Source organism: Siphateles boraxobius, unplaced genomic scaffold, assembly GCF_051911475.1.
Source record: "Siphateles boraxobius isolate OS27281-9 unplaced genomic scaffold, OSU_SipBor_1 22, whole genome shotgun sequence".
Taxonomy (NCBI): Eukaryota; Metazoa; Chordata; class Actinopteri; order Cypriniformes; family Leuciscidae; genus Siphateles; species Siphateles boraxobius.
In genome coordinates, this window is record NW_027508833.1 from 6281088 (window position 1) to 6425266 (window position 144179).

The window sequence follows — 144179 nt, forward strand, 5'->3', positions numbered from 1 at the left end:
TGTGACTTTATATCACGCAATTCTGACTTTATAACATAACTGCGACTTTATATCTCGCAATTCTGACTTAATCACATAACTGCGACTTTATATCTCACAATTCTGACTTTATAACATAACTGCGACTTTATATCACGCAATTCTGACTTTATAACATAACTGTGACTTTATATCTCGCAATTCTGACTTTATAACATAACTGCGACTTTATATCTCGCAATTCTGACTTAATCACATAACTGCGACTTTATATCTCACAATTCTGACTTTATAACATAACTGTGACTTTATATCTCGCAATTCTGACTTTATAACATAACTGCGACTTTATATCTCGCAATTCTGACTTAATCACATAACTGCGACTTTATATCTCACAATTCTGACTTTATAACATAACTGCGACTTTATATCTCGCAATTCTGACTTTATAACATAACTGCGACTTTATATCTCGCAATTCTGACTTTATCACATAACTGCGACTTTATATCTCACAATTCTGACTTTATAACATAACTGCGACTTTATATCTCACAATTCTGACTTTATAACATAACTGCGACTTTATATCACGCAATTCTGACTTTATAACATGACTGCGACTTTATATCTCACAATTCTGACTTTATAACATGACTGCGACTTTATATCTCGCAATTCTGACTTAATCACATAACTGCGACTTTATATCTCACAATTCTGACTTTATAACATAACTGTGACTTTATATCTCACAATTCTGACTTTATAACATAACTGCGACTTTATATCTCGCAATTCTGACTTTATCACATAACTGCGACTTTATATCTCACAATTCTGACTTTATAACATAACTGCGACTTTATATCACGCAATTCTGACTTTATAACATAACTGCGACTTTATATCTCACAATTCTGACTTTATCACATAACTGCGACTTTATATCTCGCAATTCTGACTTTATAACATAACTGCGACTTTATATCACGCAATTCTGACTTTATAATATAACTGCGACTTTATATCACGCAATTCTGACTTTATAACATAACTGCGACTTTATATCTCACAATTCTGACTTTAAAACATAATTGCGACTTTATTAAGCAATTCTGACTTCATAAAATAATTACTAGATAACATATTAGCGACTTTATGCCTTAAAATATCTTGAATGTAACTCGACACACTTGCCTCATTCAGCATGCACGGTTCTATGAATATGCAAATGAGCCCCGCCCCCACTCACAACACTCAGATCCACTCGTTGACGATCACACGTTGATCTGATTGGTTACAAGGTGGTTTGTGACGTCAGAAACACCAGCGATTTCAAACCGTGTTTTTGAGACTGTCTTTGGTTCACTGCAGTTTTAAGGAGAAAATACTCAGCAATGGTGTCGACTTATGAATTTACACATGGTTTGTCTTAAATCATATTAAAAACACCACATAGACATATAAACAACATTAAAGCTGGATTTTCACCACTGGGGGACTTTAATCACTGAAGGCCATCAGACGCTATTAGTGAAAAGGACTGACTGACACACAGCTGGAGCATTTCATTCATTTTATTGTTTAAAATCTCATAGTTTTGGTTCTTTACAGGGGCAGACAGAATCTGGAGGTCTAGAGTTGTGCGGGACTCGTCGTGGTGTGAAAGACAAAACACCTGCGACACTTCTGGAACATAGTGTTCATTACACAGAAGCGATTAAATATAACATACTGTATATTACTATAATTTTTCCATCATTTAGAAACAAATAATTGCACAGGTCATGTGTTGTGTGCTGAATTGTACACAGAACAACAGGTTCCTGCGAGGGCAACAAACTCCATAATATTCTGAAACCTTACACATTTACATGGTAAAACAAGTTGAGATGAAGCTAATCAATGTGAATCCCACTCCAGTCCCCTGCTGCCATCGGTTACTCGTCTGTGTGGCGAATAAGTGTGTGTGTGTGGCGTATGAGTGTGTGTGTGTGTGTGTTGCGTATCAGTGTGTGTGATCACATGTCCAGCAGCAGCACCCGAGGGTCCTCCACCACAGATTTGATCTTTCTGAGGAAGGTCACCGCCTCTCTGCCGTCAATCAAGCGGTGGTCGTACGTCAGAGCCACGTACATCATCGGCCTGATCTCCACCTGAACACACACACACACCGAGTGAGAACAATACTGATACCATGACTTCCATACCGGTTCCTGAACCTTACTTTTCCGATACCAATTTTATGAACAGATAGTGTTATAACAGATAGGCCACTGCACTGTATCGTTCAGTTTCGTTCCGACAAACGGGGCACTACATTTTCTTTTGCTCAATATGTTCAACGTTAATAAAAGGTATCCAAGCAAAAAGTTCTCCACGCAGTATCCTGCAGTTAATGAGAAAAGTGTAATTTATTTGCGCACTATATTGACTGCGTATTGAGACATATAAAACTGTTGAGCTAGATTTTCAACCAATTAGCATCGAAAATCTAAGTAGGTCAGAGCCAAAATCAAGCCAATATCACTACGCACATGTAAACATGGAGGAGGACGTAAACAGCGCATCTTCATCTGATAGCGGCGATCAAGCTCGATTAACACTCGAAAAGTGTATTCTTCATGTCGGAAAAGATGGTGGGAAAGGTCCGCAGCCCTTTACTGACTCCGATGGGAAAAAAAAAAAATCAAGCAATGTGCGTAGGAATGACTCAAAACGTCGGACACTATGGAGCTAGCTATTGATCGCATGCTGCAGGTAAGTTACTTTCATAACATATTAATATTTTTTCATTATTTTTGGGTGATGCTAATTTAAAAACTTTTGTCACATCAGAATCTCGATAAAAACATCGACATGATGAGAGACGTTGTCCTCCGTTGCTTGATCTGTTATCTGTAAACTGCATTGATTGATGAACGTTTAATATTGTTCTACATACAAGCTTTCAGCAAGTACAAATTATTTTATATGTTTTGCTACAAGTTATTCACAAGTTTTAGTCAAGAATGTGACTTTTTCCAACAGAAATTTGTATGCACATGTTTTTGTGTAACAAAATGATCTTTCTCAATGACATGGAAAATGTTAGCATTTTTTTGCTTTTATTTTTCATATCTTAAAACTGCTGTCTTACATTTTATATAGATTGGTTTTATTTGTGATAAAAATACAGAATAAAAGCATGTTTGATAACAAAAAGTGCATTATGTATTCATTATTATCTTAACCTGAAAAAGGCAGTAAATGTTATAATTAAGTAAATTTCATTCATACAAATGAGTAAATTCTGCTTGATTTATTTGTGAGAAAACTTAAATTAAAAAAGCACATTCCACTAATAATATTCAATTCATCATGTGCCATAGACTAAATGATTTAGGACATTTTACTTAATTTATTCGGGTAGATTTCACTAAAACAAAAAAAACCTTAAAATCTACTCAAATATAATATGTGTAATATTGTTACCATAACTTTCTATAAAGTAGATAGCATGTAATATTTTTTACAGTGAACATGTAGTGCAGTTACTGCTCGTGTATGCAAATTGACAATTCACCATTAAATGTGTTATTTTCAAGTGTTTTTTATTATATACATTATATTTTGGCTTAATTCTATCTGTTATTCAGATTTTACCTCAAATATTACCTTTGAATTGGAACAACATAATGAAGTAATTGGGATGTTAATGCTACAGTAGAAGTCTTATGTTTACTGTGCCTACATAGTAACTTCAGGTATCACACATTTGGAACTGGTTTATTTTGTACTTCAAGTGGTAATTCAGCATTTTTGGGTTTATATGATAAACAGGTTTGAAAGTGAAAAATTCCCTATGTTTTCCCTTTTTTTCAAAATGGGCACCTTTAGCATAATTTTCTCAAAAACTGCAAGGTTGTGTGCGGAGAATTTTTTCTTAAGGAATCTCTATATATTTCTGATGTTAAATATAAAAAAAGTAGGTAGTGCCCCACTTGGTGGAACGAAACCCTATTTCTAGGCCTCTTTTAGGCTACCGACAGCGGGAGAAAAAAATCGATTCACCTAGCTATCGCAATTTTTTTTTTACGATTCTAAAATCGAGTTTTTTATTCCAGAATCGATATAAATTTGAATTCAATTGCTTTATTTTTGTCCTTGCGTGTAAATGAGGTTGAGATTGAAGTTAGCCACTTTTGTTCCAACAGAGGATGAAATGTGTCGTTATCTATGAGTGTTGAGTAACATACTATCCCAAGTCTGCTCGTGGAAGAGATGTGAGACTGAAACCACTGAAAAGCCCTCGCGCTACTCATATGCTGAGAGAGAGATAAGGCAATAGAGCTGCACGATTCATCTTTAAAAGACTGATCTCGATTCAAGCGATCTTTCAATTCGTCTGTCTATTAAACTTTGACAAAATTATATCTCAACATTCAAAGCTGTGTTGGCGCTGACCCGGAAAAAGTTGTCATGAAACAGCTTCACAAACAGTCTTTTCAACCTCATAGTATCATTATTTCTGTGATACAATAGTTCAAATTATCATAGAAGTAGACTACTCGGATAAAAGTTCAAATATGAACACCGATGTCTACGATAGCGATCAAAATCAGCTTTTGATAGAAACTTGGTGCTTAAACTAACGCATTTATCGATTACATTGTTTCGCCACTAAGTGGCGACAAGTGACTTAAAAAATGTATTTCTTATTAAATCATTTATTCAAGAGAATGTGGTATTGTATGATGCTTCTGAAATAAAAGTCAGAAAGATGTGATTTGTTTTTGTAAATGACTCATCTTATATATCATGTACAGGCAGTATAAGTGTATGATGTAGCTTTTCCCGAATGTAGTTTTTCAGCCCAAATCACACTGTTAAACATGATTTTAAAAATACATTGAAATAATGTGAATGGATGGCTTCAACATACGATTATCAACTTCAGACCTTGTCTGTCTTTATAAGTTATTGTTAAAAATAAATTTCTATATGAATAAAATGAACGGAGTCAAGACATCTAACCTTCCCAGCGATGGCCACGGGCCGGTCAAATATGCCATGCATGCCCAGGATGGCCGACTGTGGCGGGTTGATGATGGGCGTCCCGAACATCGAGCCGAACACTCCTCCATTGCTGATGGTGAACGTGCCGCCGTCCATGTCCTCCACCGCCAGCTCATTCTTACGAGCCTATGGGGATTCAGATACAGCTCGTTTTATTTAGTGCCATGTCAGCATGCAAGGCTATTTTCATGGCAAAAATTCAATTACAAAAATACAAATATTATATAAATACAATAAAAACCAATCAAACAAAAACAGCAAGTCATATTATACAAGATTTTTTAAATTAACATATGATAAAAAAAAATCCAAAACCTTTTCAGGCATAATCTTACTAAAAAGTCCTAAAGTGAGGTAACTTCATAAAAAAGTATTCTACTTGTATTAAGTCCAGGACAATGTAATAGAAATATGTTTAACAGTTAGGGGAATCTTACAAAACATGCAAACAGATGGGGCTTTACCTTTAAGCAAAAAAGCTAAACTTGTGTAACCTACACGACATCTGGTGAAGACCACTGGATCAAGTCTAGTTTTAAGAATGATTAAAAGTCTGTTTGTAATTTCACATAGCTGTATTATTCTTGCACATATTCCACTCTTCTTGCCACTTATTTAATATGTACCAATTAATAATCGGTCTAATATCTGAAGGAGGAATTTGACATTCATTAACTTCCTGATTAAGAGCTTCATTATCAGCTGCTCATTTCCTTAAAGTCCAACATGGCCTGGAACCCAGCAAAAGATAAAACTGAACAACTCATTTAGTAGATAATCCACTTTGGTTAAGATACAGTCCACCAAAGGATGATAAGTTTCTAAAGTGTCCATTGCCTGAAGGCAAGATTTAGAGTCTGCAAAAATAAGAGAATCCTTTTGTTGCGTATTTTCAATATGTTCCAAAGCTAAAAGGAAAGCACGTGCTTCAGCAGAGAAAACTGAGCAGTGTTGTAATACGGACTCCACAGCGTTGATGTCCAGTCACCAGTGCTTACGAGCCTCTGGGGAACCAAGAGCACAAGACTTACAAAACACACCCAAACATTCAATCACACCAGTTTCCTTCTCTGCATTTCTCCCTAATCTATTCGGCTTTAAACCTGGCATTCTATATTCCTAATATTGTTGATGAATTGCTTTCTGTTCCTCTTTTGTAAGTCGCTTTGGATAAAAGCGTCTCCTAAATCTGAGGTTTTTAAAACTTTTTTGGAGGCAGGACCATTTATAGGGTAGGAAACAATTGCAGAAAACAAGTCGAATCAGGTCATACTTGTGTTGTGGAGAGAAAAACACAGATAAGTTGCATCAAGTCGTGTTTTTTATTATTAGATTCAGAAATAATGTAAACTACTGGTAAATAAAACAAAACATTAACAAACTCTAGGGCTGCTCAATTAATCAAATTACTAATTGATTACGGATGCCACGATTACATAATCGTTAAAAGCTGCGATTACAAAAAAAAAAGTCCACTTACATTATACTTTTTTCTTAAATATCCAAAACACACAACAAATTGTTCGTCACTATAGCAACAATCCCCCCTTTTCTTTGTGATGGGCCTACACACACACTCTGTTATGTAGAGGACATGTTGCTGTTTTTTTTGCCATGTTGTTACTGCAGGTCTTAAAGTTAATTTGACTCAGCGCAAATTACAGTAGCAAAAGAATTAAGTTCACTTAACTAAATTAATTTACACTTTGTCCAGCAAATGTACCTAGTGGCGCTTTTCTACGGCTCGGTACGGCTCGGTACGGTTCGGCTCGGCGCGGCACGGTTCGGCTCGCTTCGCTTTTCCACTGCTTGGTACGGCTCGGTACGGTTCGGCTCGCTTCGCTTTAGCTCGGTTGCTTTTCCACTGCAGTTAGTACCGCTTCAAAGTGGGTGGGATTATGACTGATCGTTATAGTTTATCCACTCCTCGGCAACCAACAAGAGGAACGTCTGCGCTTCTCGTCCACTGACCACGATTCAGCCATTTCTTTTTTGGAAGTTTTTTTTCTTCAAGCAAATCAAGCAAGTAGTTTTAAAACAGATGCTACAGCGGTGGCTGTTACTGGCTATTTAAATATAGCGGGTTTGATGTCTCGCAAATACAATTACGCTGGTAGTGACGATTCTGACTGTCTGACCAATCAGTGATCTACAGTGCTTCCACGTCACATTTTAGTATCGGTACGGTACGCTTGGAACCACAAAAGAGGTGGTAACATTTAAAGCGAGCCGAAGCGAGCCGTACAGTACCGTACCATGCACTGGAAAAGCGCCACAAGTCTAAATGAGCATACTTATATGTACACATACACACACACTGACGCCTGGTGTTGTTATTATGTGGATCACATGTTTTTTGTTTGTGTCTTGCCAAATCCAACACAATGGATTCAGAAACTTTGACCCGATCATGTTTTGCTGAAGTGTTTTTCTTTAATTGCTAATTTAATTATTGACCTTATTACACCACAGACTGAACAAAATGAAGCATTGCCTTGTAATTGGTTGAGCTAAACTGGAATTATATATTTGTGTAGTTAAATTTAACAGCTGACAGATATTCAACATAATTCATCTGTGAACCAGTGAAATATCAACTGATCTGATAACTCAGATGAGTTCATGTCATATTGCATTACCATTTTCTAAACTATAACAAATAAACTGTGATAATGTGAGAAATCAAGGTTTCTGAATAAATTTTGGTTTGACTGTATATCTTAGCACATTTTAGATAATAAAAAAAACACGACTTGAAGTTCGTAAATACGGTATAGCAAATTATTTCGCCGACCCCACTTTGAAAACCCGTGTGCTAAAAACATAAATATAAAAGTTGCTCTGATACCGGAGAGTCATTAGAGGAACAAACCGCAGCGTTTTTCAGAAATTACATGGTTTGATTTTTCCCTTCACTTGACATCAGCTCCACCACCGCTGTTTTTTTAGGTCATGTAACATATTTACCTAAATAAAGATTTCTGGTTAGTTGCTCCATTTGCAGCTAAATAAGCATGTCTTCAGATCATTCGCTCAGTTCCCATCGGCCTCACCTTTTCTCCCAGCTCGTTGATGGTTTTCTCAATGTCTGCGAAGTTCATTCCCTCCACTCCTCTGATCACTGGAACCACGAGACCCTGAGAGACAAGGAAGAGAACAGAGACGATCACCAACTTCAGATGCACAGGGACAATAACACTTCACTAACAGAGAAGAAGCAGAATATCTGCTGTTACTTCATTGTCATGAGAATTATGACACATTTGGGGCTCTTTAAGAGTTTCTGTTCTTGAAAGAAGTCTCATCAAAGCTGCATTTATTTGATAAAAAATACTGTGAAATATTATTACAATGTAAAACAGCTGTTTTCTATGTGAATATATAGTAAAGTCTAATTTATTCCTGTGATTAAAGCTGAATTTTCAGCATAATTACTCCAGTCTTCAGTGTCACATGATCCTTCAGAAATCATTCTAATATGATGATTTTATGTTCAAGAAACATTTCTTATCATCAATGTTGAAAACAGTTCATATTTTTGAGGAAACCTTCATACATTTTATTTTCAGAATTCCTAGATGAATATGTAAACTTAAAAAGAACAGCATTTATTTGGAAAAGAATATTTTGTAATATTATAAATGTCTTTGTCACTTTTGATCAATTTAATGCGTCCTTGATGAATAATATAATTTTTTTGGTTACACTTTATTTTAAGGTGTCATTGTTAACAGTGTATTTATATATTTAAGTTCTGAGTAATATTAAGTAACTACATGTACTTACTATAGGGTTAGGGTAGGATTAGGTTGAGGGTTAGTTGCTTGTAATTATGGATAATTTACTGTTATAACTATGTTAAGTAGATGTAACAAGGACACTGTACAATAAAGTGTTACAAAATTGGTATTTTTAAATCTTACTGAGCTTAAACATTTGAACAGTGGTGAACCATCACTGAACTAACTTCAGCTGTACAGCAGAAACAAACTTTGTTGCATTATTTTCCTGTTATCTCTGTAAAGCGGCTTTGAAACAATCTGTATTGTAAAAAGCGCTATATAAATAAAGGTGACTTGACTTGAACTGACTTGTGTAAATTAACATTTTCTCATGAGATTCACCCTTTCAAACTCTTTATAAGAGGAATAAATCTGTAGAAATAAATCTGTAGGAATTACCTTTGGTGTTGCGACGGCCACACTGATATCCACATAATCTCGATACACAATCTCCTTGGTTGTGTCATCAATGACTGCACAGATAAAAGCAACCGTTAACAGCTTGTATATATAAATAAATATGACTCGAAAAACACTGTGGACTTCCTTTGAAGAAATGTCACTAGTTTATTTATAACATTTCACACATGACTAATTGCCTTTTTAAATCCTTAAGCATATTAGTGCATTGTGTTAATGAGAATGTAAATGTTTCAATGGGCTACTGAAGTGTTGGTGTCGTTTTACTATCACTGAGATACTACTATAGTTTTTATTAGCATTTTTAATTCGTTTTTTTTTTATATTTTCTTTTTTTGTAATTTTGTTGTGGGTTTTTATCATTTTTTTGTAACTATTTTTATTTCAGTTTTATTTAAAAATTTAGTAAAGCAAGTTCAACTAAAATTTTATTTTATATTATTCATTTTAAATATTTTAAAATATTTTTTTTATATATTTTCTGTTTTCATTGTAATTGTTAGTAATTTTGTTGCATTTCTGTAATTTTTGTCATATTATTACTCCAAGTTAAAAAATGTTTTTTTATATTTTATTTAAATTTTGAATTATTAAAATGTTTATATTTTCTGTTTTTCATTTTAATTGTTGGTAATGTTGTTGCGTTTTTGTATTTTTTATTAATTTATTAGTCTATGTTGATTTTATTAAATTCTATTTCTGTTTTAGTTATTTCAGTACATCAAGTTAACCTAAATGCCAAATTTTTACATATTTGATTTCAGTTAGTTTCTTTTATTTCAGACTCAGAGTAACAGAAGTTTGTGGTTTTAGTGAACAGTAATAACCCGGATCGTGACAGCCCTACAGGCATCTGTTTCAGGCAGACACGACGGCCTCACCAGCAGGAACATGCAAGTATCCGATGAAGAACATGAAATAGTATTTTTCTGGGCAAATATAGACACACTGGCCTAATGAAACCGTGTTAAACGTTTATGTAGGCCAAGCCAATGAGGTTTGGAAGGAAAGAGAGGGGGGCAGCTGAAAGGTAATCTGTAAAACATGTTCTTTAGACTCGAACAGACAACCACATAACCACACAGTGGCTTAATCTGATGTGGTCAGATGCTGAACGCTTAACTAGCAAGGTGTGTGTGTGTGTGTGTGTGTGGAGACACATACCAGCATTAACGGCAGGCTGGTCTGTCAAAGCGTAGGCCGCAGCTTTCACAAACGCAGACATGAAGCCCAGCTTGATACTGTGTTTCTTCAGGAAAGCATCTTTATATTGTTTCCTCATCTCTGTAATGTTGCTGTCATTGAGGAATAAAGAAACATGTAAGACATTTAACAAGGAACACTTACTCAACCTCGTGTCAATCCAAACCGGCATGACTTTCAACCATGAAATCCTGAAGCAGATGTTTAGCAGAATGTTCACGCTGCTCTTTACCATCCAATTAAATATTTTTTAATTTGCTTTTCTGGTTTTGGTGGTATTTTGGACGGTACCTTGAGGTCTGATTGGCTAGTGTTAAGATTAGCACTTTGATAATGAAAATGAGGAAAATAAAACGTAATAAAATTACAGTGTAATTTTGTGTAGATAGATACAAGTTGTAATATTACAAATGCGACACGTGATCAAAAGCATCTTTTCCATATTAATCAGAGTTTTTGTACTTATTTAAATTTATGACAAATTGGCTCTTCTGATTGGCTGTGACTTTTGAATGATTTATTTGCAAATGCAGTGCGCTTGCAGAGAGACTCCGCCCACACACTCTTCTGATTGGCTGTGATTTTTGATTGATAAATCTCATCTCGTATTCACTTAAGTGTACCCGTGTTCATTCAGCTTCAGCTCATCCATACCAAACGGCAATAATTAGAGGTCGACCGATAGTGGATTCTACCAATGGCGATATTTAGGTTTGACCGCGCATGCCGATAACCAATAATTCAACCGATATTCTTTAAAATGGATACTGGATTAAAAACAAACATAACACTCACAAGTAAAACAGTGCTGAACTGAAATGTGAATATATTAAAATGAGAACTTCTACAGAAAAAACTCTATACAGAAAATAATTTAAACATTAAAATATTACAGGTTTCGTTAGCTATAACCTTGAAACATACGTACATTTCATAGGTAACACTTTGCAAGTCCCAGTTGTTAACACGGATGTATTAACTAGCTTTCATGAACTATATGCATTATGCAATATACGTTTTTACTGCATGTATTAATATGAGCAATACAACTGTACCTTTATCATTTGGGTTAGGTAAAAGTACATTAACTAAGGTAATAGATAAAATAAGAATTAAAACTCAATTTCAAACGCATTAGTAAATGTTGAAATTTAAAAAAAACTAACAATGAATAATACTTCTACAACTTTTATTAACCTTAGTTAATGCTAAAAATGTAATCTTATTGTAAAGTGTTACCATTTCATATAATTCCAAAGAGTCATGCTTAAAGATGGCCATTCAAATTTAATAAAGACCTATATTACTTATATACGTATATAGCCTATGTATAGTCTCTCACTTGATTTGCTTCTATTTTAGAACACTTGATTATCTAATCAAAATAACAAGATGTATTGTAGTGATAAAAAAAGAACTTAAATCGAACGCTGTTCTGATTTGTTTACGTTTCTGTCGGCTGCATGAACAAATCAATGTTGAGACAGCAATCACGTTACTAGCATTAAATATGCAACTTCGTCGGTTAATGAATGCATAAAAGTGACTAGCTGGATATAAACCAATGCCAATAGATGGTAACAATTGCGCCATAAAACATTTGGGTCAGGGATGCGTGTGCTTTTGTCACATTGTTTTAACCGCTTGAGGTACTAATGCTAGAGTCCTCACAGCCTCGACTGCTAACTGCTGTTCTGTCTCTGCTGATGCAGCATCTAGTCAACAAATTAATTACTTTATAATGATATGGCAATATATACTTTAGTGTTCTGTATTCATACCGTTTCGCCGTCTGAAGTGTCAGCGCTCTCTGTGCTGCATGCAGCCTCACTGCGCGCAAACAACTCAGCCAGTGATAGTTTGTTATTTGTCCTCTAGAGGCCGCTCTCGCTCTGTAATCCCAGCAGTCTCATCTCAGCGCTCTTCTCGTACTGTGTAATGACAGCGCACCTTCACAGTCGCTCCAGCAACGACGCAACCCGGAAAAACTATCGTGTGGATTTTTGCCGATAACTATAGTTCCACCAATCAACTATCGGCACAGATATTGCAAAACCGATGCATCAGTCGACCTCTAGCAATAATTTATTCAAACCATAATTGGAATATTTATATTTACAAAAACACTGATTATATATTTTAATAATCTAATCCATGTGTTATTTTCCTCATTTTCATTAACAGCTAAAAAGGCAATGCCGACATTATTGAATATGATTGGAATATCTTAAAAATAAAAAAACGATGCTATATTTTTAATAACTTAAGTACATTTTGATTATCGTTAAACAGTCGTCAGGACATGCATACATCACCGAAACAAGCATCCCTAATTTTTTTTTATTTGAAATTTCTTGAAACATAAAAGCACAATCCAATCGGACACAAATAACCCCACAACAATTAAAAACCTCTGTTTGCAAGGCCAATGCCATTTCAGGTTAACTTTCCTTACTAAAACCCCAATCAAGGATGTTGTGGACGACAGTCTGGCCAGGTTTTGAGTGAAAAGTGCCGAGACGGTAATTCTCCATTTTCCTGTCTCTAACGCCGCTTAGCCTCTCCGGTTTCTCCGCTAACAGAATTAGGACCGTCCCAAGACACGCGCTCTCAGAGAAAGGAGAGAAGACGCGATAAAAATCTTCACTTTCCAAAGCCTTCAAATCTTATTGGCTTGTCATAATAGCCCATAACAGTCCGGGTTGCCTCGCACGCTCCCTCCGAAGGGCCGTCTCAGGGGACGTCCCGCGCAGATGCTAGCAGGCCGCAGACTAGCGCGCTCCTTCGACTCCAGACCGGCACAGTCTTCCTCCATCCCATCAATGCCAACGAGATTAGCGCACGAACACGAACCCCGAGCAGCTGAAAGGCAATACGGCCATTTGCGCTGGGGAGAAATCCTCAAAGTGTCATCTTCAGGGGTGAGCGAGGGAGGCTGTGGACATTAACGTTTCCTTGTAAATTAATAAAGCCCATTTTACCCTTCTTATCTTTGTTTTGACCAACATTAGGACCAAATATTTACATTCCACGCTTTAAGTGCCGATTGGGTTTCAGAAATCTCTTCCTGTAGGCCAGATTCCAATCTATAACCATTTGGACGGGCATTGCGGAGCTTCTAATCAGGTTTGGGCAATAAGCAAAATTTTCACAGGCCATCGACAGATTTCCTGTGTGTCAGTGTCTGGACACACTTGCCTGAACGCTTGAAATCAGTTCTGTACACAAATATAAAATTATATAATGCTTTATATAATGCTAGTGACACATTTCAGTACAATAAACATCCAGATTTTAGCTTTTCAAAGAAAGTGTTTGAAAGTCTTTAGAACAATTGGGGATTTAACACTTACTAGCATAAAGAACAAATATAGACCGAGAGATCAATTAAAGACGCTCTTTGATACAAAAACATTAGGGAGGCTCTGAAATAAACATTTTGGCCGATACTGATAATTCTTTATATTTGAAAGCCGATAACTGATATATTGGCCTAATCTAAATACAATTTTAGTATCATTTTTGAGAGCCTGATTACAAAAACAAAAGTCTCACCATTTAAATCAATGTCCCAAACACACAATTATAATGATGTTCTCATTATAATTGTATGTAGCCTATTTGAGCTTGCGCTGCACATGTTAGACTTTACTTTTTTTTTCCTTTTTTTAAGTGATTCCAATCATATTTCATATTTCAAGCAATTCAAAAGCATCATGTTGAACAGTGCACATCTGAATTGCCTCAGCTGAAGGAAATAATCCACTATTTATCGGCTTTAACATATCAGTTAAATTGTCTTATCGGGCCGATAATGAAAACAATAAAAAATATCATATATCGCCCGATACAGATATGGTGGCTGATATATTGAAAAACGTACCCTGTTAATATTAAAAACATTATATGAGCAAGAACACAAATGTTCCCAAACATCCACACGATTGCAAATAAACCTGATACCAGTTGCTTTTTCTGAGACTAAATATTAACCATTATCTCCTCCTAGAGTTAGACTCTAAGTTATCTTTTATAAGATAACAGTTAAGACAGTTATCTTTTATAACTGATCGGACTTAGTTTTCGTAAAACAGACGAACAAAACTACAAAAAATCCCATATACTGTCATTAAGGGTGTCAAAACTTTCAAGCATGAACTCAGATATATGGTGCATGTAGGTTAAATACTCAATCTATCAATCTAACCAACATGAGAAAAAAAAATGCAAACAATGTGTAAATCATGCTAACAAGTTAAAACGTGTTAATTTGCCAAATCATGTTAGCTTAGGAACATGCTAACAACGTACAAAATCATGCTAACGTGTAAATCCATGCTAAATTATGCTATCAACATGTTAAAACATGCTAGCATGCAACAACAAAGTTTGTCATCAAACTTTACTCGCCTAGTTAATTACTCTTTTATTTTTTTTATTTTTTTTTAAATGCATTGAGCTGGAGCAGACATCTAGTCAAAGAAACAGCTCAACACTGTTATCCCTTGACGGCCATTCATGTGATTTCAGAGTTAATCACTTTTTCTGAAATCCCATTAACAAAAACGGGTAGGTGTGCACAAACTTTTGACTGGTAGGGCATTAAAAACACATTTAACCCCCTGAGGTCGGATGACGCACGGGCGCGTCAACTCGATGTTTACTAAATGTTTCTATTAATATCTCCGTGATTGTGCAACACACATAAATGGTTCTGATTTTGCCGTAATCGATAGATTCTCAGCTTCACGTCCTCATTCTCTCGAGATCATACGTGACTCACACAGAGAGCAAGAGGGAAGACAAGATGGTTGTCGCCTTGCGTGATTGGTGGGCTAGCTTGCCTGTCTGTATTTTGTGTGAAACCAACCAATAGATGCGGTTGAAATCCCTAAGTACCCTCCCATCTCCTCATAGTGAGGAAAATATCAGCTGACATGGAGAGAGAAGCTTGATATGTAGTAGGAAGTTATTTTAGTCCTATTTTATATATATATTTTAGTCCCTCTAACATTTGGTGAAGGTAGAGTCACAGACCCAACTTCAAAAATGTCACTTTAGACAATTATTATTCATTATCTACTATTTTATTCATATATTACACTACTTTTGTGACCCTAAGACTTTGGGAAACCCATTTCAAAGACCAAAATAATTCAGTAATGGTATGTTTCCACAAGAGATTTGAAGAATTTCAAAAATCGGACTTAAATTTTTCACCTTTTAGAGCCAGATTATCCCTCTCTCTCTCTTTACACAATGCTCTAGGACAAGAGGTGAACTCACCAGTAAGAGAGCTGGGTTTTCTCTGCACATTTTGATATAAAACATATGGGATTATGTTATGTAATTGCCTTTAAAAGGTGAATAAGATATGTAAAATCGAAGGAAAAAGTGAAAAAATGTCCTTAGACCTCAGAGGTTTAAAATAACCAAATGACCATTTATCTGCAGTTGTAGGCTGATGTTACAGGGACAAACCTCATATCAACTTCATTGAAGGTTGTCAACATGGCACAGGTGCTCTGCGCTTCCTTCAGCCGCTGAGCGATTCGCAGTCTCATGCGGTTCATCTTCACCTACAACAAAACCACAGCAGAGCTAAGCATTTACAAGCAGAATTTATGCTATTTTCAGTTGTTTCATCTGTGATATAACATTCATATGTAAATATAACAATGCTTTTAATGCACCTTTTTATTTGGCTATAGGATTTTTTAAGAGCAAAGACAGAGTTATTATAACAGAAACTGATTTAAACCACAGTGAAAAAATGGATGATCGAGTTAAATTGGGAATTATTTTTTGTGAACTGTCTGTTTCAATTAATTGTTTTATTGTTTCAACAATTTAGCATGACTCAAAATGTTAACGGAAATCTCCAAATGGCATTTAACATGTTGCACATGTAAATAGTGCATTTTATTTGGTGAAAAAGACGCATTGATCATATTTCATTATCTTGCATTAAACATTATCAATCAAATGGCAACAATTCAACATGTTCTACTTATTTGGGAGATGATAAAAAAGAAAAGAAAAATAACCCTTTTAAGTAGGGATGCACGAGATATCGGCCACCATATCGGTATAGGCCGATATATGTCAATGTCTAATGTTATCGTTTATCTGCCCTATAAGAAAATTTGGATGATATGTTAAAGCTAGACATGTGCCGGTATTCGGTAATGCGATAAATCGCGGTAATGAATATGCACGATATTGTTATCGCGGGGACTTCGAAATACCGTGAAAAATAATAGATCCGAATTTAGATTTTTAGAACGCGCATCAGCTTATTTTCCATCAACCGCTTAAAAAACAATGCGTATATGCTGCGTAAAACACATGTGCATTTTGATGTAAACAATCCCCACATCACATGTATAAGCACTGTGTGCATGCAGTGCGCACTCTAGTCTAATGTAAACAATCCTCACATGGAGAAGAAGCACGGCGGAAGGAGGAACGCTGCCGACTATTTATCCCCCGCATGGCTGCCAACTCTCACGCATTCAGCTTGAGACTCACGCAATTGACACTTTCACACGGTCTCGCGCCACACATCCATTTTCTCACCCAGAGAAAAATCGCGGAGCAAAGAGGACACTGACACCGACAGACTAGACAGAGCAGGTTACTTTTGATATGAAAAAATATCGACTCTCAGGTTTTATAACGAAATTCAGACAATAAATACTGTTTTGGTGCTTGTAAATGTGACGTGACAGATCGCGCGCCTCAGTTCAAGTAAACCGATCATCTGTTACTTTTTATTAAAGATACAGTACAACCCACCGAAAGGTACGTACTTTCGATCAATCAGTGTTTTTCAACCACGGAAAGAGGTCAATAACACTGCAGGAGAACAATTATGTCACAGAACGTTACATTTACCTCAGGAAAGCCATTTAATGTTAGTTGACTATAAGAAAATAGCTATAGAGAGGAGTATTTTGCTAAATATGTGCACTATATTATTTTAATATATGTTTACTTGTCATTATATAATTGTTATTATAATGAAAATTACGGCATATTACATTTTTATATTTATATTATTATTATATTTATATTGTATGCATTATATTTAATTTCTCTCTGTATGTTTACAGCATTATGTGAGATATATTTTTTCTTGAGAAACATTTAAATGCAGGCTATCTACTGTAGCCTACCTAATATTTATCCAAATGAGTCAATATTGAATCAAGATTGAAATTAAATCCAAGAATTTAATTGAAATCATGAAAATTGTGTTAAGCAATAATACAAACAGTAGCCTCAGTAACCATGTAAACATTATAACATGTTGTCACTAAAAAATAAAATTAATGTTTTGACAATCACAATTACACATTGTGATGCAAGTTTTTTTTTAGATACCCCCAATCCGTCTGTTTCTCTTGTGCAATTAAAATATCGTGATAATACCGTATACCGTGATAAAAGCTCAATCAATTAATCGCAGCATGAAAATTTGATACCGGCACATGCCTAGTTAAAGCTGATAAATAATCCTAAATAATTCAGCTGAGACACTTCAGATGCGCACTGTTCAACATGATGCTTTTGAAATGCTTGAAATATGATTGGAATCACTTCAAAAAAGGAAAATACTGTGAAGTGCAAACCCAATATATTGTTATCGGCTTTCAAATATAAAAGAACTATCGGTATCGGCCAAAATTTTCATATCGGTGCATCCCTGCTTTTAAATGATTTCAGATCAAATAGAAACTTTCTGAATTTCATCAGAGAAGAAGAGTGTCAAGATATAATTTGAGCCACAATCAGTCACAGGTGAAACTGAAGGCGTTGACATTTTGTGGTCTAACATGATCATGCTAATATACAACTGCACAAGTGACTGAAGTAATCAAATGTTGTGGCACAGTCTAATTAGCCCTAAATTAGTCAGTCGTCTTTGATGTCATTGGTCCAATATTACAAGGGATGCACGGATATGAAAATTTTGTCCGATACGATAATTTGTTATATTTGAAAGGCGATAACCAACATATTGGCTGATAAATCTAAATCCAAATTTTTATATAATTTTTGAGAGCCTGATTACAAAAAAAGTCTAACCATTAAAAGCCACGTCCCAAACACACAATTATAATGTTCCCAATATAATTTTATGTAGTCAATATGAAAGACTTGCGCTGCACATGTTGCATATGCATGTTGCGCTGCACTTTACTGTATTTTCTTTTTTTGAAGTGATTTCAATCATATTTTAAGCAATTGAAAAGCATCATGTTGAACAGTGCGCATCTGAAGAGTCTCAGCTGAAGGAAATAATCCATTATTTATCGGCTTTAATATATCGGCCGATACCGATATGATGTCTGATATATCGTGCATCCCTAAATATTACCCAATAGAGATCCTAATAGAATGAGCACATTAGGGTCGCACACAGCAAGGGCCCTCAAACTGGGCTATGAAAAACACATTCTATAGCAGTATGCAAAACTTGCACTGTATATGAGCTACATTGTGTGTTCCTGCAGACGGCAGGTTATCCGTGTTAACGGGTGTCTTACCCTGTGCTCTGATCGGGCAGCTTTGGCCCCAGTATCAGCAGGAGCAGCAGTGGGTTTAATTGCTGAAACTGTGAACAGACACAACAGAAGAGAGTTTTAGGGCCATTCAGTCCTGCAATGTTTAGTAACAAAAGCAGGATTTCAAATTTAAGGCGTTTTAAGACCTGCAGAATAAAAAATGTACACAATATTGGTAGGGCTGGGCGGTACATCGAGTTTGTACAATATATCGATATATTTTTTAGAAACGATATGGAATGAGGCAATACCGTTTATATCCGTTTACAACCATTACAATTTGTCCTAAACATGACAAATGGCTTCAAAATAACTGGTAAGATATAGTTAACCAGTATTAAGCAGCTTCCCCTGTCAGATGCTCTGACAGATACTGTTGCTGACTGACAGATAAATACTGGCGCTTTTTAAAGGATTAGTTCACTTTTAAAAAAAACTTTTGCTGATAATTTACTCACCCCCATGTCATCCAAGATGTCCATGTCTTTCTTTCTTCAGTCGAAAAGAAATTAAGGTTTTTGATGAAAACATTCTAGGATTTTTCTCCATATAATGGACTTCACTGGGTACCAAACGGTCCAAGGTCGAAATGACAGTTTCAGTGTAGCTTCAAATGGCTTTAAACGACACCAGACGATGCATAAGGGTCTTATTTTATATATTATTGATCTGCCTTACTTAAGGTGGACGTTGACGCAATTTTCTTTTAGAAACAAACTCTGTTATATTATTTTCATGTTATCACTGTGAAGCTGCTTTGATACAATCTGTATTGTAAAAAGCGCTATATAAATAAAGGTGACTTGACTTGACTTATCTTGCGAAACGATCGGTCATTTCAAAAATAAATAAAAACAGTTTAAGTTTTATAAGCACAAATGCTCGCCTTGCTCTGTTCTGTGATGCACGTTCGTGATCCTGTTCGAACTCGTTCATCAAAATGAACAAATCTTTTTTCGAGTCATTTTGTTCATTGAATGAACCGTTTGGTACCCAGTGAAGTCCATTATATGGAGAAAAATCCCAGAATGTTTTCATCAAAAACCTTAATTTCTTTTCGACTGAAGAAAGACATGGACTTCTTGGATGACATGGGGGTGAGTAAATTATCAGCAAAAGTTTTTTAAAAAGTGAACTAATCCTTTAATGCGTTTGATATGTGGTGCTTTCCTCAGAGCTCAACTTACATTAGACAGGTATATTCTCCATCTGTAAATGTTAGAAAGTCAAACAAATATATCCATTTCCCTGTCAGGAGAGGACGGGCTTCTGCAAGTGAATCTCTGCTAATATTCAAGCTTCTGTGAACGAGCGCTAAACAGACGGAGCACAATAGAATAGTAGCGCATTAATTCTGACTAAAATATACATATTGCTAAAATATTTGTTGTTGGAGACAATAAATGTGCCATATGTGGAATTTTAAACCTACAAGTAAGTATATTTTTATGAAAGTGAACATTATAATGGGGTAATCAAATGTAGGCTAATATAATTAGTTTGTTTTTTGTTTTTATTTTATTTTTATTTTAGCCTTTAGTCAATTTAAAAACAAAAGTATTATTTTTGTTATAGATTATAATGGTACAATGTTAGAATGTAATGTGATTTTAACCACCTTTTTGCACATAATATATTGCATAGCCTACATTATATTCACTATATTTGTTTCCATGTCATATTTATTTTGTCCATCAAAAGTGTGCTTTCACTTTAATTGAGCACGAGCAGCGCAGCAAAAATTGACTCTGCGCCGAAACCCCCACTTCACTGCTGCTCATACATGCCGGAAAAAAAACCCCGCGCTGCTCACGCTAGCGGTGTGAAACGGCCGTAATTCATGAGGTTTCCTACATGTGCGTTCCGTGTGCACGTGATGCTGATGTTGCGCGATGTTAATCATGCAGCGCTCGAGTGCATTTGACCGGCTGCACCAGCATAAAATCAGAATATGTTAGACTGACCGGCCGGTCACGGGTCATGGCCGATCACGTGAAAATCGGCCAATTCCGGTCACCAGCCGATCAATCGGTGCATCTCTAATAGAGATTTTCTTTATCCAAATAGAAAAAAGTAGAAAGTACCGAGATATTTATCGTATATCGCCATTTAACCAAAAAATACAGAGATATGATTTTTTGGCCATATCGCCCAGCCCTAAATATGGGTGAGGGTAGAGCAATGTCTATTGTAACATCCTAAACCATAAAACGACTGTAAAAACGATGATTTAAACAACTTCACAGTTCCAAATCCTAACAACAGAAATAAAATAGTTACCCCGGTACCACACCTGGTAACTGTGTGCAAAGTATCTGTGACGAGTTTGCAGGTATGATATAAACACTATAAGGTAAACAATGTATTAATTCATCAACAGAAGATCAATAAGCGATCGTTTGGCATAAATGTGCAGATTTATTCTGCTCTGAAACCAGGAGCCTGTAGAACGAGTAACAGCGCCGTGTTTTTACTTTGAAACATGCAGCGCTTATGATTACATCATTGCCTTTTTAAGTTTAATAATCATATTAAGCCATATCATGATTCCTGTTTTTCTGTCCTTAAAATTTAAGACCTCTTGAAATAATTAAGTCTTTTCTTATAGCTTTTAAGACTTTTTATGGCCTTAAATTTGATAGTAGTGCTTGATTTACCAACCAAAGTTAACATCACATAGGGCCCTATGATTTCTGCAATGTGGAAAATGCGGACGGAATTGCGGAATCCAGTCATAAATACGGATAATGCAGAATTTTACGAATAAATAAAAAGCAGGTCAGTACACTTAAATCAAATCACAATGTAGACTAGTGTCTTCGAATATTAAACCGCAGAAAGACTATCTGACACACTCAGTTCAGATCAAGGAGTCTGTCCTAACGAGCGGGTGATCTGAATCAGGTGTGTTAAATAAGGAGCACATAAAAAATGTGCAGGGCAGTGGGTCCCGAGGACTGGAGTTGAGAACCACTGTTTTAAGGAATAATTACATTTATTCTTCCATGTTTTAATTTTAACAGTAAAGCTCTGTTGTGCAGCACTTTGTTTGACAAAAAAAAAGTTAAACTTCAAATGATTAAAACTATTAAATTGTTTCATTCCTTCATTTGATTGTCGGAAACTTTTAAATAGACAACATGGAATTCCTAAAAAGAAAAGAAAAAAAAAGACATTTCATAATGTATAAAATAAATAAACTGTTGTTTTTATAAATTCAATTAATTAGCAAGCTTTGTGAATATTGCAATTTAATTAAACTATTGAAATTTATCCATAATCCAGAAAACCTAAAACAGAAAAAAAACTGATTTTGGGAAAAATAAAATGGAATTTGGGAAAAAATAAAATGGAATTTGGGAAAAAAAAAGATTTCATAGGGGAATTTAATTAAACCATTAAAATTGTATCCAGAAAACTTAAAACAGAAAAAAAATAAAATGGGATTTGGGGGGAAAATAAAATGGGGGAAAAATAAAATAGAATTTGGGGAAAGAATAAAATGGAACTTGGAAAAAAATTAATAAAACCGATTTCATAGGGCTCTATAAGCACCGTATAGCAAAAGTAATGACGTTTGAAATCAACGATGAAGTTTGATTATGTCAGCAGGGTAAAACTGGTCCTGGCGGGCACTAACCTGGTGTGGCCTGGATGGGCTGGGCTGGCACAGGGGGCACGGGGGGCATGGTGGAGGGGATGGGGCCCGCAGGACCAGGACCAGGAGCAGGAGCAGGAGCAGGAGTCTCTGCTGGAGGAGGAGGAGCTGACGCCACCGTCGTCTTAGCAGCTACAGCTGAAACATATCAGTCACAGCTCAAACCACTGCAGCAGAACATCACTCACTTATAATCATAAGCACTTCCTACGACACAATGACCTGATGCTTTATTTATGGTTGTGGTTAATGAAGATGGAAAATTTTAATGTGGGTATATATATATATATATATATATATATATATATATATATATATATATATATATATATATATACATACATACATACACACACACACTTTGCCCTAATAAAGATTTCAAAAGTTAGTTTACTTGTTTTAGCAAAGTTTTATTCAATATATTACCTCAAAACAGCATCACAGAAAACACCCGTTTCAATGTTAAAACCAGAGACGCATCAGTCAAAGTTATGTCAATATGGCAGTAATATACATAAAGTTATGTTGATCATAATAACACAATGATCATGTCAGGCAACGATTACAGAATGATAACAATAAAAGAATACAACATAAGATGTAATTAGTTCAGAAAATTCCTTGAATATATTATAATATTTTGCTATTAGCAAAAAAGAAACATGGCTGACCTCCTTTCTTGAGTCTGAAGAGAGGCGTTCCTCCTTCCACTTTCCCTCCATCAGGAACCAGCAGCTCCTCGATGACTCCGGCCGCTGGAGAGGGAACCTGCACTGACGTCTGCAACGGGACACAACACACACTCAACAACGACACTACTGTCTTCTGTAGAGCTGAACTCGACTCGTTTCATAATTGATGAACTTCACACCGTTATTGAACTGAATCAACACGGACTTGTGTTGAATATGACACTGTTTTTTTTAACAAGCTGCTTTAGAGCAGAATTTAATTCTGTCCAGTTTTAACTTTGACAAAAACATTACTTTAGTTTTAGTCAGTCTTTTGACATAAAATGCCATTTAGTTTATCAAATTTTAGTCAACCATATATCATAAGATTTTAACCGAATAAATCTACAATTTAATTGGCTAAGATCTAATTGTAATGCATCAATTCCATAAAATTTTATTTACGTTTCACGTTTATTTGTATAGCACTTTTCACAATTCACATAATTTCAAAGAAGCTTTACAGAAAGTGCATTAGTCCACATTACAATTTAGAGAGATCTGTTATCAGAGGGAACTGTCTAAGCATTTCAGAACTGTACATATACAAAGTCACAGTTAGCTAGAAATGTATTAATTTAAACAATGTAAAAATTTAATGCAGAAACAATGAGCTCATTGAAGTAATGAATACTTTATATAAACATATTAAATACTCCTGGAGAAAACATCTATTAACTTGTTAATATGAATGATATTAAGGTTTGAACAAATAATACAGACACAGATTTGAATCCTGCTGTGACATGTCTTTATCTAAAAATTAAATAAAACCACTTCTCATAAAGAAACAAGAACATGGTCTTTTCAATTAGATATTTATGAATTATTTTTAACAACTTGCATACAACATTCTTCATTCTTTCAAGCAGGCATATTTATTTGTATATATTAAATCCATATTAATCCTTATTAAAGTTATTCAGTCAAAAACATTAAGTAATTTTCTCTTTTGATTAACATTATTGATGGACAGCAACAGGTTTATTAGGCTGCTGACACTTTAAGGACGAACACACGGATCCAATACACTGATACACATCAGATATTCTCCCAACAGTTTACATTCACTTAATGCCTGGTTCAGATTACACGATTTTTGTCTGTTACGATAGTCACTGTGTCAGATAACGCCAGTTTGACTCCTAAAATCTTGTTGTGGACAAGAAACATGTCAGACTATACGTTGCTTCCCGACCACATCGCGTGCCGTCACACACACACACGCACACGCACACGCACAACCACACGCACACGCACTCACTAATTTTGCGTGTATTTGTCCGTTTAAACATGAAAAGACATGTGCTGTCCGAGAGGCGGCTTTCTGTGTGCGCATAGAAAACCAGACTGAATTGAGCTCTCTTCCTTATGTCTCTTTATCCCAGACGTTCATATGTTTGAATGTTTTATGAGACATGCAGCAAGTGTATGCCAGCTTACGTCCCGCCGGATAGATCAGCACGCTACAATTTAAATGATCTACCACAAACGCAGGACATCAGTTCTGACTGGATCTCTTTCCAAATCGACCCACCCTCTTAACCTCTTAGTGTCGTTTTTTTTTCGTTGACAAAAATGTCAACAGATTTTCGTCAAAGTTTCTGTTATTCATAACTGTTTTTTATTTAGTTATCGTCTTGTTTCCCTCAGTGCAAAAATGCTGTGGACCAAAATTATTCATCAACGAATTTAACACTGACTGTGTGTGTCTGCATCGTTGACCGCTTTTTTCCTGTTTATCCATGTAAAGCTGCTTTGAATATAAGCGCTATAGAAATTAAGCTGACTTGACACTTACAATGTACACTACATGTATTATGGGAAACAAACTAGTGATCGACCGATGTATCGGTTTACCGATATTTTTCCCGATATTTAAGCATTTTCCCATAATCGGGAATCGGTTTTGTAATATCGGATTTTCCGATAAACGGCGCCATCTTGTGGCCGTTTTGAGAATTCCGCCATTGCAGCCCGCGTCTGAGGAGATCAGTCAATAACAACTCTGTGCACAGGTAAAGTATATGTTCTACTTGCTTTGCTTTAATTATTCAACTTTATTTAACATAACAGACATGCATGCAGAAATGAGATTTGAGACATAAATGCCTGATATAGTTTATTTATGCAGCTTGGTTCTAAAAAATTGAGACGAACTCATTGAGCCACGTAGCGTAATCCGTCATGTCCTTCCCCAATAAAGACGTAACTTTACATGAATTAAATAAAACAGACATGAATGAGTGCATGTTGAAAATAAAAGCGCTGAATTTAATTCTCTATCTGTTGTATTTGCTCACCATTAGTCTCGAAAAAAAAGTTTGTTCATATTGCTGAGCACTCACTGGGTTGATGATCAGGAATGCTCGAGCACGGCCACTGAATGAAACTTTTGACAATATTATCTTGTTTAAACACCCTAGATTATATTATCATTTACTACATAGCAATTATTTCGCTAATACGCATCTAAATATAGCGCTTTGTGGAAATTAATTATTTATTATCTGCACGCGCGATCGCGGTTGAGTAACGTATAGCCTAATGTTATAGTTATGTGTAAATGCATAGATAAACAGCACTTTGTCATAAAGCATTTCATGATCTAGACCGACAAAAATATTAAGAATAATTAATAACATACTAGTTGGAAAATGCAATGATGTATATGCTGTTTTGTTTGTTACTTTCCTGATGTTATAGGCTATTCCAGCTAATATTATGCAGTGAATTAATATTACCCAGTGAATTATTCCTCACTCTTAGTTTAAACCTATTAAACGGCACATAAACCTTCTAAAACTGTTTAAAATGAATTACATTTCTGCAAAGGTGATATAACTCCCCTGTCAATTATTTTTTCCATATGAAAACATTAGACTTTTAACATTTATTTTGCCTATTGTTAACATTGTTGCTGCTGATGCTTATAAATGATATGTATAATTTAGATATAAATTATATAATGCAATAATATAAATGTTTTTATTGTAATTTGATTAGTTTACCATTTATGAAAACAAATAAGCATATCCAAATATGTTAGAATAGTTTTTGTGCTTTATTTTTTTACCTCATCAAAGCTTTTATTTTTAAACAAAGACACTTAGTAACAGTGCACTTTATTTTTTAGACTCAGAACCCTCTATTTATTTGTGTATAAATATCAAGGTTTTTTTTTTTGTATGCAAGGAGGGAGTGATTGTTATAAATAAAATGGTTTGTTCAGTTCATTTGTGTTGTAATAATTGTGCCAAAAACAGAAGTATAACAGTAAATAAATATCGGTTCTGCATATCGGTTATCGGGCACATACACATGCAAATAATCTGTATCGGTATCGGTTACAAAAAATCAATATCGGTCGATCACTAAAACAAACGCAGTATATTTTGAACATGGTACATTATGCCATGGATTTATCTAGCCCTACAACTTATTAAAAATGCTAATAAACAATTAGTGGGAAAAGAATTCTGATTTCTATCCTTGATTAGTCAGAACCTCAATCAGAAGAAAAGGAGCGTAAACATTTTAATCAAAACATTTAATGTTTAACATCAAATCTAGATTTAAAACTGACCATAACTGGAATTTGAAATATATGCAACTGATGTTTGTTTATTAATTATAACTGCAGGAGTACTGGCACAGAGTTCACTGTGTTCAGAGCAGTAAATGTGCTCCTGCAAAACCACTTCTTAGTCTGTGGTTTGCAACTCTTCTGCTGTTTTCAGACTGGTAGCTTTTTTTAATCAGTTTATTTTATTTTTTTGTATAATGATTTTAATAATTTTGTAACATACAGACTTTCATTGTGCACATAGTTATATACAAATATGATAGCAATTATTATAACGGTTCTAAGTTGGAACCCATGTAGTTTTAAAATCACATTAAAAACTTCAAAACAAGTGCTTCTTACCTTATCAGTCTCAATTTCACAGACAACTTCATCCTCAGAAACCGTGTCTCCAACAGCTAAAAGAGACACAAACAGGGTGAAGGAGGTCCAATCAGGTTAACCGTGTGTGACACACATCTGATCTTACACACTTCTTACCTTTCTCCCACCTGACGTCTCCCTCTGTGACAGACTCCGCAAACGCTGGGGTTTTTACCGTAATAACTTCATTCCCTGCAATCACACGAGACATTTAATGTGGTGTGCAACAGTAGACATGTGTTAACCAATAAAGATCTTTCCATATGGTTTACACCACTGAAGACGTCATTGCACAGAAAGAAAAGCTTGCCTAAAATGGTTGTGTAATTTAAAATAAACAAAATCAATTTGTTTCACCAGTTAATTGGATTAAAACAGTGCAGTGGACACAAACTTCAGCTACAGATAAGAAATGCTCCAAGTACGTCTGCATTAGTATTGAGCAGAGTTTATTACATGTAAGGTAAATAATTAATAGCGCTAATAACTCATCACCAAATGACTTAAAGTGCAATGCTGCACTCAAACATTTCAGGTTTTGCCAGGTATTGTGATTTGTATTCTAGCATCATGTATGCAACACGATTCCTCACACTTTAAATATTTATCAGCATCCATGGCAACGCTGTGCCTGTATATTATACCGCTTATTACTTTACACAAAATATTGACTTGAATTCATTAACGTTAAATCTTTTATTAGCTCAAAGTTTTTGCGAAAAAACAGGCAAGCAGCTTTCAGCCAAGACAAACGAGAAAATAATAAATGTCAGGTCCCTGAATGCTGAGATTAACGAATTAGAAACAAGTTTTCCAAATATGTGCAATAATGCACAATGTTTCAGGTGGGTTGTTAATATTATGATTAATATTAATCATATTATTCATGATTAATATTGCATTGCATATAATGTGTGCTGGTCAATAGTCTAAAATTAAGAAACCCTAGAAAACAGTAAATACAAAATAAAAAAACACTAACATCGGAACATTGTACATTTAAGATATGCTACTTAATTTATTATTCCAATATCCAAATATGATACTAGATCTCACAGAAAAAAAAAAGGCTTTTATTTGTGACGTGCTATCTTTGCATTTGAACATTGCACATCTTAAACAGGACACGCATTAGCTGAATAAACGTTAGCCAATACAAACATATTTATAGAAAATAGTTGACAATGAATAGACAGGAGTCCATTAATTGCAAAGCGAATCACTTATTCTAAAAAGAATATCAAGTATAAGTTATATGAATCCGAAAAGGAGGGCTGTTAACAGTAAAACGTCCGTCATTTAACGAATTTTAAAAACACGGATGGATAAAACAAAATGCTTTCTAACATTGACAGAAAAAAAAAACACAACCATGAACAAAATTTAAACTTAGCCCGTCAATTTTCATTTTACAATTATCTTCTCCCTCTGTGCGCACGTCAGTGTTTGTGATAGAGAGCTCGCGCAGCACTGATACAACGGTACTTTTTAATCCTTAAGTAACTAACGTGCTAGTTTTCATACAAAATAAATATGTAACATAATTTGCGCTTATCAGTAATCAGAACTTCTTATAATCACTAAGCCATAACGATTTAAAATGTATTTAGATTTATTGTTCAGCATTACTTAAGCATTTTATAATTTGCATGGCTGAATGATGTTTTCCTCTTATCTGAATGACCATGAATGACAATGAATGAGTATTTTAAGATAATCCATGCGAATGCGATCACTCCTGTGTGATAATCGAATCCGGATTTAGTATATCAATACAATACAAGTACTCAATACAATATTTCAACTTTCCACATCCACCCCAGCCCGTTTACCTCAGGAGTCTATGGAAGCCGTTTCTGCCATAGTTGAGTAAAAAAAAAAAAAGATTATCCAAGTCATAATAATGAGAAACTTTCTCATAACTATGACTTAGTATCTCATTATATTAAGAAAGTTTCTCATAATTATGACTTAGTAACTCATTATATTGAGAACGTTTCTCATAATTATGACTTACTATCTCATTATATTGAGAAAGTTTCTCATAATAATGACTTAACATCTCATAATAATGAGAAACTTTCTCGTAATAATGAGTAGAGGTCGACCGATAGTGGATTTTACCGATACTGATATTTAGGTTTGATCGTAAATGCCGATAACCGATAGTTCAACCGATATTTTTTTTTAAATGGATACTGGATTAAAAACAAACATAACACTCACAAGTAAAACAGTGCTGAACTGAAATGTGTTAAATTAAATAAATATATAAATATGAATATATTAAAATAAGAAGTTCTACAGAACGAACTCTATACAGAAAATAATTTAAACATTAAAATATTACAAGTTTCGTTAGCTATAACCTAGAAACATACGTAAATTTCATAGGTAACACTTTGCAAGTCGCATTTGTCAACAAGGATGTATTAGCTAGCTTTCATGAACTATATGCATTATGCAATATACGTTTTTACTGCATGTATTAATATGAGCAATACAATTGAACCTTTATAATTCATGTTAGTTCATAGTACCGGTACATTAACTAAGGTAATAACAGATAAAATGAAAGCTGCAAGCAGCATTTAGCGGTGTTCAAGCAGTTAAGGCATTTAAGATTTTTAACCACACAAGCATCAAAAGACATTACGTTTTATGTAGCATGCATTTAACCACTGACATCATAGATGGAATCGACTATGTTTTAGCATGATTTACCATGATATACCACATTCTAGAATGATTTATGATGGTTTTGAACATTATGATATGAACATTATATGACCGTAGATGGAAAAGACCATTTACAGCTAATACAGGCAATTTACCATAGGAAATACATGGTTTTGAAGCTTTTTAACAGTTATAGCGCCACCTATGGTCCAATCTCCATGAAACTTTGCATGCTTCTTCGCCATGTTATGACACATATGCATTTATAGGCGTTTGAGTATATTTTGTCACACCCATTTTCTAAATGACCCTGTTATAGCAAACCAAAGGACAAAGTTCAACTTTTTTCAATAATTATTGATCTAGAGAGTCCAGAGAATTGTCCTAGACTGGTCTGGTTCCGATCGGGCGAAAAACCTAGGATTAGTTCGCAAAAGTAGGTTTTTAACATATTCTTGAATATTTAATGAACGATTTGATTGACAGCAATGGTTCAAGAGGCAAAGTTGTCCAGCATGAGGAGATCTATCAAATGATATGCATATTGTGGGGATGTGTGCAACACCACGTGATTACAGAGCCGTAAAACTTGTTAGCGCCAACTAGTGGCCGATTTCTTTCAAAACTCTTACAGACCTCTTGAGCCATGAGTTGAACATGCCCAACGAGTTTCATGCTGATCGACCTCCGTTAACCTTGTCTAATAGGCAGTGTTTGGGAAAGTTACTTTTAAAAGTAATGCATTACAATATTGCGTTACTCCCCAAAAAAGTAACTAAGTACGTTACTTAGTTACTTTTTATGGAACGTAATGCGTTACATTACTTTAGCGTTACTTTTTCTCATCTGCATGGGCTTGTTTGTTTGTTTTTTAATAACAGGTAAAACAATCTATTTTTGCCAATTGTTAAGGCCCTTTCACATCAAAAGTTAAATGAATAAGCCTAAGGCTGAAGGAAATGCATATTTACTACTGTACAGTAGAGGGCGCCGCTCAAACAAACCTTTCAGCTGCTGCAGTTCTTGATTAAATAACAATAGGATACAGGAGAAGGAAGTTCAACACTCTTATTTCTAAACCTAATCTAAAGTCATTTTTGCTTATTAGTATGGTTGAATTAGATCATTGTAGGTCAGCAGCAAAGACATTGGTTAATAAAGTGAGATTAAATACATAAAGTATATTTGTGTAATTTAACATAGTTAATTATAAAACTTTTGCACAAAATTCTGAGATTGCATTTGACTGTTTTTATTCATTTTGAGGAATACTGAATGTTTTTGTGCAAGTGAGATGAGTAAATGCATGTTCAATGCAAATGCACACAACACCTCACTTTATTTCTCTCAACATGGGGACAGGAGAGCTGTCAGTCAATAAATGTGAAAAAGTAACTAGCGTTACTTATTTGAAAAAGTAACTCAGATATTTTGTTGTAAATTGAAAAAGTAATGCGTTACTTTACTAGTTACTTGAAAAAGTAATCTGATTACGTAACTCAAGTTACTTGTAATAAGTTACCCCCAACACTGCTAATAGGTGCGCAAATTCATTGGCCGATGAATCTAGCATGATTTACCATAGTTTACCATGATATACCAAGTTCTAGTATGATTCACCATGATTTACCCTGCTGTAGCATGGTTTACCACAATAGTACACATTCTAATATGATTTAATATGATTCTAGCATGATTCACCATAGTTTACCATGATTTATCTTAGTTTACCTTGATTTACCATGTTATAGGATGGTTTACCATGATATGCCACATTCTATAATGATTTATGATGGTTTTAAAAATTATGATATGAACATTATGATTGTAGATGGAAAAGACCATTTACAGCTAATACAGGCAATTTAACATAGGAAATATATAGTTTTGAAGCTTTTTAACAGTCATAGCGAGACCTTTCCGACCATAAAGAGTCCGATCTTCATGAAACTTTGCATGCTTCTTCACCATGTTATGCCAAAGAATAGGCATAGACTGGTTTGGTTCCGATCGGGCGAAAAACCAGGGACTAGTTTGCAAAAGTAGGTTTTGGACAAAATCCGACATAGCGGAAAATTCTCTTGCCTAAACCGAAATTGGAGATAGATATATATATATATATATATATAGGCTAGGACCAACGGTCGAGGAGTTATGAGCAATTTAGTACTTTTGGTTGCTGTAGCGCCACCTATGGGCCGATTGGGGTCATACTCTGATAGGTTGTCCCCAAATTAAGGCCTACCATCTGGCCGAGTTTCAAGTCTCTGGGCCTTACGGTTTGGGCTGCACGATGCGTTTTAGGGAATTTTTTTTCAAATAGCAATTACAATAGGTTTTCAGAACTTCGCGCTTGAACACCTAATAAGAATTAAAAATTCTACGCATGCGCAAAGCAGTGGAGCAGAAGGGAGTGCCACGCTAGCGACATCGGCAGGTCAAAACCGTGTAAATGCATCACAGCAAACACGGAACGATCTGCAAACCAGTTGTTTTCATTACCATCTGTTTGAACTAAGAAGTGCAATCTGTAGTATCATTAAATAACTAATTAAAAATCATCAGTATCTTCCATACTTTTCCATGGCCACGAAAAGCTGTGAAAGTGGAATGCAGAACTTACAAAACTATCAGATTAAAGTTGGAATATTACATTTATTTGTTAAGTTTAAGTGTAACATCTTCATAAAATATATAGCTATATGTGTTAATATATCACGTATTTTGCGGATGTGTCTAGGATATTTGATGTGCAGGTTCATCTGGAAGATATCAATATGATATCAATCAAGGTGTTTGTTTATGACTTTGGGGACATTTACACATAAGTGGGCTGTGGGCAGTGGAATGGGGAAAACGCTAAACGCTGAACTTCTTTTCAATTGAGCGCTGCGTTTTTAGAATGCCGTGTCATGCGCGAGACAGTGCAAAAAACGTCTAATGCGCGTTTGTTTGCCTAAAAAAGCATTGAAAAAGCAGCCCAGTGGAATGAAAAAACGCACCCTTGTGCAAAAACAAAACTGCTTGAAATATGTTTGTACACAGATTTCCAGATGAACCATTCTGTGTTGCTGCTTGTTCATACACAAAAATGCAAATGAACATTAGAAAGGAAGCCCGTCTTATATACTGATAACTTATCATTAATGTTATTCACAGCAGATCGTGCCATGTTTGCGGTGATGCATTTACACGGCTTTGACCAGTGGATGTCGCTAGTGTGGCACTCCCTTCTGCTCCACTGCTTTGCGCATGCGTAGAAGTGCGAGAAACTTTCTCATTATTACGAGATGCTAAGACAATATTATGAGAAAGTTTCTCATTATTATGAGATGTTAAGTCATTATTATGAGAACATTTCTCATTATTATGGAAACGGGCTTCCATATGATTCAGAAGTACCGTGACTACTGTACTGTCCTCGCTGATGAAATCAGTCAGACTGCGGGCCGCGGGAGTGGGATCGAGCTGGATTCTTTATTGGTGCCGATTTTCAGTCTCTTTTTAAAGATAGGTCTTGCCCATCTGTCAATCATCCTAGCTTGCTATTTGGGGAATGAACCCGGCACTATGATTGGTCGAACTTAGAGCTGCACGATTATGACAAAAATCATAATTGCCGATTATTCCCTTGAAATTGTAATTGCGATTATTAATTACGATTATCACAATTTACATTGAATATATATAGGCATATTATAATACATGTTTACACAAAAATTGTTAACACGCACACAAGTACTGTCCCCATTTACTTAACATACACATAAATTGTAAGAATGACTCATAGTAAAGAAAAACATTAGGACTATGCTAGAGCAATTAAATAGCATTCCCAAACTAGTTTTTGTTAATACAATGTTGATATGAGCCACCACAGTCATTTAAAAATATAAAAAATAACACAAAGTGAAAATAAAGTGGCATTTTTGGGTTATGGAAACGACACTTATCATGGTAATTAGCCTACACAATACTAACAAGAACTGTTAATGAAACAGCTCCTGGTGAATAGAATGAAAATCATACCTGCATGCAAATCCTTCTCAGCTAACACGTGATTTATTGGTATTTTACTTTTATTCCGTGACTTACTAATTTACATTGTAACGACGTTGCGTGCTCGTAGTTTCTTTTGCACTTTATACAGTGAAGCGATACACAGCTCGCGCCGCCGCATTTGCGCTTGCAATTGAAGAGTGCGCGCTACGAGCACAGTGTAACGGCTGACAGGACAGTAAAGTCCGTTTTTCTGAGGTGAAAGACTTTTTTAGTTCAGCGTATACTTACATCACTGCCTGGTATGTCATATTGTGCTGGGTTTTCTGAAGTAGCCGTGATTCGCCTCTCATAACTTAATTATGCTCTTAACACACACACACACAGAGTGGATTTTCTTTTTTAATCGCGGCTTTGAACGATTACGTAATCGTGGCATCCGTAATCGTAATCGCAATTATAAATTCGATTAATTGTGCAGCCCTAGTCGAACTCTTCTTTTGCTGTTGCTTGATTTGAGGACTGCGTGTGAACAGAGAGGCGCGTCACCAGGTTTTTGCGTAGTTTATAGTGAAAAATCGTACCAGCGTACTTTGAGGTCAAAATGCGTACCCGCTACTAGGGGTCAACCGATTATCGGCCTGGCCGATTATCTGCGCCGATATTGAGCATTTTTATGGTTATCGGTATCGGCCATTTTCAAAATCGCTTTGCCGATAAAATAATTTAATTTTGAAATGCGCTATATTTGGCTCTGACGCAGCCACCTCTGTAGGAACTCACCACTCTGTAGACTAGACCAATGCAATGTCCCTCACATCTGATTTGTTGGGAGTCACGAGTCGGGCCAATCAAAACAATGTGGAAAGCCGAAGGCACTGAAAGTTTAGTACTCACACCGACAGCACTCGCTGACTGGAGCTGCTGCACTGATCACGCATCAGTTGTCTTGTCTCTCAAAGTTAAGGCAGCAGCAGACTTTGCTGAAGTAGCAATACATTACTCGACTGAAGTTGCAAATACCTCAATATAATAGGGTCCTGTGATGTCAGCGATACAGGAAACACGGACCGGATCGTGGAATCCAGACATAAAAACGGAATTTACTGTATAAAGCAGAATGTCACGGAATTTGTCAACTTCTTGATGAAATAATAAAAAGCAGGTCAGTACAAATCAATTCGAATTTCAAACCGCAAAAAGACTATTTAAATATGAATCCTGCGTGTCTCTAAATGAATGGTGCAGACGCGTGATTTACCACACACACACACTGGAGCACGCGTGAGGCTTGCGCTGTTTTCAGCCTCAGGCGCATCATTATATGAGGACATGATTGCATAAACATCATCTCCAGAGCCGCTTAGTCACTTCATGAACTTTTTAAAGCTTCAACTGAGAAAAGTTATCGTCATATCATAAACACACAGAAACTCAAAGATCTCCACGGCAACCCGTCAAAATAAAAGTTTGTTTTTTCATAGGGCCCTAAACATGTAATTTTTGTTAAACTGTAAATAAATTGAATAAGTTTGATGATTTAAATTAATAAGAAATGCTTTTTGATTACTAAAATTAAATTTAACCATTAAAATAGAGTCTTTAAGTTTTACAGAATGCTGCTGGGTGCTCCCTGCACATTTTTTTTTTTGTTATTATTAAAGGTGCAGTGTGTGACTTTTAGCGACATCTAGCGGTTCGGTTGCGAGTTTACACTAAGGGCTCAGCCCCCTGCTCACCCCTCCCTTTCGAAGAAGCTACGGTGGCTAAAACGGGACAAACAGCATCGTCTGAGACGGCAGAGAATAGCCAGAGTAAATCAAGTTTCTGTACCACAGTCCATTATAAACCACATCATGGATAAAGTTTACAAAGCCATAGTCAGGTGAGGATCAAGGGTCTTAATACGTAATATAATAATAGTAATTAGTTGATTGTCTCACGAACGTAACCAGCACATTTCTCCCCACATAGCAAACCCATAATACAGCGAGGGAGAAGAACCACATGAAACTATGCAACTATATATTTTTTCTAACAGGGTAGTAAACGTTTAGCTGGCTAATATGAGCTGTTACTGTGGCTGAGCTGGTTAAAGCGTTAAGTCTTGTTTATACTGGACGCGTCCGCATGAGCCCAAAGGTGCGTGCGGCAAAAATAACGTGATTGTAACAGCGCGCGCGCCTCCGCATCCCCTAGACACCATTTACTACACACAATAGGCTTTTTTCTCTGATTTTGGAAACTCGATCGACTTAAAATGCTTCCAAGATCGACGGGTTGGTGATTCCTGTAACTGTTTTACGGTCAATGACAAGAGTGCTAATCAGCTGTCTCACGAACGTAACCAGCACATTTATCCCCACATAGAAAAGCCATAACACAGCGAGGGAGAAGAATTAAGTTACATGAAACAATCCAACTACATATTTACACCACTGACAAGGGAAAAGTCACTACTCACGGTGTTTATGGCTAGCTTCTAGCTTTCTACGGCTTCTCTTTCAAGGTAGAGACGAAACGCGCTCTGTAACGCTGTTTGTTCGCTGTCGGCTACGGTAGAAACATGACGTCACAATATGTCGACCTTCATAGAAGGGGATTCCCGCGCCTATGTAGATATAAATGCCTCATTCTAAGGTAATAAAAACATTACGGTTTATTAAGTAAGTTCTTTATACACCACTGAACACATAGTTATGGATGATATATTGCATTTCTGTTAATAGATACTGAAAATTTTTACACATTGCACCTTTAATAATAATAATAATAATAATAATAATAATAATGTTATTATTAACAGTTCACAGATTCAAAGATATGTTTAAAATAATTTAAAGAAAGTATTTGTCAAAACTCTTTGTTATTCTTAATTTTGACATTAACTTACATTTTTCCACCAGACATAGGCTATATATCGGTTTTAAAATATCGGTTATCGGTCTACTTGATCTGTAATAATTGGTACTGGCCCTGAAAATCACATATCGGTCAATCCCTACCCGCTACGCAAAATGCGTACAGGTTGGCAGGTCTGTGCCATGATGTTTGAAATGACTTAACACGAGAGGAAAAAAAATGTTTCTATTGCATAACATACCGATGATGGACGTTTAATGGAAACGTCGTCGTTTTGCAATCGTTCTTTATCAACATTTAGAAAATATCCCAAAGTTTTGAGCAAATATGTAATGGAAACACGGCTTATGAAGGGATCCGTCTTCAGAACAGTTTCGATGGCATTTTCTTTTCTTCTTACTGCCATATACAGCTGTGTTATAAGATTGTGCACAGCGGTAAACAAGCAAACGCTATATTGCTGTTCTATAAGCGCCACCTACTGTCAGAGAGTGAATTTGTAATTTCATTCAGTCCGTTTGCCGTTTTTGTTTTGTGCATGTGTCTAACAGAATAATTATTGCATCATTTCACAAAACAAAAGTCAGACTACACCTGCACGATTAGTCATTAAAAGATTGCCATCTCGACTCAAACACCGGCGCAATCTTATTCCTAAATGACAATTCTCCTGTCTATATTAAACGACAAAATCACACCGGAACATTTAAATCTGCGTTTGCGCTGCTGATGATCCAGAGAGAGCAGTTGTCATTCATGTATAGGTATGAAACAGCTTCACAAACAGTCTTTTCAACCACACAGTATCATTATTTCTGTTACAATAATTCAGATTATCACAGAAGTACTGGGATAAAAGTTTATAGTTCAGACATAAACACTGATATCTACAGAAGCGGAGTAAATCACCATTTGAAAGTAACGATGCTTCAAATAATGATATTGATTTTATCATTACACCAGTAGGTGGCGACAAGTGGCTGTTAAACAATGTGTTTGTCATTGAATAATTCATACAAGAGATTTTTTTCAAAATGAAACAAGTATTTATGAGTGAGTCATTGAATCATTTATTCAAACCATTTTTAAAAGTATTCATTCATATTAAACGTTTTTTTTTTTTTTTTTTTAAATAGACTGTATTTAATTAATTTAATTAATTCTGACCTTGAAATAACCTTCAGATTCCGTTATTTCAGCAATATGTGAAAACCACTTATGAGGAGCTCAAGGTCACACTATTTTATGCAAGCACTTACTAAAGTAACCGTAAATTATGCATAATAAGATACTACTGACCCTAAACCAAACCTTATTCCTAACCCTAAGGTAAGTACATTCATTAATATTATTCAGTACTTTAATGTATAATTCAGGATTCATACTAGTTACCAAATAAATTTGCATGACTTTTTGAGGCAAATATTCATGACCAACCATTCCATGAAACATCAATGTATACATGTAAAATAAGAGTAAAAATCCATGTTCAAATTTACCACAGCAAAACTAAAACTAAAATGAACGACAAGTTATGTGGTTTAATACAAAATAAACATGTATTTAAATAACGCCGACACACCAGTAAGATGGTTACATAAATATGTCAAAAATATATTTTCCAATATACAGATATTTGTGAAACAAATTTCCATTACTGTTCCAAAACATTTTGCATGTATGTATTTTTCCCAAACTTTTGGAGGGAATTAAACCAAATCATTCTGATGACAGACTTTGACTCCGGCGTTTCAGAAACACCAAACCAACATCTGAGATGCTGTGATGCCATTGGTCCACTGGTTACTCCAGTTATCCAATCACAGCCTCAGGGATATTGTTGTGTATCGAAGTGAATGTGTTTCCATCATAGTTTATGTGCATGTTGTCTTATCTGATTAATTATGCATTTGTTTTTTGTGTGCGCATTTATGCATATCTTGGCGTTTCCATTCAGCGTTCCCAAAATAGGCATAAAAACAGGAGGATGGAAACATAGCTAATGATGATGTGCAACACTTTTTAGCAGCTTTAACCTTAGTTTACAGAACCAGAGCATGAGCTGATACGTACTGTGAGCGGTTGTGGTGTTGAAGTATCTGATTTGATAGACGCTTGACCGGGTCTCACTCCTCCTAGAAATCAACAGCACAATCCAGTGAGATCTTTTATTTGGTATCTGTGTGTCACACCGTGATCGAGGCTCTGTCTTTCCAGATAAATCCTCTGGGATCAGTGAAATGTCGGACTTCAGTGATACTTACGGGCTGTTCTTGAAGGTGACGCACTGACTAGCTGATGATAAACCTGGAGGAAAAAGGAGACACAGGAACATCAAATCATGTTTGTTTGCAACGGTCAGAAAAAGAAAGATAAAAGTCTGTTAAAAACCTTAAGAAAAACACCACCTATGTCATGCAAAATAGAGGAAATATCACCAACAGTCATAAGCTAGTCAGAACTCACCTGAAGTAGCCCGTCTTGCAAGAACACCGTTTCCCTAGAAGAACAAGATGACACCAATCCATTAATGAGCACTAACAGCACTAAACAGCCCGTAAGCACTCACTGTACCAATCAAAGAGCAATGTTCAACAAACACAAGATAATCTCAAAGTTTATGGATTGACGACTGTATTTAAATACGCAATTGAATCCGATTGACGGTGTAAACCAAAGAATGGATGGAACAAACAATCTGATACTGGATTATTTGTGTAAATGAGTGTAAATACAAAATAATAAATGCCAATGAACTTTACCGGTCATTTTATTACTAAGTTTATAATGAGTCACTGTAACTTTTTACATATAAATGTACAGATTTTAATATACTTCTAAGCACTTTATTTTATGATCTATCCTGACAGTGCTTATTTTTTATTTAAAGGGACATTGTGTAGGAATTTCTCCCATCTAGCGGTGAAATTGTATCTTGCATTCAAACGAATTGTGCTATCCCGTGCCTCGCTTTTTCAAATGCGTGTTGCATCTACGGTAGCTGTTATGTGCCAAATAGCTATGACAGGATGTCTTCTAATAGCACTTCGTCGAAACGAACGAAAACGTGTTGTGGTAACGCGTTGGCCTAGTACTTTTTGACCCTCTCTGCTATTATAGTTTTTCGATATGGCGCAACTACATGGAAGCCTCCGTGGACCTACCCGTTACATGTATATAAAGATAATAAATTATTTGTTTATGAGGATAATTCAGATCATTGGCAGAGGTATTTGTACACCATTGAGGACATTTTTATGAATTAAAATATTGATTTTAGATAATAAAATACCAAAAAAAAACCTACACATTGTCCCTTTAATGAATAAACAGGACAAGTTAATATTACAAATGGTTTGAGCATTTATTTTCAGTACCGGACTCTCAGTTCACATGGAGTCGGGAACTTTGTAGCGTGTGTGTATGACCGTGTTCGTCCATCATCTAAGACTATTTTTGCCAAAACTATGGTAATTTAAAGCTGCTTGTGACTTATGAACACCTTAATATTCATATGGAGTAGGGAACTTATCAAATACACATGGAAAACTAAGCAAATGCCTACATAAAATAATAATTTGCACAAAAAAAAAAAGGACCTGTGAAGTTGCAAAAACTGCATTGCCATTTTATATCTGAAAAAGTAATATTCAATGTAATACTTAAAGGTGCAGTGTGTGACTTTTAGCGACATCTAGCGGTTCGGTTGCGAGTTTACACTAAGGGCTCAGCCCACTGCTCACCCCTCCCTTTCGAAGAAGCTACGGTGGCTAAAACGGGACAAACATCGTCGTCTGAGACGGCAGAGAATAGCCAGAGTAAATCAAGTTTCTGTACCACAGTCCATTATAAACCACATCATGGATAAAGTTTACAAAGCCATAGTCAGGTGAGAATCAAGGGTCTTAATACGTAATATAATAATAGTAATTAGTTGATTGTCTCACGAACGTAACCAGCACATTTCTCCCCACATAGCAAACCCATAATACAGCGAGGGAGAAGAACCACATGAAACTATGCAACTATATATTTTTTCTAACAGGGTAGTAAAAGTTTAGCTGGCTAATATGAGCTGTTACTGTGGCTGAGCTGGTTAAAGCGTTAAGTCTTGTTTATACTGGACGCGTCCACATGAGCCCAAAGGTGCGTGCGGCAAAAATAACGTGATTGTAACAGCGCGCCCGCCTGCGCATCCCCTAGACACCATTTACTACACACAATAGGCTTTTTTCTCTGATTTTGGAAACTCGATCGACTTAAAATGCTTCCAAGATCGACGGGTTGGTGATTCCTGTAACTTAACTGTTTTACGGTCAATGACAAGAGTGCTAATCAGCTGTCTCACGAACGTAACCAGCACATTTATCCCCACATAGCAAAGCCATAACACAGCGAGGGAGAAGAATTAAGTTACATGAAACAATCCAACTACATATTTACACCACTGACAAGGGAAAAGTCACTACTCACGGTGTTTATTAGCTTAGCTTTCTGCGGCTTCTCTTTCAAGGTAGAGACGAAACGCGCTCTATAACGCTGTTTGTTCGCTGTCGGCTACGGTAGAAACATGACGTCACAATATGTCGACCTTCATAGAAGGGGATTCCCGCGCCTATGTAGATATAAATGCCTCATTCTAAGGTAATAAAAACATTACGGTTTATTAAGTAGGCCTAAGTTCTTTATACACCACTGAACACATAGTTATGGCTGTCATATTGCATTTCTGTTAATAGATACTCTAAATTTTTACAAATTGCACCTTTAAATGTCATATTGTTCTATAGTTAATCTTACATCGTTATCTAATAAATCAATGGAAAAACATGAGCATCTGTCAGGCTATTAAACATCAATGCTGTCGGCATGTGAAGGCTGAGTGACAGTCAGGCACACATGCGAGTCATGTGATCTATCTGTGCCACAGGGTCAATGGGAAGGACTCTCACATCTACAAAATTAAAATGATAATCAATATGAGTTTAAAGTTTTGGTAAACTACGGACTAACTTGAGGGATTTTCCTCATCTACTTCTCATAAACATTTTAGTAAATCTTTCCTCGTGCCACTGTTAAAATCACCTTGAAATAGGGGTGGGCGATATAGCCTTAAAATTATATCAAGATATTTCAAGAATATTTGCGTCAATGATATTTATGAAGATATATAAAAAAAACTGTAGACGATTTTTGAAATCAAATTTATACCGGTGTAATCGTAGGCACACCCCTACCTAGAAATCGAAATTCTTTTTTTTTTAGGAATATTGAAGGATTTATTATAAATGATTTATTGGTACACATCATTGTGTTACATTTCTGTTCCTGATAATCTTGAATCAGAATAAGTTCCTCTTGCAGCATCTCTTCTCTGATGATAAGGGCGGGGCTATAACCTGTCACTCAGATGAGATCAGCTAATAGCAAACCACAACCATCCAATCAATTCCTCACAGACACAATCAAGCCCCGCCCACATATGTTCTTGTTACAGAAGACCATCTGAACTTCTGATTCATGACTTCAAAGCACAAATATATATAGATAGATAGATAGATAGATGCATATTACATTTTAATTACTGTAAATAAGATGTTTGCATAAACACTTATTTAAAAAGTTTTCCTCAAATATTACTAAAATAAATCATTCTAAATGTATGTCACATTTTGAAACAGACCCACAGTAGATTGACTACTGTTAATTTGGGAAGCAGTGCTAAATGCAGCTTTAGTCGGTAATCTTTACGAACGAATTGCGGCAGATATCACTAACAATTAATAATAACGAAAATAATGTTTTATTTAATACAGTCACTTTAGAAGATAACGATAAGAGAAAAACAGAGAAAGTGATGCCCTGAAACAGCAGACACTGACGCACGCGTATGACAACAGCACACACACAAAACTACTAATTCATTAGTATAACACATGACAACAAACATGAATATTAACACGTTTTGCGCGTGTCGTGTTATTATAGAGGTGACAGCTTGATCACGAGGTCTTTGACAGCCGACGTTTCTCAAATGATCGTATTGATCTACGTCATTTATTTAAAGTTTGATGAACGCATTATATAAAGCATGAAAAGCTCGTGTAAGTGTCATTAATATAATATAAAGATATGAGTTTGTGCGCGAGTGTCCTGCTGCCCTTGGGCCTGCGCGCGGCCTACCGCTGTCGTCATCATTAACGGTCGTTACGCTCACGGTTCATCACCGTTCGGTCTTTCCGCGGAACACACACGGGGAAAGACACACGTACCTGCCGCAGGGCGGTGATCGAGCGCCCGAGGCTCCGGGAGAGAGAGCGGGAATGGGACAACATGACGTCGGGTGAACCGCGCGCACTGCAACTCTCACACAGCACAGCACCGGAACCAGCGCCGCCGCAAACCGGAAGCAGCCCGGATCATACCATCACGAATCAGTGAGGGGTGAGCGCGCATGAAATGTACCATTGATTTGTTACTTTTATTTCAATTCAGTAGCGTAGCATTAAATGTCATGTAAAGATAATTGTAATTGTTTCAAATTCAATCTGCATTTGTAACACTAAAGGAGCAATACTTTTGTGACATATTGTGTACTGTTTTATACTATTTATAATTAATTTGTTTATTATGTTAAGTAATCTCAGGTAGTTACATATTGTCTACTGTCTAAGTTAACTCCATACCTTATGATACTCATAAATGGGACATTACTATATATATTTATTTGTCCCAATTTGTTTATCATTTTTATTTAGTAGAGATTTGTTATTATTTGTTTTTTCTTTGAGAAGCAAGAAAAGTACAAATCAACCTCATCCATATCAAAGTATATTTATCAAAGTCAAATAGCCTGTCATACATATTGTCTACTGTTTTATACTATTTATTATTAATTTGTTTATGTTAATAATACAACTTAGCATACTAACAACACGTTTATAATAACACGTTGTGATGCATTATAATGTATGCTTGTTAAATGTTTTTGTGTTTCATCATGTATACTATTACGAATTTCATCTTTTCATTGCAGCATGTGTATATCACATTTTCATAAAATGAATGAATGGTTGAATGAATGAATGAATTGTTCACATAAAAGTTAAAATAAAATCCACGAAACGACTTTAGTGACCGAGTTGTTTTCGCTCGGCTGTGTGTCTGGTCTCTGATTAGCTGGCATGTTGATGACGGGCGGCCTGGCCACGCCCACACCACAGGACCGAGATCAGAGCGCGCGCCGCCGAGAGGGCTCACTGTCGGTCAAGCGTCTCCAGAGCAACAGGTAAGCGCGCGCTCTCTCCCCTCTCTCTCTCATCATGTGCTGAAGTTTCTCTCATAAAAATGCAGATTTTATTGGCTTAACTTTGTTTTTTACCTCTTTCTCTTTGAGAAAAAACATACTTTGCGATATGAAGGTTGTAATTCTTCATTATAGTACTGATGTGAAACGAAACGGATGCAGTCACAGGCATAAGACACGTAACGGTAGTCGATTACAGGCTATGTTTCATATTTATTACACGTGTATTTACATTCAATATTAACGTTCAAAGTATGTAAACACTGCTAAAGTGTGTAGAGATATTTATTCAGATCGACATATATAGAGAGAATTAGAAGAAAATCTGTATGAATCCAAACTGATATGAAATGCACTTTAAATATATGAAAATTTAATAATCTCTGTTCTGTTTGAATAACATAGGAATCAGCTCAAAAAAGTTGAACAGAATTATTTTCATATATAATAAAACATGCATAAGACACGTTGTCGAATATGTAGGCTATGTGTATGTTTCATATTTATAACACACGTGTTTACTTTGAATATTAACGTTCAAAGTATGTATAGAGTATGTATTCAGTTTGACATATTTTGAGAGAATTTCTGGAAAATCTGGAGTCCAAACTGATATGAAACGCACTTCAAATACTGTATATGGAAAAAAACATTCTTTTTTGCTCTTGTAACTATCTTGTATAATGTTAGATTATGTTATTTTGATGTAATATAATATTATGTTATTTCTCTTTTCTGTTTGAATAACAGCTCAAATCAGCTCAAAAGTAATACTCACAATTCAATGTTTACTAAAACAGTTGTGTACGTGCATTTAATAATAAGATGCGTAATGCATGGTACAGAATGCACAGTTATTGCAATGCCTAATGGGTTTCTGATTTTATTAAATTACAGATTTTTAAGATAGATTTATATTACAGATTTTTAAGGCTCAAACGGAATCTTATCCTTAAATGCACGCCAAACTATTTTTTATTAAACATATTGGTTACACTTCATTTTAAGGTGTCATTATATATTTATAATGCAGTAAGATAACCAACAGCAGAAGTGTGTATAGATAATGTATTTCTAATGTATTTCTGATTTTATTTACTACTAAAAAAAGATGAACCAAATTATTTTCATACATATAATAAACAATACTCACAATTCAATGAATATGTTTAATAAAACATTTTTTTTTTTTGCATTAAAGGTTAAGACAGCCATGTGTTGTACAGAATGCAGAGTTATTGCAATGCCTAATCTATTTCTGATTTTATTTACTACTAATACAGATTTTTAAGGCTCAGACGGTTAGTGACAAGCATGAATCTGAGTCCAGCAGAGCAGAGCGACGGGTGTGTGGAGGGCAACCGATCCGAGCAGATGCTCCCTTGTTTCCGGAGAAGCGCGTACGACGAGCCTCTCGCTTCCTACAACGGCTCCGTCATCTCCCACCTCCTGCGGAAGACCATCCACAGCAAACTAAGCTCCCTCGACATGCTTTACTGCGCGAACGAGTCTGGTGTGACGGACGAGGAGCAGAGCGGGGGCGAGGATCTGTCTGTGGACGTCGAGCAACATCTACAAGCCAAGCGTGCACGCGTGGAAAACATAATCCGAGGAATGGCGGGATCACACAGGGATCCGGAACGAGACTGCGAATCCGTTCGCACCCGACAAGACAAACGCAAGCAGAAGCTGCCGCTCCACCAGGAGCCCGACGCCAAACCCAAGACGAGCAAAGACGAAGAGTGTCACAAGCTCAAGGAGCAGCTTCAGAGCATGCAGAGACTCCTGCATCAGCTCCAGGAGAAGATCTCGCATGTTTACGACTCCGAGGGCGATCCCAAACCAGGATTGAGCCGCGAATCCAGTGTGAATAACCTCCAGGAGACTCTAAAGTGCGAGTTGACCCGGACCGTGAGCGAAAGCATCGATTCTGTCTTCAAGAAGCTTGCGATGAAGCCGAGCACGAGTCCGGAGTACAAGCCAAGCCAAGACGATTCCCGTTCCGAGATATCCGACTCGGAGGAGGTCAGCAGGGAGCACTTTGAAAGCGACAGCCAAACCGAAGCGTTATCCTTAGTAGTCCGTAAGCCTTCCCAATCCCAGATGATCCCGGGAGTTAAGCGACCATTCCCGCTCCACCAAACCCCTTTCCAGTTCGGCTACAACACTCCCTTACACGACAGCCAGATCCTCGAGCACCTTCTGAAATACGGCCCACACTCGGCCTTCTCCGGGCTTCCCTGTGTTCCTGCTTCCCTGGAGAGGTCTTCTCCGGACTCCATGGAGCATTCCTGGGAAAGCGTGGCCATGAGGTCCAAGGCTCATCATCTGGGTCAGCATCAGCACCATCATCATCCCGCAGGACTGGTCCCAGTGGACTCGCTCTGTCTCCCGCATGTTAAGATGGAGTGTGCGGATCTGCAGAGCATGGAGAGGAGCTCCTTCATGGCGCTCAATATATCCTTTCAATAATAAATAACACTTTATTATTCTTCAGTGTTTTTTTGTATCAGTCCGACCTAAAGGATTTGGGTACCGAAACGCCAGGGGCCGGTTGTATAAACATAGCCATTATGTTGAGACAGTGTGTTATGTTCTAGTGTGACCCACTAGCAGTTAGTCTGGTGATGTCAGTTTTACTTTTCGGTATTAAATTAGGCTAATCTACGTTTTTATGTAACTGATTTAAAAAAGCTATGAACAGTCTTAAAGAAAAAAAATTGGTGTGTAACTTGTAAGACTAGTCTTAGTGGTTTATGCAACCGGGCCCAGTTTAGAAGAAAGAACGTTTTTTTTAGGGATGATGCGCGATATATCGGCCACCATATCGGTATCGGACGATATCTGATCATTTGGGTAACACTTTACAATAAGGTTCATTATTGGTGCTTTATCACTTCAAAAAAGGAAAATATGGTTAAGTGCAACATGTGCAGCTCAAGTCTGTCATATCGGCTATGAGAACATTATATGCCGATATATGATCATTTGGTAACACTTAACAATTAGGTTTATTAGTAAACATGAACTAAGCATTTATTAATCTTAGTTAATATTAATTTCAACATTTACTAATACGTTATTGAAATCAAAGGTTGGATTTGTTACCATTAGTTAATGCACTGTGAACTAACATGAACAGCTGGATATTTATTAACATTAACAAAGATGAATAAATACTGTAACAAATGAATTGCTCATTGTTAGTTCATGTTAGTTAATGCACTAATTAATGTTAATTAATGAACCTTATTGTAAAGTGTTACCAATCTAACTTTAGCTGGACAATAACTTTATTCTAGAGCTGCTTTAAAGCCAAAACAATCTCTGTTACTTTAATTTCCCATTATCACTGTAAAGCTGCTTTGAAACTATATTGTTAAAAGCGCTGTATAAATGAAGGAGACTTGACTTGACCAATCATTTTTAAATGGCGCTCCGCTCAGTATATCCGTTCAACCCGTAACACTTTATTATTCTTGAGTGTTTTCTGTATCAGTCCGCCCAAAAGGGTTTGGTACCGACAATGTTCAAAACATCAGCTTAGAAGAAAGAAAGTCTTTTTTAGGGATGCACAATATATTCAATTCACGTTTATTTGTATAGCGCTTTTCACATTACAATTTAGAGTGATCTGTTATCAGAGGGAACTGTCTAAGTTAAGTATTTCAGAAATGTAAAGTCACAGTTAGCTAGAAATGTACTATTTTAAACAATGTAATAATTTAATGCAGAAACAATGAGCTCAATGAAGTAATGAATACTTGTTTGTTAACAAATGATTATGACATTTAGAAAATATAGCATTGGTGCATGTTGATGGTTAATGTAATGGCCACCATATCGGTATCGGCCGATTTATGATCATTTTTAATGTTATCGTTTTTGGAGAACATCATTATAATTGTGTGATTGGGACATTATAAGACTTTTGTTTTTTTTAATCAGGCTCTCAAAAATTATATAAAAATTTGGATTTAGGTTTATCGATTTAACCAATATATCAATTATCGGCTTTCAGATATAAAGAATTATCGGTTATCTACTGAAGAGGAAGAAGAACATGAAGAAGAGAGTGAGGAATATAAAAACAGGAGGAAACAGAGATAAACTAGTGAAGAAGAAGAAGAACAGAAAAAAGAGTGAGGAGGAGGAGGAGGAAGAAGAAGAAATAGAGAGGGAAAAAATGAATATAAAAACTGAAAGAAACAGCTTCTCTTTCTCCAGAAATTCCTTCATGGCGCTCAATATATCCTTTCAACCCGTTACATTTTATTATTATCGAGTGTTTTTTGTATCAGTCCGACTAAAAGGGTTTAGGTACCGACAATCCTCAAAACATCAGTTTAGAAGAAAGAAAGTCTTTTCAAATCAATTTAAAATTATCGGTCATCGGTATACATCTCAGATGACAGAGAAAAGTCTCTGTTCAGTCTTATTGCTGCCATTGAGATATATTAAAGAAATCTCACTGCTGATTGTTCTTTTCATAATTTCAGAAAGTTGTTTGCAAGAAAGAAACACGCTTCATGTTTCAGGAGTGTTTTTTTATCCACGGATGATGTTCTTTGTTTAGCTTGAGCTGCTTTTGAAAAAGCCACCTCTTTGTTTAGTTGACTGTTGTTATTTAATATATAGTAGTTAACATTGAGATAGCGCTGAACAAACGACCAGCTCTCGAGCCTGACGAACAATCGCAGGATTGAGTGCAGCGGTGAGCCGTTCCACCGACGCAGACTTCAAGGAGAATTTCTGCTTTGATCTTGGTAACCCCAAAGAAAATTGTAGCATCTTCTTTAATCTGGGCTCAGTAATGACTTTAAGTCCAGGAAAAGACAAATAAAAAGGAATACAAGGCTTTGATAAGAATTGTTAGGAACAAAAGCCAATTTTCAAAGGCAGAAAAAGCAACTGTTTCTCTTCTGGAAATTCTCTGATTTTTCCCCTCTCGGACTTGAAAAGGTGCGGGATATGTTTCTGCACTCTCAATGTGATCGGAGTGGATGAGAGAGGTCACTTTTGGTTGTTTGTGAAAAGCAAGCTCTCAGCCATCATTATACACCACCATCAATGGCCAGAGTCCTATATGTATGTATATATATATATATATATATATATATATATATATATATATATATATATATATATATATATATATATATATATATATATATATATATACAGTCAACCCAAATATTATTAATATTCAGACACCAGAAATCATTTTTGATATTTTTTAGTGTGCAGGACACTATAGTTCATTTATGTAAGTGAGGAGAGCAAAATTAAGTAAACTGTGAGATATTAAACACAAAAATTCTTCATACAGTGACTACCAGTAAAATTTATAAAGATTTGAGACCAAAAATGATTCAGACACTTTGACCAGATCATGTTTTCTTAAGTGTTTTTCTTTCTTTGCTAATGTGATCTTTTTACACCACAGACTGAACAAAATGAAGCATTGCTTGGTAATTGGTTGAGCTAAACTGGTATTATCTAATTGTGTAGTTAAATTTAACAGCTGATAGATATTCAACATAATTCATGTGTGAGACAGTCTAACAGAAAAAAAAGTTCTCGTCATATTTATTACCATATTCTAAACTATAGCGTAAATGGTGATAAATGTGAGTAATGTTGAAGGTGTCTGAATAAATGTTGGTTTGACTGTACATATACACACATATGTGACAATATTGCAGAATGCTTCGCTTTTAAACATCATTAGATTTATATAATGCACTTTGGAAATGATTTCAACATTTTGGCTCCTATTTTGAAGTGATGCATTGTTTAATAACAGCAGCTGTTTGTGCTTTACGTTAAGAAGCAACAATGTAAATTAAAAAAAGGACGTAAGCTGATCCTCTTCATCCTCACTGAGGAAAATCATCTGTGTGTTTTGCAGCAAAGCAATTATTATAGGCAGATATGGAGCAAACGGCTTGTGTTGGAGGTCCTTAATCTAATTATTTTGGCTCTTTTTCTGCTGTCGTGTCTTAATCGACTCTGGTCAACACAGAGCTGTTAATTCATTTGGGCCGATGAATTGGACAAATTGATGCGTATTTGTTTGGGAGTGCGTGTTAAATGGCAGTGCTGAATCGAGGTTGATCTCTGTGTCATATTTGCCAGATCTTTATTTATCGTGAGGTTTTTGAGGCCTTGACGCTCGTCACATTCAGGAAGGTCTGACCCCAAACCATTTGAAGAAAGCCAAACTGATGTTCTTCTACACACGCTACCCGAGCTCAAACCTACTCAAGAACTTCTTCCCTGATGTCAAGGTATGTCAGTGTTTCACACAATTATGGCTCAGTACGTTTATCTTTATTCACATTCATATACATGAGCACTTGTGTCTATCAAATTATGGGTCAGTATTGCTTCTCCTATTGTTCATTACTATATTGTGATCACTAGGAAAGTAAGGGTTCTAAGAACCCTTAATGCCAAAAAGGTCCTATATAACGAGGAAAGTCTTGCATAATAATTGTATAATGTATAACAGGTTTTTTTTTTCTATTGATAAAGTATGTTTATGAGCTGCTTAATTTAAAAAAATAATAATTTAAATTAAAAATTAATAAAAGAAATTAGGGCCCTATTAAATCAGTTTTATTTTATTTTTTTAAATTCCATTTAAAAAAATAATAATTTTGGACTCCATTTTAATGATTAGTTAAATTTTTGTGATCAAAAAGCATGTCTAATTAATTGAAATCATGAAACTTATACAATTTAACAACAATTTATAAAAAAAAATGTTTAACAAAAATTACATTTTTTTTTCTCTAATTCCGTTTTATTTTTTTACTAAATTCTGTGTTTCCGTGTTTTAAGTTTTCTGGATTCCATTTTAATAATCAATAATAATTCATTTCCATGACTTATTTTTTTGCCTTTTTCTGGCAACAAATAAAAGCACAAAAAATTTATTTAATTTATCGTTTAATCAGCTGAAATTAAACAAACTTTTTTGTTAAACAAAGTGTTGCACAACAGAGCTTTACTGTTAAAATTAAAACATTGAAGAAAAATGTTGATGGTTTCGTAAAAAATACAATAAAGTTTTAATAATTATGTATCATTATTATTATTAGAGTTCAAATTTTTGTTACATTGAGACGTATCTAAAAGCTACTGTACAACAGTAATGTTTTTCTGTCAAAATTTCTTCAAGTTAAACCGAACTTTTATTTTGAAGTGTTGAAATGAAACCATTCAGAGACACGCAGAACATGCAGGATTCATTCTGAAAGTCCTTTTGAGGTTTAATATTCACAGACACTAGTCTATATTGTGATTTAAGTGTACTGACCTGCTTTTTATTTATTCATCAAAAATCTGACAAATTCCATTAAATTCTGCATTATACAGTAAACTTCCGTGTTTTCTGCATTGTCATCATAGGACCCTATTAATTCAAATTGAATCCATAAAATGATCTCATGATGGAAGTTTTTTTATTTGAAGAGCCTTATGGTTCCATATAGAAAATTTTCTTCTAAGAGTGTCCAGTAAACCAATCATTTATATTTATATTATAAGTATAACAGTATTACTTTTATCTCTTTTATCTTCATCTATATTTATCAGAATAATCAGTTAAGCATAAAAAATTGTGAATTCAGAAAAGAACGTTCTAAAACTAGCAGAAATACAGAAAAATAACACAGAATTAGACGCTTGAGCGAATATTCCTGTGTTAGGGTGGCAATTCCTGAACTGCTGGTTTAACTCTGACAAAGTTAAAAGAAGAGTTTCTCAAGTCAGCAAAAGGAGACAAAAGAGTCTGCGGAGAGGAGCACAACCTCCTCTATTCAGCGTTAACCCTTCAGCCCGCCAGCTTTCACCAGACTACAATAGCAGAGCGCTGAGCCGCGGATAGTGTGTGTGTGTGTGTGTGTGTGTGTGTGTGTGTGTGTGTGTGTGTGTGTGTGTGTGTGTGTGTGTGTGTGTGTGTGTGTGTGTGTCTAGCGGCATATCCTGTGAGTGTGTAACGTGTCCTGAGGCACAAGTGTTGTGATGAGTCAACACAACAGGAAAAAGCTTGTGTGTTATTCCATGACTCTCTAGTTGGTTCTCAATCAGACGGCACATCAATGAACAGTTTAAGACACCACATATATTCAGTCAGGCGCACTGCCAGGGAACCGTAACATTTGTGCTTGAATATTTCAAGAGGATGGAAGGGCGTAGTGCCAAACATTAGTCCCAAACTGATGAGTGATATCTTCTTGCGGTGCTTAGATCCAAAAGGAAATCAAAAATTAGAAAAAAAGAGAGATCAGCACATGAATATAGGCCAAAAAGCCCACAGGATTTGATTGTCCAGAGGCCACAAATAAAGTGCAAGAGTGCAAAACGTTCCCTTTATCAGTGTCATGCTTTAATATTTCAAAAAAAAAAAAATCTAATAATTTTGTAAAAAAGAAAATATATATAGAGGGACACATCCTTCGAAAAATGTGTTTTTAAATGGACGATTCTTAACCTGTTATCTGTCAATGTCCCGCTGCCTTTTTCCCCATCACATATTTCAGTATTCATCATAAATCATCCCGTGAAAAACATTTTGAAATTGGTACTTTAATACCTTTTATTAAGCTCCTGCCCCTTGTGGGCAGTGTCAAGTTTCATATTACAACATTTATTTCACTATTTTATAACCAAATCTTTTTCTAATCTTGAGAAAACATGTATTGTTTGAAAGGTCGGAGACTCAAGGTTGCATATTGGTTGCTGTTTTGATAGAAGTGATATTGTGACAGAAATGCATTGATTTGTGAAAGAAGAACGCATAAAAAAAGCTAACCTTGTTGGCAGAGGCTATTTACACTCACTCCACCCTTACTCGCTTTTCCCATCACATATCAGATCAGAGAGGCATTTATTTTCATAAAAATGAAGAAAATATTCAAAAAGTGAAAATTTGACATGTGATTAATAATAAAGTGTTTAAGGTTAGGGGTAGCTGTTAGGAAGGGCTTTATTGTCCCAATAAGGCAGAATCCATTTAATGATTTTAATAAATATAATAATTTACTCTTTATGTTATTATTGCATACCGTTTAATGTACAACAACACTAATAGTGTAAATAGTATCTGCCACTATTTATAAGTATAAATAGCGTCTAACTACTACTTACTGCTAAGAAAAAAAGGCTATTTTTACATAGTGTAAATAGAATCTATCGCTATTTTCACTTAGTGCAAATAGCCACTGCCTAGAAAAAATTCAATAAACTTTGGCCGTCACCCAGTGGCTATTTTTGGTGCAGCGCCTAAACTAAATCCCACAGGAACCTCAATTTGTGTGATATCAGCTTCAAATTTTACAGTTAACAGGTTAAACTATTATCCAGAGTCCTAAATATGTGCATATAGCCTTCCAAAGTACCATTCATTATTTACAATTACTATCCATAAGCCAAACCCTGAAGTGAAAAATTATATATTACATAGAACTATATTATATATTTAAATAAGATTCAGTTTTGTTTTGTTCTTTGTAATAAATTTCACATTATTGAAGAAAAATTCTTTGTAAAAACCCTGTTTCATTGTTGAAAGTCACAATTTATACTAAACCTCGTCACACCAATATTTTGGTGTCAGGAAAACATTGTGTAGTTGTGATTGAATTACTGAGGTTGATGAACATAAAATACTGATGAGAGATAAGAGAAACTGTTTCAGTTTGAATCATGTGGTCAAAAAAATTTGACGATGTTAAAGATATAATGTCAGCTAGATAGAGATGTTATTTTTAAAGGCGGAAGTCTATTTGAATACACGTTATTTTAAGGTGACGTAAGTGCTAAGTAATATTAATTAACCATGTACTTGTTAGTTACTTGTAATTATGCATAATTTTCTGTTATTACTATAGTAAGTACATGTATTAACATGTTACTACATCACCTTAAAATAAAGTGTTACTGTGTATTTAGATAATTTCTATTAAATTCTGTTTTAAATCACAGATTCTCCGCAGACTAACATTAGAAAAGCGCAAAAGCTTGTCTGATAATATTGGTTTTGAAAGTAGTGTTTCATGAAGGTTTGGTTATATCAGTAATCAGTCACGAAGATGTTCTTCACTCAACAATGCGAACAAATATGACCACAACAGTATGTGACAAATCCATGATGGAAACTGAAGTCTATTCTTCTCTATTGTGTCGTATATCGAGTGAAACGCTTCTAGAACAAGAACAGATGTGGGCGGGGCTTGATTCTGTCCGTGGGGAATTGATTGGATGGTTGGATGGTTGTGGTTTGCTATTGGCTGATCTCATGTGAGTGACAGGTTATAGCCCCGCCCTCGTCATCAGAGAAGAGAAGAGGTGCTGCAAAAGGAACTTATTCTGATTCAAGATTATTAAAACAATAATGATGAGCACAGATAAATCATTTAGAATAAATACTAAATTAAAAAAAAAAGAGGGAGAGGAAGTTATTCTGATTCAAGATTACAATTTTGATTTCATGGGGACTTTAAGGAAGCAAATGATACACACAGAAAGCTAAGTTCACTGTAAAAGAAGAGGAGGTTTCTGACACTGTATCTCATGTGTTCGTCCGGATCATCACAGTCTTTCCTGACCACTGATCGTCAGCAAGTCAAGTCACCTTCATTTATACAGCGCTTTTAACAATATAGATTGTTTCAAAGCAGCTTTACAGTGATAATAGGAAATTAAAGAAACAGAGATTGTTTTGGCTTTAGCCTACAGCAGATCTAGAATAAAGTTATTGTCCTGCTAAAGTTAGTTTTGATTGATTCACTTCCGTTGCAGAGATCATTAGTTATTAATTCAGGGGCCGCTAACACGACACCATTCTAACAGAAAACCCTTAACGCACTCCAGCCGCTCACTCGCACAACAACAGTGTTTGATGCTCGAGAACGCAAAACCTTGAAACAGGTTCAAGGTGCAAGCGTTGAAAAATGTTGAAAAACTTTATCATCTCCATGTAAACTTCAAAAACGTGAATCTGTGAAAGCGCTGACATCGTGCACATGCGTATTACGTGTTTAAGTCTATAGGTATGCGCGTTTGAATATGTGCGCAGACGTGTAGTCTTTCTCTACAAATTGACCTCACCAAATGACTTGTCTGGCCGTAAAAATCAACAATACTGATTTGTTTCTTCTGCGTATCAATGTGAACTGGAATCAAGGAGCAAGGAGAGTCACGGCGAACTCCTCGCTGTCCTGAGGGAAGTCACAGCACACAAAGCCTGGACTAATCCCAGTGCCCGATCCCATTCCCGTCAGCCGAAGCCACTTTCCTTCTGACCCCTTTCTCACACTCCACGAGAAGAAGCGTCTTTGAGCCCTTGTGCAGGTTTTAGCTCTGAGATCGGATCAGTGTTATAATAACAGGGCTGATGTGAATAGCAGTTTCATCTGCTGTTTGGATAGATGTTATTTTGTGTGCAAGACATCGGCTGGGAAAGACGAGGTGTGACTACAGCCGATTAAACAAGAGTGTATTGCTGAAAATAGTGTGGAAAGCCAGCACTAGAATAAAACAGCAGCCAGGGGCGTCGGACTGGGGGTAAAACCAGTACTGATTACCAGGGCCCCAAGGGGAGAGAGGGCCCTTGAAAAGTCTGGAATATATTTTATTTGGAACATAGGGGCCCATCAGGACTGCCTATACATACGGCCCGGGATCTTGTGCTACGCCCCTGACAGCAGCAACAAACAAACTCTGTAACACTTTATAATAACGGTCTGTCATTAATAAGTAACTATACAGGAAGTAAGGCAGGACTAATGAGTAGTTCTACATTACACCTCAGTCCTAACTACAAACGATGCGACGTGCGATAAAAACGTCTTTTCCATGTTAATCAGAGTTTTTGTCCTAACCAGCCGCGACGGCGACACGCGACGATTCTATTTTTCTGCGACGTCGTGCAGGAACAACAAACACAAAGTGTGGCAATGATAATCTCAGGTACTGTTTATGTGCTTTATTTAATGTTAAAAGCATGCAATGTGACTTAGAATATCATTTAGTGCTCCAGCTTTGTAGCTGTAAAAGCAACAATGGATAATTCACCTCAGATCTTGAAATTAAACAAATGGAAACAAGAACGTCCAAACTGTGAACAAACAAGTATATTCTTTGACAAAGATTGTTTTATAACTCAGTAGCCTATGTATTTGTAATAATGTTTAAATGGTGTAATATTTGTGAATTTGATTATGTAGCCTATCCATTTTCTTGCGAGTGCCGTCAGGATTACTCTCTGGTGCTGTGCGCTTGCGCTTGCAGCTCCGCCCGCACGCTGTTCTTATTGGCTGTGGATTTTGATTGATTTTAACGCATCTCGCAGTCGCGTCGCGTCTAGTGTGGACAGACTAATTATTTGTTGCTGGAATCTTATCGCATCGCTTCTGGTTAGGACACGGTGTAACAATTTGAACAGCTAGTACTATTAACTACTATAGAGACAAGCTTAACTAATCAGTAAGTAATATCAAATTTAGGACTAAGATAGTTCCTTATTAGGTAATCAATAATTACTTGATGAGATTGGCATCATTAAGAACTGATAGGTAATAACAAATTATAAAGAATTATTAATTAATTACTAATCACAACATTAACGTGTCTGAGACGTTAGCAATTGTCTTTTTTTACTCTCAACGTGGTCATAAAATGCATCACTAATTACTCAAGTGTTGCCTAGTCACTCTTCAAGAACTACTATTGATCTGGACCATTATTTTAAAAAGATTTTTTTGTTTACCTTAAAATAAAGTAAAATCGTAACACTTGAGTAATTAGTGATGCATTTTATGACTTATAATCAGAGTAAAAATGATGACTGATTACATCTCAGACACATGATAATGTTCTTTATAATTTGTCATTTAGTTAATAGTTATTTATAAGGAAAATCCCGTCAAGTAATTATTGATTACCTAATAAGGAACTATCTCCTAAATGTGATATTACTTACTGATTAGTTAAGCTTGTTTCTATAGTTAATAGCTGAAGTGTTAATGTAGAACTACTCATTAGTCCTGCATTACTTCCTCCATAGTTATACTTATTAATGACGGACCATTATTATAAAGTGTTACCCAACAACTTTTATGAAACAAGTAGTGCCACTATTCTAGGTTGCTGACGCTTGTTCCTTATGGGATTTCGCCTGCTCTCCATCCAGTTTTCCCATGTTTTCTCTCCTCATGACGGACACTGACTATCATAAGCACATGACAGCTTTATGGTCTCTATAGTCAAAGCGTTGAATCATGGTCATAGAAAACCTCAAAACTTGAGACAATTTTAAAATTGTGGAAAACAATTATGTAGATTTTCTTGTGAAGTTGTTCAGCTCTAAAATATTCTATCAAATGCACTCTTTTTAAATAGCCTTATGTGTTGTTGAAGACATTCACCTCGCAGAATCTGCAAAATGTCAATCATTTAAAAAAACTAAGAGGGTTCATTAATTGCATGTTGTTTTTTGTATGTAACACTGCCCTGAATAAGCTTTTTCACGTAACAGAAGTTTCTATCGCCCACAAGACAGAATAAACGACTGAATTCACAGAAATGACCCCGTTAAAATTTCAACGTGTTTTATGTTTAAAATACGCACCATTCACTCTTAAACTCTAAAAAGTTAATGTTTCTTCTCTTGTCACATCTAATTACGAATTCACATAAGTAATATATTTTAAATTCAAAATGGCAAAATCGAAAAAAAACGTAGAGTAGTTTGAATCACAAACAGATTTTAAATTTAGATGCAGTGTTTTTCAGAGTCGCGCTGGAATACATGTTTGAGTTTTGTGAACAGTAACCCACCCCCTTCTTTATGATTGGTCATCTCAATCATTCTGACATTGAGAAGCGCTGTCAGACCAATGATAAAACATGTATTACATTGTCAGACAGCGTATAAGACTCACACAATATAATTTATTGTCCCTCTCAATTTGACACGTTGTATTTTTTAATATTTTTGATATATCATTTTTTTTCAATGTTTTTAGTTTAATCGCTGCATCACGTCCCAGCTGATCAAGTGGTTCAGTAACTTCAGAGAGTTCTACTACATCCAGATGGAGAAGTTTGCTCGTCAGGCCATCATAGACGGCGTGAACGATGTGAAAGACATCTCCATCACCAGAGAGTCTGAGCTCTTCCGCGCCCTCAACATGCACTATAACAAAGCCAACGATTTCCAGGTACTCACGCCTTTATATCTTTACACGTAATATTTGATGTTTGCTGAAACTAAATAGACCAGTTCAAGCAATAATTTTATCCCTTAAAACTCATCTTTGATCACCAAAATTTAATTTTTAAATGTTTTTTCCTTGAAATAAATGTTTTCATTCCTTAAAATAACTTGAATGTAACTCGACACTCTTGCCTCATTTAGTATACACGGTTCTATGAATATGCAAATGAGCACCGCCTCCACTCACAGCACTCAGAGATCCACTCGTTGACGATCACACGTTGATCTGTTGGTTACAAGGTAGTTCGTTTGATTGGTTACACCAGCGATTTCAAACCGTGTTTTTGAGACTGTCTTTGGTTCAATGCAGTTTTATGGAGAAAATACTCAGCAATAGTGTGGACTTATCCACATGGTTTCTCTTAAAGCATATTAAAAACACCACATAGACATATAAACAACATTAAAAGCTGGATTTTCACCACAGGGGGACTTGATAATCAAAGAGGAGTTTTAAGGAATAAAATGATTGACTACAGGGGGACTTTAATGTTTACAGATTGGCATCGCTGTAAGTGCCTAACTGTAACCATGTTTGTGCTTTTTTTAAGAAAATAATCAAACCAAAATAAAAATTTTAGCAGTAATCAACATCATACCATAAATGCTGCCGATTGAGCTCAACTTGAGCTTACTTGATTTACTTGATTTGCCAACAGCTTCCAGCGCAAACCCTCTTTTGGCGTTAAAAACTACTGTCAGGATTTTTCTAAAGACAAACAGTGAAAAAATTGTGCTGAAAAGATGTAGATTGGGTTATTTTTGTGTCTGACTTTACTGCATTTGTAGGAGTTTCCCTTTCAGGCGCAGTTTTTATGGGTATTTAAATGAACCATGCAGGGTGATTTACTAAGGTTTGTGCTCGTCAATTTACTGGTATTTACGCAATTATTTAAAAGCAAGACGGTAATTTGTGCTGTTCTTTTTAGATTGTGTTGGTCATTATGGAAATTATCTTGTTCTTTAATTTGTGTGTCGTCTGTAGATCACATGCATAACTTTCCACTCCCATCACCGCGTTTATGCGCTAATTTGTTAATAAATGACATAAGTACAATGATTATTTGCTAGATAAAGTTCAGTTACTGTTTAAATGCACATCAGGATTTAGTGAGGGTTGCGTGTTTCTGCTCTCCAGCGTATAGCATGTGTATAGCATGCGTGTTTATTAATTTTCAAGCATTACAAACATAACCTAAAATCGAATAAGAGAACAACACAGAGAAAGGAAAAAAGAAAAAGGATGTATGCAAGAATAATTATTACTATTATTATTATGGCTCACCACTCCAATAAATCAATCTGAAAAAAGGTGAAAGAAAAAAGAAAATTAAATGATTGTACAATCATATGCCTTCCATTTTTACACTTAAATATACCTTACATATTTAAACCTTACACAAAACCTCTAGTAAGAATAGAAGATAAATGTGACCCTGGACCACAAAACCAGTCACAAGGTTACATTTTTTTGAAATTGAGATTTATTCATAGATACAACCGATATACAACTATTTGAAAATCTGGAATCTGAGGGTGCAAAAAAATCTAAACATTGAGAATCGCCTTTAAAGTTGTCCATTTTTGTTTGTGATTTGGCTGCATTCACTGACAAAAATATTTTTTTATAACAAAATATCTTCATGTAACATAATCTTTACTTAATATCCTAATTATTTTTGCCATAAAAGAAAAATCGATAATTTTGACCCATACAATGTTTTGTTGGCTATTGCCACAAATATACCCATGCAACTTATGACTGGTTTTGTGATATTATAACCCATATTTAAACCCATATATATCAAGACTGGATCCCAGCGTATAGCATGTTGATCTGCATCATGAACCAGATTCAGAGAGATTCGGGCTGGTTCTTTAAGTCGGGTGCCCTCGGTCCGTTTTGTCCTTCTGTTTTTATTAATGAAAACGCTCTCCAGAGAAGATATGAAAACACTGTTTCGTGTTGTAGTTTGGACTGTCAAAACAGAAGTATTTAAAAACGATGACATAAGTTTAGTCATGTGACGCATATTGTACCAATAGATATTCATGTTTTTATTCATGTATTGTGCCTTTTATTTGCTGTTAACTTTCACTCTGTTGCTAAAATATGTTACTTTGCACACTCTTCATATCACAGTCCTGCAAAGATGACAGAAAATTCACTCGCATTTGCTAAACATGAGCAGTTTTAGCGTTTTAGACCAAACATAGAGCGACCTGGAGGCATCAGTGAATGATAAGATATTTTGCTAAACAAAATGATCCTGCCAGAAGAGTTGCGCGATAACTTTATTATTTATTTTTCAGTCTGTATCATCTCAGTGAGCTTTTGTGAGGGCTTACTCATGCAGTAAGTTAAAGGTGAAAACGCCAGTGTGGACGGAGAGTGTTTTTAAACGAAAACGCCGTTTTCAAATGTATCCGGATTAACGTAGACGAAGCCTCAGAGAGATTGAGGCTGGTTCGAGCCGGTTCTTTCAGTCGGGTGTCCTCGATCTGACCCGCGTGTCGATCCGCACCTGTATCTGCGCATGATCCCAGATCTCAGATCCAAACTGTGGGAAGAGGAAGCTGCAGCATCTGCTAAAACAACTTGAGATTATGCCCTGGCCACGCCTGACTGCCGTTCGGATTGCTACTGATGCGAAAGAAGCCAGAAATCCCAAGAGTGCCGGGCCGGCCGATGGGAACGAGCCGAGACCGTTGTCTTTACCTCAGCATCAAGACATTCCATTCCCAGGGCTTGCTTTTGTGTCTGGAGATGCACGAGAAACAAAACTGTCAACAGCGAAGCGGAGCTACTCTTCGGGAAATAATGGCACCGGATAGATCCACCTTCTTCCCACCCTCACACACACACACACACACACACAAGCCGAGTCCTTCAAAGTGATGCACCGCCTGGATTCCTGCGATGGGAACCCAGTCCTTTCATGCAGTTTCCGAGCAGTTAAGTTCGAAGCAACAATCAAAGTGCCCATCCACGCTGCTCACCTAATGATTGTGACACTGTATTTGGTTTAAAACGAGAACATTAAAGATGCTGCGTAAAGATCAAGGACTTGCGTGCATACCTATAGACCTTATGCGTCAGAGAAACAAGCGCGCAGCATCTTTAGAATATTAGGGACTTTAGGCCTCTGGTGGAACGGCAACGGCATTCTGGCGTTCTATTCCGCATGTGCGACTTTAACTGCTACTTCGCACCGTTCTACTGTAAAGCCCGTTTTATGCTTCTGCGTCGAATCGACGGCGTACCCCCGCAGACCCCTCTGCGTCGCCGCGAACCCCTCCGCCGTAGCTCGGAGTGCACCTCAATATGCTTCTGCGTCAACTCCACGGCGAAGCTACGCCGTCACTCCTACAGCGTCGTGGCCGTTTTATGGTTCTGCGTCAGGTTGAGTTGCATCGCGGTGCATCTGACCAATCACAGCCCTTGTGGTCTGCGTCGCCTCGACGTGTAGTTACAATTTTTTGGAGGTGCACGTCGAGCTACGGCGGAGGGGTTCGCGGCGACGCAGAGGGGTCTGCGGGGGTACGCCGTCGATTCGACGCAGAAGCTTAAAACAGGCTTAAAGGCCTCATTATGCTCCTGCGTCAACTCCACGGCGTAGCTACGTCGTCACTCCTACGGCGTCGTGGCTGTTTTATGGTTCTGCGTCAGGTTGAGTTGCATCGCAGTGCATCTGACCAATCACAGCCCTTGTGGTCTGCGTCGCCTCGACGCGTAGTTAAAATTTTTTGGAGGTGCACGTCGAGCTACGGTGGAGGCGTTCGCGGCGACGCAGAGGGGTCTGCGGGGGTACGCCGTCGATTCGACGCAGAAGCATAAAACAGGCTTTAACCGTCTACTACGTGATAACAGCTGATTTGCCATAGTCGTTAGGCCTACTATGTAAAAGATTAAGAAAGTTAATGTTATGTTTTATGGTATGTGGCATTGTTATTGTTTATGTATATCATTAAAAGCCCAAAGCAACCCTCTCCTGCTTTTTAAAATCACTTTCTTTATTTGTATTTTGTCAAATGATTAAATTCTCCCCTACGCCGTACTCTTTACTGTTGCTTAGTAATTTTTGCGTTCTTTGGCTACGGCAGTTAACCCTTTACTTCCGGCTGCCGTTGCCGTTCCATCAGCAGCTGTTGCTTAAAGTCCCTATTGTCTTTGAACTTCTGTTTTAGTGTTAGCTCTGTATCTCTATAGCATCAATGTCGAGCAGTTATTAGCTGGTGAAGGGGATTTACCTACAGTAGAGTTAACGAAAGTTATCATGAGCATTGTAATGTTTAAAGTAGATGTCTTAACAAATGTCAGTAGACCGGGAAGATTTTAAAACGAGCCGCTCATTCATAAATACGTAAGATCGCAGTGAAAATACAAACCGGAAGACAAAAGACAACAAGCGCATGCAGCGATGAAAAGGGGCGGGGCTACATAAGGTCTATAGACTAAACATGTAATACGCTTGTGCACGCCGTCACCGTTTCCACAGATTCACGTTTTTGAAGTTTAGGCGGAGATGATAAAGTTTTTTTTAACATTTTTCAAAACTTGCACCTTGGAACCTATTTCAAAGTTTGCGTTCTCGGGCATAAAACACTGTTGTTGTGTTTTGGGTTGGAGCTGTTGGACTGTTGGAGCGCATTAAGGGTTTTCTGTTAGCGGCCCCTACGTTAATAACTAATGATTCTTTGCAACTGAAGTGAATCAGTCAAAACTAACTTTAGCTGGACTATAACTTTATTCTAGAGCTGCTGTAAAGCCAAAACAATCTCTGTTACTTTAATTTCCTATTATCACTGTAAAGCTGCTTTGAAACAATCTATACGGTTAAAAGCGCTTTATAAATAAAATAAATTATGGGTTAGGGTGTTCTGGGTTTTTGCTAGGGGCTTGCATTTTATAATAATTATAATAATTCGTTACATTTATTTAGCGCTTTTCTGAAACTCAAAGCGCTTTACATGGAAGTTGGAATCTCCTCAACTCCTCAATCTCCAATGAGCAGCTCCACCTGGATGATGCGACGGCAGCCATATTGCGTCAGAACGCCCACCACATTTGAATTTGAATAGTTTCCTGGTGCTTGAATGGTGGTTCTGGGTGGTTGCTTAGACATTGTAGGTTGTTGCTGGGGTATTTGGAGTGGTTGTTAGGTGGTTTGTAGGCTAGGGTGTTCTAGGTGGTGGCAAGGCACATTAAGTTGTTGCTATGGTGTTCTTGTTGTTGTTAGGTGGTTGAATGGATGTAATGGAGGTTGCTAGGGAAATCTGGGTGGTTGCTAAGGTATTGTTAAGTGGTTTCTGGATATATGTGTCCTGGATGGTTGCTAAGGCATTTTAGGTTGTTACTAAAGTATTTTGGGTTGTTGTTAGGTGGTTTATAGGATAGGGCGTTGTGGGTGGTTGCTAGGGCACTTTATGTTGTTACTAGGGTATTCTGGTTGCTAGGTGCTTGCATTGTGATTCTGGGTGGTTGCTAAGGCATTCCTAGGTGGTTTCAAGCCTAGTGTGTTCTGGGTGGTTGCTAATGCATTTTAGGTCAATGCTAGGGTATTTTGGGTGGTTGTTACGTAGTTGCTATGGCATTCTGTGTGGTTGCTAGGGCATTCTGGGTGGTTGCTAAGGCATTGCTAGGTGGTTTTAAGCCTAGTGTGTTCGGGGTTGTTGTCAAGCCATTTTAGGTTGTTGCTGGGGTAGTTACGGTGGTGGTAAGGTGGTTGCTAGGCCATTCTGGGTGGTTAAGTGTTTTTAGGCATGCTAAGGTTGTTAAGGCATTGTTAAGTGGTTTTAAGGTGAGTGGTTTTCTGGGTGGTTGCTAAGGCATTATTAAGTGGTTTCTAGGCATGTGTGTTCTGTGTGGTTGCAAAGGCATTTTAGGTTGTTGCTAGGGTATTTTGGGTTGATGTTAGATGGCTTATACGATAGGGTGTTCTGAGTGGTAGCTAAGGCATTACTAGAGATTACTAAGTTGTTACCAGAGCATTCTGGGTGGTTGATAGGTGTTTGCCAAGTACTTTCTTTGTAGTTCTGGGTGGTTGGCAGGAAATTCTGGGGTTGCTAAGGTTATTGTTAGGGTGTTGTGTTCTGGGTGATTGCTTAGGCATTTTAGGTTGTTGCTGTAGCATTATGGATGCTTGTTAAGTAGTTGGTTGGGTGTGCTGGGTGGTTGCTTGAAGCTAGCATTGTGGTTCTTGGTGGTTGCTAGGGCATTATTAGGTGGTTCCAAGCCTAGTGTGTTATGGGTGGCTGCTAAGGCATTTTAGGTCATTGCTGGATATTTTGGTTGGTTGTTAGGTGGTTGCTAGGGAATTCTGTTTGGTTGTTAAAGCATTGTTGGGTGGTATCAAGGCTATTGTGTTCTGGGTGGTTGCTAAGGCATTTTAGGTTGTTACTGTAGTATTTTGGGTGGTTGTTAGATGGTTGCTATGATTCTCTGAGTAGTTGCTTGGTTGTTACATGGGTGTTGTAGGTGGTTGCTTGGGCATTCTAGGTGGTTTCTAGGCATGTGTGTTCTGGGTGGTAGCTGAGGAATTTTAGGTTGTTGCTGGGGTATTTTGGGTGATTGTTAGGTGGTTGCTAGGATGCTCTAAGTGGTTGCTAGGTGGTTTAATAGGTGTTCTGGGTGGTTGCTAAGGCATTCTAGGTTGTTGCTGGGGCATTCTGGATGTTTGTTATGTAGTTGCTTGGGTGTCCTGAGTAGTTGCTAGGTGCTGGCATTGTGGTTCTGGGTGGTTGCCATGGCATTCTGGCTGGTTAATAATGTGTTTCTAAGGTGATCTGGTTTGCTCTGCTCATCAACACACTTGCACTGCATTTACACACTCAGTCTGATCACAGTAGCATTAGTGATGGTTCACTCACTGCATTATAGGCCGCTTTTCAGATAGTAAACATTGTGATGTTTTTCAAAAAGGGTCTATTGAGAGTGTAATCAGTGTTTATCTGAAGTCTGTTTCAAACGTATATTCCTCAGGTTCCTGACATTCTTGGAGGTCGCTGAAATTTAAAATGGTTGTTGCTAAGGTATTGTTAAGGGGTTTCTAGGAATGTGTGTTCTGGGTGGTTGCTAATGCATTTTAGGTTGTTGCTGGGGTAGTTTGGGTGGTTGTCAGGTGGTTGCTAGGATGCTTTAAGTGGTTGCATAGGTGTTCTGAGTGGTTGCTAAGGCATTCTAGGTTATTGATGGGGTATTCTGGATGCTTGTTATGTAGTTGCTAGTGTGTCCTGGGTTGTTGCTAGGTGCTGGCATTGTGTTTCTGGCGGGTAACTAAGGTGTTTCTAATGTGATCTGGTTTGCTGTTCTCATTAACACATAATTTGAAGAATCACTCATGATGACTGTTGCACAAACACTGCACTTACACACTCAGTCTGATCACAGTAGCACTAGTGAGGGTTCACTCACTGCCTTATAGACCGCTTTTCAGTTAGTAAACATTATGATGTTTTTCAGAAAGTGTCTATTGAGAGTGTATTCGGTGTTTAACTCAGGTCTGTTTCAAACGTTTGCTCCTCAGGTTCCTGACAGATTCCTGGAAGTTGCTGAAATCACACTTCAGGAGTTCTTCAGCGCCGTCTCCCTGTCCAAAGACTCCGACCCCTCCTGGAAGAAAGCCATCTACAAGGTCATCTGCAAACTGGACAGTGACGTTCCCGAGGACTTCAAATCTCCTTCCTACCTGTAAACCCAGAGCGCCACCAACAGGACACTTTATTTATCATGAGTGTCGATCACACATGTTTCTTTTTATAAGTGAATCGTCAGCTTTATTGACAAATCTAAATATATATTCTAAATATTTTGCTGTTGACTGCCAGCGAGTTTGTTTCATTTTGTCTGTGGAAAAGGCTTGTTTAATTATAATAATAGTTTGGATTTTGGTTTTTCAATGTAATATATTTTGCTTTTATAAAACCACTGTAGACAAATGTGTGGTGTGTTTTTTAGCCCTGATAATGAAATGGAAAAGCAGTTATGATTTGTTTTTAATGTGCATTTGTTCCTTCTGTGAAGTATCTCATGAAGCATTTGTAATAATTATAAAAAAAGGTTTAAATAAGTATAATTTAGCTGTATGATATGAGTAAAGGTGGAATATTGCTGTTTATGTGGGACCCCAGATTAAAATATATTGCATGTAGAAGCATTTCCCTCAAAATGTGCCAATATCATATATATTGGTTTTCAAATTCTTGTTTATCATTCAGCGGAGTGTGTTTTTTCATTTAATAATAAAAGACTCATATTGCTGCAGTTAATATGGGGTTAATTTTTTGAGGGTTCTGATATAAACACTTTCTTAAAGAAATAACCCCCCCCCCCCCCCCCCACCAAAAAAATAAAAAAATAAAAATAAACTGTGACAATCCAAACCTGTTTGCTGTTATTTTATTGTAGCAAAACATGACCAAATTTTGACCTGTTTGACAGCCTAACATATCTTAAATCTTAAATCCATTGTGTTCAGATTTAACAATCTGATGCTCTTCGTCATTTTCGACTGAAAAAATTTATGTTTTGTGTTTTTTTAAAGAATTTCTTTACTTCATTGGAACGGTACGAAACTTGGTAAAGGTTTTGACACTTGCTGTGTGAACTAAAAAAAAAGAAATCATGGACATGGTTCAAAAAGTTTAAATGGTCCTGAAATAATCACACTTGAGCTCCTCAGTTAAAAATGAGCGCATTGGAAATTAATGGGAAACTAATTTCCTCTAGTGGAAGCGTTTGGTATTGCAGCCAAACAACACTGAATGAAAACTCATTTTTGGAGATATCAACCTCAAATCAAAACTTGTTTAGATTTATGGCTTTGATTTTCTCAGAGTTTTAATTGAAAATAGTATGTATGTGCTTTTTCCATAACAATAAATACATTTTATAACTTTTTTTTAAATTCACTTTTTTATTTTATTTTTTACTTCAGCAATAATCTGCCAAGTGTCGTCTTTAAAAAAGAGACCAAACTTCAGTCTGTGATCCATGATTTACGACAGTTTTAATTGGAGATTTCAGTTTCAGGTCTATGCTCAAAAAGTGAATAAATGAAACTACTGCATAAATATTATTTAGTTTCATAACAAGTACAAAATATTGAATAAAAACATTATCAAATTAAAATATACTACATTCATCTCATTTATAAATAAAAAAAATGGTCATATTTGACCGCCATGCAAAGAGAACCAAAAGGTTAAAAATGGTGCCTTTATGCTTTGGTACCAAAATGCAAACAATAATTGGCAATTTCTACATGCACCCCTAATCAGTTAAATTCCCCCTGTGATAAAAATCCAGCTTTTAATGTTGTTTCTATGTCTATGTGGTGTTTTTAATATGCTTTAAGACAAACCATGTGTAAATTCATGTCAACACCATTGCTGAGTATTTTCTCCTTAAAACAGCAGTGAACCAAAGACAGTCTCAAAAACACGGTTCGCTGGTGTTTCTGACGTCACAAACCACCTTGTAACCAGTCAGATCAACGTGTGATAGTCAACGAGTGGATCTCTGAGCTGCTGTGAGTGAGTGGAGGCGGGGCTCATTTGCATATTCATAGAACCGCATATACTAAATGTGGCAAGGGTGTCGAGTTACATTCAAGCTATTTAAAGGAATGAAAACATTTTAATCAAGGAAAAAACATTTAAATATGTAAATTGGTGATCAAAAATGATTTTTACGGGATAAAAGTATTGATTACAGGGGGACTTTAATAATCGGACTGATGGCTCAGTTGGATGGCTCCTTCATGGAAAACACCTCAAACGATCTGAATGAGCTTGATCCAAATTTCAGTCTGATCGAAAGGAGTAGATCTTAAATAGGAAAATATTGAATGAATAATATGTAAACTTTTGAATCCAAATGCTTTCTGAATCAAAACCTTGTGCACATGGACAGTGTCTATATATTCGTGAACTATTTGCTAAACAAGCTGAAAATGTTGCTGAACATTCCATTTTATCGTTCTTCAAACATTATTAGAATGTTACTTTTGAATGTTCCCTGAACGTTCTGAAACAAGCAGTGACATTTAAAAGAAGTTTAACGAAAGTGCAACTGAAACGTTTCAGAAAAAAAAGTTCCATGATGAATGATGTATTATAAGGTTTTTGTGCTAACTTATTTTAACTTCGAACGAATGTTTCATTGATGTTACAGGATGAATGTTTGTTCAGTGCATTCTAGCGTCTGTCCTTTTTGCAGCTGGACAGTTGTGGTCACTGTGGTTGAGTGAAAAAGAGCTGCGTGAAGATTCTCCTTTAGCGTTTTACCGAACAAACAGCAGCATACGTGTCTGCCACAATGACACACTGATACCACTAGGCCTCCTTTCCCCTTTCAAAGCTCCTGACGGCTGTGTTCCTGTTCTGCTAACTGGACATCCCCCATGTACGTCGCTACAGCTCCATTCAAAACATCTTTCCCCGATTCCAGGCCACTAAGGTGCAACTAATCCACCAAATAAAGGCTGTTCAGGAAAGTATGCTGCTCACATTGTTTCCTGTGGCCAATTCAAGGCACATTTCTAAGGCCGCATTCATTGTGAGGGACACGCGAGCTCTCACTACGGCCGTGTCTTAAAAACAACAACAATGCATTCTCTCCTCATGAGTAATGTGCAACATGAGCTCATAGCAGAGATCTGCAAACGCAGCAGAATCCTCCAAGCACCCGTGCAGTCGACTCATCACTCCTGTCATTCACTGCCTCACAAACACACCAAACATCATAATCTGATTCAGCTGTTATAGCGCAACAAACATTTACATATGCGACCCTGGACCACAAAACCAGTCATAAGGGTAATTTTCTTGTAATTGAGATATATGCATAATATGGAAGCTGAATAAATAAGCTTTCCATTGATGCATGGTTTGTTAGGATAGGGTATATTTGACCGAGATACAACTATCTGTAAATTTGAAATCTGAGGGTACAAAAAAAATTAATTATTTAGAAAATGATCTTTAAAGTTGTCCATTTATGTTCGTGATATTGCTGGATCCACTCAAAAAAATACATTTTTGACATATTTACAGTAAGGAATTTACAAAGTATCTTCATGGAACATGATCTATCCTAATGATTTTTGGCATAAAATAAAAATGGATCATTTTGACCCATACAATGTTGGCTATTGCCACAAATATACCCGTGCGACTTGTGACTGGTTTTGTGGTCCAGGGTCGCATTTATGCATTTCGCTTTTATCCAAAGCCACTTGCATTGGATTCAAGGTCTATACTTTATAGGTTCATGCATTCCCTGGGAATCGAACCCATACTCTTGGTGTTGCTAGTGCAACTTCTATTAATTGCCCTGAAGGTTATGGCCTGCAGACACTGCACGATTCTTGCGCCAATTTTCACACTCCAAGTTTTGTGGAAATCGCTGATAAATGCCAAAATCAGAGGCAAATCGGTGCTCAATGACAGTTGCGCCAATGCAAGTAATCATTACTTCAATGTACATTATTTGCTAACTGTGATTTTGTATATGTATATTTATAAAATACATAACTTAGACAGTTACCTCTGATAACAGATCACTCTAAATTGTAATGTGGACTTTTAACGACTTTGAAACAATGTGTATTGTGAGAAGCGCTATACAAATAAATGTGAAGTGAGTTTAATTGAATTGAATGCATCGCTGAGGCCGTGGAGTATTTAGCATGCCAAATATCTGTAAATGCTGCAGATTTGTTATGTTTGCTTCTTATACACCTCAGGTCTCTATTTCCCAGCACACACTAATGTTAATTATCATGTTATTAGAGGTCCAAGAACTGAAGGTCCTGTAAAACGTCTCGGTTACGTATGTAACCCTCGTTCCCTGAGTAGGGAATGGAGACGTTACGTCGGATGACGACGAATGGGGTTTCGCTTAGAAAGCCTATCAACTTCGAGTATTACAAAACCAGCCAATGGCAAAGAAATGCCATGGGTTTGCGGAATTTGCATGACGTAACTCCGCCCCACCTTGTGGGTATAAAAGGAGGACGCCGGCAACAGGCAGATATGTTTCTTCGCTGAGGAGCCAAGACTGAGCTCAGGCGATCCCCGCGGTACAGCGGAAAGTGGCAGGCAGACGTAACGTCTCCGTTCCCTACTCAGGGAACGAGGGTTACATACGTAACCGAGACGTTCCCTTTCATTGTCACTCCGAGTTACGTCAGATGATGACGAATGAGGTTACCAGTCTAATCACGCCACCTTCTCAGGTGTCTTCCAGTACCCTGCGTAAATCTGAGATCCCTGTCGTGAGACTGGCACGGACGAAGGACTCCTATTTAGCACAGGAATACCAAGGTACACTGGGGAGCATATCCCAAAGTTTAGGGGAAATATGCAATTACTGCCAACCCAGAGGGGGGGACTTAGAGAATACACATATGACCCGAAGGAGACATATGGAGAACACTGGGGTGTCCAGCCGCAGGTGGAATATTTTAACCCCAGGGGTGGCAAGGTGGCTTGCCAAGGGAAAGACACATGCTTAAGAGGCTTACAGTGGAAATACACATGTGGGGGTCGCTCAGGGGAGGGACCATGCACACCGGAGGCACCTAGCCGACGCACAGGGTTATAGACACTGGCGCCAACGTCAGGAGTGCTGGAGGAACTCAGGGCTTTCGGGGAAGCTCACCTGAGGAGAATATCGCACATATCCAGTCCGTGGAGTGGAATGGCGAGCAAGCGAAGACACCTGAGCGGGTCCAGTACTAGCTGGTTGAAGCGAGTACATGAGAGGACACTGGCTCCACTCGGAGATTGTAGAATCTGGCGAATGTGTTAGGTGTCGCCCAGCCTGCAGCTCTGCAGATGTTTGTTAGCGAGGTGCCATGCGCTAGAGCTCAAGAGGATGCCACACTCCGGGTGGAGTGGGGAGTCACACCAAGGGGGCACGGTCGACCTTGCTGCTGGTATGCCAAAGCAATGGCGTCCACTATCCAGTGAGACAACCTTTGCTTGGAGGGAGCCTTTCCCTTCAGCTTCCCACCATAACAGACAAAGAGCTGGTCTGAGGTCCTGAAACACTGCGTCCCGTCTACATAGGCGCGGAGGGCGCATACTGGAGAGAGCAGTGCCAAGGCTGGGTCTGCCTCCTCCGGGGGCAGCGCTTGCAGGTTCACCACCTGGTCCCGGAAGGGAGTGGTAGGAACCTTGGGCAGATATCCAGGCCGGGGTCTCAGGATCACGTGATAGTAAGCCGGCCCAAATTCAAGGCACGCTTCGTCAAAGGAGAATGCGTGCAGGTCCCCCACCCTCTTGATGGAGGCCAATGCAACCAGGAGCGCTGTCTTCATAGACAGGAACTTAAGCTCCACTGATTGCAACGGCTCAAAGGGAGCACTCTGCAGGGCAGTTAGAACCACTGAGAGGTTCCAAGAGGGAACGAGAGGAGGGCGAGGAGGATTCAGTCTCCTCGCTCCTCTCAGGAACCTGATGATCAGGTCGTGCCTTCCAACAGACTTACCTTCGACCGGGTCATGGTGTGCGGCAATAGCGGCAACATAGACTTTCAGGGTGGAGGGAGACAGCCTTTGCTCCAGCCTATCTTGAAGGAAGGAAAGCACGACACTAATCGAACATCTCCGGGGGTCTTCTCGGTGAGAAGAGCACCAGTTGACGAAGAGGTTCCACTTCAACGCATAGACGTGTCTCGTGGACGACGCTCTAGCGGAAGTGATGGTAGCCGCCACCGCTGGTGGTAGGGTACTCAAACCTGCCTCGTCCCGTCCAGGAGCCACACGTGGAGGTTCCAAAGATCGGGACGAGGGTGCCATAGGGTGCCATAGGGTGCCCCGTCCCTGAGAAAGGAGGTCCTTCCTCAGGGGAATCGGCCAAGGAGGTGCTGTCGCGAGGAGTACTAGTTCGGAGAACCAGGTCCGGGCAGGCCAGTACGGCGCGACCAGAATGACCTGCTCCTCGTCCTCCCTGACCTTGCGCAGGGTCTGCGCAAGAAGGCTCACTGGGGGAAACGCATATTTGCGGCCCCGCGGCCAGCTGTGCGCCAGGGCATCCGTGCCGAGCGTGCCCTCGGTCAGGGAATAATACAGGTCGCAATGGGTCGAGTCGTGAGAGGCAAACAGATCTATCTGTGCGTCCCCGAACTGGTCCCAAATCAGCTGAACCGACTGGGGATGGAGTCGCCAATCTCCCGGGAGGGGCTGAAGCCGTGAGAGCTCGTCGGCTGCACAGTTCAGGGCTCCGGGGATATAAATGGCATGAAGCGACCTCAGATGCTTCTGACTCCATATGAGGAGGTTGGCGGGCGAGTTGCGACATACGGCGGGAGCGTAGACCACCTGGATGGTTGATGTACGCTACAGTGGCGGTATTGTCTGAACGGACTAGTACGTGTTGGTTCTTGAGCACGGCCCGGAAGCGGCGCAAAGCAAGACGTACGGCCAGCAACTCGAGGCAATTGACGTGCCAGAGGCGGCGGGGTCCTGTCCAGGAGCCCGCGGCAGCACGTCCATTGCACATGGCACCCCAGCCCGTTGAGGAGGCATCTGTCGTTACAACGACGTGCCGCGAAGCTCGTTCCAGGGGCACTCCGGCCCGTAGAAAACTGAGGTCCGACCACGGGGTGAAGGTCTGACGGCAGGACGGAGTAACTGTTACTCGGAAGGTGCCGTGTTACCATGCCCACCTCGGGACTCGGTCGCGAAGCCAAGCTGAAGCGGTCTCATATGAAGCAATCCGAGCGGCGTTGCCGCGGCTGCAGATGCCATATGCCCCAGGAGCCTCTGAAAGAGTTTCAGTGGAGCCGCACTCTTGCCCTCGAACTGTCTCAGGCAAGTCAGCAGTGACTGCGCGCGCTCGCTCGTAAGCTGCGCGGACATGGCGACCGAGTCGATATCCATACCGAGAAAAGAGATCCTCTGCACGGGGCAAAGTTTACTCTTTTCCCAGTTGAACCGAAGGCCCAGACGAGCTAGGTGCCGGAGCACTAGGTCCCTGTGTTCGCATACCTGGTCTCGAGAATGAGCTAGGATCAGCCAGTCGTCGATGTAGTTCAGGATGCGAACCCCGTGTTCCCGAAGGGGAACAAGGGCTGCCTCAACGACTTTCGTGAAGACGCAAGGAGACAGGGCTAGCCCGAAAGGGAGAACCGCGTACTGGTATGCCTGCCCCTCGAAGGCAAACCGAAGGAACGGTCTGTGTCGAGGGAGAATGGAGACATGAAAGTAGGCGTCCTTCAGTTCGATTGCTGCAAACCAATCCTGGGGCCGCACACATTCGAAAATGCGTTTGGCAGTGAGCATCTTGAACGGCAGCCTGTGAAGGGAACGGTTCAGCACGCGCAGGTCCAGGATTGGCCGTAACCCACCGGTTTTCTTGGGGACAATGAAGTACGGGCTGTAGAAGCCTGTCCTCATCTCGGCCGGAGGGACGGTCTCGATCGCACCCTTCGCCAGCAGGGTGGCGATCTCTGCTCTCATGATAGGGGAGTTGCCACCGACCAAAGTGGAGCGGACTCCCCTGAAGCGGGGAGGAGACCGCGCGAACTGAATCGCGTAGCCGAGCCTGATCGTCCGTGCGACCCAGCGGGACAGGAGGGGAAGCTCTAGCCAGGCTCCCAAGAACTGTACCAGCGGGGTCATACGGACCACAGACTTCCCACCGATGGTGCAGCGAGGCGGAATGACTGGCCCGGACGTGGACGGCATAGCGGCCCGGTGTGGGGGCACAGTCATTAACCGCGGCCTGACAGAGGAGACCAGGGAAGGAAGAACGTTCCACGGGGGTCTGCTCTGCCAGGGGGCTGGCGACAGTGGCGGAAGAGAGCGGCACGGTCCGGGGACGGTGCACACTGTCAACCGGCTCTGGGACAGAGGGGGACTAGGGGTGCACGGCTCGGGGGCGGCGCACCGTGTCGTCCGAGAACTCTGTGTGCTCAGGGATGGAAATGTTACTTCTTTCTTTAACCACATTAGGGTGCTGCCCACCCGTGGGTGAGCAGCGGGGAGTGGAGAACAAAAGATTCTCCCCCGGCCCTCCACCGGGGGAAGGAGTGGTCCTGCTACCATCTCCTGAGAAGTAACCTTCAACGTCCCTGAGCAGCCCGTCTCAGGAGCGCCGCTTGGCCCGGTGTTTAGCGGGGGGCGGGGCTGGAGAGGGCTGGGGCGCCTTCTTACGGCTTCCTCCAAGACCGGGCCTGGGTGGAGGCTGCTGCTTGGGCCGGGTGGGAGGGGCGGGAGCCGCAGGAGGGCGCCCTCGGCGGCGAACAGACTGAGGGATCTGCCCGGTCGGCTGGGTCGAGGCAGCAGCGGGCCGTCGGGGCAGAATGTGCTTGATGGCCTCAGTCTGTTTCTGGGGGGTGGAGAACTGTTGGGCGAAGTCCTCCACCGCACCGCCGAATAGGCCGACCTGGGACATGGGGGAGTCGAGCAGGCGAGAACGCTCAGCATCCCGCATGTCAGCCAGGTTCAGCCATAAGTGTCTCTCCTGGACCACAGCTGTGGACATCACCAGACCCAGGGAGCGTGCGGTCACCTTCGTCGCCCGGAGGGCGAGGTCGGTGGCGGCGCGCAGCTCATCGAAGAGCCCTGGGTCCGTCCTACCCTCGTGCATGTCCCTTAGCATCTGGGCCTGATAGACCTGCAGAGTGGCCATGGCATGCAAAGAGGCAGCCGCCTGTCCCGCCGCTCTGTAGGACTTCGCCACTAGGGTAGACGAGAACCTACAGGCTTTGGATGGGTGCTTAGGCTCGCCGCAAGAAGAAGCACTCTGAGGACACAGCTGCATCGCAACAGAGCGCTCAACCGGGGGGAGCCCAGTGTACCCACGGGCGGCTGCCCCATCGAGGGGAGGAAAGGCGGATGAAACCAACGAGCGGTCGCGGGAAGACATGGGAGTCTTCCAGGACTTCGAGATTTCATCATGCACGTCCGGGAAGAAAGGTATTGTGGCAGGCTGAGGGTGCACGGGCGAGGCATCTTTAAAAAGACGTGCCGCGTGCAAGCTCTTTTTGTGAGAGAAACTCAGTGCTGAAGCGCCCGCGGAGAACACACTCGCTGGCAAACCACGCTCAGATAAGCAGGAAGTGTGCACTCCCCGGGAGATCGCCGTCACACCAACACTGGAGAGTTGCTCGTCTCGTAAGAAGCTGACAATCAGAGATAGCTTAAGGAGTGAAGAATTACACTTGGCTCCGAAGCGAAAACAGATCTGCCTGTTGCCGGCGTCCTCCTTTTATCCCCACGAGGTGGGGCGGAGTTACGTCATGCAAATTCCGCAGACCCATGGCATTTCTTTGCCATTGGCTCGTTTTGTAATACTCGAAGTTGATAGGCTTTCTAAGCGAAACCCCATTCGTCGTCATCCGACGTAACTCGGAGTGACAACGAAAGGGAACTATTATATTTGTTTGATTTTGCCAATTATTCTTTTCCAGCCCTAAAAGTACCTGGTTGTCATAGACCGTAAGTCGTAGAGGTCTCAAACTTGCTAGAATGGTTCCAAATCCCCCGCATTTCTCAGACACACACACACACACACACACACACATCCGTTGGACACTAGGTAGCGCTTAATTTTTTTTTTTGTTATATGGTTCATAACTCCAGAACCATAACTTACTTTTTCAAACTGCATATAGGTCGTTGTTTCAATTTGCACAACAATTGGCACACATGTCAAGACCCTCATGACAAAAAAAAGTTTTTAAAATAAGTTATTTTGCAAAGATTTCAGCCAATTAAATGGTCTGGCCTATATCTGGTCAATGCAATGTTCAAACTTAAAACTTGATACATAGAGACAACAGGTAATTATGATAACGCATTTCTAAATCTGCCAATGGGAGGCGCTTCAACTAAAAACCTGTCATAACTTTCTGCAACAGTTTGTAATAACCTGCTATTAGGCTGCAACAAAAAGGAGACAGACGCATCAATTCTCATCGAAAACATTTATTTTAATGCAAATAAACAAACAGGAATACATGACTGAGACAAATGCCGTTGCAAGACCAAAGTCTAAAAAGGCGACCACAGCCACCAGAAAACACACCCGTTCACAAGTTTGATCAAAGAAAATGAAAAAGTGCTAACCAAGGCATGAAAAATCAGTTGAAAAAATGGCCACCAGCAACCAATTCAATTTCAGTGGCTAATATCTTACATTGTGAACGACTGCTAGTTATGAAATTTAGCATAAATGTAAAGTAATCACATAAGGCTACAGTTACTACAGTTGGTGAGAACTGCCCACAAGGTGGTGGTATAAGATTATTTATGTTTTTGGTTAATAAATCTGTAACCGTGATGCTAGAATAATAATTGTCTTACCCATTTGCATGCGAAATTCTCTTTGTAACTGACTTATTCTTTTAAAAAACTCGTCGTTGGCCGTTTGTCCGATTTGCACGAGATTTGGTATGCACAATCTGGATAGGTTTTGTCAAGAGTTTTCTTTTATCGTTTTAACTGTCATTTAATCAATTGGGAGATATGGGCCATTATGCTTTTTTGGTGCATTTGTGATTCCATAACTAACATAAAGCAAATGTCCATTACATATATCTAAATTTTGGCAGTCTATGATCCTGATGAAAAACTTAGCTGATTATATTACACCCAGTTTCTTTAGTAATAATACTTCTACTTACATATGCAGATATTAAATCATCGGTCCTTTAATAAAGTCTTTTGCACCTAAAAACAAAGACATTTTTAGAAAATTGACATTTACAAGGACAATTTTGAAAATGGATCTTTTAAAAGATATTATATGGGGTCCAAGCACAACCCCACCATACAGTGACAACATGCCAGGTCAACATGCCTCTTTTCTGGTCAATATCAGCAGATCTTTTTTTTAAAAAGTTTCTGTCTGTATAAAAACCGACTTCCAAAGTGTAATGAACATCCACTGAAGGGAAGTTGCAAAGAACCCAAGTGCAGTTTATTTAGAAAAACGTGATCAAACATAAAACAAAAGTGTTGCGTGGCATGAACTCAAAAACATGGACATGACACTTATCAAACAGTGGTTACAGGAAACAATACTTGACAAGGACACATGGCAAACATGAGGGCTTAAATACACACAAGACTAATGACTAGACAAGGGGCACATGTGAACAATGAAACAATGAACCAATGACAACACAAAACACATGGCAGGATCACATGACTAGAACAGGGGATCACATGACAGACATGAAACAAGAACATGAAACAAAACCAAAACGTGACACAAAGACAAACTCAACCCTGAGAAATATTCACTGGAGTCATATAAGTGTAGCATATATATGAAATAAGTGTACAGATTCAGAAGAACCATGTTTATTTCATGCTTACATGTTTTGAAATTGATGTTTATTTCATATTGGCAGTGAAACACATTAAACCGGAGGCCCTGCGAGGCACTCAAGCAGCAATTACTTCTGAAATGATAAAATTAAAGAAATTAAAACATTAGTTTAATTGGTTTGCGAGGAAGAATACAAAATGCAAACGTAGTAATTATTTAAGCAGCGTTCTCTTCCAATTAGATCAATCTACTACACATTAATTGATTTGTTTCCCATTAAAATATACACACATGTGTCAATGTGTGTCTTCTGGATTAATTTGTTGTGACTTTTTTGTGAACTGCAAGACGTTTCTCTGATGAGTTCATACAGTTCTCAACTTTCTGCAGTTGTCTCCGACTCTCGAAGCACAAGATCTGCCAGTCGACAGTTTCAGGCTAATTACTGATCACCAAATATATGCACATGAATCATATCTTTCACATGCACATTAATAACAACTTGAGGAATAGATGCAATAGGTCTGTGTCTGTCCAGTGAAGAATACGATTAGATATACAGTACTATAAAAATGATTTTCATTTGATTTTTAGATTAGGTTTAATTATAAAATACTATTTCAGTCTTTCTACTTCAAAATTTCAAATTTAATTCACTGTGTTGCTGTTTCTTTGTAATGATTTGTGAAATTCAATAGCAATTTCTGAGTAAAAATTGCATGAAAACCCTGCAACGAGTTTTGAATGTAAAACATTACAGCTTTTATTCAGCATGGTCCTAAAATCATGGCAGATATTGACATCAATGGGACACCAGATGTATGGAACAAAAGGGTTCAAAGGTTATAGGATGAAGAACAAACACATGTACAGGACAGAGACTCTGATGAAATAGCGCCATCATGTGAATCACACACACATATATAACCACTGTGAGTATCAATCAGTAAAGAAAGTCAGAATGAAAATTTTTACCAGAATAAAATATAAAAACCTTCTCCCTCAGGTTAGAATGTGTCCGACTCATTCAATTATTTTAAATATATGCTTTTCTAAGGATTTAATGTTTGGTCGAGCTATGACTTTATTGATGACAAGAAAATGAACAGGACATGATAAAGAGCTACTGTGAAGTTAGTTATCGAGGGATTTACAATTCACTTACACGAGGACGTCAACTAGAAATTAATTTTAATCTTTGGAATGTTAATAACATCAACCATATGATAAAACATGAAAGAAATCACATAATTCATCAAGTACATTGATACTCACTGATTTCCCTCCAAAATGACCTAATTTCCTGCGGGATGACGTCATGAACAGGCTTTTGTTTGTTACCCTAACCCTTGATATGGAGGACAGGAAAAACCTGTAAAACAATATTACCAAAAAAATAATAATTTGGTTTTAGATATGAGAAAGAAACTATCAAAAATCACCTGGAAAATTTTTATTGATGATTTTACTGATGATCTAATGATCTTTTATTTCAGCAACGTAAAACATTAATTAATTTTCCCTCTTCACCTGAAAACAAATTATTGAAGTGAAATTCAACACATAGAATCAACATTGAATATTGTTTTGATATATTCACATTCAGGATAGTTCACCCTATAAAGGGGACATAGAAATATCACCATAATGATCCAGATAAATTGAGGAACAACTCTGGTCTTGTGCTTCATAACTTTGACCACAAGAGGGAAACACTGGACTATGAATTCAATGTAAATGTGCCGGCAGGATCATCAGTCAGAAAGAGCTCATAGTAGCTCTGAATGATTTGAATAAGTGAGCAAACACATCCGTTTAGTGGATACACTGAATGTAAAACGATAATATGGCAACACGGGTATAACTTATGATTACATGCAGCCAATGCGCTCAACCTGGCCGTATTTAAAGTCACAATGAAATCAAAATGGACCATTGTTGTTTTTTAATGGAATATAATAGGATTTATTCTTAATGATTTATGGGTGCACATCATTATTGTGTTAATAATCTTGAATCAGAATAAGTTGCAGCATCTCTTCTGTTCTCTGATGACGAGGGTGGGGTTATAACCTGTCACTCACATGAGATCAGCCAATAGGAAACCACAACCATCCAATCAATTCCCCACAGACACAATCAAGCCCCGCCCACATTTGTTCTTGTTCCAGAAGCTTTTCACTCGGATATACGGGAAGAAAAGACTGTCGAACTTCCGTTTCATGCTTACTTTATTGTCCTCCAGTGGAGTTTTCCTGGTTTTGGAGGATGAGATTGATCTTGGAGTGGATCGTCGAGGGTTCAGAGAGCAGAACTTGAGCTCAGAGACTTCTGACTTCTCCCTAACCTTCACACGGAAACTCCTTGCCATGGTTTTGTGTGATCGCCGGTAAATCTTTATTAATTTTAATTGGGGCCTCCATTTAAAAGAGCAATTAAAGGGGATTAATCGAGCCCATCCCGTATAATGTCTTCTGTTAATTAGTTTGTCAGCACTGTTTTAATATCGCCTAATGACTTCATATTTCAGGCCTGACATTAAAGAGATGCTGCAAGAAAAGAAATGGGCTTATCTGAATCTGAAGGCGGGTCTTTAATGGGAGATGTCCTCGGGCGGAAGGGAAGGTCAGGGGTCGTCGAGACACCAGGGCACCGGACGCTCTACAAACTCACACACCATTTATATTTGGATTGGATTTTTTGATACCAACGGTTTAGTTTTCACTTGTTAACTCTTTCCTCGCCATTGGAGATTTCTGTCATTTGTGAGAAAATGAATGAAGCTAGACTTTGTTTTAAAAGCAGAGGGTCTGTTCTTTCTTTTGATATATTGCATGTTCAGATATTCATACAACAAAATATTCTGGGGGCCATGAAACTTTAATGAAAATGATCAAAAACGCTGGAAAGGAAGGAGTTAAATTGATCATTCATGATATCAGGAATGGAATTTGTACTCGTGACAATGGTCATTCTTGATACCTGGAAATAGAAATCCAGTTCTTAATAGCAAAATTTATATTTCTAATATTTCTGATATCAGTAATTACATTTTCACTAGCAAAATATGAATTATTTTTATCAAAAATTGAATTTCAACGATTAGAAAATGTGATTCTTGACATCTACTGTACAATTGTATCACAAGTTAAATATCACAATGATCTACCATTCAAATGCAGATAAATCAATAATTAATTTCTTACTAGTTGAAATTTTAGTTTTACATGTCAGAACGGCATCATTTTAACTAGTGAAAATGTAATTGTTGATGTAAAAAAAAGCATATCTTGGGAATGATAAAAAAGTGAATCGGCTTGCCATAGTGGAGTTCACCATGCTAGGGACATTCAAACTGAACAGAGTTCACCCAAAAATCAAAGACCTGTCATCATGTACTGACACACAAACCTGTGGAGGAACACATGAGGAGAACTTCTGAGCTATCTTCCTCTTATACCGCAACACTTCATAGCACGGTTATTAAAATTAAAACATAAACTATAAAAAACATTAAGTAAAATAAATGTTATCTTACACTGAAAACTGAATATATATATATATATATATATATATATATATATATATATATATATATATATATTCTAGAATTTAAATTAAAATGGAAAATTCAAAAATAAAAAGTAATTTAAAAAAACTATATAAAAAAATATAATATTATCTCACTGATACTAGTGGACAAGACCAAATCTTTGAACAGTATCACAGCATGTGCATTATGTAACTCTCAGCTCTTCTGAACACATACGACGGTGTTATGTTGTAATTCCCTGAAACTCGACCCATTTTGTGTTCCACTGGTGAAAGAAAGTTACACAGGTTTAAAACAACACCAAAGCCTCTTTAGATAAATGCATCTGCCAAATGGACTTTTAGTTTGTTATCTTGTTTTCCTGTTCCTGTGCCAGTTTTATAGTCCCTCTTATGATTGTTTGATTGTCTCCCAGTGTGCCTTTCCTTGTTAGCCCAGTCTGTATTTATAGCCCTTGTGTTTGATGCTTTTGCATTGCACTCAAGCAATACATTTGATCAGTTCAAGCATATCAAACCAATGACCTGAGTGTCTGAGCTACAGGAATAACGTATGGACAAATGGTTTGGAAAATGGATAGATGGATGAATAAAGTAAAGATAAAATAGTATTTCTTGCTTTTCCAGTACTTTTCATTTAAGACCAATAAACGTATTATGAATACTGCTGTGAAATGTCCATTATTGCGTGCTGCTGGATGAAGTAAAGCAAGAGAAACTCGTCCATCTGCCAGGCCATCTGACGATCCTCCATATGTTCAATCCTTTCTTACAGCTTTCATGACCTGTTCCTGTTCACGCTCTTATTAAATGGGGGGGGGGGGGGGGGGGGGGGGGGGGGGGGATTTAGAGCACACTCAGTCCAGCACAAAGACACTTTACACAAGACCCATCAAATCAACAAGCCATGAAGAGACAGCAGTTTGAGACTTGAGGTGTCGAGGAGAACCACGTTCAAATACGATGGGGTCTTTCTATGAAAAAGCATAGAATTTGCATTTCCATTTCGTTTTCTTTTAATATTTCTGTATATAAAATGTTCCATCAGAGTGTTAACAAATAGCATTGTGTCATCTCAGTGAATGCATTATGCAAACACTTTTATCCAAAGCAACTTACATTGCATTGAAATTTTATCAGTTCATGCATTGGGAATCAAACCCATAATCTTGGCGATGCAAATGTCATAGCCTACTCAGGAGCTTAGAAATGAATAAACAGGATTGACAGGCTCAAGGTCACTTCAAGTTGTTTGTAAGAAAGTTAATGCTGAGATCTTTTTTCTACAAATACCACGTTTTCAATGATCAATAGAACATCATGGTGATGGGGTTGATGGTGTAAAATTACTTTAAAATGTATTTAAAATGTATCCCTTACTGATAAGATAAAATGATGAAAACCCCACACAAAACTAAGAGTTTCCTGGCAAAGACAGACAGCAGCATAATTACACAAAATAAGACACATACTTACATACATACATACATAAATAAGAAAATATAAAATCATGGCAAAATATACGTTAACATTTATTTATTTATTATATGATTGCACCTGTTTCGGTTTCAGTTGATTAGTCTGTGTATTTAAGCTGTTGGTTTTACCCAGTCTTTGCCCTGTGGTAAAGTTATGTTACAAGTGGAGTGCCTATAGATTTTTTAGTTTTTATAAAAAAAAATAAAAAAAAAGATTTGTACATCTACAAGTTACACATTCTCTCTGTGGATACACGAAACAATGATTAAAGTTGTGTATCAGTTATTGGTTGCCCCACATGAATAAATACATAAATCAGTTTCATAGCATAAATATAGGTCTTGGTCAAGGCTCCCCTGCTGGAAATCAGAACTCTGAAGAAACACTGTCTAATATGTTACAGTAAGGAGAGATTTGATCTCCAAGCGATTTCAGTCTTCCTATGAGGAGAGCACAGGCACAAAATTATTCCAAATGTTTAATCTAAAAGTAAACTGAATACTGTTACTTGTGTCATTTAAGAAAATATGCTGTTTGTACATTACTGGAATGTAATGTAATATATTTAAATAATTGTGTGTTGCATCTTAAAAATTGTAAATCGTGTATATATATATTAACCTATTATAATCAAATGGAAGCCAGATAGATAGATAGATAGATAGATAGATAGATAGATAGATAGATAGATAGATAGATAGATAGATAGATAGATAGATAGATAGATAGATAGATGGATAGATGGATAGATAAATAAATAGATGAATAGATGGATAGATGGATGGATGGAAAGATAGATGGATGGGAAGATAGATAGATAGATAGATAGATAGATAGATAGATAGATAGATAGATAGATAGATAGATAGATAGATAGATAGATAGATAGATAGATAGATAGATAGATAGATAGATAGATAGATAGATAGATAGATGGGATGAACATCAGTGATGGAAGTAGGAGGGAAGTTGATTAAAAACAACAATGTGTTGAAGAGCTCATTGCATTTATTGCGGCTCTGGCTTGCATCCCTGCTCATTTGCAGCAGCACCTCAACAGCACCGGATTCATAAATCTCATTCCCATTATCCCGCTAATTAGCCAGGATTACAGGAGCATGTAATGCCCCCGTTTCCCGATAGATTGATTGGAGGACGGTCTCTTTGTTTTGAAAGCACTTTCTGATTGATGTACAGAGCCCTAGTTTGCAATTGTAATGGCCCAGATGTTAACAATCAAATGCGTTTCCGCTTCAGGAGGTAACAGTCTGTCATGGACGAGGAGCTAGCCGAGTGTGTAACGACACATCACTGGAGTGCAGAGAGAGAGAGAGAGAGAGAGAGAGAGAGAGAGAGAGAGAGAGAGAGAGAGAAAGAGAGAGAAAGAGAGAGAGAGAGAGAGAGAGAGAGAGAGAGAGAGAGAGAGAGAGAGAGAGAGAGAGAGAGAGAGAGAGAGAGAGAGAGAGAGAGAGAGAGAGAATGGGATGCTTACGACCGATTCACAAAGACGAAAGGGGAAAATCTTTCTCCTGCCTGCTGGTGGTGTGTTTTACAACATGTATAATGTTTTCAGCTCCATGCAAGACTTCCCTTGCTTGAGATTTAAAGGAGACGACTCATCAGGGATCAAGGAAAAGTAGGAGAACACACTAGAACCCAGCTAACTTAGCACTTTGTCCACCATTCTGGAAAGGTTCTCTCAATGTTATGAACAAATGTTCTTCCAGAAACATTAGCATAACGTTCAAAGTTATCTGGTCTTTAATAATGTTCTCAAAATGTTATCACAAAAATATTATTTATACATTGTTCGTGGAACATTTTAACCTGAAACATTTTAGTTGGATGTTCCTCTGTTTTTGTTACTACTTGTTTCAGAACATTTAGAGAACATTCAAAAGTAACATCACATAATGTCTGCAAAATTCTAAAATAGAATGTTCCCTTAACACTCACATAACCAAGAAAGAAAGTTTTTTAAACATTCAAAATCTGGACATTTTGAACATTAAGGAAACAATCAGATATAAATTTGTCATACCTTAATGGAAACATTAGCAAAACATTCATAGAACATGTTGAGTGCTGGGAATCAATTGTTAAAGCAAATATGAAAGGATTGTTTGACATGCAAATAAACTGGAAATAACAGTAAGGTCTGGAAGTTTTTGATTTTGTCGGTGGATAATGCACAAAAAAGCTGCTGTACTGTTATAATTTGTGACAAATTGTTTAGTAAACTTTTTTTAAAGGATTCAGTGTTTTATAATAGGTTTACGGCACATAATATAACTATACAGTGGGTAATACTAATACTCCATACACTCCATTTAACCCAATGTAAAACATTTTTACGCAGAACATCTCGGTTACTGATGTAATCCTTGTTCCCTGAATGAGAGAACGGAGACACAAAGTCCGAATCCAATTCTGCTTATCGATTCCAATAAGGTAAAAAACTAAAAAAACATAGATATAATTCTCATTTAGTCTTACTGCAAAACATTTAATTGTAGCTGAATATCATGAACAAAAGTCAACAAGCTAAATAACACTTATGCAAGGTATGTTTGCCTGTGGCTTTAAAATACAATAGAAAAACTAGCCTAACTAATATAAATTTCAAGCATTATTTAAGAAAAGTCAACACTCAGTAATTAAAAAAAGAACAACTAAAAAATTAGCAATCGTAACAAATAGATACAAATGAACGTCCTGGTTGCGAATGCAACCCACCGTTCCCTGAAGGAGGAAACGAGGACGTAGTCTTACGTCGACTGAATGGGGATCGCGTCAGAGTGCCAATGTTCTTCGAGTACTATTGAACGAGCCAATGGAATTGGTGTGCGTGATTCGCATCACACACTCCGCCCCCGCTGTGCGGTTATAAATACGGAAGTGGATGCACGCACTAGTTGCTTTTTCACTGAGGAGCCGAGCGTAACCCGGAGTCAGCGGTGGTCCAGCAGTAGTGGCAAGGGGACTATGTTTGCATACGCAACCAGGACGTTCCCTTTCAGTCGAGAAAGTCAGACGTAGTCTTACGTCGACTGAATGGGGATAGCCTTTGAAAACGCCAATAAAGCTGCCACTTTCCAGTGCCTAGACAAAAGCCTCCTGATGCCCCCGCCCTTTTCAGGCAGGGAAGGACAGGGCTTAGGCCGGAGAAGTCACTGCTGTTCCACAGGACCACTGGGAAAGCGATCCCTGACATGGAAGGAAGGGACGCTGCGGAAGCCAAACCAACCTGAAGAGAAAAGTGGAGAATACACATAGTAACTGGGTGAAGACCGGGCAGTACAACATATGGAAGTCACTGGGGTGGCTCCAGCCTAAGGAGGGGGGAGACTCAGCTGAAAGTGACGGCAGAGACTCTGCCGAGGGAAGACACGGGCTCGCCGTAGGGAGCCGTTCCGCCACGTCCAATGTCGGAGGGTTGCACAGGAACTCAACAGGGTTCGGAAAGGGGAACTCACTGGTGTAGAGATGGCGCATGTATCCAGTCCATAGGAGGGGAATGGTGCAGCAAGTTGAAACTTTGAACCGTGCTCACGGTGAAACTGGCTTCATGAGAAGGGAGCCCACGGGAAGCAGCGATTCAAGTAAGGTTGTCGCCCAGCCCCCATCTCTAGAATATTTGTCAGCGAAGCACCTTGTCAACACCTAGGAGGGAGTACACACTCATTTAGAGGAGCTCACCACCTAAGTGGACAGGTACATCTCGGAATTTTCACCAAGATGAAGGCAGCCACCATTCAGTGGGCCAAGCTCGCTTGGAAACAGCCTTCCCTCTCTGCTGATTTCCTAAACAGATATAGAGCTGGTCTTAGGACCTAAGGCTTGGGTTCTGTACACGTCTAACCACTATGAAGCGGACGGACAGAGAAGCCAGGGCTGGGTCTGCCTCCTTCGGGGCAGCACTTGCAGGCTCACCACCTGGTCCCTTTACGGGAGAGGTAGGAGCCTTGGGCACAATCCAGGCCGAGGTCTCAGCTCATGAGAGTTATCCGGCCCGAATTCCAGGCACAACTTTTTGACCGAAAGCGAGCAAGTCCCTACCCTCTAGTAGAGGCCATGCGAGCAGGAAAACTTTTATAAACAGAATTTTTAACTCACCGCCTGCAGTGGCTCAGGGGCGGTCTCTGCAGTGCAGTTCCACCAGATATAAGGCCCAAGAGGATAAAGAGGGGCAGAAGGATTTCCCCTTTGTTCCCTCAGGGACCTGACGATCACCAACAAGTAGGTTCTACTTCTATTAAGCGTAAACACACAACCTCTTTTCAGGGGGTGCTCGCAGAAGCCATGGTAACTACCACATATTCCTGCGATAGTCACCTGAACCTCTGCGTCCAGTGTAGGACCGGCCCGGAATCTCCAGGGGTCAGAACGCAGGTGCCATCATGCCCCGTCCCTGAAAATGTGTTCAGGGGAAGTCAGGAAGGCTGTCGAGGGGAGCTAAGTCTGGTTGGGCCAATAAGGGGCAACTATCAAGAACTGCTCCCTCCTGACCTGGCACAATAGGTGCAAGCAACAGGCACAAAAATGACAGGAGCACTGCTCAACACTTCGTGTGAAGATCACTGAGCTACAGGAGCATTCCTGCTCAACACTTGAGTGTGATGAAATCACTGAGCTTCAGGAGCATTTCTGCTCAACACCTGAGTGCGATGAACTTCACTGAGCTTCAGGAGCATTTCTGCTCAACACGTGAGTGTGATGAAATCACTGAACTTGAACAGGTGCCAGGCGACAATGAATCGCATAATCACTTTTTTGGATGCTCACTGGGGAACGCATTTTTGTGGGCCCCTGGGGGCAGCTGAGAGCCAGTGTCTGTCCAAGGGTTGTCCGCTCGGACAGAATCTATGCAGCTGGCAAGGGGACGAATCCGGAGAGGCAACAGAATAACTGTGCGGCCCTGGAGTGGTCTTGACCCAGCTGGACCGCCAGGGGATGGAGTCTCCACTCACCCTGGACACAACTGTCGTGAGGCTCGTCGGCGGGACGATTGAGTAGGCCGGGAAAATAGTGGAAAGAAGCATCCTCAGAGGCTTCTGACTCCAAGGAGGAGGTGACGTGTGGAGGTGGAGAGATGTGTTGGATCGAGTCCACCTCCAAAACTGAAAAAGAGATACTCAACCCGTGGGCGAGATTGCTCTCTCCCAGTTGACCTGAAGACCCAACTGGCTATGGAGCACTCAAAGGGAAGGACTCTGTACTGATAATTCAAACCCAACACACAGTATGGCCTGAGGTGCGGAAGGTAGAGATCTGAAGCACATGTCATTCAGGTCAGATGCTGCAGACCATCTTGGGCCAAGATGGTCACGACACACCACCTAGTAGCATGAAGAACGAGTTTACAACAACTGGCCTTCATAAAGGCTGGAGGTAGCGGCTATATCAAGTCCTTCGCCAGCAGGACAAGATATGCGTGCACAAATCAAGAGCACTGTTCAACACTAGGTGTGATGAATATCACTGAGTTTTCAGGAGCACGTCTGCTCAACACGTAGTGTGATGATCATCACTGACTTGAGCGGGATGGCCGAGCCTGAGGTGGGGCAGCAAAGTGGAGGGTGTGGTGTTAGTGAGCAGTGCAACACTTACCTGTCTCCACTAGCGGCAGGGGGTACGTGAGCAGGCGGATGACCGGGTCCTCGAACACACCAAGCTGCCGGCTGGCGACCAAGGGGGGCTGAGGGGTGTAAGGCTATACAGGGTCACACACTGCCAGACTGGCCCTCTTGGGACCCAGGAACAGATGAATTTGCTCTTTCTTTGAAGTGTGGGTACCGCTTGGAACAGACACACACACACATATGAAGACTCCACCCGGCCCTCACCTGGGGGGAGGGAGTGGATCAGTGACCTACTCCAAGAGCATCCTCATCCATCCCTGGGCGGCCTGCTCCGTAATGCTTTCGCTGACACTTGCCACCTGGCTTGGCAGCGCCTGGAGTAGGGCATCCCTACGGCAGCTGGCTCCATGCTGAGGCCTGGCTGGAGGCTGCTGCAGAGGCCCAGCGGGAGCGGCAGCCGGGGAACGCCCTCGGCGACGGGCAGGCAGAGGAACTGGGGGGTTGGGATCCCTCCAAAAGGCAGCGGCCGCCAAACAGAGGTGCACCTGTGTCGTGACAGACCGCTCCACTGAAGGGACAGCCTTGCAACCCTTCACCGCTCCTCCATCAAGGGTAGTCAGGAGGAAAAGCTATTCAGGCAGTTTCTGGCAGAGAAAGGTGCCGTCCACAACCTGATAAGCTCTCCATGCACATCGGAAAACAAATGCACTGAGGCGGCGAGCTGAGAACCAGCGCGGCCCGCCCCGAGATACCAATCCTCCAACCGAGACTGAACGGGACACGGTGGAGTTCCACTCGAGCCCAGCAGCCTCGGCGGCCCGTTTCAGCATAGCTGACATTTCTGGATCTAGCTCAGGCAATGTTACACTCCCAGAGGGAGATATCACAGCCAAGTCGTCATCTCCAGAGGCCAGCTCACCCTCGGATGCTGCTATCGATATCTTATCCTCTGGGGGAACCCCAATTGAAACGACTGATCGGTCCATTACAGAGGGACCAGCACGCTCAACAGGAATTCCATCGGCTGCGGTGTGATGGAGGAGTGAGGAGCCCACAGGGAATGGTTAACGGGCGAGAGATCCATCACTATCCTCCAATCACCCATCCCACACAGCACCCGGGGGTGGGGCATGGTAACGGGGACTCGCGCTTTGCGGACGAAGGCGAGTCTCGATCTCAACACCGCGACAGTCATATTCCCGTAATGAGAACACAAAGCTGTCCACAAAAGCTGCCTCAGCATGCTGAACATATAAATATATATATACATACGTATTTATATACACATAAATATATAGCTCAAACACGTGATGCAACAATTGTGACCGTAAGAGAGGAAAAGGGAACGACCGCATCCAGGAACGCACAGGTGGAATGACATCTTGAAAAAGACGCAAACTCACCTGTGTTGCTCTTTCAGGAAATAGGACCCATAACCAGTGCCGGAGCACACAGGGGAATGACGCTGCAACACTGAACAGTGAACTGAAACAGTGAAGCACTCACTTTTCCGCCCTCTAACCAGCCGTCAACACACACAAACCTTTAGAATTTGTTGCTGTTAAAACAGCAGTTGAGAGCTCAAAGCTTGCGATCACCGCTGCACTCACGCTGTAGAAACCACCAGCACTGGGAGAGTCTTCCAGAAGAATACCGACACACTCGCTCGTTGTAAACAATAGCACTCTTCAGAGACAACAAACGATTGGCTCCGAAGCGAAAGGCAATTAGTGCGTGCATCCACTTCCGTATTTATACCCGCGCCGCGGGGATGGAGTGTGCGATGCGAATCATGCACGCCAATTCCATTGGCTCGTTCAATAGTCCTCGAAGAACATTGGCTCTCTGACGAGATCCCCATTCAGTCGACGTAAGACTACGTCTGACGTTCTCGACTGAAAGGGAACAAAGATACGATTGAAATAAACAGTGTTTTAAGATTTTCAGGTATTCAGGTATAGAAACTGTAATCACATGTAAAATAACACTGCATTTTATAAATAAAATGTACATTACAAATATAGTTAGAAAAGTTATTCACTCAAAACGACTGAATTTTCTCTTTGTCTTTTGTTGTTTGATTAGTGTTAATATAGAGACGGCAGCTGCTGTTACTTTAACAGTTGCTCAATATAGTTACACATGCCTGCAGCACTGAAAAGCCATCACATTTTCTGTGAGCTCGCTGATGATGTGCTTCACACAGAAAACAGCGTGTGAGTTGTCTCGTGCTTAAATTGTATAAAGTCATATTGAAATGCTCACAAAGGAATCGATAAGAGGAATCAAAATTTTAATTTTATAACAAGTATCTGATTCCTGACCTCAAGTATTTGATTCCAGAATTGGAATCAATTTTCGATTCCCAACCTTAGTGTGGAGAGTACACAAATGGTATTCGTGGTACCCAGGGGTAATCACAGCATATAGTCATCTATTCCAGTACAGGGGCTGACCGGCCGGGCATGCTACTCGAGTACTGGGCCTGGCGTCAGACACTTCCACCGAGTCTGACAGCCGAAGGATACTGGAGGAACCCGATTCAGGGTTCAACAAGTGGGGAACTCACCTGAAGAGCAAGTAGGCCAGGGGTGTCAAACTCAGTTCCTGGAGGGCCACAACCCTGGATAGTTAGCTTCATCCCTAATTAAACACACCTGATCCAGCTAATCAAGGTCTTCAGGATTACTAGAAACTTCCAGGCAGGTGTTTTTGGAGCTGTTTGGAGCTAAACTCTGCAGGACAGTGGCCCTCCAGGATTGGAGTTTGACACATGTGAAGTAGGCGCTTGTATCCCCCTGTCAGAGTGGAATGGCGCTGGAAGCGAGACACAGAGCCAGCCTTCCCGCACATTACCTGCTTGTATCCAACACCTGTATCAAATACACAAGAAACCAGCTTCACTCTGAGATTGTAGAATCTCACAAATTATTAGGTGTTAAATTGTTAGGTTTTGCCCAGCCCACGGCCCTGTCAAAGAACAGACATCTGCCCAGGAGGAAGCAACAATCCGAGTGGAGTGACTCTTGGGACTGGTACGCCAAGGCGATGGCATCCTCTACCCAGTGGGCCATCCTCTGCTTGGAAACAGCCATTCCCTTCTGCTGATATCCAAAGTGGACAAAGAGCTGCTCTGAAGCTAGTCCATTTAAATACAGAGGGTGCGAATGGGACACAGCAACATGAGGGCTGGATCTGCCTCCTTTGGGGCCAGCGATTGCAAGTTCACCACCTGGTGAAGGGAGTGGTAGGAACCTTGGGCACATATCCGGGCCGGGGACTCTGGATCACGTGAGACAGGGCTGCGTGAACTCAAAGCAAGAATCGTCGACCAAAAATGCCTGCATGTCCCCCACCCTCTTGAATGAAACGCTGTCAGGAGTCTTCAGAGAGAGGATTACAAGCTCGACTGGCTCCAGCAGCTCAAAGGGAGCTCTCTGTAGACCAGAAAGGACCACAGAGAGGTCCCAGAAGGGGATGAGGTGCAGTCTGGGAGAATTTAGCCTCCAGGCGCCTCAAAGAAACCTGATGACCAGGTTGTGCTTTTCCAGCAACCTAGCATTAACTGCATCATGATGTGCTGCGATGGCGAACAGCCTCCAACCTCTCTTGCAGGAAGGAAAACACTAAACTGATCGTGCATTTCCGGGGGTCTTCCCAACAAAGCAAACAGACTCCAATTCAAAGCGCAAGCGCATCTCGTAGAGGGAACTCTAGCTTGAGTGATAGTGTCTGACCGCCGATGGTAGGCCACTTAAGTCCTCCACGTCCCCCCAAAAAAGGGCCTTTCTCAGGGGGGTTTCTGTCAGGGAGTGGCTATCCCGAGGAGCATCAGGTCCGAAAACCAGGTCCGCGTGGGTCATTATGACGCAACCATCAAGACCTGCTCCTCGTCCTCCGAGACCTTGCACAGTGTCTGTGCGAGCAGGCTCACAGGGGGAAACGCACGCTTGTGTAATTTCATCTGTGCCGAGGGTCGCCTAGGTCAGGGAATAGAACTGACCGCCCCCCATTCCTCAAGCTCATGTTGATTATTCATCCTTAACATAGAATTTTATATTAAGGTCACTATAATCTGAATTCAATGTTCGTGTGAGGATCACTTTGAACTTGAAACAGACAAAACTAACAAGTAAGCCGGTATATATTATACCCTGTTTGTTTCTCTTGTGAAAGGCTGAGACTTTAAGACCTGAGTATACTTAATTTTCCATGTTCCGCTCTAGAGTTGTCAAAAGTACCGACTTCGATACCAAGTCGGTACTGAAATTTAAAACATCGTTTACATTTACATCGTCTTTGCCTTTCTGTCCTTTTTGGAGCTTGAAAAATTTGGACTGCAAAAACCTGTATTTTATTTAATGTTCCGTAGAGGAAAATCATACGAGTTTGGAACAACATTAGGAAGAGTACATGATTTTGCGTTTATTTTTAGAAATGGTATTAAATTTAATTTTGACATCAGTTTTGGACATTTTGGACTTTCCCAATTGAAGCAGTGCAGGTGTGTTACAAAAATGTCTGTGCGTGTTTCAGACCTTCAATCCAAAGTTCACATTTCTGCCAACCAGTTTATTTTGTTCATTCTGTTTTAAGGCAGAACAAAACAGAACATTAGTGTTCCCAGTACTTGATGTTTGGACCTAGAAGAGCCTAAATCTGTGTGTTACAGCCTCAGAACTATGAGTTTATGGGCCAGTAGAGGGCAGGATTGAACCACTGAAGTCTCTGTCACTTACTCTTGCCCTGAACTTCATCAATACATCACATCCTCAGATAGTTACCGGACGCTCAAGCACATTATTAGTGGAAGGGGCACTTAAACCGGAAAGCGTGGAAATTGGGTTCACTTTGGTAGGAAGAGCGGGAATATCATGATGCATATTGTGCAAACTTGTCTGGTGTGGAAAGTATAAGTCTGTGATAAGCATGTGCATTAGGCAATTTTAAGTGTAAATAGCAAGCTTGGAAAATTCTATAGTAAACATAATATATTGAATATACTATGTTTTCTTGCTGCCAAAGCTCATTCTGTATAATACTGTTTGATCGGCATCTCTTAAAATCTCTCTTCACTATAAATTATGTTATGTACTATGCACATACAGTACTATATTGCTATTTGCACTTCTGTATTTCACTCACCGATGACAGATGTAATCACATTCACTTGTTTTTGATATGCCCTTATATGTACTTGGCTGAAAATGCTCTTTGTGAGTGCAAAGTCTTTTGTAAAAATCCATATCCATAAATAATGAACTGGAATTTTTTTTTGGCCTTCTGCTGGATTTTATTCTGTCTATTTGTCTATTTTGTGAAAACTTTTACTGCTTTTCCCTTTCTTACAATGGTCCTCTTCTTAAATATTCACCATAGTGCAGAATAATTTCCATTTCTCAGAATTGTGAGAAACTTGAAATTATTTAACTTTACCATTATAGTAGAGTGCTGACTTTGTACATTTGGCTGAATTGTTTACTTCTTTATTTCTTATTGTATAGCTTCTTATACTTTATACATTTCATAAGTAATATTGATAATTAAAACTGATATTTAACAAAAAAGACAGGGTGGTATTTTGTCATGTTTCATTTCATTGTACAAGTACATACCAGGGTTTCCGTTGTCCGGTAATCACCGGACATTGGCTGGAAAAAAAATGAAAAATGTCCGACAAAATTAAATCTCTCCTGTCAAATTGTCCGATTAAAATTGCCTAATAATCCCGCCCCCCTAACACAATCTGAATTTGAGAATAAGCCTAAAATGTATAAAGCAAAAATACACCAACCTTTTGCTATGTAATAAAGGAACAGGCTCTACCGTTTGAAAGTTATTAAACAACATCACATGCTGCATTTCAAATAAAGCACACGCCTAAAACAGCTGTAATATAGACCTAAACAACGAACGATTGAGTGAGACGTTTCAAATATGGCCAGGCCCAGGCAGACTAGCCTTAAAAGCTTTTTTCAGAGGCCAGACACGATGGACGATGGTGAATTAGGAACGCCTGAAGCCTCGGATGTCCAGATCCAGACAGCTCCACCACCACCGGACGTTCATGTTTTTTTCCTTCTATTTGAAAGTTACGCTAGTGGCGGCTCGTCAATAGAGGGCGCTGGGGCGCCGCCGTCCCTGGTCGCTGCGTCCCTGGCGAATCAGAATTTGATGCATGTAATTTATCCAATCTGATTGGTTCTCATCACCTGTCATTCAACTTTACGCTCTTGGGCCACTACTGTGAGTGCGCAGGCGACTTCGACAAAACCTTGCTAGGCTGATCACTTTCGTAGAGATAATGGCAGCTGTTAAACCAAATTTAACCCGTCATTGATTTAGAAAAAAAAGCTTTCACAAGGTGTTCGCTGAAAAAAAAAAAGGATAAGGATAAAGGATCTCGGACCGGACCAACCCGATTTACAAATCCTGGCAGCAGCCAGTGACAACGGACGAACTTCACCCACGCTTGTCATAAGAAACGTGTCGGCACTGAAGTTAACAATAACGGGGGAAAGAGACCTCAAACAGCTATCTGAAATTTATTTTCGCCCCGCCCCCCCAAAAATAATTATCACCAGCCACCATTGCAAACATGTTGCATTCTATACGACCTGATTATGTAATTTTTTAAATTACATGGCCTGCCTCCAGTTTTCCTTAACTTGACTAATTAAGAGGCGATATTTGACGACTCGTTTGGCCAAGTTCTCCGGAACTCAGGGAGGTTGCAGGGGAGGAGGTGGGCGACAAATTCCACGACATCGTCCTCCGCCTTGCCATGTTCCTGATCCGGAGTCGCTGGTCTGGTCCAGCACAAGGCTCTCGCCACTGGTTCCGCCCCGCACTAATCCATCACCACGGGTCTCATCTAGCATAAAGCCCTCACCACTAGTCTCGTCCAGCACAAGATCCTCACCGCTGGTTCCGCCTAGCACGAGATCTTCGACGATGGTCCCGCCAAGTCCAAATTCCTCGCCGCTGGTGCCGTCCAGTACTGAGTCTGCACCTCGCCATCAAGGTCGGTGGAGGAGGAGGAAGAATTCCTGCCTCCCCAGTGAACCAGAGGCCATCACGGTGACAGTGCCTGTACAGCCCCCTGTTGTCCCGGTGGCAGTGCGCTTGCAGCCCGCTATTGTCCCGGTGGGCGTGACCTGCAGTCCGCTGTCGTCCCGGAGGCAGTCCCCGTGCAGCCCGCTGTCGTCCTGGAGGCCGTCCCCGTGCAGCCTGCTTTCATCCTGGAGATCGTCCCGGAGCTGCCCACCATCAGTCCTGCCAAGGCCACGAGGGCTGTCTTTCTCTTTTATGCAGTGGCAGTACTGCTTGCTTGGAGGAGACACAGCACGTCTGCCGAACCAGAGACTGTTCGGGTCCTGTCTGCCGATCCAGAGACTGGTCGGGTCTCATTTGCCGATCCAGAGACGGTTCAGATTACATCTGGCAATCCTGAGACTGTTCACATGACGTCTGGCGATCCAGAGACTGTTCACGTCCCGTCTGGCGATCCAGAGGCTGTTCCTGTGCCGGAGCCAGTGTCTGCTCTTCCTGAGCCGGAGCCAGTGTCTGCTGTTCCTGAGCCGGAGCCAGTGTTTGCTGTTCCTGAGCCGGAGCCAGTGTCTGCTGTTCCTGAGCCAATGTTTGTTTCTGTGTTTGTGTCTGTCCTGGTGGCTGTTACTGTTCTGGTGTCTGTTCCTGAGCTGGTTGCTGTTCCTGAGCCGTGGTCTCCCGAGTGGTCGTCTTCGCCCTGGTTGTCACCTCCATGGCCGCCTGTAGGGTCTTCAACGCCCTGGCCGCCCGAGGGGTCTTCACCGCCATGGCAGCCCGAGGGGTCTTTACCGCCCTGGCCGCCCGAGGGGTCTTCACCGCCCTGGCTGCCCGAGGAGTCTTCACCGCCCTGGCCGCCCGATAGGTCGTCAGCTTCGCCCTGGCCGCCCAAGGGGTTGTCTGCTTCGCCCTGGCCGCCCGAGGGGTCGTCTGATTCGCCCTGACCGCCCGATGGGTCGTCTGCTTCGCCCTGGCCGCCCGATGGGTCGTCTGCTTCGCCCTGGCCGCCCGATGGGTCGTCGCTTCGCCCTGTCTGCCCGATGGACTGTCTGCTTCGTCCTGGCCACTCGATGGACTGTCTGCTTCGCCCTGGCCGCCAGCTAAACCATCACCCCCTGTTTCTGTTCCCTTCCATGGACCTGGCCCCCCATCCCTCCCCCTGATCCTCCACCGTTCCATCTCCCTCCTGGACTCTTGTTTTGTCTTGTTTTCTGTAATGGAGCGTCTGGTAGGCGCTCCGTAGAGGGGAGGTTCTGTCACAGTGTCTGGTTGTGTTTCCCTGTGGTTCACTAGAGGTCCTCGTTGTCACGGTGTCATTCACAATAGACTACATTTCCCAGCATTCTGTTCTGCCACTTATTATTCATTATCACACTCAGCTGTTCCAAATCACCTTGTTTGTGTCTGTCTACTTATACCCTGTCTGTTTTATCACTTGTTCTGGAATCCTTGTATTTTGTCCCCACACTTTGGATCTCGTTTGGTGTGTCATGATCTGTGTATGTTCTTGTCTTTTGGATTGCTTACATGGTATTTGACCCCTGCCTGGACTGGTTGTGAGTACGGATTATCCTTTAATAAACACTGCAATTGGATCTATTGTCTCTCTCGTGTGTGTGTCGTGACAGATAGATATTTTAATTCAGCCTACCATTCAGACCGTGTTTCACTTATCCATTGTTTATGGCTGCATTTAATTCTGAGGAATTAAAATGATGAGCAGCGAACGCACACTACTCTGTTTGCCCCACAGGCTTGCGGCCATGCAGTGTTCCTTCTGCACATCGAAAATCTCCTTCAGGGTATCGAAAACGAGATGAAAATAGCAGGGGCTATCCCTCCTGTGGAGGGACGAGTCATAATTGCTCCTCTGCGGAGCCCTCACGAAATCGATGTTTGTATCCACAGGCATGCGGCCAGGCAGCGCTCGCGACCGCACATTGAGAAACGTTTCGACCAATCCCTGCCAGAGAGCCGCTTCAGGGAATCGAGAACGAATCTTGAATAGTACCCGGAATCAGTCTCGAGAGGCTGGTTCCCTTAAAAGAATATTTCAAAGCATGGTAAGACCAGTCAAATATTTCTCATTGGGTCCTGTGCACAATAGAGAAGGGTTACAGGCTGCAGTTTGATTCCACCCACCAAAATTACACAGGTTGGTATGGACTGCAGTCGACCCAGTGCAGGGCCGGGTATTGGAACAGGAAGTAAACTCCCTGCTGGTAAGAGGAGGCCATAGAGCGTGTTCTTCCGCCGGACAGGGAGTCCGGGTTCTACAGCCGCTACTTCATAGTTCTCAAGAAGGATGGAGGGTTGCCCCAATTTTAGATCTAAGGCATTTGAATCGGTCTCTGAGGAGATTCATGTTCAAGATGCTCACTATTCCCATCATCGTGAGTCAGATCAAATCTGAGGATTGATTTGTCACAATAGATCTAAGGAACGCAAATGGAAATATCCATCCTTCCATCTCACAGGAAGTTCCTGAGGTTCGCTTTCGGGGGCGAAGCGTTTCAATATTGGGTTCTTCTTCAATTCGGCCTAGCTCTCTCCCCTAATGCATGGATGCAGCTTTAGTTCCGCTGAGGCTTCAGGGTATCAGGGTATCAGGGTGCCCAGTCACAAGAGCTGGCAGTTCGGCATCGAGATCGTCCTTGCCCACATCCAGAGCCTGGGGTTGAGACTCAACACTAAAAATGTGTGTTGGCTCCAGCCCAGAGAACCACGTTCCTGGGAGTGGTGTGGGACTCGGTCACGATGCGGGCACAATTGTCTCCTGCACGGATCGATTCCATCCTGACAAAGGTGACCAGAATAAAGCTAGGCCAAGCCATCACTGTAAAACATTTCCAGAAAGTGTTAGGGCTCATGGCAGCAGCGTCCAATGTCATTCCAGTCGGCTGCACATGAGGGCCCTGCAGTGGTGGTTGAAAACCAAGGGGTTTCCCCGAGTGGGAACCCGTTCCGCATGATCAGGGTTACGCGCAGATGCCTTCGTTCCTTATCTATGTGGAAAAAAGCTTGGTTTCTGTCACAAGGCCCCATGCTAGGAGCGTCATGTCACTGGAAAGCCGTTTCGACAGATGCCTCCCTCACGGTCTGGGGTGCGGCCATGGATGGCAGGGCTCTGAGAAGCTTCCTCTCAGACCTCAGGGGTCCCCACGCAGACAATGTGTCGGTGGTCTCCTTCTTGATTCATCAGGGGGTTCTGAGATTGTGCCCTCTATCTAGATTGGCGCATCAGATCCTCATGTGGTCTCAGGGGAAGCTGTTATCTTAGAGCAATGCACATCCCAGGGACCAGAATCAGAGACCAGACATCCTGTTGAGGCAGGGGCTGAGGCCCGGGGAATGGAGACTTCACACCGAGGTTCGGCCCAGTGGAAGTGAATTTGTTCGCGTCTCTAGGGATGTCTCACTGTCCACTGTGGTTTTCGGTAACCCATCCAGCTCCATTGGGGTTGGATGCTATGGTACAGATGTGGCCGAGGCTACGCCTGTACGATTTTCCCCCGATCGCCCTGCTCCCGGGAGTTCTGGAGAGGGTCCGTCGAGACGGGATCAGTCTACTTCTAGTTGCCCCATATTGGCCAGCCCAGGTATTCAGATATCATAGCACTCCTGGCAGGCCAGCCTTGGCAGATCCCTCTGAGGATCTGCTTCTACAGGCCGGGGGATAAATTTTCACCCTCGAACAGACCTGTGGAAACTTTGAGCCTGGCTCCTGAGGGGGCTCAGTACCTAGAGGCCGGCCTGTCGGCTGGAGTAGTTGAGACCATACTCAGTTCCAGAGCTCCTTCCACGAGGAGATTGTACGACCTAAATTGGAATGTGTTTCCACTTGGTGTAGAGAGCGTTAGGTGGACCCAGTTAACTGTCCGGTTGGTTTCAGTACTGGAGCTCCCCCAAGATCGCCTCTCGGCTGGTCTTACCCCGTCCACACTCAAGGTGTACGTGGCTGCAATTGCAGCTTCCCATGCTCCTCTGGGTGATGGGCCTCAGGGGAGACATCAGCTGGTCGTACATTTCCTCCGTGGGGCTCGGAGGATGAGACCTGCAGCTCGTTCCAGAGTTCCCACATGGGACCTGGCAGTGGTTCTCGAAGGGCTGGTCGAGGCCCCCTTCGAACCTCTGGAGTCGGCTGAGGCCAAGAACCTTACCCTCAAGGTAGCTTTTTTATTAGTCATAACTTCTCTGAGGAGAGTAGGAGACCTTCAGATGCTCTCTATATTTCATTGGTGCCTGAAGTTTGCTCCAGGCAACATTAAGGCTATCTTGCATTTCAGGCCGGGCTATGTGCCTAAAGTGCATTCTAATGTGGCACGGCCTATGGTTCTGTAGGCTTTCATCCTCCACCTTATGTGATGGCGGATGAAGAAAGAATTAATTTGCTCTGCCCTTGTCAGAGCTCTCAAGATGTATTTCCAGAGGTCTTCTTCATGGCGGAAGTCAGACCAGTTGCTGCTGTGATTCAGGTCACCCAAGAAGGGGCTCATCATTTTATTAGATTCTATAGCCTGGACATTTCTTCTACACCAGGCACTCTTGTGCTCTCGTCCTAAGTGTGCCTGTGCGCAGCTTTACAATGGGACAGGCAGGGCTCGATGTGGCATAGTGGGTACTATTTCCCCAAAGTGTCGTGGTCCATGCAGTTCGAGTTCCCTCGAAAGGGAACTTCTCGGGTTCCGCCACGCCTTCTCCTGCCTGGGAGCGTCTTGCTTCATCACAAAAGCTAACTCTGTTGTGTGCCAGCGTCCCTTTGTAGCTTCCGTGTATGCCGTCACATGTTACGTCATGACGCAACACCAATCAGGATTAGATTAGTTTCATTCATACTTCAGATGCGTTATGCTAAGGGCGTTCCCCAAAGTGTCGTAGTCGACGCAGTGTCTCGTTCCCTTCTCAGGGAACAAGGGTTACAGTCATAACCCGAGAAGTTTTCCGTTTGAATTTTTCTGGATTCCATATTAATGTTTTAATTAAAATTTAATAATCAAAAAGCATGTCTAATCAATTTAATCCATAAAACTTTAATAATTAAATAATTTGTTTAATTTTTACAATAAAAAGGACCCTGTGGAACCCTGCATCATCACATTGAAACGAAGACTTTGGTGATTTGCTTGTCATGACAGTAACATATTTCACAATATAAATGTGAACAATATCAAGGTTTGTTCAAGGCTTGTAGAGCCGCCACTTCGTTTCACCGCATCAAATCAGGCGGTTCTCTGCAAATGGGCCGCATTTAATGCTCAAAATGGAGCTTTTGTGAGACCAAGAACAAAACATGAGTGACAAAGTGGCTCTTCTCTGCTTATTAAAGAGCGAGGGTGAATGATAACCTGTCCGTTATTAGAGTAATCAGGACGAATCCTGACCAGCTCTGCTGATTCCACCTGCCGCCCCCATTTTTTCCTCCCGTATCACCCCCAGCACACCCCCTCGCCATTCAAAAGCTGTAATTGAATGAGTCTTTGTCATTATTGTGATTAATCATATTAATTTGTGCTAATTAAGAGATGGTTTGAAGTGATGACAATTAGATTAATGAAATTAGTTTTAACTTTCAGCACCCCACCTCTCCTCCTAACTTATAACAAAGAAGGGGAAATCATAGCACAACTGTTATGAAACAGTTGGCAATCTGGATTTTGGGACTAATTGAATGTCCGATTTTATTAATGATGAAATTTATAAAAGTCCTTGGGGTGAATATTACCGCAGATTCAGCGTTTGGGGGAGGGAAATTAATTAAAATTCCCAGAGATACTCTTTGCATTAAAGGCCTAGACCCACCGCAACCTCGGTCCTCAGTGCCTGCCGTGATGTTCTCAAGGCATAAAAAGTATACATTTGAGTTTAGTAGGACGTTTGATTGTGACTGGTTGAAATCAGCATCAGGGATTCTGATACTGATCAGATAGAGCCAAAAAAAAACCCCAAAGAATCAGTTCAAAATTAACAAATCAAACCTACAGAGTTGAAAGACAGCTTTTCGGTCATGTCTGCCCTGGTGAAATATATCTTTGCTAAGTATACTTGCAGCCAGACTAATTTAGTATACTTCAAGTTTGTCAAAGATTAGTTAACTTAAAATGTGCTATTTGAAACAACTAATTTTGTACTAAATATATTTTATTTTTTAATTAAAATGTAGTAAAGCATAACTTTAAGTGTATCCAGTGTACTATTATGTTATAAATTGGAACAACTTCAAGTATACTTAGTATATGCCTGTGTAGGGACTAATTACATGCTTGATTAGTGATATTAAAGTGTACTTTATTGGTGTTATAAGTACATTACAAATTCATTACGATTGCATTAGTCTTCGAAACATACAAGCAATATACCATAAGTGTGTGTATATATATATATATATATATATATATATATATATATATATATTTGTTTTTCAGCATTTTTTAGGGTAGGACAGTAGCTAGACAGGAAGTGAGGTAGGAGAGAGAGAGAGAGAGGGCGGGATCGGGAAAGGTCCATGAGCCAGGATTCGAACTTGGGTCTCTCAAAGCACATGCCGGTGTGCTTGCCCACGAGGCTATCGGCACCAATCATAAGTTTACATTACAAATTGCACACTTTGTCTTCACTTTATCTTAATGCACATTAATAGATGAATAATACTTAGCTATACTTTGTACAAAATGCCATTGTATACTATGTATTTTGAAAGTATACTTTCAATGCATTGTTACAATGACCATTTCCAGCACACAGTTAAAATATACCTCACATATATTTTTAATAAAGTGCAAATAAATACACTTTTAATAAATAACCTGAATTTTCACTTCAAGTATATTTTTCTAATATATATATATATATATAGGTAAAAGCATGATTCTAATATACTTTTAATATATTTAAAGATAGTTCAATTTTTGTTAGTATATTTGCAATATACTATTGAAAAAGGGAGTATATTTCAAATACAATAAAGTCTATTTTTTCACTAGGGTGACTTAAAAAGAACTGACTGAGAAATAATAAAGTAATGAAGTTCGATTCAGTTTGATTCTGTGCACCGCTTGCTATATGATAAAACGAGGGCAGGGATGCACACACTTTTTAAACTGCTCGCTTGCCATTTCACAATATTTATATCACAAACAACATCAAATAGACAATTCACACAACAGAGAGCGCTTGCTGAAGAGCGATAGCTAATTCTGTTGTGTGCCGGCATCCCTTTGTAGCTTCAATGTGTGCCGTCACACGCTACGTCATCACACAACGCAAATAGGATTGGATTAGTTTCATTCATGCTTCAGACGCATTACGCTAAGTGACGTTCCCCATAGTGTCATCATAGACTGAGGACTGACATCAGGACTGAGGACCGAGCCAGATGGAGCCGAAGGGGTGAAGAGACGAAGTGCAGCGGACAGCTCGTAATTCCATGCCGCAGGCAGGGTGACATCTGACCAAGGCGGAGTTGGAGGGACAAGGGAGCCGCTAGGACATTGGTCCCCATAGTGTTGTCATCGACGCAGTGCGAGTTCCCTCGAAAGGGAACACCTTTAATTCAAGAACGGACAACTGAACAAAGGAAACCGAGGTCTTAAATACACAGAGGTAAACGAGGGAACTAAATGAACAACAGGTGATCATAATCAAAGATTTTTAGCATTATAATCCTGCGCACACACTAGATAATTCGTCCGGACCGCGAAACCACACACCTGTCAATTATAGTAACATTTTCACAGTGAGACGACATCTCACAGAGACTCACAAGATCAAGCAGGACTTGAGAAGAAAATGGAGACAAACGGAGGACAATCAACATTGTCGTCGTCGCTGGTTCTCCTGGCATGAGTTTTGTTTTACTGGAATAAAAACAAACTTTCAGGGTACCAGTTTCATGGCTGCCAAGTTTCAGCTATAGAAGCACGCAACATCCGGTTTGCTCTCTCTAATTGGCTATCGCGGGTATCACATCAGAGAGAGCCCGATCAAGAGTCGTAAATGTCAAACATGTTTGATATTTACGATTTGGGATCGTGCGGGCTCCAACGCGATCGGGAGGAGTAATGACACCACACAATTGTGGATGTTTTGGACCGCAGTCAGTAGCGAGAAGCCTCAATTCAGGCCACACCTCCCAGATCGTTGGGGGTTGTAAATCGGGTTCAAAATCTTCACGTGTATGGTCAGCCTTACAATGACTTGAAACAAAGGCAAACAGGAATAGGTGAAAACAGAATCAGAACACAATGAAACTAAACAGAACAGAAAGTATGTTACAACCACCCAGAGTATATGATTTTTTCACATGTGTGGTTTCAGTTGTTCCAACAATTTTTTGTAAATTTAGAATAGAATTTAGAACAAAAGTAATTGATGAATCATGATTTGTTTTACATGCAGATTTCATGCACAAATCCGGTTAGAGAATGAGACCCAATATTTTGTAATTATATACATTTACATTTATTCATTTAGCTGATGCTTTTATCCAAAGCGACTTACAATTGCTATATTTCAGAGGTCGCACGCCTCTGGAGCAACTAGGGGTTAAGTGTCTTGCTCAGGGACACATTGGTGTCTCACAGTGGATTCAAACCCGGGTCTCTCAAACCAGAGGCATGTGTCTTATCCACTGCGCCATCACCACCTATTATATATCAGTAACAAAATGGGTTCTTCAGGTGCATTGAATTAGGTGTATGCCATTCTACAATATAAAAAAGTGTTCAATGGGGATCTATATAGAACTCTAGGGTTCTTGACTCAGTTTTAAAAAACCCGCTATGCCAAAAAGGTCCTATATAAGGAGAAATGTCTTGAATGATTGCATAATACTTTCATGTTTATTTCAGTTTGTTTCTAGTTATAAAGTATATGCTTACTAGTGGTGTCAACAATAATTGATTCGGCGATGCATTGCAATGCAGGAAATGTACGATTCAGCATCGATGTGGCAAAGTGCCATAATCCATTATGTCACTGTTTATTTTCTGGCATTGGACAATGAAGTTGTGAAGTTTCAATTACTTCCGGGGGCATAATAACAACAATAAAGATGGCTGAGGCGGAGGGAGAAGACCGCGATATAGTGCCATTCACATATAGCGCCTAAAAACGCTAGGCGCTCCGCGTTCTCCTTTTTCCAAAGCGGTTGCACTCTGGAGGCATCTATCGTTGCGAAGCAACCATCAGCTGCGCTCTCCGTTACAGCAAACCGTTCTTGTCACGTGACCTACGGTGCGCTTGTGGCATTCTGAACAGTTGAGATGTTTTTATCTCGATGCGGCGTGGACGCGCTTGGAAAAAACGATCGCGTCGCACCGCAACCGCCTCAATTCCATTATGAGCGCGCATACCGCGCACTTACATTTGAAATAACGAACTTGAGCGCTCAAAAGACGCGATATGTGAACAGGTCCATAGACGGGTAATCAAAAACGCACCCAAAGCTTGGATTTAAATTTTATTTTATTTAATGGCATTTATGTTAAAGATACAGGAGAGTTATAATACACACATAGCAGCCAATAAATCTGTTGTTCGATATCTGACTGCTTGTATTGCCCCGTGAATGTTGAAAAATGTGCCTTGATGTGTGCAGTAGAATTGTGATGCATCGCAATGCATCGTAAAATCGAATTGAATCGAATCGTTACCTGCTGAATCGTAATCGAATCGAATTGTGAGGGCAGTGCCAATGCACAACCCTAATGCTTACAGTTGTTTATTTCATAAAATTGAAGTAAACAAAGTATGAATTAAAACGAAAATAATTTGTATAAAATGAAATCCGAAAATGTTCTACATATCAATCAAACACATTTATTCATAGCACATTTAAAAACACCACATGTTAGCCAAAGTGCTTTACATTTACAAATACAAAGTTACGCAAAATAAAGTTGCAGTCGAATGCAAGTGAGAAAAGAGTCTTTAAAATTAGATATAAACACATCAAGAGTAGCACAGGATCTAATATGGAGAGGTATACATTATATATACATTGTTTCTGACAAATATCAGCCAAAGGAAGAATGTAGATGGAAATTAAGACTGGACCCAATATCAATCCTTGAGGAACCCCCCATGTCATCATAAGCATCTGAAGTGCCTGACAGAACCCTTTAAAGTCCCCCTGTGGTGAAAATCCATTTTTTTATGTTGTTTATATGCCCATGTGGTGTTTTTAATATGCTTTAAGACAAACCATGTGCAAATTCATAAGTCAATACCATTGCTGGGTGTTTTCTCCTTAAAAAACTGCAGTGAACCAAAGAAACGGTTTGAAATCGTTGGTGTTTCTGACGTCACAAACTACCTTGTAACCAATCAGGCCAATGTGTGATCGTCAACGAGTGGATTTCTGAGCTGCTGTGAGTGAGTGGGGGCGGGACTCATTTGCATATGAGGCTAAATGAGGCAAGGGTATAGAGTTACATTCAAGCTATTTTCAAGGAAAAAACTTTTAAATATGTCATTTTGGTGATCAAAGATGAGTTTTAAGGGATAAAATTAACTACAGGGGGACTTTAAGTGCTTATAAAATCTCTTCTTTCAAGAGTGTACAGTATTTTCTTGATTTGGCAGTGGAAAACAGAAGTTTTCCAACTCAGGTGCGCAGCCACACAAAATGATTGACGTTTCCGGGAGCCGCGGGTGCAGGGTGGGAGTTGACACGCGTGTGTTGGACGGGCCCTGGCCGCTCCTCCTCGTTTTGCATATTCACAGCTCTGTCGACTTCTCGGCAGGCCAATTCATAATTAACAGCTGTTGAGATGTCAAACGCGGCTTCGGCCGTGGCACATGCAAATATGTTTGTATTCCTAGCCTGCGCCTCAGAGCCGTGGCTGTGTTTCCCGGGGTCATGATCTCTGTCCCTCTTTCTGTCGGCCGTTCGCGCACACACTCAAACAGACGCTCACACACACACACACACACACACACACACACACACACACACACACACACACACACACACACACACACACACACACACACACACACACACACACACACACACACACACACACACACACACACACACACACTGATCGACACGCACCTGTAATCGGCAACACGCTCATTCTGAGCATAAAGTAGACTCAAAGCCCTTCTCTGGCACGCTGTCATGTCCCTGGACTCACGCTCCAGCCGACAACTTCTGCATAAAGTCCATGCCGTCTGAACGGGGGAGAGAGGGCCGTATTAAAATGAGGCCTGCTGCAGTGTGTGTATTTGTCATGCTTGTTTAGCCAAAGTTGAAATGTAAATATGGACGGTGAAAGATCTCAATGCCGATATGCTGCTTGAAATTCTAATAAACAGGTAGCTGTCTGCTTGTTATAAATGATACCCATAAAAGGAGGGTGATTCCTTTAACCGATAAAGATGAGAAATAATTGTTTGAGCTCGCACAAAATTAATCAGATCAAAATAGGTGCAATCGTTTCACAAAGACAGAGGCCGTATAAAATACAAAATAAATGAAATGTGATAAAGCGTTGGTTATCGGGCACCTCGACTGGAGGTGAGCATTACAATATTATGAGTGGACTCGAATTCCAGAGGCGATAGCATTATTGCATGTATTTAAAGCGCGAGGGAGATGTATTTATGCTAAAGTGAAGACATCAAAGATACAAGGTCATCCATGATTCACTTTACTAGCGAGAACTGGGGCTCCCGACCACAAACTTTTTAGATCTCATGCAAGACGCAGAGGGAAATGTTTTGATAACTCGAGACACTATTTTCACAGCTAACAGAATGATTAGCGTTTGTCTTTGTTATAGCTCTACACTGTGAAATTGCACAAATTATGGTATTCAACAATCGACCCTTTTGATATTAGACAAACTGCAAAAACACAACAAGATATTGAAGTCTGCCATCCAAAATCTCCATATGAACATTTCTCTTCACAACTACCAACAATCTAATGATCTGCTCTGCTCTAGACCACACATACACTGATAAAACATGGTAACATCTGAATTAACTGGTTTATTAAAGTCAAAAATAGGATTTAACATCAATGAAAATCACTTTAACATAACTATTTATTTTGACCTATTGATTTTATACCAACAAAACACATTTGTATCAGTTAAGTTGGATAGAAATTGTTCTTTAAGGTAACAATTATCACTTTTTACAGTGCAGCTCTAAACCAACACAGTCTCATGACAACTTTAGTAGTTTATATGATATGGTTAAATCTTCAGATATAATATGACTTGGTAAAATTCATGGTTAGGTTTAGGGTGTAGGACTTAAGTTTAGTTTAAAGTTTGGGTAATTTGTTAGTGTAACAAATGCAGCTTCTTATACAAATGACTAATTCTCAGGTTATCTGTTTCAATGAAAAAAAAAAAAAAGATGATGATTGATGATTAAATATGACCATCCAGTGTTTCCCATACAAATTTTACACTGATAGACTCGTATTTACATGCGTTTGAGAAGGAAGATTTCTTACCGGCCATTTAAAAAAAAATGTATAAGACTTGTCTTGAAACTGTATTTCTTTATTTTTTAGAATAAAAATATATAATTTTAACCCTATGACAATATAATTAATTAGTGTTGAATTTCTGCTTTATTTACTCATTGCAGGTCATTATGTTTATGAAGTCTGAAGTTGTAGATTCAGATTTTGTTCTTCCTATTTATATTTTAGTTGCTCAATGTAAGAAATCTTCAGCATAGATGACGAAGAAGTTACTCGAAGACACAATGATGATTACATGTCTTGATTGATTGATTGATTTTTTTAAAAAATAATAATAAGTTGTACCTTACTGAAATTGTCTTGTTAACATTGGAGATTGGGCAGTGGATTTCTAGTTCCCCATATGCTTTGCATAAGACAGGGTCAGGAGAATAAATGTTGAAATTAAGTGTTATTTTATTGTTTTGTTGTAGTGAATGTTACATTTTGTGTGTTTGTTTTTTGTTCCTGAGTTCTGGTCAGTCATGTGATCCCACGTTTTAGTCATGTGATCCTGCCTTGTGTTCCCTTGTCTGTGTCATGTTGTCATTGGTTGATTGTTTAAATGTTCACAGGTGTCCCTTGTTTCGTCATTAGTCCTGTATGTATTTAAGCCATCATGTTTGCCCTGTCGTATTGGTCAGAGTATTGTTTGTACCAAGTCTCTGGTAGTCTTGTTTCCGAAGTCTATGTTTGTGTTCCTGTTTTTGGTCAGAGTTTTCATGCCATGCCATGTTTTCATTTGTTTTGTGTTCTTTTTGTTTGTAAATAATTTGTGTTTGGGTTCTCACCTCAGCTTGCTTTCGATGGACCAGTTGTTAAAGTGAAGGGAACAGAAGTAGATGGATTGACTTGATTTATTTGAGTAATCAACTCTGTTAGTGGAAAATAACTTAATTCGAAGTTATTACTAAAAAACAAAGGCTTTTAGATTATCGCTATAAACAAGTTTATGATGTTTTGTCCATCAAGATAAATATCACAGATAAACACAACTTTTATGAACTTTAAAGCCTAATTGCAGATTCCAGAAGTAAAAAGCTAAAGGTAGGCTATAAACGAACTACACCACGGTCCCACAAATTCAACGTCACCATCATTAAGCTTCTGACAACTCTTTCAGATTTTATCTAAAACATTTTCCCAGAAAGTTTGAGATGGAATAGTTTTTAAGAGCACAATTATGAGCATAAATAGACTGTAAAAGCGGACTGAGTTTAGCTGTTCAGTGTGATGACGTTTAATCTCCTCGACAGCCTCTGTAGTCCCATTTAGACACTTGTTAGCAACCGCCTTTTTCAAGACATGCAGCAGCTTAAAAAAAAAGCTTGGTTCGGCCAATCAGACTCCATTGAAAGGTATAGTTTACCCAAAAATTTTAATTAGCCCATGATTTACTCACCCTCAAGTCATCCTAGGTGTATATAATATTCTTCTTTTAGACAAATACAATCGGAGTTATATTAAAAAATGTCCTGGTTCTTCCTAGCTTTATAATAGCAGTGATTGGCTGTTTCTATTTTGAAGTCCATAAAAGTGCATCTATCCATCATAAAAGTGCTCCACAGGGTCCGGGGGGTTAATAAAGGCCTTCTGAAGTGAAGCGATGCGTTCATGTAAGAAAAATATTTATATTTAACACATTACAAAGTTGGATAGATGCACTTTATCATGGATAGATAAACTTTTATGATGGATAGATGATTTTTTTTAAATATAACTCCGACTGTATTCGTCTGAGAGAAGAATGTCATAAACACCTACTGTAGCATGGCTTGAGGATGAGTAAACCATGGGCTAATTTTAATTTTTGGGTGAACTATCCCTTGAACGCATCACGCAGTGTCTCGTGTCATTTCCAGCACACAGCGCTGTTGTGGCAGAGAGTGCGTCCCGAGCGCCTCCATCACTGAAGCAGCGTCTCTGGCAGACCTTCAGGCAGACGATGGCATGTGAAAGGTGGATACTCGCCTCTCTCTCTCTCTCTCTCTCTCTCTCTCTCTCTCTCTCTCGCTCTCTCTTTCTCTCGCTCTTCAAGTATGGCAAAGTTGTAATGAAGATAATTGTACAATAAAAGCGCCTCTCTAAATCATTTCCCTTCTGTCCATACAAGATTGATCACGAAAGCGATTCTTCAGACCGCTGTAATTTTCATATTTAATGAGCGTGACTCCAAAACTATTACACTAATTAGTCAAATCTCACATATCGTTAATGATGCTCGCAGTAATTAATATTGTATTTAATTAAAAAATGACCCATTTCAGTGGCTTGCAGGCAGGCAGGCATCACCAACCGGTTGCATTGCCTTAGGGCGTGTGTGTGTGTGTGTGTGTGTGTGTGCTGTTGTATTATTAGGGAGGATTTGGTGAAGTTCTTTTTATAAAGAGTTCAGTTCTGTTGCTGATTTTAAGCATGTTCTGTTATTAATTATTTTCCACTGTTTCCTCTGCTTGTAAGAGGAGAAATTCAAAATGAAAAAGGTGGTCAGTCTCATGGTTTGATATGAATAAAGTTTTAGCAGATTGGCTTATATTGTTGTGTTATTTGAAAGGTTATCAATCTTTTTTATTATTAATTAGGGTTATAATCATGATCTTTTTGAATGACATGATAGTTGAGCATCATGTTGTTTCGAATGTATTGATGTTTCTTCTTTAGCAAAACGAAATATGTTTCCATAGTGGTTGACCTATATTGATTTTTTGATGGTGGTCGGTGGCTGAAATTTATATTATATTATATTATATTATATTGTATTATAAATTAATTTAAACTTTAAATTAATTTATAATATAATATAATGTAATTAATATAATATACTATAATATACTATAATATACTATAATATAATATAATATAATAGTTTTAGGTTTATTATTAGTATCAGTATACTTAGCTGGATTCGCTAAAGTTTGTGATGTATATGATAAATGCATATTTTATGAATGCAGACAGTATATAAGTATACTGATACTAATAATAAACCTAATACTAAAGATAAATCCTTTAATACATTTTTATATACCATTTACTTTCATTGTTTAGCATTTCTGTCTCATCATTTATTAGACTAAACTGTTAGACAAAGACAGTAAACTGATGAAGAATAGACCTTAATCAATATTGTGCCAGCACTGTCGAAATAAAAGTCCAAGGGTGTCTACTTGTATTGTTCCCGAGTGCAAGGATTCAGAGTAAATGTTTATCGGGAATGAGTTACTGTTGATTTCCAGTGAAGGTTCCAGTGTTGCAAATGCAAAAATGTGGTAATATAATCTGTAGTTTTCACGAAAGTCCTAGAGTCAATATAGAGGGTTTGCACCTACGTCACGATTTGGTCAGTTACCCGGATGCACGGCCATATTGGAGATACTCGGATGTAAACAACAGCATGGATTGCACTGTTTATGTACAACTGAACACATTGTTACACTTATTTATGATGTCTAAACCACATGGAAAAAAAAAACACATGGAAGCTGCGAAATCATATAGAGAAGGACTTAGTAAGCAGGAAAGAGCGTGGAATTTTGACAAACTAAAGTTAATATGTGCTAAAGATCCGAACGAGCTAGCTTCTCTAGCCTTTACTGCTATTCTTCCTTCTTTTTCTTATCCCGACATAGGTTATGTTTAGATTGTCAGTCCGAAAAAAGCACATGAAATCCATTTCAAGCTACATCCATATGTGGTTTGAAATCCTATTCAAATCACATATCAGGAAATCCGCTTCAGTCTGAACGCTCTGATCGGATTCCGCGTGGTATGTGACTTTCTCACGTCACGTAAAATTTAAACGTCAGACGTTGTTATAAGGAACATGCTGAAAGTCGCTGCCGAAACAAGACTGTGTTGTTGCAAAGTGCCGGACAAGCCGAAAATTATTATTTTTTAAACCTATTTGAAACCGGCACGAAAAAAAGCTGTGCATACCAGCCTCCTACAGTTCTGCAGCTCAAGACTACAGTAGTCCAGCGCGGCGGCTACCCATTTCCATGTTTTAAAATAAGACAACATCTCTATTGCAAATGCAAACCCCTCCATCAACCCAACGTCATTGCCATATTGCCAGAGGGCTGCATGAACACACAACTCGGATCTAAACAGTTGCGATACACAGTGTGGTCATCATTTTAGATCAGATTCCAATCGGATACAATGATAATCGGATTTGGACTGACAGTGTGAATGTAGCCATAGTTAACTACTTTACGTCAACATTTTATATATATTTTTGCAATACTGGAAGCTTTTACCGCTTTTCTAGGGACACCGCATTTTGTTTTTGCGACAGTACCACTAATTCTACTCCAACAGAGGAGACCTGATTCCAACTTCAAACAAACAGATGCAAAGACTAGACCCATGGAAATTATAATTTTTTCTTTATTAGCGGGTGCGGGCCATTTTAAACGTGAATGTGCAAAGCTTTCGGTGTCAGTGTTCTCCAGTTATTATTATTTAGCTGTGCAAAAACATTTATTTATGCTGCTGGATGTTGGACACTGGTATTTGTTTTCATATTATTTTTTATTTATTAACGTACTATTAAACATACTAGTTTTTTTAGCACAATTGGTTTTCTGTGTATCACACTTTAAGTGTGTCACACTGCGCTGTGGCTAATGAATTGAAGGAATAGTCTCTGTCCAAGAAAACTGAAAAAAGCTTTGTTTTCTTAATAAAAACGCCGCCTCAGTGTGGACAGAAGGCCAATACGGAGAGACAAAGATGCATTTTCAAGTGCATTTTAGTACAGATAAGGCCATAGGCTCTTTACGAGACAACTGAATTTAAAACCAGAATATAGTTGCTCAAATATATATATATATATATATATATATATATAATTGGTTAAATATTTCAAGAGGGTATGTTTAGGGTTAGGGTTGGTTAGGACAATATATAAATTACATTTTTTCAATTAAAAAATTAAATCATCCCTGAAAAATGATAATAAAAATACATAATATTATTGTAAGTGCTATAAAATACCAGAAACTGCAGGCTCTGGTATTGCAGGAATATCCTAGAGCTGTCAAAAAAAATTTGCTCACAAAGAAGCATGAATTTCATGGTCCAGGTAACACAGAGAATAATTAAACATTGTTCATATACAGGTCCTTCTCAAAAAATTTGCATATTGTGATAAAGTTCATTATTTTCCATAATGTAATGATAAAAATTAAACTTGCTTGAGGGTGTCAATGATGGCCTTCTGGACAGCAGTCGGTCGGCAGTCTTACCCATGATTGCGGTTTTGAGTAAGGAAACAGGCTGGGAGTTTTTAAAAGCCTCAGGAATCTTTTGCAGGTGTTTAGAGTTAATCAGTTGATTCAGATGATTAGGTTAATAGCTTGTTTAGAGAACCTTTTCATGATATGCTAATTTTTTGAGATAGGAATTTTGGGTTTTCATGAGCTGTATGCCAAAATCATCAGTATTAAAACAATAAAAGACCTGAAATATTTCAGTTAGTGTGCAATGAATCTAAAATATATGAAAGTTTATTTTTTATCATTACATTATGGAAAATAATGAACTTTATCACAATATGCAAATTTTTTGAGAAGGACCTGTACATACTGGTTCTACCAACACAATACAAAGCAGGTTAAACACTGGCAAAGTTACACTTTAATTAAAATGACTTAAAGTCCCCCTTTAGTCAATAATTGTATCTGTTAAAACTAATCTTTGATCACCAAAATGACATATTTAAAGGTTTTTTTTTTCTTGAAAAAAATATCTTCATGCCTTAAAATATCTTGAATGTAACTCTACACTCTTGCCTCATTTAGTATACGCGGTTCTACGGATATGCAAATGAGCCCCGCCTCCACTCACTCACAGCACTCAGAGATCCATTCGTTGACGATCACACGTTGATCTGATTGGTTACAAGGTAGTTTGTGACGTCAGAAACACCAGCGATATCAAACCGTGTTTTTGAGACTGTCTTTGGTTCACTGCAGTTTTAAGGAGAAAATACTCAGCAGTGTCGACTTATGAATTTGCACATGGTTTGTCTTAAAGCATATTTAAAACACCACATAGACATATAAACAACATTAAAAGCTTAATTTTCACCACAGGAGGACTTTAAAGCAACACAATTATAGAACATTTCATCTCTATTTGTGTCCAATCTACTTAAATACAATCTGGGACTTCCTGAATAATTTTTGTAGCATTAACTAAATCGGCAGGGCATTTTCCCAGCATGGTTTGCATATCATTGTGATTGTGCGTGCATCTGTGTCAAGCAGCGCGTGGCGTTACAGTCGAGGAGGAGTCGAGACCCGCATGATTTATGGGAGCCCCTTCACAGCAGAGCGCATAGTCTGGAAATTCTCCCGTTTACACAAGATTTGCCTGAAAAATTAGATCTGTGACTACATTCTTTTCATTAGTGGCTTACGCCAGCATGGCACTTGTGAGAAAGCGACACAGAGACACAGAGACGGGGTTCAATGGTTCAACGTGCCGCGGCCTCAGCAGCTGTTCACCGCTTTCCTGATTACCCACCACATTCATTTCACAAACAAACTGCTCATTACATTTAGCCAAAAATTAAAGACAGGGAAATGGGAATCAGAGTTTGTAAACTCAGCGAGACAGACAGAGGGAAATGCAATGGACTGAGATGAAGAAACAATTAATAAAAACAAATGTTCAGTGATTATATTGCCAGCTGTGGATGCATATGGGGCATAAACATAATGCTCCTGTTGTGATAATTCTGCACCATTCGGATTTTACTGATTTTATTTAAGATTTCTGGTAAGACCACAATCATCATTTACAAAAAATGATGAGGAATAGTGATTAAAGTCACTGCAAGTGAATTAATATTCTTATTATTTTGGGAGCACCGATAAAATGACGCTACATCTACATAGACTCTGTAAACAGTGATGAGGTCTGTAATATCTGCAATTTCTATTCCCATTCATCTCAATGGCAGTTGCTTGGCTGGCAAAAAGCTGAATTCTCAGCATCATTACTCCAGTCTTCAGTGTCACATGATCCTTCAGAAATCATTCTAATATGATGATTTGATGCTCAAGAAATATTTATGATTATTGTCGACGTTTTTGCTGCTTTATGTTTTTGTGGAAACTATGATTACACTACCATTAAAAAACTTGGGGTTAGTTAAAAAACAAAAGGAAAAATGTATTACTTTTTTTAAGCAAGGATGCAATAAATTGATCAAAAGTTGCAGTAACGACATTTATGTTTTATTTTTGCGACCTGTTAGAATACATTTATGTGATTTAAATTTAATTTTACTTCAGCAGCTCTTTTCATCCTCTTTCTGAACACTCGTTTTAGTTCTTGTCTCTTTAAATCTTGCCTTTCCAGAAAGCCTAGTCGGCTCTGATTGGTCAGCTGGCCAAAGTCTGTTGTGAATAATTAACCGCTTTGAGTGTGTGTCGTAAATGTAACACCCCGTACCATAATTAAGTTCCCTTTCGAGGGAACTCGCGCTGCGTCTGAAGCACATGTGTCAACTAGGGCTGGGACCATAGACATCATATAGATAGACGCCCTATCGACCGCTACTGCCTATTGTCGCGGACGAGCCGTGGGGCCGCCATCTTAAACCGGTCACCCGCTCCGCTCAGTGTAATCTGTTTGGCAGGTGCAATGAGCTGCCAGCGCATTTAATTAATCATGTCTCACTGAATACCGAACTGATTTTCACGCGGGTTTTTTTGCTGCAAAGGTCATACACGTAGCTACGATACAGGACACATTGAATATTTTGTTCATAAAATACAACTATTAGTACGGTAATGTTAAATGTTAAATCTTACTTGTGTAAAGTAATTCCCGAGTGATGGTCCGCCGATTTGAGCAGGAATATACTGCACAGTGCTCTGAAATCTACTGCTGCTATGCAACGCAAATAGGAGTATGACCTGCTTAATATGGCGGCCGCGTTTCTTGCGCCACAGCGGCCAATAGGGCATCTAGTCTCTATATGATATCTATGGCTGGGACGATACACTTATCTCTCGATTCGATACTATCACGATAGTTGGATACCGTTAGTATATGTATGACGATTTTTTTAAGAATTGCGATTCTACAAGTATTGCCGATTCTAAAAATCGCTTGGGTGTTTGAATCCAGATCACAGTCCTTTAAAGATGAATCGTGCAGCTCTATTGCCTTATCTTTCTCTCAGCATATGAGTAGCGCGAGGGCTTTTCAGTGGTTTCAGTGGTTTCGCCCTTTCTCAACCTTTACCCGTGGGATCCAGTGCTCTCTCTCTGGAGTCGGAAGCCCACCCTGTGGTTCCTTCTGCTCCGAAAGAGGCTCCGGTGCTTCAGGTGTCTGAACTGGATATGCTGAGCGTTGAAATGGGGGAAGAAGCTGGCGTTTCTTCTTCCCCCATTTCAAAGCTCAGCACATCAGCATATGAGGAGCTGGTGGAGGTATTGTCTCGTGCTGTGTCAAAGTTGAACCTTGAATGGCCAGCCGAGAAGCAAGGCGCTTGTCTCAAAAGCCTATTAGACGAGCCCTTTCTATCATCTAGTTCAGTACCTCCACCGAGGGGACTTAATTTTTCCACAACCTACATAAAGAGCAATCAAGGTCATGGAATAAACCATATTCTTCTGGAGTTTTTAGCCCTCAATTTCACGTCTATTCAGATATAAGGGGGGTAAAGGAATATGGTTACGGGAGCGATGCCGAAAGTAGAACAAATACTTGCCACCAGCATCTTTCACCAGCATCGGCATCGCTCCTGAGCAGCCCCAGCCGGCAAGCTCCTCATACCGAGCACAACAGAAGGAGAGTGTCGCCTTTCGCGCCCCCCCCTCAAAAACCACGGGGTGCGGGATGACACTCGCAGCCGAAGCCTTCTTCGCCAACAGAACGTCCCTCAGATCGGTCTGCTGCTTAGAAGGCTTCGGCTGCGAGTGTCATTCCGGCAAAGAAGAGGTCTTGACGCTCATGGCGTCAGACTTCTGAGGGTAGCCCCCTCCGGGGTGGAGCAGTGTTAACCTCAGTACATGGTGCCTGCTCCATCCCAGTGTCCTCAGGAGTCCGTTTTGCCAACCTCGCCACCCTCTGTGCCTCGGGACTCAGCGGTTTCCAGCGAGCTTCCGACTCAGTGCCCCCAAGATGCTGCGTTGGACTCGCGCCCTCTGAAGGAGGGTTGGTTATTTCCTGCCAATATGCTCCAGGTCATCGAAGTGATGACTCTTATTACACCAGAGGCCAGCCTCGAGAGGCTGGTTCCCTTAGTAGATTATCTGTCAGAGTGGAAGTCTCTACCAAATATATCTCAGTGGGTTCTGCACATAGTAGAAAAAGGGTGCAGAATCCAGTTTGGTTCTCGTCCACCACGCTAAAATGGGGTGTTACTCACATTAGTACATCCAGAGCAGGCTCTGGTGATGGAACAAGAAGTGAAAGCACTCTTAGCGATAGAAGCTATAGAGCTGGTTCCGCTGGCCAACAGAGACTCAGGGTTCTACAGGCGGTAATTCATTGTTCCAAAAAGGATGAGGGGTTGTGTCCGGTTTTAGATATTCGTCTTCTGAATCGTTCAGTCAAGAAATTTAAATTCAAAATGGCAACGTTGAAGCGGATCGTGACTCAAATCAGATTCGAGGACTGGTTTGTTACGATTGATCTGAAAGATGCATACTTCAGTGTCTCCATCCTTCCACAACAAAGGGAATTCCTAAGGTTCGCTTTTGGGGGCATAGCCTACCAGTATCAGGTTTTTCCATTCGGTCTAGCTCCATCACCCCGCACGATCACGAAATAAGTAGATGCATCTCTAGCCCCGCTCAGGCTGCAAGGCATACGTATTCTGAACTATATAGACGACTGGCTGATCCTAGCAGAGTCGGAACAACTGGCGGTTCAGCATCGAGATGTCGTTCTCGCGCATATAAAGAAATTGGTGTTGTATGTGATTCAGAGACAATGAGGGCCGTGCTCTCACCTGCTTGTGTCGCCTTGATCCTCACAGTTGTAAAAGAGATAAAGCTAGGCCAGTCCCTCACTGTAAAGCTGTTTCAAAGGCTGTTGGGTCTAATGGCAGCCACGTCCAACATTATACCATTCGGCCTGTTGTACATGAGGCCCCTACAGTGGTGGCTCAAGACCCCTTTCCCCGAGGCAGATCCCACTCCGTACGATCAAGATAACACGGCGGTGTCTCCGTGCCTTGGTTATATGGAGGAAACCTTGGTTCCTATCCCAGGGTCCAGTATTAGGAGCTCTTTGCCATCGAGTTTCGCTCTTGACAGATGCTTCTCTCACGGGCTGGGGAGTGGTAATGGATGTCCACTCAGCTCAAGTTCTTTGGAGTAGTGATCATCTTTCATGGCACATACACTGCCTGGAGATGATGGCAGTCTTCAATGCATTGAAACATTTCCTTCCAGACCTGAGGGGCCATCACGTGCTTGTTCGCACAGACAACACGTCGGTGGTCTCCTATGTAAATCATCAAGGGGCTCTGCGTTCATGTCCACTATGCAGACTGGCACACCAGATTCTCTTGTGGTCCGTAGGAAAGTTACTCTCCCTGAGGCAGTCTATATTCCAGGACATCAGAATATAGTAGCAGACATCCTGTCGAGAGAGGGGCTGAGGCCCGGGAATGGCGGTTCCACACCGAGGTGCTGGAGCACATTTTGGGGAGTTTATGGCCAGGCACAGGTGGATCTGTTTGCGTCTCAGGATACTGTGTGAATGATTTACTGTCTTGTGTACTATTGTGTCTTTGATACTACAGTATGTATTTTATTATACAACCAACGGTCAATGTAACCCCACCTATATCGTGTCTCCTATCTAATTGATCCTCATTTAATGACTCACACTTTAGTGTACAACACCTTCTCTTAGAATGCAGTGTGCGTTTGTTATATCTATCTGAGTATAAATGGACACAAACGGTAAGGCATATGTCTAACCACACTTGAGATAGCGTCATAAATTAGAAATTCTCCCTTTCTTATTGATTGAGCCAACCCTGAAAGGTGGGACCTTTCTCAGGCTTTAAATGGCCTCTACACAAGCCCTTCCCTCTCTTGGCCTTCTAGGTACATTCAGGGTGCTGTGCTGTCCTGCCTGGCCTCAGCAGGGCAGCAGGCCTTTACTCACAACAAGTTTTTTCTGGAACTTCAAGAAATGCTTTCACTGCAAAGGCCATGCAAGTATGCATTTAATGAGGTGCTCTGAAAATAATAAGCTGATGTTTTTTTTTCATCTTCAATCAATCTTTTCCGTAGCTTCATTTAATTTCTGGTTTCATTCTGTCATTTACCATCTACCCATGTATGTGTAATTGTTTTTATGTTAGTTATGTGTTCGTGATTTAGTTAATAAAAATATGTATTTGGTTCTGATTCTCTGCTTGCAACAAAGTTTGTTTCATGATCTGTTGTAAACATCATTACATCTAGGAGAACTAGGAGAACCAGTTTGAGTCTCATAATGAGAGTGTCTTGTCAATGTAGCAAAATCATTTAATCATTTAAACAAAACTAGGTGGGCATTATGCAAATGTGTTACATGGTGACGTTTCGGTTGGAAAGATTCACTCCCTTTGATGTGTACATTCACAAATAGCCAGAGTTATAATAGCTACATATAGTTAACTACAACCCCAAATCAGAAAAAGTTGGGACATTTTGTAAAATGCAATAAAATCAAGAATCTGTGATTTGTTCATTCTATTTAACCTTTTATTAGCTGACAAAAGTACAAAGAAACGTTTTCCAATGGCCTTCTTCTTTCCAACGTTTTTCACTGACCAACATAATTGTATTTTGTAAATATGAACAAATTTTGATTTTGATGGCTGCAACACACCCCAAAAAAGTTGGGACAGAGACCATATAAAAGTGAAAAGATTTTCCAAATTAGATTATCCAACTACTTTGAAATAGTCTACAATGAGCATGTGAATTGGTAATAGTTGAGGGTATCGTGTTTGGGTGTAAAAGTGCTTCTCAGTCTTTTTAAGCAAAGATGGGTTATGGCTCATCACTTTGTGCCAAATATCTTGAGAGACTTGTCAAACAATGAAAAAATCACATTTCTCAATGCAAGATTGCAAAGCATTTATGCCTTTCATCATCTTCCATACATAATAATGTCACAAGATTCAGGGACTCCAGAGAAATCTCAGTCTGTGTTGGGTAAGGCAGTAGACCTCTGTTGAATGTGCGTGACCTTTAAGCCCTCAGATGGCATTGCACAAGATACCATCATGCTACTCTGTCAAATACAGACACATGTGCTCAGGAGTAATTTGGAAAACCATTTTCACTGAACACAGTCTGACGCTGCATCAAGAAATGCCACTTGAATCTGTTACGCAAGGAGAAAGCTTTACATCAGTTCTATGTGGAGATGCCGGCGAGTTCTCTGGGCCTGAGCTCATCTCAGATGGTCTAGAAGACAGTGGGAACGTGTGCTTTGGTCAGATGAGTCCATGTTTCAGCTTGTTTTTGGGAGAAAACGGAATCGAGTTCTCAGTCCCAAAGACGAAAGGGACCAACCAGACTTTCACCAGCGACAGCTGCAAAAGCCAACATCTGTGCTGGTATTGAGGTGCATCATTGCAAACGGTATGGGTAACTTGCATTATTGTGAAGGTACCATTGACATGGAGGCATATATTTGTATTGTACAGAGACATAAACTGCCATCAAGATTACATCTTTCCTGGGAAGCAAGACAATGCCAGGTCTCATTCTGCACATGCTACAACTAAGTGGTTTCTAGACACTCTGCACCACTCTGCACCATAGAAGGGATGTGCCTTCCTGTTTGCTGCAGTCCAGATATGTCTCTTATGGAAAATGTACAAACTTTTCTTTGTACTTTTGTCAGTTAAAAAAAGGTTAAAAAGAACGAACTAATAACAGATTCTTGATTTTATTGCATTTTACAAAATGTCCCAACTTTTTCTGCTTTGGGGTTGTAAAACTGTAAACAAACTTTTGTTATTTGAAATAAAATAAACTGTAACTGAATTTTATTTTTTATAAAGGGCATAGGAAAAATCGTGGGAAAAAATCCACCAAACAGTGCAGCATAGTCAAGTCAAGTCACCTTTATTTCTATAGCGCTTTTTACAATACAGATTGTTTCATTTAAATTACATTTACATTTATTCATTTAGCAGACACTTTTATCCAAAACGACTTACAAATGAGAACAATAGAAGCAGTTAAACTAACAATAGGACAACAATATGCTATGCTACAAGTGCTATGACCCTTCTAATTTAATCTAACACAGAAAAAAAAAAAAAAGAATTTTTAGATTCTTATTTTTTAGAATAAAAGATAAAGTGTTGGTATTAATGGATCACGTGTTGCCGAAAAAGATGGGTCTTCAGCCGTTTCTTGAAAAATGGCCACGGACTCAGCAGCTCTGGTTGAATTAGGCAGATCATTCCACCAGCATGGAACAGACCAGGAAAAGGTCAGAAAAAGAGATTTTTTGCCTCTGAGATGGCACCACAAGACGGCATTCACTTGCAGAGCGCAAGTTTCTGGAAGGCACGTAAGTCTGAAGTAATGAGTTTAGGTAAGAGGGAGCAGAGTCAGTGGTTGTTCTGTAGGTAAAATACAGTGACTTGAATTTGATGCGAACGGCAACTGGCAACCAATGCAATTTTGTAAGGAGAGGAGTGACATGTGCTCTCTTCGGCTCGTTAAAGACCACTCTAGCTGCAACATTTTGGATCAGTTGCAGAGATTTGACAGTGCAAGCTGGAAGACCTGCTAGGAGAGCTAGGACTGCTAGGACCTGCTGACGAACTTAGCTGAATGGAGAAGTTGTGGTGTAGTGTTGGGTTGGCCAGGACCACAAGCAACTCTGTCTTTGCAAGGTTTAGTTAAAGGTGGTGGTCCTTCATCCAGCCAGAAATGTCTGTCAGGCAGGCTGAGATGTGCGCTGCTACTGTCGGATCATCAGGCTAGAATGAGAGGTAGAGTTGTGTGTCATCAGTGTAGCAGTGATAGGAAAAGCCATGTTTCTGAATCGCAGATCCTAGTGATGTCATGTAGATGGAGAAGAGAAGTGGTCCAAGCACTGAGCCCTGAGGCACCCCAGTAGCTAGATGTTGGGTCTTAGACACCTCACCCCTCCACGACACCCTGAAGGACTTACATGAGAGGTAAGACTTGAACCATTGTAGTGTGGTTCCCGATATCCCCTTCGTCTTTAAAATTGACAGGAGGATCTGGTGGTTAACTATGTCAAACGCAGCAGACAGATCCAGCAGGATGAGAACTTAGGATTTGAAAGCTGCTCTTGCCAGTCTCAGAGCTTCAATTACCGAGAGCAGGGCAGTCTCAGTTGAGTGTCCGCTTTTGAAACCAGACTGGTTGTTGTCCAGGAGGTTATTCTGTGTAAGAAAGGAAGAGATCTGGTTGAAAGCAACTCGTTCAAGTGTTTTTGCAACAAATGGAAGAAGCGATACCGGTCTGTGATGTCCCACATGTGCTGGCTTTAGGGTGGGTTTCTTAAGCAGTGGGGTTACCTGAGCCTGCTTAAATGGTGTGGGAAAAGTACCAGTTTGAAGAGAGGTGTTTATGATGTGCATGAGGGCGGGTACAATTTGGCCGCTGATGGTGGTTGTTTTATTTATGAAGAATGTGGCAAAATTGTCAGCTTTTAGGGTTGATGGAGGAGGAGGTGGAGGAGGAGGGTTGGGAAGAGAGGAGAAGGTTTTGAAAAGCATTTGAGAAGTCAGAAGAATTGTTAATTAGGTGTTCAAGCACGAAGTGCTGAAAACCTATTGTAATTGCTATTTGAAAAAAAAAAAATCCCCTAAAACGCATCGTGCAGCCCAAACCGTAAGGCCTAGAGACTTGAAACTCGGCCAGATGGTAGGCCACACTTTTGGGGAGAACCTATCAGAGTATGACCCCAATTGGCCCATAGGTGGCGCTACAGCAACCAAAAGTACTAAATTGCTCACAACTCCTAGACCGTTGGTCCTAGCCTCCATAGTCCATACACCACTGTGATCCTTGGCTCAAGACGGACAAGATGTACATCTCCAATTTTGATTTAGGCAAGAACAATTTTCTGCTATGTCGAATGTTGTCCAAAACCTACTTTTGCGAACTAGTCCCTGGTTTTTCGCCCGATCGGAACCAAACCAGTCTAGGCCTATTTTCTGGACTCTCTAGATAAATAATTATCGAAAAAAAGTAGAAATTTTGCAATTGGGTGGCTGTAACAGGGTCATTTAGAAAAGGGGCGTGGCAAAATACAGTCAAAAGCCTATAAATCATAAATAAAAACTCAGAACTTCACAAAAAATTATGAGCATATGTGTCATAACATGGTGAAGAAGCATGCAAAGTTTCATGGAGATCGGACCATAGGTGGCGCTATAACTGTTAAAAAGCTTTAAATCCATGTATTTCCTATGGTAAATTGCCTGTATTAGCTGTAAATGGTCTATTCCATCTATGATCATTTAATGTTCATATCATAATGTTCAAAACCATCATAAATCATTCTAGAATGTGGTATATTATGGTAAATCATCCTATAACATGGTAAATCTTGCTAGAATCATATTAAATCATACTAGAATATGTTCAATTGTGGTAAACCATGCTAGAGCAGGGTAAATCATGGTGAATCATACTAGAACTTGGTATATCATGGTAAACTATAGTAAATCATGCTAGATGCATGGTAAATCATACTGGAACATGGTAAATCATGTTCCATCATCACACTAAAATTTGGTATATCATGGTAAATCATGCTAAAACAAGGTCTATTCCATCTATGATGTCAGTGGTTAAATGCTTGCTACATGAAACTTAATGTCTTTTGATGCTTTTGAGCTTAACTGCCTTAACTGCTTGTACACCGCTAAATGCTGCTAGCAGCTTTAATTAGGGGTTCAAGCACTTCAGTGCTGAAACCCTATTGTTATTGTTAATTTTCCCATGATGCAACATTCAGACATAAAACTGATCGGGCAGAACGAACCGTAAGTCGTAGAGCTTTGAAACTTTGGGGGCCGGTAGTACTCACACCGCCTACAACGTCACCAAGGCACGCCCCGATTGGCCCATAGGTGGCGCTAGAGCGGCCAAAAGTACGAAACAGCTCATAACTACTCAACCGTTAGGCGTAGGCTCAAGTGTCTTACATCGTTGGAATCCTTGGCTCAAGCCGGACAAGATGCATGCCTCGGATTGCCTCGTCACCCTGGGTACATTTTCGGGTATTTTGGGTTTTTCCAAAAACCTACTTTTGCGAACTAGTCCTAGGTTTTTGGCCCGGCCAGAACCAAACCAGTGCAGCAAGATTCTATGGAGTCTGAATGTCAATAATTATCCAAAAAAAGTGGAAATTTGAGTTCACGGTGCCTAAGGGCCGCCAAAACGTTCCAAGTGGGAGGAGCCTCTTTTACTAAATTGGCTATAACTCGTGAACGGAACGAGATATTTTCACCAAACTCAGCGCACCTGTGTAAGAGCTCATTCTGTGGTCGCCTGAAAAAGGACGCGGCGACTAGCCACTTGGTGGCGCTATAACTGTTAAAAAGGTGTCAAAATGATGTTTTTCTATGGCAAATCCCATGAAATGGCTAAAAGCGGCCCTCTTCCTGCCTGATTTGCATACAACCTCACAAAACCGGGCGTGCACATGCGTCACCTGATCCTAAAGAGGCTTGGAAACTTTTATGGACGTCGGGCCATCGGTGGCGCTTTAACTGCTATAAAGGTGAAAAATGCTCTATAATATCTTATGCAAAATGACATTTAAATGACTGAAAAATGGTCTGCTCTACTCAGAACTTCACCAAATGAGCTGAGCACGTGCGCCATATTATTCTAAAGAAGCAGGCAAAACTTTTATGGAGATCGGGCCATCAGTGGAGGTGTCACAGTTTAAAAGGTAAAAAAAAAATTAACCACATTTCCATGATAAATGAGCTAAAAGGGCAAAAAACTTACTTTTTCCTCTCCGAGGCACATATTAAAAGGCTTGATAAAGTTTTTGGAGCAAGGCAGCGCAAGCGGCAAGTGCCTAGAACCTATTGTTTTTATTTTAGAGGCCTTTTTGTGGCCCTTTTTTAGGCCCTTATTAGGGGTTCAAGCACTTCAGTGCTCAAACCCTAATGTTATTGTTAATTTTCCCATGATGCAACATTCAGACATAAAACTGATCGGGCAGAACGAACCGTAAGTCGTAGAGCTTTGAAACTTTGGGGGCTGGTAGTACTCACACCGCCTACAATGTCACCAAGGCACGCCCTGATTGGCCCATAGGTGGCGCTACAGCGGCCAAAAGTACGAAACGGCTCATAACTCCTCAACCGTTAGGCGTAGGCTCAAGTGTCTTACATCGTTGGAATCCTTGGCTCAAGCCGGACAAGATGCCTCGGATTGGCTTGCTCTTCATGCTCCAATTTTGAGTAAATTGCGTTTTTGTGTTAAACCCACTTTTGCGCACAACTCTTAGGTTTTTGGCCTGATCAGAACCAAACCACTGCAGAAATATTCTCTGGAATCTGACAGTCAATAATCAATTGTCGGTCACTAAGGGGAACCAAAATGTTTGATGGGACCAGAGCCACTTTTACTAAAACGGCTATATCTTGTGAACGGAAAGAGATATTTTCACTAAACTTGGGCCACATGTTCATGAGCTCAATTTGAGGTCACATGAAAAAAAATTCGACGATTGGCCACTTGGTGGCGCTATAACAAGGAAAAAAATCATGACAATGGTTATAACCGCATCCAAACGTTAGTCTAATGAAAGATGGCCGCAGTGTCTTTGTCCAGGGTACCTTGATAGTCTATGAGAACATTGGTGTATCTCAAAAAACTCAGTATACGTCATCAACATAATGCCCTGAAGGAGCCTGAGACTTTTCAAGCCAACGTTTTTTCACGGGAGGGACCTCCTTATACTCCTGAATCCTTGCCGAGTCCAACAATACCAAACATGCCAGGTTATGCCTTTTGGTTTTGTAACGTGTCATTTAGAGCTTAAAAAAAATTACTGTTATCTTCGAAGACCATTAGTCCGATTGAGACAAAAAAACAAAAAAAAACAGGCAATTTGAAAACATAAGTAAATAGCTAAACAATAATGCCCAATTGTCAAAATTATGATAGGAACTGAAGAAAAATCCAATCTATATCACCCATGCATCATTTTAATGCTCTCATAAATATAAGTGTCTCAACTTCAAAACAAAATTAGATATTTACAACAAATTTGAGACATGTATATGGACACACTTTGAGGACAACTAATAAAAGTGGTGGAGATCAGGCAGGTCAAGCTGCTATAGCTGTCAAAAAAAAAAAAACGTAAAAAATATATTGTTCCTTAATAAATTGCCTGTATTGGCTGTAAATGGTCTTTCCTATGATCTAAGATTATTTATTTATTTATTTATAAAGGACCAAAGTCCTGTCCTCCACAACGATCAGTCAACAAAAAAAATAAAAAATAAAAAAAGCGATGTTTTGCATTTTTATTGAACATTTATTAAACAATTGTCATAGAGCATTTATAAAACAACAACAAAAAATCAATACTACATAAAACTCTAATAATAAAATTAGTTGAAAATTAAGTGATTTTTTTTATAACTGCAAAGTGAGAAGTTCTGTCCTAGATCTATAGTGACCGTCACAATCGCGCACCTGACCACACCACACGCTACAAAAAATATAACTGCTAAAACTGCCAAATAATGAAAAATCATAACAAAATCTCTCGTTTATACTGGTGTATATTCTTCTTTACTTTCAAAGCTTTGGGTTAACTTTTTTTCAGCCGATCTAGGCATTTTAAAACACACAAACCCAAATAGCCAAAAAAAACAATCCTAATAATTAAAGGCTGTATAGTAGGAAGGCATATAGGTTTATTTTCGTTTTGTTACATTATTTAGGCTATTTTGGAACGCGTCGAGTGTACAAATAAAAACAAAAACATAAAACACAATCTATTGAGTCAGTCTAATAAAGCCGTTAAGGCTTCTTACAGATTTGCAGGCCTAGTCCACCTTTTTTATGTTGTGGGCCAAAAACACTAACAAGTCCACATTCTTGGGTAAAAGACAGCTCCTCGACTTAACAATAAATCCTGCTTTGGAAAATATGTGCTCTGCAGGAGTAGAGGTTGCAGGGATGCAGAGCAGGCGTCTTTTGCGTGCTCAAGTTCGTCATTTCAAATGTAGGCGCGCGGCATGTAAGCTCTTAATGGAAGCGACTCGGTCGCGGTGCCACATGCTAATTTTTTCCAAGCGCGTCCGCATCGCATCGAGATAAAAACATCTCAACTTTTCAGAATGCTGCAAGCGCACCGTAGGTCACGTGAGAAGAACCCTTAACAGCAACAACAAGCTTAGAAACGACAGACTCCTCCGGAGCGCAACCGCCCTAGCGCTTTGGAAAAAGGAGAACGCGGCGCGACTAGCGTTTTCTACGCCTATATGTGAATGGCGCAGCAGCATAGCTTGCTCTCCACAGTCTTGTCTTTTTTTGTAAAATGCAGCCAGACAAAAGATTTAGATTTCTTGGAGATTTTGTCGACAAAAGCCAAAACAAATAGCATTCTAACTGAATGAATACAGCAAAACTACCTATATTCCTTACTGAGCGTGAAGCAGCAGTGCAGCCAGCCGCAGGTGTGGTTCCCGAGTGTTCTACGTGGTGTGCCAAACTGGCGCAAAATAGCCTAAATTAAAACATTTAAATGTGGGGATAAAACATAGGCTAATTATATTTAAAATACAGTAATATATAACTGCGTATAAAGAAATAAACATCAAATAGTAAATCAATTAATTTATTTCTGTTGGTAAAAAAATATGCAACTGGTCGACCAATGAGAATGTCAGTCAACAAAGACTGCATCAACTGATTAGTCGATTAAACGACTAAAGTTGACAGCCCTACTAGTCAGTGATGTCTGTTTTGATTTATTCACTGTTATAAATTGTATATATTTGTCACTCATCTTTCTGAAACAAACTACAAAGAGAACTATTTCATTTTTATAAGGAAATAAATATAATTTTCTATTTGATAGCAATACCACTGTCACATGACGCCTACCACAGGTCTGAGCTCGTCACTGTCATCACTGCAGAAAAAAAAAAAAAAACCCTTTACATGTTAACATTGTGTCGAGTAACATGGATTCATTGATTGTAATGACATCGCTTGTGTCTAATGACATTTCTGTCTTACATGGATTCATGGTTTTCTAAACAAACATTATCAAAAAATGGAGCAAATCCGACCTTTCGCGAGTTGGGGAGCGCATTGTTCCACAACGCAGCATTTGATTTCAGAAGCGTCTCTCCACGCCGCTTCCCTAAAGATAGGCGCCTAGGTTATATTCGACAAACACCATGTCCAAACTAGGGATGCACCGATCCGATACTCAGAATCGGTATCGGCTCCGATACTAGCATTTTTGCCGGTTTGGGTATCGATCAGACGAGGCCGATCCAAATCCGATATTGTGCGTAATATTCTGTGTTATTGTTAAGCTCCACAATAGCACCAAAACATTATAAAGCACCATAAAGTTTTTGTGCACTATATTACAAGTGTTCTGAAGCCATTATAGTATAATGTGAGATAGAAATTAACATTTAAGTCATATAAATTCAAGATCACGTAAACTTTTCCCTCAGCTGCGGCTGTCAGTCATTCTCCATACAGTATATTCAATCAAATGGCGCTTTTCCACTACACAGTACCAGCTCGCCTCGGCTCGGCTTGGCTCGACTCGACTCGACTTTGTTTGGTTTTCCACTGTGTAAAAGTTGTACCTGTATCTGCTTTCGGGTACATTTTTTCGTACCACCTCCGGCGAGGTTCTAAGCGAGCTGAGGCGAGCTAAGGCGATACTAAAATGTGACGTGAAAACAATGCCGACTGCTGATTGGTCAGAGAGAATCGTCACTATTCACTGCGTCATCATTGCACGCGCCTTTTTAAAATAGTTTAGCCAGAGATAGTTACTAAACTTACTACTATTATTATGGCAACTCGGAAGAAGTCAAACGAGGAGGTGCAGACATTCCTTTGTTTGGTTGCCGAAGAGAGGATCCAGCGAGAGCTTGATGGGGCAACGAGGAACGAAAGATGTCGCTATGACGACCGGGTACTATTTGTGGCGATACTTTCTGCAATGGAAAACGGAACGAAAAGCGAGCCGAGTCGAGGCGAGCCAAGGCGAGTCGAGTCGAGTCGAGCTGGTACTGGTAATGGAAAAGCGCTTAAAGTGTCACGTTTGGTTACGACAGTCAACATGATGAAATTTCCCTCTCCAAGATGATTCAATATTACTATTACTATACTTGATCTATAGATAAAATTGTATGGTTTCGCATAAAACAACTTTATCTTGTTGGACTTTATTGCTGTAACGTTAACTTAATCATGTTTCTACCGGGTGTTTGTTAGATCACAACACTAGAGTAGAGTCCACTATAATTGTTCTTCACGCGCACAGTAACTAAAATTTAAAACTGTTAAAATGAAAGGCTCTATAAACTGTTGCATAGATAGATACTGTATAATACATACGCATCTATGTCTTTCGTTTGTACTCTGAACTTTTCGATGCGGACTCTGCGCGCTGTGACTCCGTGTTGCTTCAAGCGCATCATTCTGCACTCGGGATGCGCATAAGCGCTCTGTGCCGCACTGTATTGCAGCCTTTCATATCATAATACAGTGACGCAATGAAAGATTATTAATAGCCTTTCTTGTTCTGTCCTATCTATCATATGTTGCAGCCTCATTAAAAAGGTGTGCTATACATTTAAAACATGTCTCAATTGTATAGTAGCCTATTAGCTATATATAAAATAATTTATCTTTTTGATTTTTGTAATCTTGTTTTTCATGAATGTATTTTACAGTACAAAGAGCAATGTGTAACGTTTTACCAGATTTAGTGTTGCACTTATTGTCTCTTATTTGTTTTTTTCACTAAATGTTCAGATTTTATACAATTATTGTGGACTTATGATTCTTCTAGACTAAATTTTACTGCTGAATTATCCACTAATCTAGTTTATAAAAGCATTTTTGTCATAGATTATGATCATATATTTTTTGGATTTGTTTTTCTTTATAATGAAGTTGTCTGTATTAAGTAGATTGTGTTTAACACACAAAAGAGTGATTATCAGTTTAACACACAGAGTTATATAGATTCTACTTAATTTAAAAAAAAAACTGTGTTGGTATCGGATCGGTATCGGTCGATACTCAGAATTTTTGGTATCGGATCGATTCTGAAAAAAGTGGTATCGGTGCATCCCTAGTCCAAACCACACCGCACCTTATGTACAAAATAAGAGTAAAAGTCAATTTCAAATATTTTGCAAACTAGTCCCTGGTTTTTTGCCCAAACGGGACCACCCAGCTAGAAATTTTTTGTTCTAAAAATGTTCTGAGAACATTACCATGCGGTGTTCTAATAATGTTTTCAGCGGGTAGTTTTATTTTGGTTCCCAGAATGTTCTCCTAAAAGCTAGGATAACATTTTCTAAAAACATTCTAAATATGTTTAATGCTAACATTGTTAGAACATTATTCGCTAATGTTCTTATAACTTTTTCAGCGGGTAGTTTTCTTTTTGTTCCCAGAATGTTCTCTTAAAAGTTCTAATAACATTCTTTAAAAACATTCTAAATATGTTTAATGCTAACATTGTTAGAACATTATTCCCTAATGTTCTTATAACATTTTCAGCGGGTAGTTTTCTTTTTGTTCCCAGAATGTTCTTAAAAGATCGGATAACATTCTCTAAAAACATTCTAAAAATGTTTAATGCTAACATTGTTAGAACATTATTATTATAATGTTCTTATAACATTTTTAGCGGGTAGTTTTATTTTTGTTCCCAGAATGTTCTCTTAAAAGATGGCATAACATTCTCTAAGAACACTCTAAAAATGTTTTGTGATGACCTTCTATAAAGGTTTAATCATAACATTTTTAGAACATTACATCCCCTAACATTCTTATAAAGTTTTTAGCGGGAAGTTTTATTTTTGTTCCCAAACTGTTCTCTTAAGATCACAAGCAATATTGACATTGAAAACTTTCAAAATTAGCCAGCTTAATTAGTAATCAGAAATTATGTAAAGACTAATTTATTAAAAGTATAAATATGATACCTTATGAGTATCTTTTTTGTTTCTGTAATTTAAAACATATACTTAATCCATATTAATAACACAACTAGAGGCTAAATTATGTGAACAAACGTTGATGTTGGCTTGAGAAGCCTGAACCTCGAACCAGGACTGGAACTCAGGTCGCCGTGAGCACAGCTCCAGCATGGCACAGTGCTGCCCACGAGGCTATTGCTTTGACTTCACAGCGCTTATATTGTCTATGGATCGTTACATTTCTTACAGATTTCTGCTTGTTTTAAATCAGATACAGATAAAGTAGCACTGCATTTGAATGTATTGGCGATAGAACTAATTCTAGAGTGAATTAATCATACCTGTAAGTGCAGCATCTCTTTGCTATTAGTGAAGCTGTACGTTTTAGTTACTTCAAAAGCAGAAAGAAATATATGCTAAGCTAGTTATTTTAAAGCTAGTTATTTTAGTCCATAAAGTTTTAAATATGGATATTTTTCTTACACAAACGCATCGCTTCGCTTTAGTGCTGGGCGGTTTGACCAAAAATTTATATCACGTTTTTTTTCTCAAAATGATGCCGGTTTTCCGGTTTATGACGGGTTTTTTTTCTCATGCATAATCAGGTGTTCAAAGCATTTTCTACTGGTTGAGAGAGGAATTACTGCAGTAAATTGACTTAGGATGGTCTATTTTACTGTCATTAGTGAATATTGTAGAATAGAATAGCGCCCAGTATAACCTAAAATTGTTATTTCTTAACGTTCTAACAACGTTCTTGTAACCAGGAAATAACCTTAATACAACGTTTATATAACGGGAGAATTGAACGTTCTTATAATGTTTTGAATAAAGTTCTTATAATAACCAAGAAATAACGTTAATACAACGTCTAAAAAACTGGACGTTTTGAATGTTCCTATAACATTCAGAAATAACGTTTTTATAACTTAATGGGAACGTTATGAAAACGTTCTTATAACCTAAAATTGTCAGCTGGGGAAGAGGAGAGATTCGCAACTGCACTGAACACGTTTTAAGTGCAGGATTCTCTGAGCGAGTCCAGAGAAAATAGACCTATTCTAAAGCCTCGTACACACCAGGACGAATATCGGCTCGCGTTATTCGTCAGCGTTTTTCAACGCGTTTTTTGTGTTCACACCCAAGCGATTTTCGCTGAAGATGAGCCGAGTGAACATGCAAATTTATTCCCTGACATTAGATGGCGCTTAATGTAAAACAGAAATACCCCGGTCCACAAAGTGCTTCTGACACACGCTTGTCACTCAGAAGAAGAGAGCAAGTTTGTCGCGTTTGTCATATAGTTCTTTATTCTCGTTGGTGTCTCTTTATAAAGACACCAACAAGACCAGCAGCTCTACATTCATCTGGCCTTGCATCTTCCTCGTCTTATTTCTTCCCGGCAGAGTGTAGTCAGAGAATGTCTAATAAGTCTAATAATAATAATGTCTAATAAGAGAATGTCCGTAGACGGGCTTTGGTCATTAGACATTCTCTTCTTTGGTGTAGTAGACGCTGTATATCTTCTTCGCCATTACGTATGTGTGCTCGGCAAGACCGTTTTGTGTTTGAGCGCCCCCAACTTTTTGTTTTACTGTAACTTCAGAAGCTCCAGACACGTGAGCAAAAGCGCCAATCTCATTGGTCGGATAGTTTTTGACGCGGCGCGTCAAACCAAAAAAACGAACCCGAGGCGTTTTAAAAAAAATGACGCTTTTACGCGTGGCGTTTTACGCGTCGGTGTGCACACTCACATTGGCGCCCATTGTTTAGTCACGAGGCGTTAAACGCTGCCGAATATCGCACGCGAAATTCGTCCCGGTGTGAACAGGCCTTTACGTGAGCAGAGTGTATCTGAGAGCGCGGCACATTATATTCCGCGCGTGAGCAGAGAGATTCGCGCTCGCGCATTATATTAATGTACTTTCGCGCTACAATAATGCGCTCTCGACATTTGACAGGAAAATAACGCCATAGTTCTGCAGCATCCATCTTCCCTGTAACGTAACACCAGAGCACTGCTGTTTACTCTCGCCTCGCAGTCGCTGCTTAGAAGTGCAACATTGTAAAGGGTCCGTCTGAAACAGTGTCGCGTGGCGTAATGTCGTTCCGAACGTTGTGTAATTAAATACATCGGTATGGCGGTATATTAAAAATTAATATCATAACAAAAATATACACCGGTTTTCGGTATGAACCGGTATACCGCCCAGCACTACTTCGCTTCAAAAGGCCTTTATAACCCCGCCAGAGCCGTGTGGATTACTTTTATCATGGATGGATGCACTTTTATAGACTTAAAACAGAAACGGCCATTCACTGCCATTATAAAGCTCGGAAGAGCCAGGACATTTTTTAATATAACTCCGATTGTATTCGTCTGAAAGAAGAATGTCATATGCACCAAGGATGACTTGAGGGTGAGTAAATCATGGGCTAATTCTCATTTTTGGATGTCTTTTGGATGAGATCATTTATGGTCTGTGTTAGGTGCTTTTAGCACTAAAGCTCTAGGAGAATAATAATAATATTTAGTTCAAATAGGTTAACAATATGTTGGCTTTCTTAAACCAACATAATTATTTCCTAACATTTGAACAAGATTACTATAATCTGTATTATAATATAAAGGTAATTCTGTGAAGATTTACAACAAGTTACAAAACCACCTACCAGTTACAAGTCTCTTTAGCTCCCATATCCATTCACCTCTGCAGGTTTATGTTTGACAGATTGTGTCCTTTACATTGACCATCAGCCCCAGAGTAATTACCTGAAATATTTTAAAACATGGTCTGTCAACATACAACGATATTACAAGCACATACAATATTTGCTAGAAACACAAAAGACTGAAAACGTTTTAGACTGAATGCTTTTTCCAATTTTCCCATTACCTCTTTATGAATTACTGAAATATTATTAACTTTTACTTTCAAAAGACAATAAAGATTAACACTTTTAAGTTGCAAAAATAGAGTATTCATATACACAGAACACAATATTATAGTAGGCTACCTTTGTTGTAAATGGAGACTTTATTGCGTCATCGGTTTTATATTCATCTTCAAACAGGCAGTTTGGAGTCTGGATTAAAACATATCTAGCTGTTATTCAAAAGTAACATATACTCACTCAGATTTAATGCGACTGTCATACAATTCTAAGAAAGTAAAATCTAACACTGAAAGACATATATCAAGGATAAGAGAAAGCTATATGTAAACTGAAAAATACACACAAAAAAAAAACTTACAGTTGTGAAAGAGCTCTTCCGTAGTCCAGGAGTTCTGTTGTTTGGCAATTTGTCAATTTAGACAACGGGCATTTTGCGCCGAATTCTTCAACAAAAACGTTACTTTCTTTGCGCTGTTTGTCGATTTCAAATGTTCTTACGTCATGAGAAAATCACGCTGTGATTGGTAGTTTTAAACGTCGATCCACAGTGACCCCCAATCAGCTTCTCGTCTCTTCTAAACACATTTCGCGCAACAGTTCAAACAGTTCAGAGTAATATCCTCAAAACACTTTACAAATGCTGTTTTGATAATCTCCTCTTTTAATATGGAACATTATGCCAATATTTTATAGGTTAAAATAATTCTACAATCTGTTACCTAAACAGCTTCCCTAAAATATCCTTAAAATGTTATGAGCTTTTGTTCCCTTTCAGTCGAGAACGTCAGACGTAGTCGACGGTCGACTGAATTGGGAGATCGCTAGAGAGCCTGTCTTCTTCGAGTACTATTGAACGAGCCAATGTAATTGGCGTGCGTGATTCGCATCACACACTCCGCCCCCGCGGCGCGGGTATAAATACGGAAGTGGGTGCACGCACTAGTTGCCTTTCGCTTCGGAGCCGATCGTTTGATGTCTCTGAGAGTGCTGTTGTCTACAACGAGCGAGTCGGTCGGTGTTCTTCAGGAAGACTCTCCCAGTGCTGGTGTTCTACAGCGCGAGTGCAGCGGTGATCGCGAGCTTTGAGCTCTCAACTGCTGTTTTAACAGCAACAAATTTCTAAATGTTTGTGTGTGTTGATGGCTGGTTAGAGGGCGGAAAAGTGAGTGCTTCACTGTTTCAGTTCTCTGTTCAGTGTTGCCGCGGTCATTCCCCTGTGTGCTCCGGCACTGGTGACGGTCCTATTTTCTGAAAGAGCAACACGGGTGCGTTTGCGTCTTTTTCAAGATGTCATTCCGCCCGTGCGTTTCTGGGTGCGGTCGTTCCCTGTCTCTCTCTGATGGTCACAACTGTTGTGTCACGTGTTTGGGCTTACAGCACGCTGAGACAGCTTTTGTGGACAGCTCATGTTTTCACTGTGGGAACATGACTGTCGCAGTGTTGAGGGCGAGACTCGCCTTCGTTCGCGGAGAGCGAGTCCCCATTACCATGCCCCACCCTCGGGTGCTGTGTGGGATGGGTGACCGGAGGATAGTGTTGGATGTCCCGCCCGGTAACCATTCCCTGTGGGCTCCTCACTCCTCCCTTCCACTGCAACCACTGGAGCCTCCTGTGTTGTCTGCTGGTCCATCTGTAATGGGTGGGCCAGCGATTTCACTCGGGGCTCCCCTGGAGGACAGGACGCCGATTGCAGCATCGGAGGGTGAGCTGACTTCTAGAGATGATGACTCGGCTGCATTGTCTCCCTCCGGGAGTTCAATGTTGCCCGAGCCGGATCCAGAATTATCAGCTATGCTGAAACGGGCCGCCGAGGCTGGCGGGCTCGAGTGGAACCTCCACCGTGTCCCGTTCAGTCTCGGTTGGAATCTGGAGTTTGGTATCTTGGGGCGGGCCGCGCTGGTTCTCAGCTCGCCGCCCCAGTGACTTTCTTTCCCGAAATGCATGGAGAGCTTATCAGGTGGTGAACAGCATCTTTCTCTGCCAGAAACTGCCTGAATAGCTTTTCCCCCTCAGTACCCTTGATGGAGGAACGGTGAAGGGTTGCGAGGTGTCCCTCCATTGGAGCGGTCTGTCGACACAGGTGCACCTGTGTCCGGCGGCCGCTGCCTTTTGGGGGGATCCTCGTCTCCCCCCTAGGGCCTGTGAGGTTTTGTCCGTTCTGACGGGCAGGGCTTACAAAGCCTGTGGACAAGCCGCTTCCTCTTGCATGCCATGGCGTTGCTGCAGGCTAGGGCACCCATGGCATGCACGAGGGTAATCCAGACCGTGCGCTCATAGGTGAGCACCGCACTGCATCCGACCTCACCCTCTGGGGTGCGGGTGTCGTAGCGTGCGTGATCGTCCTGGCGATGTCCACCTTCGTGGTCCAGTAGCGCCTTCGTTGGCTCAGCCTGGTTGGTATGGCGGATGCGGACAAGGTTCGGTTCCTGGTCTCCCCAATTTCCCAGGTTGGGCTGGTCGGCGACACGGTGGAGAACTGCATCCAACAGTTCTCTGCCGCTCAAGCGCAGACGGAGGTCATCCGGCACATCCTGCCCCGGTGGCTAGCTGCTGCCTCCACCCGCCGCCGGTGGCAGCTCCTCCGCCTGCTCGTCGCCGTGGGCGTTCCCCGGCTGCCGCTCCTGCTGGCCCGCCACAGCAGCCTCGACCCAGGCCTTAGCATGGAGCCGGCCGCAGTAGAGACGCCCAGTCCGCTCCAGGCGCTGCCAAGCCAGGTGGCAAGCGACAGCGAAAGCATTCCGGAGCGGGCCGCCCAGGAATGGAGGAGATGCTCTTGGAGTGGCACGATCACTCCCTCCCCCCGGGTGAGGGCCGGGTGGAGCCTTTTGTTTGTGTGTGTGTCTGTTCCGCCGCTGGCTCCCTAAAAAAAAAAAAAAGCGGAGCAAGCGGTACCCACACTTCAAAGAGAGAGCAATTTCATCTGTTCCTGGGTCCCAAGAGGGCCAGTCTGGCGGGTGTGACCCTGTATAGCCTTACACCCCTCAGCTCCCCCTTGGTCGCCAGCAGGCAGCTTGGTGCGTTCGAGGACCCGGTCATCCGCCTTCTCACGCGCCCCCTGCCGCTTGTGGAGACAGGTAAGTGTTGCACAGCACACTAACACCACTCTCTCTACTTGGCTGCCCCACCTCAGGCTCGGCTACCCCGCTCAAGTCAGTGATAGTCATCACATTAGGTGTTGAGCAGACGTGCTCCTGAAAATTCAGTGATATTCATCACACCGAGTGTTGAGCAGTGCTCCTGACTTGTGCGTGCTTATCTTATCCTGCTGGCGAAGGATTTGATATAGCCGCTCCTCCAGCCGGTACGAAGGCCAGTTGTAAACTCGTTCTTCGTGCTACTAGGTGGTGGGTCGTGACCATCTTGGCCCAAGATTGGTCTGCAGCTTTGACCTGAAAGACATGTGCTTCAGATCTCTACCTCCCGCACCGCAGGCCATCCTGTGTGTTGTGTCTAAGGGTGGAGTATCAGTACAGTGTCCTTCCCCTCGAGTGCTCCAGAGCCCGTTGGGTCTTCAGGTCAACTGGAAGAGAGTAATCTCGCCCACGGGCTGAGTATCTCTTTTTCAGTTTTGGAGATGGACTCGGTCCAACATGTCTCTCCAATGAGAATATGTTCAGCTGGTGTTGAAGTGAGAAAGGGTCCCACTGAAAGAACTTTCAGAGGCTCCTGGGGTATATGGTAGTCGCAGCCTTTGGCTCCCTCCATATGTGACCGCTTCAGCGCTAGCTTCACGATCGAGTCCCGAGGTGACCGTGGCAGAGCAGCTCACCCTGTGTGACTATAGTTCATCCCGGTCTGCTGCCAAACCCTCTTCAACAGAGGGGCCATGTACAAAGGGCGTGTTTTAACGGGGGCCTGGGCGACCCCCGACTACACGGGCATTCGTGCCTCGAGTTGTTAGACATTGCGACCGTTGCGCAAACTTCCCCTGCATGTCACAAACTCACCCGTCACCTCCTCCTTGGAGTCAGACGCTTCTGAGGGCGCCTTGTTCCACTCCTCCCGCTTACTCAATCGTGCCGCCATCGAGCCTCACGACAGTTATAGCCAGAGCAAGTGGAGATTCCATCCCCTGGGTCCGGCTGGGTCATGACCATTCCGGGGCCGCTCAGTTGCCCCCCCGGTTTTATTTTTCCGCCAGTGTTTGGGTAAACCGAGCGGACTACCCTTGGACAAACACTGGGTCTCAGCTGCCCCAGGGGCCCGCAGAAATGCGTTTAACCCCAGTGAGCCTTCTAAAAGTGACTGCGACTCATGGTCGCCTTGCGCCTGCTCAAGTCAGTGAATTCATCACTCTTCATGTTGAGCAGAATTGCTCCTGAAACTCAGTGAGGTTCATCGCACTCAGGTGTTGAGCAGCAATGCTCTTGTAGCTCTGTGAGTTCATCACAGGTAGCTCAGTGAATTCGTCACACGCAGTGCTGAGCAGAAATGCTCCTGGTGCTCAGTGAAGTTCTTCGCACTCAAGTGTTGAGCAGAAATGCTCCTGCAGCTCAGTGAGTTTATCACACTCAGGTGTTGAGCAGTAATGCTCCTGGACCTCAGTGAACTTGTCACACTCAAGTGCTGAGCAGAAATGCTCCTGTCGCTCAGTGAAGTTCTTCGCACTCAAGTGTTGAGCAGAAATGCTCCTGAAGCTCGGTGAGTTTATCACACTCAGGTGTTGAGCAGGAATGCTCCTGAAGCTCAGTGAACTTGTCACACCCAAGTGCTGAGCAGAAAATGCTCCTGAAGCCCAGTGATCTTCACATGTTGTGTTGAGCAATGCTCCTGTCTTTTGCGCCCGTCGCTTGCACCTACGTGCCAAGTCAGGAGAGGAACAGGTCTTCATAGTTGCCCCTTATTGGCCCAACTAGACCTGGTTCCCTTCAACAGCCTTCCTGACTTCCCCTGAAAACTCTTTCGGGGACGGGGCACGATGGCACACGCGTTCTTCCCCCGGAGATTCCGGGCGGTCTTACATCTGAACGCGGAGGTTCAGGTGGCTATCACAAGAACATGTGATAGTTACCATCACTTCTGCGAGCACCCCCTAGAATTGGGTAGGTGCTTACGCCTTTAGAAGTGGAACCTAGTCGTTGAGTGCGTCTTCTCTCCAGAGGAGATCCTGAAAGCTTTCGATCACTTCAGTGCTCTCTTTCCTACAAAATGGGTTTCAGTAGGCTGTTTTCCTTCACCCTCAAAATGATGTTGCCTCGGTGTTTAAACGACGCTCATCGTGTTGCAGAAGTATGCAGAAGCACGTTCTGATCGTCAGGTTCCTGAGGAGCAAGGTCTTGTAAATCCTTGTGTCCCTCTTTATCCTCTTGGGCCTTGTCCCTGGTGCGACTGCACTGCAGAGACCGCCCCTGAGCCACTGCAGGCAGTGAGTTAAAAATTCTGTTATATCAGTTCTCCTGCTCGCGTGGTCTCTACTAGAGGGTAGGGACTTGCTCGCTTTCGGTCAACGTATTGTGCCTGGAGTCTGGGCCGGCTAACTCTCACAAGCTGAGACCCCGGCTCGGATTGTGCCCAAGGTTCCTACCTCTCCCGTAATAGGAGCAGGTGGTGAGCCTGCAAGCGCTGCCCTGGAGGAGGCAGATCCAGCCCTGGCTTCTCTGTCCGTTCGCTTGGACGTGTACAGAATGCAAGTCATAGACCTCAGACCAGCTCTTCAAATATCTGTTGGAATTCAGCAGAGAGGGAAGGCTGTTTCCATGCAAAGTTGCACTTAGTGCTTGCCTTCATTTCGGCAAAGATCCGAGATGCAACATGTCCACTTAGGTGTTGAGCTCCTCTATGATGAGTGTAAAGTGCTCCGCCTGGGCGTTGACGATATGCTTTGCTAAAACAGATTCTAGAGTTGGGGGCTGGACGACACCTAGTTGAACCGCTGCCTCACGTGGGCTCCCTTCTCATGAAGCCAGTTTCACCGTGAGCCCGGTTCAAGTGTCGGCTTGCTGCGCCATTCCCCTCCTATGGACTGGATACGTGCGCCTTTTTACTCCAGTTGAGTTCCCTTAAAATTGAACCCTGTTGAGTTCCTCCACACCCCTCCGACGTTAGACGTGCGGAACGTCTGGTGTTAGGCCTACCACTCGTAAGCAGTGTGGAACCTGTGTTAGGCTGGGTCCATATGTTGCGGTCCCTTCGGTGACCCCATATGTGTATTCTTCCACGATACGGCTCCCTGCGGTGAGCCCGTGTCTTCCCTCGGCAGAGTCTCTCTGCCGTCACTGTCCGGTGTGTCTCCCCCCGTCTTAGGCTGGAGCCACCCCAGTGACATTCCATATGTTAGACTGCCCGGTTTCCGCCCAGTTCATATGTGTATTCTCCACATTACCTCCCTCTGGGTTGGATGTGGCTTCCGCAGCGTCCCTTCCTTCCAACGTACGGGGAACGCTTTCCCAGTGGTCCTGTAGGAACAGCAGTGACTTCCCTGGCCTAAGCCCTGTCCTTCCCCGCCTTAAGTTTGCGGGGGCATCAGGAGGCTTTGGTTTAGGCACTGGAAGGTGGCAGCGTTAGTGGCGTGTTCAATGGGTGATCCCAATTCAGTCGACCGTCGACTACGTCTGACGTTCTCGACTGAAAGGGAACGTCCTGGTTGCGTATGCAACCCACCGTTCCCTGAAGGAGGGAACGGAGGACGTAGTCCCCTTGCCACTACCACTGGACCACCGCTGACCCCGGGTTACTCTCGGCTCCTCAGCGAAAAGCAACTAGTGCGTGCATCCACTTCCGTATTTATACCCGCGCCGCGGGGGCGGAGTGTGTGATGCGAATCACGCACGCCAATTACATTGGCTCGTTCAATAGTACTCGAAGAAGACAGGCTCTCTAGCGATCTCCCAATTCAGTCGACCGTCGACTACGTCCTCCGTTCCCTCCTTCAGGGAACGGTGGGTTGCATACGCAACCAGGACGTTACTCATCATATTATGAGATTTTGTCATCTCAGGCCAATAATGTCCTCAAAACATTTGATGAATGTTGCTTTGATAATGTTCCTCCTTTGTTATTGTGCTAATGATTTATAAAAGTTAACAACATCCCTAAAAAAATCCTCAAAATGTTTCATGCAAAATGTTAAAAAGTAAATTGAAAGGAATGTTTTATTAAAAACATTTTATCATCTCAGGACTAAATAATATCCTCAAAACATTTTACGAACGTTGATTTGATAATGTTCCTCTGTCATTATGGAACATTGTACCAATGTTTTATTGACAACATTGTCTTATCTGTTATCTCAACAACATTCCCAAAACATCCTCAAAATGTTACAGTTGTAATGTTCTTGCTTTGTTAACACTTCACATTACAAGAACGTTTTATAAAAAACACTCCGTCATCTCAGGCCTCAATGATATCCTCAAAACATTTTGCGAACGTTGATATGATAATGTTCCTCCTCTGTTATTATGGAACATTGTACCAATGTTTTATTGAGAACATTGTATTATCTGTTATCTCAACAACATTCCCAAAACATCCTCAAAATGTTACAGTTATAATGTTCTTGCTTTGTTAACACTTCAAATTACAAGAACGTTTTATAAAAAAACACTCCATCATCTCAGGCCTCAATGATATCCTCAAAACATTATACGAACGTTAATTTGATAATGTTCCTCCTCTGTTATTATGGGACATTGTGTCAATGTTTTATAAAAGATGATTCTACAAACTTTTACCTCAACAACATCCTGAAAATGTTACATATAAAATGTTCTTGCTTTGTTAACACGTCACATTACAAGAACGTTTTATAAAAAACACTCCGTCATCTCAGGCCTCAATGATATCCTCAAAACATTTTGCGAACGTTGATATGATAATGTTCCTCCTCTGTTATTATGGAACATTGTGCCAATGTTTTATTTTGAACATTGTATTATCTGTTATCTCAAAAACATTCCCAAAACATCCTCAAAATTTTACATTTAAAACGTTCTTGCTTTGCTAACACGTCACATTACAAGAACGTTTTATAAAAAACACTGTCATCTCAGGCCTCAATGATATCCTCAAAACATTTTGCGAACGTTGATATAATAATGTTCCTCTCCTATTATTATGGAACATTGTGCCAATGTTTTATTGAGAACATTGTCTTATCTGTTATCTCAACAACATTCCCAAAACATCCTGAAAATGTTACAGTTATAATGTTCTTGCTTTGTTAACACGTCACATTACAAGAACGTTTTATAAAAACACTCCGTCATCTCAGGCCTCAATGATATCCTCAAAACATTTTACGAACGTTGATATGATAATGTTCCTCTCCTGTTATTATGGAACATTGTGCCAATGTTTTATTTTGAACATTGTATTATCTGTTATCTCAACAACATTCCCAAAACATCCTCAAAATGTTACATTTAAAACGTTCTTGCTTTGCTAACACGTCACATTACAAGAACGTTTTATAAAAAACACTGTCATCTCAGGCCTCAATGATATCCTCAAAACATTTTGCGAACGTTGATATGATAATGTTAATCTCCTATTATTATGGAACATTGTGCCAATGTTTTATTGAGAACATTGTCTGATCTGTTATCTCAACAACATTCCCAAAACATCCTCAAAATGTTACAGTTAAAACGTTATATCTTAGTTTACATTTAACCTTATAGGAACATTATTTGAAATGATAAAACATCCATAAAACATTCTTAGAACATTACATTCAAATGTTTTCTTTAAAACATTAACCAAACTTGTAGGGAATGTTAGCCAAAGTTCTGAGAACGTTCCCTGCTAGCTGATTCTCTGGACTCTCTAGGTCAATAATTCTCAAAAAAGTTGAACTTTTGCATATTTCATATGCTGTTATAACAGGATGATTTAGAAAAGGGGCGTGGCAATAACTCAAAAGCCTATAAATCATCATAAATAACTCAGAACTACACAAATTGGTGAGCATGTGACAACATAGTTAACAAAGACGCAACATTTTTATGGAGATCGGACCATAGGTGGCGCTATAACTGTTAAAAAGCTTTAAAACCATATATTTCCTATGGTAAATTGCCTGTATTGGCTGTAAATTGTTGTTTCCATCTATTATGTCACTGGTTAGGGTCAAGAGGCGCAAAATGAACGTTTTGGGAGGAGCCTATTTTTCTAAAATGGTTATAACTCGAGAAGTAAATGATATCTTCACCAAACTTGGTACACATGTGAATGAGTTTAATCTGAGGTCACAGTAAAAAAAATTGCGACGATTGAACAGTAGGTGGCGCTATAACATGGAAAAAACATAAAAATGGCTATGACCACGTGACCGTTAGTCCGATTGACCTGAAATTTGTTGTGCAGTGTACATGGTACCATGTATGTGTAAAAGGATAATGGTGTATCTAAAAAAAACATGGCCGCGATCGACCACTGAAGTTTGAGCACCTATTAAACCAGGTTAACGGAGGCCGATCAGAACGAAACTCGATGGGCATGTTCAACTCGTGGCCCTAGAGGTCTGTAAGAATTTTGAAAGAAATCGGCCACTAGTTGGCGCTAACGAGTTTTACAGCTCTGTAATCACGTGGTGAAGCACACATCCACACAATATGCATATCGTTTGATAGATCTAGTTATTAACGAAAATGTTAAAAACCTACTTTTGCGAACTAGTCCTAGCTTTTTCGCTCGACCGTAACCAAACCAGTCTAGGACAATTCTCTGGACTCTGTTGAATTTCCTATGATAAAATGCCTGTATTGGCTGTAAATGGTCTTTTTACATCTATGTATGTTAAATAAAACTTAATGTCTTACATGCTTAGCACATTAGCACATAAAGGCCTTAACTGCTTGAACCCCGATAAATGCTGCTTGCAGCTTTAATTTTGTTTTAAAATTGATAACATTTCCAATCGTTTGAGATGAGAGGACCAGTACCTCAACCCCTTCCGGTCAAGCGAGGGGTGTGTGAGAAAGTGTCCTATGGTCTAATCCAGGTCTCAGTCAGGGACAATAGGCTGAGACCTGAATGACTAGAAATAGATGTAATGAAATCAGCTTTGTTTACAGCGGACTGGCAATTTCAGAGACCGATGGGAAAAGAGAATTACTAGAGTAGTACTAGAAGACACTGGAAAGGTACGCATGTTGCTATGATTGTCCTGCCTCCTACGTGTGACATTTGATTTACGTGTGTTAGTAATAGTAGGGATTT

At 40.0% G+C, this 144179-nt stretch overlaps 2 protein-coding genes across 2 annotated transcripts; one reads left to right on the forward strand and one right to left on the reverse strand.

Moving 5' to 3' along the window:
* Positions 1-1544: 1544 nt before the first annotated feature.
* On the reverse strand, positions 1545-43327 carry dlst (dihydrolipoamide S-succinyltransferase). The gene is made up of 15 exons (XM_077238534.1): positions 43169-43327; positions 39363-39396; positions 39161-39203; positions 38970-39031; positions 27474-27548; positions 27336-27391; positions 23348-23456; positions 22659-22814; positions 19001-19068; positions 15930-16027; positions 10410-10540; positions 9225-9298; positions 8097-8180; positions 5002-5169; positions 1545-2141 (listed from the first exon to the last, which is right to left on the reverse strand). Exons 1-15 carry the CDS (start codon positions 43229-43231, stop codon positions 2007-2009), a joined length of 1356 nt encoding a protein of 451 aa, XP_077094649.1. The 5' UTR covers positions 43232-43327; the 3' UTR covers positions 1545-2006.
* A 744-nt stretch (positions 43328-44071) lies between these two features.
* prox2 (prospero homeobox 2) lies at positions 44072-66871 on the forward strand. Its single transcript, XM_077238525.1, has 5 exons — positions 44072-44184; positions 45486-46659; positions 50385-50492; positions 58239-58433; positions 66016-66871. The coding sequence occupies exons 1-5, from the start codon at positions 44081-44083 to the stop codon at positions 66181-66183; spliced, it is 1749 nt and encodes a 582-aa protein (XP_077094640.1). The 5' UTR covers positions 44072-44080; the 3' UTR covers positions 66184-66871.
* Positions 66872-144179: the final 77308 nt, after the last annotated feature.

Excerpts from the sequence above, each read along its gene's own strand:
- dlst (XM_077238534.1), bottom strand. The coding sequence starts at position 43,231 with ATGTTGTCCCATTCCCGCTCTCTCTCCCGGAGCCTCGGGCGCTCGATC. Across the intron at positions 27,549-38,969 it reads CAACACCACAACCGCTCACA|GGAATGAAGTTATTACGGTA; the intron begins GTACGTATCAGC and ends GTGTGATTGCAG. Across the intron at positions 8,181-9,224 it reads TGGCCGTCGCAACACCAAAG|GGTCTCGTGGTTCCAGTGAT; the intron begins GTAATTCCTACA and ends CTTGTCTCTCAG.
- prox2 (XM_077238525.1), top strand. The coding sequence starts at position 44,081 with ATGTTGATGACGGGCGGCCTGGCCACGCCCACACCACAGGACCGAGAT. Across the intron at positions 44,185-45,485 it reads AAGCGTCTCCAGAGCAACAG|ATTTTTAAGGCTCAGACGGT; the intron begins GTAAGCGCGCGC and ends CTACTAATACAG. Across the intron at positions 50,493-58,238 it reads ACTTCTTCCCTGATGTCAAG|TTTAATCGCTGCATCACGTC; the intron begins GTATGTCAGTGT and ends CAATGTTTTTAG.